At 38.0% G+C, this 144,179-nt stretch overlaps 1 protein-coding gene across 2 annotated transcripts; it reads right to left on the minus strand.

Moving 5' to 3' along the window:
• Positions 1–38,932: 38,932 nt before the first annotated feature.
• LOC104383953 (cadherin-7) lies at positions 38,933–116,268 on the minus strand. 2 transcript variants are annotated; one of them, XM_086609181.1, is made up of 11 exons: positions 116,059–116,268; positions 85,601–85,895; positions 77,818–77,937; positions 75,336–75,503; positions 73,825–74,012; positions 62,613–62,866; positions 57,791–57,927; positions 55,700–55,821; positions 54,133–54,250; positions 46,899–47,150; positions 38,933–39,426 (listed from the first exon to the last, which is right to left on the minus strand). In XM_086609181.1, exons 1-11 carry the CDS (start codon positions 116,266–116,268, stop codon positions 38,933–38,935), a joined length of 2,358 nt encoding a protein of 785 aa, XP_086465307.1. The 2 variants fall into 2 exon arrangements, with proteins under 2 accessions (XP_086465307.1, XP_086465309.1); XM_086609183.1 differs by lacking the exons at positions 38,933–39,426; positions 46,899–47,150 and adding an exon at positions 52,750–52,793.
• Positions 116,269–144,179: the final 27,911 nt, after the last annotated feature.

Raw genomic sequence — 144,179 nt, forward strand, 5'->3', positions numbered from 1 at the left:
AAATTACAAAGATACTTACATTTCTCCATTGATTTTTGTCCCTAAGATTCATGTTCTATCATACAGTAGCAAGTATTTGGGGAAAACAAACAAACAAACAGCTAGAAAATGACGCCTACAGTTTGTTGCAGAGAATCATTAGCAAGCATAAATTGTACATGAAGGTCCCGCACAAAACTCCCAGAAATTAATGAGAGGATACTTCCCACACTCTCTTTGCAAAACTCAGGCCAACATCCAAAGATAGAAAACATGTCCCCTCTTCATTATAAGTACTAGTATAGTAACAGTTAATATCACACTGGATGGAAGAGTTTGGTGCTCGTGTTATCCTGGAAATTTCACAAGTATTTGTTCAAATACAATGAGTAATGAATATAGTGCATTTCCTATATAGTGAGGGAAGATGCAATAATCTTTAAGACATTACATATCTGAGGTTCCTTATTTGAAGGACTTGACCTACTCATCCTTTCCTGTGGATGCATCCCATGTGATGCGATTTGCAGTGCATATTTAAGAGAGTTTCTCAGAAGGTAACTGTTCCATTTGATAATAGCTAAAATATTGTGATGGGTTGATGTAAAGTGGTTCTGGTGGCAGGAGAGATTTTCCAAAAGTGGAAAATTGTTTTGTTACATTTATGAAACTAAATAATATTGTACTAGTATTCACTATGATACTACATGCTCAAAAATCTCTGTATTATTTTTTTCATGTTCTGTAAACAGCAGAAAAAATAAAGAAATCTATGTGGATGAATACTGTTTCTCTGTAATTGACAAGGCAGGGTAAAAATAGATATTTCTTAAGAGCAACAATAACTGTTTTAATTATATTTTTGAAGAAAAATACAAATCAGTCTCCAACGAGCAAGATTCATACCTGTTGAATAATAGCCACTTGCAGTATTAAGTGAAACTAATTCTTTTTTATCTTAAAAGATGTGGCTTATGGATACATAAGTATATTTTAGATGTTGCTCAAATATATAATGGCTTCCACTATGAGTGCACAAAGGAAGAGAAAAGGTTGCTGGAGTGTGCTAATTCTATGGCAGTTAATTTGTCTGTTTATTAGAATGTTTTTATTTACCTTCTGAAAAACATTGTTCTCAGAGACGATATGAGAGTCATGGATTGTACCTCTGCAGAGATGACGTATAAATGCATTTTATAAATGCAAATGAATAAATAAGAATTTATTATAAAGTTATAGTTCTCTTTCCTATACGATTGTTCCTTTCCTAACTTGAGCCTAACTAATACCAGAATGAGAACATGAAGATTCAGCTAGAGTCTCTTTCTCTCTCTTCCTCCTTCCCTGTCTCTCTCCCCTTCCCCACTCCGTTTCTCATGATTTGAATGACAAGTGTTTGGCAATATAATGCTAACTAATAGGCAATAAGCCACTATGAGATGTCTCCATGATATGATATGTTGTTCAGATTTTATAGCTAAACTTCATATGAATATTCCCTGCAGCACAAACATACGATTCTCTTTAGCATGCAATAATATTTTTGTTTTTTATTTTTTTTGAAGATCTCTTTAGATTGCTGGTACCCCTCAATGGAAAATACATTTCGTTTGATTGATTGCTACTGCAAGGCTGGAATTCTGGTTTCATTCTCTCTGTCTCTACTGATCTTTCTCCTTTTATATTCAGATAAAGTTATTAGCATGATGCTGACAGAGATGCTGACATGAGGTGTTTGAAACAAAAGTTTTTGAATTATTAAAGAAACTACAAGGACAAAATCAGATGATTCAATGGAAGTTGGGATCTTAAAAAGACCAATAATGAGTACTAAATTTTAATGAAGTTCCAAAGTAACACTGAAATGCACCATTTCATTTGCTGTTAACCTTTTTGATATGCTGCTCTTTGGACTTTAACTTCTTTAATACAGGGTGCCTCTTAATGACAAAGACAGGTGACTGTTTCATTTAAGTGGACATACTGAACTGGAACATGGCAGTGGAGTTAAAATCAACAGGAGCTAAATATGAAGGGATATATCAGGTTTAGAGAATATCACCAAAGGCAGAAAAGGTGAAAGAGGAGCTGTGCAGAAATAGATAACACTGAGTGTCCTGAAAAAAAAAAAAAAAAGCTCACTCAGAAACAGAACAAATGTAACTTAAAGATAATAAAAAGATCTAAATGTCTTCTCTGAAGAGTTGCTAAGAAGGCTCAGTTCTTAAAGCTCTTCATGGGCAAATACACCTAGCCCTGACGACGAAGAGACAACACACTCTAATGTCACTAGAAGGCTTAAGACTGAGCACTAATTTCATGCTTTGTTGCAAGACCTGGGATCTGAATTCAAATTCTTACCTTTCTGTGCATATTTAAGCAATAAATACGAACTGTTTTTATGTTCAGAGAGAGCTGTATGCCTAGTAAGCAATACAGTTAAGACTTAAACTTTAAAAAAAAAAAAGGAGGGAGGGGAAGGAGGTTATGATATCGGTGTAATGCTCTCCTCCAGAACGAGTCCAACTTAGTTAAGTTTTTAAAGCAAAACTTTAGGGATTTTATGAAAGTTCATAAGTGAAATTACAAAGGATATTTCAACAATTGGCATAAAATCAAACAGTTGTCACTTCTTGAAGTTTTTCTGAGCAAAAAACACCTAAGGTTTCAGCTGCTCCCAAAGATCCATTTCATAGTCCTCTGATTTCTACTGATAAGTTTGTGGAGCCTGTGATTTGGGGAACTTCTGGGGATGATACTTTTCTTCACGGGAAAGGCATGAAAAATTGATGACAAACTAGAGAGAAATGTCTTACCTGAGACTAACCTCTATCCTTCAAAAATACGCTTATTAGAGAATAGTTGCTGCTGTTACTTCAAACTGTAGGCATATATACATAGCTGCAATCAGAAGCTCCAGAAGACGCTTTTTGCCAATTCTTTATCACTGGCTTCAAAAACTACCCTATCGTCATTGAGTTGTCTCCAGTCCTTCACAGATGAACATTTTGTATTCATTCATTTTACGTTTGGGTCACGAACTCCCAACCTTTTTATCTGGGGTCTTTGAGGAAACTTAGAATGTTGATATAATTTTTTTGATTCCCTCTAACAATGTCCTGACAAATGTTATCATTACTCCTTTGTTATTCTCTATATTTCCTCGATTCTTTTGTTTATATTCATTTTTTCCCTTTTGTTCCTTTTTTTACGAAATACTTTAATGATAAAGAAGAAAACTATATTGGAAAACTCTCTCAAGGAACTGCTAAGGAATTATGTTCAATTTTTATTTTTATTTTCTCTATTTCATTCAATAATTTCAGATTTTTCTGCCTCTGGAGAATCTCAAACTCTTGACCTATGCAGTTTATACACTTCTGTGGTGATTTGATCCCAGCCAACAACTAAGCCCCACACAGCTGCTCACTTACCCCACTCACAGTGAGACGGGAAACAGAATCAGAAGAATAAAAATGAGAAAACTCATGGGTTGAGATAAAAACAGTTTAATAGGGAAAGCAAAAGCCATGCGCACAAGCAAAGCAAAAGAAGGAATTCCTTCACTAGTTCCCATTGACAGGCAGGTGTTCAGCCATCTACAGGAAAGCAGAGTTCCATCACACATAACAGTTACTTGAAAAGAAAAATGCCATCACTCCTAATGTCTCCCTCTTCCTTCTTCTTCCTGCAGCTTATATTGCTGAGCATGAAGTCATATGGTGTGGAATACCCCTTTGGTCAGTTGGGGTCAGCTGTTTCCCCACCCAACTCCTTGTGTCCCCCAGCCTACTCACTGGTGGGGTGGTGTGAGAAGCAGAAGAGGCCTTGACTGTTTAAGCACTGGTCAGCAGTAACGAAAACAACCCTGTGTTATCAACACTGTTTTCAGCACAAATCCAAAACACAGCCCCGTACTAGATACCATGAAGACAATTAACTCTATCTCAGCCAAACCCAGCACAATTTCATAGTCTTGCTGATGGGTTGGAAAAATCTAATTGCTCAAAAAGGACAAATAAAATTAAATTTTCTACAACAGATGTGATTAAGAAGAATCTCAGTTTTTACATGGATATAATTTTTTACCCAATATGAATGAGCAGAAATAGGAATAACTAGGAAGAAATTCTCTGCTGGAGCTGTGCATGGTGATTGAAAGACAAATAACTATGAGATGTATTTGGAAATAGCAAGGAATGATCAAAGTGTCTCTTTCCTAAGATCTCCTCTCCTCTGTGATTCCTTTTCTAATAGTTATTTTGCACCTGGAGTTGAGAAGTTGCCTGCTTTGTATTAGTGTATACATGGATTAGCTTAAAATGTTCCATATAAAGTCAATTAAATATTTAACAATGCAAGGATTTAAAACATTTTTTATCTTTCTAGGAACAATGAATCAGAGTAATTTCTGACCAGAAACTGGTGTAAATGACACAGGAGGGGAATATACTAAATGAGGAGAGGTTATGAGTCCGGAGGTTGAACAGAGCAGGGATTCAATCAAGAATATGGATTTCTCTTGGCTTATAATGATTACTTGCTCTGTTCAAAACATCTCTTGAAAATTATTTTGAAAAATTAGTCTGAACAGTTGCTAAGTAGAGGAGATTTGATAGAAAATCTGTAAAAATTCTCTGCTCCAAACCTACCACTGTTAAGACATACTGTAGGTGTTTTCAATCGATAGATACTTATATAAATATCTCTTGCTGGAATTTACTACAGCACCTAAACACAGGAAACTTTATTACTGTATTAAAGCTGATGCTGCCTAATAAGAACATTTATCTATCTCACATCACTTTTACAGGACATCAATATTTAACTATTTGCAGAGTGTTCCTTTTGTGGCACAGTCATATGAGCCTTATCCAGAAACCCTTCAATTCTGGTTCTGTGACTATGAGCATGAGAACTGCAATGTGCTGTTGAGAAAATATGTAGCATTCACAGCTTCTGCACATTTGGAAGGGAACTGGTTTTTAACACTAGAAATTTAAGCAAATACAACAAGACTCTCTTTAAAACACATCTATAGTCAAATACAAGAACATTTAGTTTATAAAAATGTATTTAATACCTTGTAGACATATAAAATGAACAGTGATTTTCTAATGTTGCTAACTAACAGGAGGTCAGAAGTAACAATAAATAAGGTGGGATTACACTTGTTAAAAAGTCCAAGATGGTACTCTCTCTGCTTTCCACATGTACATATTGCATCTTGCAGCTGGAAAGTGAAAACTATGAAAAAACATTACTTGTTACACTTACATGCAACTTTCTCACATTATCATCTTCTTATTGCTTGCATCTAGAACAAACAATAGCCTTTCTTGCCAGTCTTGAGTTATTTAGAATATTTGCTTAATTTTTGCACCTAAAAAGTGTCATTGTCAACACAACTACTGCATGTCATCATGTAGGAGGATGGTTACTTGTTAAAAGAATGGACATTTGCAAAACTCATGAAGAAATAATAAGTGCACTTATAAGAGGATTTGCAGTTTTGGGCTCCTGCTTGAATTTACTGTCTCAAAGAAGTAGCCTACCTTCCAAAATCTTTGGATCCCAGTGATTTTACTGGGAAGTAAAAGAAACCAAATCATCTTCATAATCACTGAGGATTAATGTTCATTCTATACCTTTTGCTTAAAACTAAACATAACGCTGATTTCTACTAATTGTATATTTAATGAAGGTTTCTTCATACCCCAATCATTTGTAAGAACCTCTTCAATATTTATCTCTAATAAAGGAAATGGTTTTTTTTCTTATATATCTTTAGGAGTGCAAGAAACAATACAGTACTTATCTGCTTTATGTGATAGGATATGAAAACATACAAAATGAGATTACTTAATATTCTTATTTTGGGAAATAAACTAAGGAGCTCTTTATGGCTTTATTTCCTCCTAACCTAATTCTGCAGAATGTTTGCTCCAAGTTTGAAAAGGTTTAGATATTAACTCTAAACGGTGATTTATAGATGTGTCCCTAAAGGAGAGGTCAGTAATGTTCTGTCAGTACCTCTAGGGCTTTTAAAGCAATCAAGTCTTTGCCGGGTAAAGACAGTGTTAAAAAGAACTTGAAAAACTCACAGAAACATAAAAATGAAGTCATGAAAGGGGAAATTCAATGCAAAAAAATAGCTTGCCTTCCTAGTTACAGTATCTTCAAGAGTATGAGGTTTCTACGTCTGATGTGGAGAGAAAAGCACAAGAAAATCAATAGCTTGTTAAGAAAATTGTTGGGCTGCCAGTTAGTTTCCCAAAGCATAATTCTTTATGACAGACTGTGTGAATGACAGCTGTTCCTGTCACTAGTAACTGGTGAAATGGAGGTGACTGCTCACAGAACAATAATGGCAATATTAGGGTCAAAAAGATGTATAAGTAGTATAATTATGAGAAATCAGAAGAAGAAAAAGTGGTAAATATGCTCGTTATTACTGTCTCAATTCCTTCTGTTATTTTTCTATTTAATTTTCTATTTTCTTTTTAAGCAAAAGAAATCAATTTATCAGACGATATACCAGACATAAAATGCAGTAGAATTTCAGTGAATCATTTAAAACTAGAGATAAAAATAAATTAAAAAAGCAAAAGTCTTGGGATTTTGAGAATGAGAATTAAATTCACTACTGAACAGAGGCCTGTCTTCATTGAGTTCATTATAATTCATAGAAGCATAGATAAGTTTAGGTTCAAAGGAAACTCTGAAGCTCACCAGCTCACTCTTCTGCCGAAATCAGGGTTAAATTCAAACTGAGATCAAGTTGCTTGAAATCCTGTCCAGCTGAGTTCTGAAAAACTGTCAGCAATGGTAGCAGGCAGATTGAGAAATTCCAAAACTATAAACATGAATTTCAACAGCTTGAACTAAAAAAACAATCTTTTAACAAGTCTTATGTATTTATATATATTCATATTTTTTGTGAATTGAGGAAGGTTGGGTGCTTGGCCCACATTCACAAGTTTGCTATACTTGTAATTCATCTTTAAAAGGGATTAGGTTAGCTCCAGCCTGTACTATGTAATAAGAAGTCTTGTGCCATACAACTAGGTCTTGTAATGCTGAGAATTATGCTGACGAGGGTAACTTTAAATGTGTCTGTACCTGACACTATATACAAAAGAAACAGAAGCCCAGCAGCATACCAGCTGATGGGAGGAAATGGTCTGATTCAGAATGGAATTTGGAAAATAAATTAAAGGAATCAAAGGACAGGAGAAAGTAGTTTACATTTAAAAAGTGAGGAAGACCTGATGAGACAGCAGGTATCCAGTAGAGAAAATTCACTGCTCAGCCATCTCAAAAAGCAAGACGTAGAGGATAAGCTATTGCTAAGGAATACTTGACGTTCTGTTGCCAGCAGAGGCGTAACCTTAACAATAGCAGCTGCGGAAGGATATTGACTATAGAAGAAAACAGAGAAACTTTTTTTAAAAATGTATTTTGTGAAGTGTTAATCCAGAGCCAGGTTTGGTAAACTTTTTTCTTTTTTTTTTTCACTTTCTGTGAAACATTTTTCCCATCAACAAGGATATTATTTTTATGCTCTTTTTCCCTCACCCTTTCTCCAGTGCAGCTGTTAATGTTTCTCAGGTGATAATTACCCCTCCTTGTTCTGCAGACTAAACCACCTCGCTTACTTCTCCCATCCTAACATTTTTCTGTGCTCAACACAAATCAAGTCTGGAAGCATATGAAAACAGTAAACATAAGTAAGTTAAACTCAGGATGTGATCTGACGTAGTTCTTTCCACATTTGTTAGTTCCCAAGGCTTGTAATCTTTCTGGATCATTTGACTCAGCTGGTTTGTACTGGTGGCCTACTAGCATTTACTGTCACAGATGAGGCACTCACAAATTGTACAAGGGAACGCAGGAAGGAAAAGCCAGGGGCACAAGAAGCCAGGGGAAGGCGTATGAGACTCAACAGTCACTACCAGCCTGGCCTTAGTCTGAGATTTGCCACTTCTCTTTTAGATACAAAGAAGGGGTGATGGGTTCAAAAGTTTAGTTTTCACAACTACGTTATTTTTTCTAATTAAGAATATTAATTTTCCCTACAGCCTCATCTCACATTCTTCCACTAAGTGTTTTTGTTTAAAAAGTATTGTCTTTGCCTCCCTCAGTTTAATTTCAAAATAAATATTCTGATTTTCAGTTACTAAAATCTTAGCTGGAAAACAGAAGAATTGAACAGTGTTCAGCTGTTAAACACAAGGAGGACAGATTTCTCTTATGACTATGTCTTGGTTGTGCTTGGATTCTCGTAAGTAGTAAGATAAAAATATATTTGCTATCAAAAGTTCCTGAAATGTAATTTCCAGAAAGCTTCCACTTTTAGATATACAGGTTTTTACAGAGGTGGAGGTCTTTCAGCTGAGATAATGACAACAAACTCCACTGTCCTTGTTCTGCTGAGCCCCCTAAGGCACCCAGGACCTTCATGCAGAGCAGCTACCACACTCTGGCATAGGCTGGCCTTACTTTGGAAGTACAGGCCCTCCATAGGTGGAGGAGAGGACAGGAAATAAGAAGAGAGCAGGAATGGAAGGCAGCCTGCCTGGACCATGAGTAAAATACCTTTATACAGACGTACCTCTCTTTGAAATGGTCACAACAGTGACATTCAGCAGGGCCAGGAGTGCAGAACACCTCCAAGGACTGAAGCCAACTCAGAGCTGGCATGGCTGAGGGAGTCCTGTCTCTCTGGGGCCCTGGGGAGAGGCCTCGATGCCCTGTAGGGACACCCTGGCCTGACCTTAGGCTGTCCCTGTCATAGAATCACAGAATGAGAGAATCATGGAATCATTTACATTGGAAGAGACCTTGAAGATCATCAAGTCCAACTGTTAACTGCCAAGTCCACCACTAAACTGTGTCCTTAAGCACCACATCAATACATCTTTTAAATACCTCCAGGGATGATGACCTCCCTGGGCAGTCTGTTCCAATTTTTAATAACTCTCGGTGAAGAAATTTTTCCTAATATCCAATCTCTACCTCCCCGGTACAACTTTAGTCTGTTTCCTCTTGTCCTATCGCTTGTTACTTGAGAGAAGAGACCAACACCCACCTCACTACAACACTCTTTCAGGTAGCTGTAAAGAGCAATAAGGTCTCCCTTCAGTCTCCTTTTCTCCAGGCTAAATAACCTCAGTTCCCTCTTCATAAGACTTGTGCTCTAGACACTTCACCAGCTTCCTTACTCTTCTTTGGACACACCTTGGCACCTTATTGACCTTCTTGTAGTGAGGGGCCCAAAACTGAACACAGTATTCAAGGTGCAGCTTCACCAGTGCTGAGTACGGGAGGACAATCGCTTCCTTAGTCCTGCTGGCCACACTAGTTCTGATACAAAGCAGGATGCTCTTGGCCTTCTTGACCACCTGGGCACACTGCTGGTTCATATTCAGTTGGCTGTCAACGAATACCGCCAGGTATTTTTCCTCCAGGAATATTCCAGCCACTCCTCCATTGATCCAGCCTGTCCAGATCTCTCTGTAGAGCCTTCCTACCCTCAAGCAGATCAACACTCCCGTGCAGCTTGATGTCATTTGCAAACCTACTGAGGGTGCACTTGATGCACTTGTCCAGGTCATTGATAAAGTTATTAAACAGAATTGTCCTCAATACTGAGCCCTGGGGAACACCACTTGTGATAGACCACCAACTGGATTTAACTCCATTCACCACAACTTTTAAGACTCAGCCATCCAGCCAGTTTTCTACTCAGCAAACCATATGCCATGAGCAGCCAGTTTCTCCAGAACACTGTGGGAAATGGTTTCAAAGGCTCTACTAAAGTCCAGACAGACAACATCCACAGCCTTTCCTTCATCCACAAAGCAGGTCACCTTTTCATAGAAGCAGATCCGGTTACTCAAGCAGAATCTGCCTTTCATAAAGCCATGTTGACTGGGCCAAATCACCTGGTTGTCCTGTACATGCTATGAGATGGCACTCAAGATGATCTGCTCCATACTCTTCCCTGGCACCAAGGTCAGACTGACAGGCCTGTAGCTCTCCAGATCTCCTTCCAGTCCTTCTTGTAGATAGGCATCACGTTTGCTGACTTGCAATCAACTGGGACCTCCCTGGTTACTCAGGACCGCTGACAAATCATAGAAAGTGGCTTAGTGAGAACTTCTGCCAGCTCCCTCAGTACCCTTGGGTGTATTCCATCTGGTCCCATAGACTTGTGTGTGTCTAAGTGGTGGAGTAGGTCATTAACCATTTCCCCTTGGATTATGGGGGCTTTATTCTGCTCCCCTTCCCTGTCTTCCAGCTCAGGGGGCTGGGTACCCTGAGAACAACTGGCCTTTTGATGAAAGACTGAGGCAAAGAAGGTATTAAGTACCTCAGTCTGTTCCTCATCCTTTCTCACTAGGTTTCCCCCCACATCCATTAAAGGATGGAGATTCTCCTTAGCCTTCCTTTTGTTGCTAATGTATTTATAGAGACATTTTTTATTGTCTTTCATGGCAGCAGCCAAATTAAGTTCTAGTTGGGCTTTGGCCCTTCTAATTTTCTCCCTGCATAACCTCACAACATCCTTGCAGTCCTCCTGAGTTACCTGCCCCTTCTTACAGAGATCATAATTTTTTTTTTTTTTTGCCTGAGTTCCAGACAAAGTTCTCCACTTAGACAGGCCTGTCTGCTTCTTTCCTGCTGGTTTATCTTTCAGCACATGGGGACAGCCTGCTCCTGAGACTTTAAGATTTCCTTCTTGAAGAATGCCAAGCCTGTCTGGACACCTTTGACCTTCAGCACTGCCTCCCAAGGGACTATGTCAACCAGGTTCTTAAATAGGCCAAAGTCTGCCCTCTGCAAGTCCAAGGTAGCAGTTCTGCTGATTCTTCACCTTACTTCTCCAGGAATCAAAAACTCTATCATTTCATGATCATTATGCCCAAGACAGCCTCCAACCATCACACCACACACAAGTCCTTCTCTGTTCACAGACAACAAGTCCAGTAAGGCACCTTCCCTAGTTGCCTCTGTCACCAGCTGTGTCAGGAAGTCATCTTCCACACACTCCAGGAACCTCCTCTATTACCTCTCTGCTGTATTGTATTTCCAGCAGACATCTGGTAAGTTGAAATGCCCCACAAGAACAAGGCCTAGTGATTGTGAGAGTTCTCCCAGCTGCTTATACAATATTTTGTCTGCCTTTTCATTCTGGTTGAGTGGTCTATAACAGACTTGCACCATGTTATGTGCCTTGTTGGCCTTCTGTGATAGTTCGATGTGGGAGAGGGGGTTCTGGTGGTAGGAGAGGGGATTTGCTCCCTGTGCCACCAGATCGGACTCTCATTCCCCTCGGGGTTGAGCCAATCATTGGCACCTCTGTGAATTGCCCCATTTAAGGTGGGACAAAGGAACAGGAAAAGATGCCTTTGCCCAGAAGCGAGGAAAGGGGTGGAGGGCACTGCCCTCGTTCCCTGGACCCCGGGCCAGGCAGCTGCTCATGCTGGGCCGGTGCCCTCGCTCAAGATGGCGGCAATGGAGCTGCTTGGGGAACTCAGGGAGCGCCCCGCTCCCCGGGGTGCCCACTGGGCTGATTTCACCCAGAGAGGACTACGACCTGAGAGAAACGGCCACACAGACACCAGGTCAGTGAAGATGGAGCGGGAGTAGGTATGCCAGAGATGAGTTCCCCTTGCAACCAGTGGCGAGACAGCAGGCGTCCCCCCTGCAGCCAGGAATGAACTCGGTGGAGCAGAGACCCACTTGAAGCCCGTGGAGAAGCCCACGTCAGGGAAGAGATGCCTGAGCCTGAGAAAGGTAGTGGAGCATGGGATGCACGACGAGTAACTGTTAATAATGGAGCATGGGATGCACGATGAGGTAGAGAGGCATCTAGAGTCTGTGGAACAACCCATGCCGGAGCAAGTGGCCACAACTCCTTAAGAATCCAAGACTGTGGTAAAGCCCACACTGGAGCAATCCAATGGGGAAGGATTGCATCCTGCGGGCAGGACTCACACTGGAGAAGTTTGTGGATTTTTTTCCTCGTGAGTAGGGGATCCATTGGAGCAAGGGAAAATGGTGTAAAGACTCCTCCTCCTTTAAGAAAGGAGCGGCAGTAACAACATGGATGAACTGACCTGCACTCAACCATTCCCTATCCCCCTACACCACTGGGGAGGAGGTAGAGCCGGGAAGAAAAGGAAAGGGAGATGGGGAGGTGTTGTTTTTAAGATCTGGCCTTGTTTTCTCTTTATCCTCTCAAGTAACCAGTTTCGTTTCCCTTTGTCCTTTTTAAGCAATTGTTAATAAATTGTTTTGCTTTAAGAAACTGAGTCCGTTTTGCCTGGGACCATGGTTGGTGGGTGCTCCCTCTGTTCTTGTCTCGACCCTCAGTTCTTTTATTATAAAACCACAACACCTTCCTTCTGATTCTTACCCAGAAACACTCAACCCTATTGTCACCATCCTCAAGCTCCAGACAGTGAAAACACTCCCTAACATACAGGGTTACCCCACTGTCTCTCCTTCCTTGCCTATCCGTTCTGAAGAGTTTACAGCCATCCATTTCAGCACTCCAGTTTTGCAAGTCATCCCACCACATTTCCATGACAGCCACTCGATCACAGTTTTCCCGCTGCACAATGGGTTCCAGCTCCTTCTATATGCTACCCATGCTGTGTGCATTGGTTTAGGTGCACTTCATTTGGGCTATTGATCCCCTCACCATTTTGGGAGGAGAAACTCTAACTCCTACATGACCATTTTCAGGTGCTTCTTTGATTTCTAACACGTCAATAACCCTTGTGTCTTTGCTGCTGCATGGATCTCCATCCTCTACCTCCATTGAGGCAACAATCTGAAGAACCTCACTAGCACACCATCCCTTAAACACTGGTGTGTTTAAGGCTGTCTCCACAGCCCTGCCTGGGGCTCCACCAAGCCAGACCCATCTCTGGTGCCCCAGTGCCCCCCATAGCTGCCCTGCTCCTCTCTAGGTGGGTGGGAGGGCCCTGGCTGCCAGGCCCTGCCATGACATTATCCCCAGCCCCCACGGCACCCTGATACACTCTTGCAAAGAATAAAGAATGAAATTGCAGATCACTTTCAGCTTGTTTTCAGCCTGTGCATGTACTCACTATAGCAGTAATATCAAAATTAAATAAACACTTAAGAGGAACAAGACGATAGCAGTTACTTAATTACTGTCATGTAATTTTAATTGCTGACGTTTTGAGCAGCAATTTAGTTTCCTGCACTCTCCCCTTCCCCCTGCCTGGATGACATTGGGACTTCTGCCAGTTTTTTATTGCTTTGAGTTTCCTCAGTGCTCTTTGAAAAAAGAAGAGCTTTAACTATCAAAAAGTTTTAAATCTGTTTAAGTCAAGTGACTATATGGAGGCAGGATAGCGTTTGAAATCTTAGCAGTTTATTTCAGGGAGGAAAGAGGGATAAAAGGAGCCAGCTCATCAGCAGTAGACTGAAATCCACCTTGCTAGTTTTGTGTATTTATGTTATATATAGCCTCTGCAGCCACACACACACTATGCACTATACAAAAACAGCCTTTGGAACCATTTGAACTAATAAAAAGAAAGAGGTTGGTTTGGCATAAAAAAGGGGTTGATTGTTTTTCTTCTCTTCAGCTGCTGCTGCTGTTGTTAAAATAGGACAAACATTTTAAGGTAAATCTTATTAGACAAGATGGAAGAAGACCAGCAGTCAGAAATGACAATAAAAGGCATGTGGAGTTTTAGATACTATAATCCATTTATACGTATAGTAATTTTCAGATGCATATTTCCTAAGAAGCCACCTGCAAACATTTGCAAAACTCCCTGCAGTTGTCAGCTAGTTTAGTCCCACATACTCTCCTACCCTTCACTGTGTAGATGCTGACATCCTGCTTTTTTCTTAAATCCACAAGCTATTAATTACTGACAACTCGCCTTCTGCCTCTGAGGTACCTTGGTGACTATAAGATCTATTCCAAGTTCAAAGTTAACCATCTTATGTTATGTCAGGGTTTTGCTGCTGCTGTGGTTGTTTGCAGATAAATAATTGAAATGTTCCACCTATCTGAGCTGAATCAATGTCCCTGTTTTATTCTACCTGTACAGCTGCACACAGCTGATAGATTTCTTGGTACAAGTGTTTCCAACATTATAGCCAGCATAGTTGTTGACTATGCACATTAGCCATAATGACCGAAAACTTCGTTAATCTGCTTGTTTCGTGTCAAGACATACTGTCAAAAAACCCCACAAAAAAAAGAAAAACCAAAAACTGTATAACCCTCATGGTCAAAAGTCGCTAAATGATGTGATGGGTTCACTGAAAATGGCAATGAGTCACATTGATTTTCCTGAAAGGCAGAAATATTCTGTATTAAAAATAGATAAATAATTAAATTACTGAACATTCTTGTAGCTTAATCCTGCATTTTAACAGTTACAAAATGCTTCTACCAAATGTCCATATTTATAGAAAACGGTCACATATTGTACTTAGATAAAAGCACAGCTGGATATTTATGAGATGCCAGTTTTCTATAAATATAGAAATTTGGTAATTATCACTGTTGCACAGTGGTAATAAGCACAGCTGGGGAATGCTGCTGCTGTTGTTTCATTGGCTACAAAGCCAGATTTCAGACTTGCAGATCCTCTCTTGTTCTCATTTGCTTTTTTATTCTATATGGAGAAAAACAACTTCAGGACATCAGCATTAAATCTGTGCCTCGTCCATACATCTGGTTGTTAATGGCATGTTCCAAGGCAAGTGGAGTCAGTATGACCGCTTCTGTGCCTTTGAATCAAGCCATGGACATATTCAGAACTGAATCACTGAAATGTCTAAGCAAAAAACTGAAACTGAAAACAACAGTAGTTCTCTCCACTTCCCTCTCAATGTGTGAGTTTCTTAGCTGTTAAAATAAAAATCTGGAATTACCTCACACTAACTGAGGTAATTAGTAACTAATTAGTACCTCATAGTAACTGAGGTAATTTACCAACTGGTAACTGCTGGCCTGGATAGGTACACCCTCCTTTGGGTTAAAAACTGGCTGGATGGCCGGGCCCAAAGAGTGGTGGTAAATGGGGCTAAATCTGGCTGGAGGCCGGTCACCAGTGGGGTTCCCCAGGGCTCAGTGCTGGGTCCAGTTCTGTTTCACATCTTTATCAATGACCTGGATGAGGGGATTGAATGTACCCTTAGTAAGTTTGCAGACGACACCAAGCTGGGAGGCTGTGTCGATCTGCTCGAGTGTAGGGAGGCCCTTCAGAGGGATTTGAACAGACTGGATCGTTGGGCTGAGGCCAATGGCATGAGCTTTAATAAGGCCAAGTGCAGAGTCCTTCACTTGGGGTATAAAAACCCCAAACATCGCTATAGGCTCGGGGAAGAGCGGCTGGAGAGCTGCCTGGTGGAGAAGGACCTGGGGGTGTTGGTTGACTACCGGCTTGATATGAGCCAGCAGTGTGCCCAGGTGGCCAAGAAGGCCAATGGGATACTGGCGTGTATCAAGAATAGTGTGACCAGCAGGAACAGGGAAGTGATCCTGCCCCTGTACTCGGCACTGGTGAGGCCGCACCTGGAATATTGTGTCCAGTTTTGGGCCCCTCGCTTTAAGAGAGATATTGAGCGGGTCCAAAGAAGAACGACTAAACTGGTCAAGGGGCTGGAAAATAAAACTTATGAGGAGCAGCTAAGGGAGTTGGGGCTGTTCAGCCTGGAGAAGAGGAGGCTGAGGGGAGACCTGATTACAGCCTACAAATACTTGAGAAGGGATGGTGGGGAGGTGGGGGAAGGGCTCTTTACATTAGTGATGGGTGATAGGACAAGAGGAAATGGGTCTAAGCTTAGTCAGGGGAGGTTCAGGTTGGATGTTAGAAAGAATTTGTTCTCTGAAAGGGTTGTCAGCCACTGGAATAGGCTGCCCAGGGAGGTGGTTGAGTCCCCATCCCTGGATGTGTTTAAGAAAAGGGTGGATGAACTGCTTAGGGATATGGTTTAATGGGGGGGGATTAGGGACGGTTGGACTGGATGATCTCCAAGGTCTTTTCCAACCTAGAAATTCTATGAAATTCTATGAAAATTTCTATGAAATTCATAGCTTTTAAGTCTTACATGCTTGCTTCCTATGTTTCTGTCTCCTTTCTTTCCTTTCCTCCTTCCCTCTTTTTTACCAAGCAAATATCAGTGGTGTTGAAAATAAAGGGCAGTATAACATGGAAGAACACTAACCATGCAGTGATAAACAGCTAACCTGAACTAATATGCAAGAGGCCCTAATTATTTTGAAATTATCTGAACATGTAGGCAGCTGGTGGCTAACATTCCAAACTGTCACCTACTAATTAAATGTGTGACATTCATGTACAAACTTCATTTATAGCTTGTAGAGTTTGGAACTACCTGACTTGACAGAAATTGCAGTATAGTTAAAAAAAAAAAAAAAAGACATTTAATAGAGGTATTTCTTTTTATTTCTTTTCACTTTGGACTTCCAGAACTAATATGGGCTGGTGTCTTTTGTCTACTCCCTCCAGCATTCTGTGATACTTAAGAGAGTCAGATAGCTCTTTTTTGGAAAACATGCTTCATGATTTGGTACAATTATTCTTAATATCAGAATTTACTTTATCTATGCACTCACTTTTAGAAACAAGATATCCCCAAAAGCTGATAAGAAGACTGGCCTTTGCTGCTCCTTCACACTGGCCTTCCAAGCTGGCTGGCTGTGTAGAGTATAGCTGCACTTCACACTGTGAAAGCCATTGTAGATGTGTTTCATTCCACTTCCTCTTCTGCTTTTATTGACAAGAAATGCGTTTTCCTTTTTTGAATCTGTGCCTTTGATAAATTCTCAATTTTATGCAAACTACATAGATGGAGAAATCATGTAACCAGCAAATCAGACTAACCACTGAACATCTATTGGATTCCACACCATTTTCAAAAGCGTCCTGCAAGATCTATGAAGTACCAAAAGCCAGACTGAACTGAATCTTCTTGATGGAAGGCATCTTGATTAATATCTGTTAAGGAAGACATTTTTGGAACTTGTTCATGGACTGGCTGTACTGCAGTTTTCATCATTCTTTCTTGCAAACTTCTATGGCTGGAAAGTGCTATATATGAAACAAATATTTAGGGACCATATCTTGATTGGTTATTTGAGGTGTTTGGGCTTATTTTTGTTTGCTTTGCTTTGTTTTGTTTTCAGCTCATACAGAAGGAGAATGAATAATAAAATAGAAAATAAGAAGAACAAAAGAGAAATAGAGAAGGTAGGAAGTAACGTCACAACATAGTAGCAATAATGCAGCAAAACTTACTGCAGGCTTTCTAAGGGGAAAAGATACTTTTATTAAAAGCCAAACAAAATAAAAAAACCCCAATGAATTTAACTTATTAACACTCGTACTGATACTCGCATACTCACAGGCACCAAGATGTTTGTGTCTAAGTAGCACCTCCAGCTTGCGGTGATAAAGGTGCTTGTACAATATCAATTGGTCCTAGGATGGTACAGATTCCAAGGAACACAAGATCATCATCTCCTCAATTTTTCTTAGATTAGTGACTAGGTTGTAGTTTTACATGTGTCTGTTGGACTTCAGAGTTTAATCGCTCCATCTTGTCCAACCTCTACGAGTCTTCAAAATTTACTCAGTTGTGTGTCTATCAATATGGTTGTTTTGAGAATCAACACGTAGGTGTAAGTGGGTCTTGACGACGACCACATAATCTACTTGCTATCAGCATGTAATTCTTTTAGGCATCACTTTCTTCTGCTTTTCCTTCCATTGCTTCTATAGGCAAAAAATTCTGTTCACCAATCTTACTGATTTTACTGAAGTTCCCTACAAATGAAAGTTGCAGAACCAGTTTCCTTTGTTTCTGCTTGTTTCTCTTGTGTCAACTGGTAAATAGATTAAAACCATTTCTCAAAATGAAAATAGTACTTTTATTTCATAGTTTGTAAGCAAACCGTGCAAATCAGTAAGCATTACTGCCTGGTCAGATGTGACAGCTGAGGAATATGAGTGAACTCGTAATGGTCCATGGTTCTCAGACTAGCAAACTGATCATTACCAAAGAATATAAAGTCTCTGAAGTGCAATATGTTTATACAATGACAGACAGATTGTTTTGAGGAAAACAAAGTCTAACTGGGATAAAAAACAAGAAGAACATATCTGCCTAGAAATGTGAAAACACTTCCCCAGCTTTCATCTGGGTATTACAGACAAGGACATATCAGCTGCTTTGAGTCCTGGAACTGCAATTCCTATCTCAAGGCTAGGGAAGTCTTTTGAGAACATTTCAGCACATCCTCTCCTTGCTAAATTTCTTCTATATTAATTTTTCAATTTTGATTACAAGGCCTTTAGTCTGAACTATGGCCATTCTTGTGTTATTGTGGATATTAACTTCTTAACCTTGTCTGTGTCCTGAAAACACTTCTCCAAATTTTCAAGGTTCCTTTGAATGACATCATCTTCTTTTTACCTAAAATGCTGATGTAATATTAAAAATTATTCATATAAATATATTATAATTTCTCAAAAATACAGCAGCACATGGACATTTTATATTTTCTGCCATTTTCATATAGGCTGCAATTATTGCCACATAAGAGCAAGAGTGTGTGAGAGGGGAGGAGAATGTAAATAATGGATTATTACTCTCCACTATAGTGCCAAAAAGAAGCCAGTCACATCTCCCTTGAATGTAGGCCTCTACTTTCAATCTGTGAATAACAAATACAAATATGAATGGGAAACAAACAGTTAATCACATCTTATAAAAGCTTCTGTGAGACTTCCTGCAATAACAAGCCCACGAAAACTGTTAAAATTGCAAATCTGCAGTCCTTCACTGTAAACCACCCTTAGAGTATGTGACAAATCAACTAAGGTGCAGCAGGGTAGACTCAGAGACTATAAAAAATTAACAAGTAGATGTTCCATATTCATTCCATGCATTGTTAGATATTTTAGTCCACTAGCACTCTGAGTAAAGTACTAATAGGTATATTATAGAACTCAAAAGCAATACAGCAGGAATCTAGCTTTCTAAATCTATGCATGCATTTTAAATAGATTTTCTGCAGAGATGATTAAGTAACTGTTTTTATAGGTGTGCTACAAAAATGTAATTTTAAGTGGGTTTGAATGCATTGGTAATCCATTGGAAAATTTTATACAGTTTGAATATTTTAACATCTGCCTGAATTCGTAATTGCAGATTGATTAATGCTATTGCAAACACTGGAAAAAAAGTAGAAGCTCATGAAAATGCATGTGTTGTTTGTTATTATTCTGTATTTTCTCGCTTAAATATCGATCATAAGGAAAGAGTCCTCTTCCCTGTCTGTCTTGGTCTGATTCCACACTGCCTTTGTTAATCACTATCTTGTGTGCAAAGACGGCTGAGTATGATCAGAATAGTGGTATTTTATATACACTGTGAGAAGTTATAAGAGATTCCATAGGCTTCAGGCAGTAGAGAATTTAATTCCCTGCCTACAGAGCATTGTATACTACTGGCCAGGGCCCTGTTTTGCAGAGGTAAAAGATGCACGAAAGATTTATAGACAGTTGTTCTGTCAGGCAGTGAAGCCTTAATCAAATACACTTTCTTGCTCCTTCTGACTTTCTTATCAACTTATTTTTGTTCTTGTTCTTACTGACATACAGAAGCACAGATCACTCAACAAGAAGGTATTGCCAGAAGACCACACTTATTTTCCTGGCAAACTTCTGCTTAGTGATTATATAAAAGCCCACGACAAGGAAAAATTCACCTAAAATAACTAACTGCTGGTGTTAGAAATGTTACATGTATGAATGTCTTTCTGCACTGACTCATCCCTTGAAAGTTACACCTGCTTTTGGGAGTTACTGTTCAGAAAGGCACATTGTGTTACCTCGGAAACAGCTGCAACTGTGTGTGTATATTTAGATAGAAGGTATTTCACTTCCTTCACATTTCTGTCTGATATGCCGTTTGCTTTTTGTTTAAGCTGTTAATGCAATCAATCCTTCACTATCACATCTGCTCTCTTTCATTCTGAAGTTTACCCAGCTGCAAAAGATGGTGCTGTAAGAATGCACCTCTGGTGACACATCCAAAATTTCTACAGGAGGAAGAGTAAAAGAATATTATTAACATATTTAGGACCAGAAAGATAAATTCTATACACCATCTTTAGAGGATTCAATATTTCATTGAGACAGATCAGCTAATAAAATCACACAAGGTGACTTCATTTCCTTTCATTTCATTTCACCATGGAGAACAAGGGTATTTGTCTATAAGACAGGTGCTTGGCAGGAATGAAGTCTGGCTAGGAAAGAAGGAGACTTAAATTATGGAATCTTATTTTGGTTACTGGAATTGAATTGTTGCGTGGCCTTGGGTAAGTCACTTAAATTGTCTGGGCCTCGATCCTTACCTTCTTCTGTGTAAATAGATCTCTAATACTTGGCTAAATGCTATTAAGCTTGAAAAATACTTTGAATTCTTCACATACAACACAGGGGGGTTGGACTAGATGACCTTTGAAGGTCCCTTCCAGCCCTAACCATTCTATGATTCTATGATTCTAATATAAACGTAAAGTTTTATCACTATAATTATTATTCTCATTCTACACTGACCTTTTCCTAATTAGGAGAAACAATTAACAATTTACTGGTTTAAAGGCAGCATGATTCAGCTGTCAGTGAATCTAATATCACAAGGAATTTTATTTTCTGTAGATGAATGATATTTATTTCAAAAATAGGTACTTTGTAAAGCTATTATGTATGAATTACTAAACACTGTTTTAAAACAGACAACAAAAGAATTGAGAAAATATAACCTACAATTTCCTGCTACTTTCTTGTCATGATAGAGCAGAGAAAGCAGTGGAGAAGACAAAGATTAAGAAACAAAAACCATACTGTCAGACAAGCCTGTTTCCATACTCGTCTACATTTGCTTATTTTTGCATTAAAAATACTAAAACTGCTGTTTGAGGTTATGAAAACCTGATGTTTCTTCCTCAGTATTAAAATTATTTATTTCTCTTTGCTTAATGTCAATTTAGCTTTTTTTTTTTTTTCTCTCTAACAAAACCTCTTTACTTTTTCCCCCATTTCTCTTCTGGAGCACTGTACAGAAAAATACTGGAGATGTCTTCTGAATTTCTTGCCCTTTTCTCTACAGGGATATACAGAGCAGCACCAGTTATGATAACTGAGTGATGAAGACTCCTGTGTGCAAATATCACGAGGCTAGAGTCTGCCAGAGTGAGCTGTCTTTTCCCAATTAACTACTGGGAAAATGGATTTGAGTGACATACAGTAGGTGAATGATAACAGATAGTTTCAGATATGCAGCCAGAAATGACAGAAATTGGGAAAGGTGAGATAAGTATCAGCAAAGGGGAAAAAAAACCGATTAAGTTGCTTAACTAAAACCAGTGATTTTGTAGGTATATACATATGTAGTGTTTAAGGCACTCTAACAGCTAGAATTTTGTTATTTACAGTATCAGTCCTAAATTTTAAAATATTACATGATTTTAACGTACTCCCAAATCAGATTTATACCCATTCAGTAACACAGACCCAGAATCTTGCTTTGAGGATCTAAAGAACAAGAATTTCACAAAATGTGATACTACTGTTATCAGGTTGGAAAAACAGTCAATAATACAGCTTAAATTCATAAATAAATAAATACAAATAAATAAGATAATAGAGCCTGCAGTGGGGGGAAAAAAAAAAAAAAAAGCGCGCTATAGCAATAGAGCCCAGTGCTCACCAGTTACAGATTAAAGAACATCCATTTGGAGAGGTACCAAAAAATCTTAGTTGAAAGTTTCACAAGTCACAACACTATCTTCTCTCAACAATCTAAAGACTTCAGTATTTCAACATTAGATCAAAAGCTACAAAAATACACAGAAATATAGCTGAGAACATCAAGGGCATTGACACTCCTAGATTCCCGGAAGAACATGAGCATTTGTTAAACGAAAACATCTACGTAAGGACACTGCATAGCAAATTAAAACAACTTTCCAATGTTTTCTGCCAGTCAGTCTTTGAGATGACTTCCTGACCACTAATTTAATGATATATGGTGGTGACTTGAGTATCCAAGCAAGAATAACGTGTAGGCACTTGAAAAATTTTCAGTAATGCTAGAGGTACTTGTAGGCCTATACGGTAGCATGTGACCAGTCTCCAAGTGCTTTTCAGGATCAAAAGTTAAAAACAGAACACCAAAAAAGAGCCAATTTATTAATCTTGGAGGCAATCTCAGTGACATGTAAATTCTGTGTAGTAACAAATAAATAGGGCCCATATATTTGATCAATGAAACATTTATTTCAACAGCCTTTGAAAATTTAATTGAGTTGAATACACATAGTCTTTCCTCATGAGAATTAGGATTGATGTACTTTTGTCTTATGTGATCCCTTCTTCTATAACATTTTCAACTTTTGTGTTAAAGCCAAAAACTCTAGAAAGTCTCTCCTGGGACCTCACTTAGAAACATCTTTCTAACTGTGATGACAGAATTATTCATGCCTATTTTATATCCATATGGTCATGAATAACGTTGTCTTCTAAAGCAGATCATTCTTGTCTTCCTTATATTTGCAAACTTACAAAGAAAACCATCTCCTCTCAACATTTATTTTACTATCTAACATGATTTCATAGACATTTTTCCATTCTCATTGTCATCGTTACAGTCTTCTTCCGTGCATAACTCAGATTCATTTCATCATTATCAAATGAGTAATATTGTATAGAATATTTTGAGTAGAATCATAGAATCATAGAATGGTTTGGTTTGGAAGGGACCTCAAAGATCACCTAGTTCCAACACCCCTGCCATGGGCAGGGGAACCCTCCACTACACCAGGTTGCCCAAAGCCTCATCCGACCTGGCCTTGAACACTTCCAGGGATGGGGCATCCACAACTTCTCTGGGCAACCTGTTCCAGTGCCTCACCGCCCTCACAGCGAAAAATTTTTTTCTTATATCCAATCTAAATCTTCCCTCTTTCAGTTTAAATCCATTGCCCCTTGTCCTATCACTACATGCCTTTGTAAAAAGTCCCTCTCCAGCTTTCCTGTAGGCCCCCTTTAAGTACTGGAAGGTTGCAATAAGATCACCCCGGAGGCTTCTCTTCTCCAAGCTGAACAGTCCCACCTCTCTCAGCCTGTCTTCACAGGAGAGGTGCTCCAGCCCTCGAATCCTCTTCATGGCCCTCCTCTGGACTCACTCCAGCAACTCCATGTCCTTCTTGTGTTGGGGACTCCAGAGCTGAACCCAGTATTCTAGGTGGGGTCTCATGAGAGCTGAGGAGAGGAGCAGAATCACCTCCCTCAACCTGCTGGCCATGCTTCTTTTCATACAGCCCAGGATATGGTTGGCTTTCTCGGCTGCCAGCGCACATTGCCGGCTCATGTTGAGCTTCTCATCCACCAGCACTACCAAGTCCTTTTCTCAATCCATTCTCCGCCCAGCCTGTACTTGTGCTTCGGATTGCCATGACCCACGTGCAGGACCTTGCACTTGGCCTTGTTGAACTTCATGAGGTTCTCACAGGCCCACCTCTCCAGACTGTTTAGGTCCCTCTGGATGGCATCCCTTCCCTCCAGTGTGTCCACAACACCACACAACTTGGTGTCATCTGCAAACTTGCTGAGGGTGCACTCGATCCCCCTGTCCATGTCACCAGCAAAGATATTAAATAGCACTGGCCCCAGTACTGACCCCTGAGGAACATCACTCATCACTGGCCTCCACTTGGACATTGAACCGTTGACCTCAACTCTTTGAGTGCGACCATCCAGCCAATTCCTTATCCACCAAGTGGTCCATTCGTCAAAACCATGTCCTTCCAGTTTAGAGACAAGGATGTCGTGTGGGACAGTATCAAATGCTTTGCATAAGTCCAGGTAGACAATGTCAGTTGCTCTTCCCCTATCCATCAGTGCTGTAACCTTATCATAGAAGACCACCAGATTAGTCAGGCAGGATTTGCCCTCAGTGAAGCCATGTTGGCTGTCACCAATCACCTGCTTATTTTCTATGTCCCTTAGCATAGTCGCCAGGAGGATCTGCTCCATGATCTTGCCGGGCACAGTGGTGAGACTGACTGGCCTGTAGTTCCCTGGGTCTTCTTTTTTTCCCTTTTTAAAGATGGGGGCTATGTTTCCCCTTTTTCGGTCAGTGGGAACTTCACCAGACTGCCATGACTTCTGAAATATGATGGATAGTGGCTTAACAACTTCATCTGCCGGTTCCTTCAGGACCCGTGGATGCACCTCATCAGGTCCCATGGACTTGCCCACCTTCAGGTTCTTTAGATGGTCAAAGTAACATCTGTAGTAACATCTGGCCAACATGTTACAAAATTCTTTCTGCTAAGAATATCTTGCTTGATGCATCACAGCCATGTTGCACTGTCATCCTATTACAAATGCATTCACATTTTTCCTTTCTTTGCACAATGTGTGTAGTTTACATTCATAGACTCGAAATTTCATTAATCCTGAAGTATATATCTTTCTACTTTGGATTATACAATTTAATAGAATTTTCATTGCTTTAGTCCACACGTTTATCCAATTCTTCCACTTATTGATTTGGTGTTCCAGAGTACGGAAAATACTTTCCGCTTTGTATCACTTGCACAACTCAGAGCACCGATTTACGTCCTGCATGATGGTCTCTAAAGGAAATACTAAACAAACTTACCCCAAGAATAATGACTCATGAAAATCACTGTTTAATCTCTTTCAGATCTCTTTGATGTAACTTATATCACTTTCCTGTTACCTAGCTATTCATAATTTCTCATGAACGTAAGTCCATTTGAAATATTACTTTCTATAGGGAGCTGTATGAAGTGCTTTTGTAGGTCTAGATAGATTGGAATGACTTGACTATGATGATTTAATAGATTATCTAACAGAAAATATACATATATATTTGCAAACATATATATATGGAGTGATTCTAACATACTATCTCTTTAATACAATTTTGTAACTTACCCAACGGTCTGCTGAGTTCCACGAATTTGGTAATTTTTTCTACAACAAATGTTCTAAGCCATTATGAAACACTGAGGTCTATTATGTACATACATCTTATGTATATGCAGTGTTGTACTTGTCACTCTTCTTTCAGAGAGCATTGCCATTATTTATTCATACTACTGGACTTTCAAGTGATGATTCTTTTAAGGAGCAGATTCTTCAGGGATAAAGACTAAGGGGCTGTTTTGATTTTGTTGGAATATATAGTCTGAGCTTTGTTTCCATTTCAGATATCCTTGTTATTGTTACATACTTTTTTTCCCCCAATGATAGATTACCATTATTTTGTCTGTATAGCAGTCACGTGAAAAAACCTTAATAATCTGAGGCAAAAATATTCCTTTGGTAACTGGAATAGATTAACCTTGATCTTTACTCCTTTCTGAGCATGTATTAGTATCATTTTTCTTCTGTTTCCTATCCCTGCTCACCCTTTTCTATTTTTATCTTTGTCACTGTCAGTTCCAATTTTCTTTAAAAAGTTCAACTTAACTATATTTTGACTATTTTCACTTTGTTTCTGTACTTCCTTGCAATAGTGTCATACGCATCCTTCTTGCAGATTCTTTTTAAATATTTTTTGCTTGCTTTCTTAATATTCTTTTGGACATGTTTGAGGTTCAACTGTATTTTTTTTTTCATTCAGTGATTCTTGTACTTCTCCCATATCAGTTACTTTACCCTCCTGCTTTGAATAAAAGATCCCGTTCAAATTTGCCCTTTTTACAGAAAATAATCCTTTGTTTTTTTCACATTCAAATTCTTATATTCCTCATTCAAAACAATCAACATCACCAATTAGAACTAAGAAACTAAAAAGTCAGAGACGTATTTGTCTAGCATTTCAACATGTCAGTCATGTCTTTCTTTCTGTGGCTAATTCTGTGACAAAAATACTTTCTGATCTAAAAGAATCTATTTCACAGTTTCATTTCAGTATTTGGTGGCACCATGTACAAGAAAATCTTATCCTTACAGTTATTATGATATCTATTTCACAATACGGGCCTAGAAATCTGTAGTGTTTCATAATTATGTTCCTTATTACTTTCAGAATTTTACTGAGATTATTGCATACTCAACATCTGCAATTTCGTATATGTTAAAGGAAAAAAGATAAAAGAAAGTAGGAAGACGTTGGAACTTTGTCAAAAATTGAATCTAAATTCTGTCTAAATACGTAACTGGTTTAATGTGTACTTTGGAACTGATTTGAACATAACTGTTAGAAGTTTTGAAAATTGAGCATGGCAGATCATGATCAGAAAGGTTTTATGACTGACAACTTGAAATATCTTTGCTTAGTAAACTATTTTCTTTTGTTTCTAATGCTATTACAAAAAATGCTGAATTAACAGTCCATTAATATACGAAATTTTCTTGATCTTGTTCTGTGATGGCTAACACAGGTTTTCTTCACTAGTGTGATTAATAAAAAGGGAACATTTTGAAATCAAATAGAAAGAGAGACGGTATTTTGTAGTGTCTGTGTGTGTTAATTCAGTAGTTTTTGTCTTTACTGAGACTACCCACAAAAATGTTAAATTAATGGTCAGCAGTTACATGGAGACTTATTCTCTATGACCTAGTTTCAAAACACAATTCATTTGACATTGGCTCCCTGATAGCCAGCTGAGAGTAATGTAATGTCTTTCAAATATCATTGACTAGCATCTTCTTCCCACTCACAACTCACTATTAACATCCTAAGACATGAAGTCCCTTTCCTTAGTCTGTCCTTTCCTCTACACAATACCACAGTTTCTTGAAAAGTTTTTCATTTAGAATTCATAAAATACACAGGCAGAAGGAGAAGATATCAGGCAGTGTATTGGTTTTATGTCTTTTGCCTGCCTTTTATAAGAAACAGGCAAAATACTGAACACATGTAAACACTGGCAGAGAATTTTGTTCTAGGTGGATCTAGAAGGTAGCATTACCAGAAGCACTGGTAAACTCATTGCTGCAATCTAATTTTACAACCCAAACAGTGCAAGTGCCTGGTACATCTTAACCTTTTCAAGACTGATAGGTCACATAACAAAACAGATTTATTAAAGGAGGGAAGAAGTGAAGGGGAAAGAGGAGAGGAAAAATAACAGAAGAACAGAAGGAGTATGGGTGTAACAGAAGTCTATAAAATCATGTGATTATTCATTTATTTTTCAAACTGTCAACATGGCTAACCTACGAAATACTAATGGACTATCACTACTAATTGGCCTTTAAATTTTATGCTAATATTATGCTTTAAATCTATTTTAGAGCTAGAAGAATGTTAAATTTATTTGCTTGCAGTCTATAATTTATATTTTTAGTCTTCCACGTTCAGTTATATGTTCTGAAGTGCACTAAGTTTAGTAATTCGTACTTAACAGCTGTCTGATGAATATACTCTATTGTAAACAAGACATCTTGTTTCTAAGCTGGTTAAAGTTACATCCTTGTAGTCTAACATCATGTCATCTTGCACATGTTCATTCTTTTGCCTGTTGGCTGTAAGTAACACATGTATCTAGCTCTGTTGACAATGAAAACTATTAAATTTACTCTCTGTCTTGTAATGTAAAGGTCAGTAGAATCTTATTTATAGAAGAATCATTAAAAAAAAAAAGAATAGGATGTTTCAGGAGCTATTACAGTTTTGTCCTAAGCTTAGCTAGCTTGCTATTCTTCTAAACACAAGATATTCTGACTCTACACTTCAGTTCATATTGAGTGTCAAAAGCTTAGATTCTATTGAGAAAAATAGTAAAAAGAGAAGCTTTATTATTGACCTACTATATGGTTCTTCATGCAGCAGGTGTAGAAAGAAGGCATAACAACGGAAAAATAATTAGAAATGATAAAAGACTTCATTGTGAACTACCAAAGATTCCCAAGAAAAATCAAGCAGACTTTCTAAAGAATTTAGCTTACGCAGTTTTAATGGGAATTGTGCAGATAAAGTTTCATGCAATGCTTTGGTCATTTGTAGATAAAAGACTGGTGTGATCTCTTTCACTATAATAACAAAATACAAAAAGGTGAAAGTTATATATGACCTTTTTTTCTCTTACAACTAGATTTCCTAAGGTAGAGAGTTTTGTCACATTTCACTATCTAAAGAGCGTTATGCTCAGATGTCTGGTCTCCAGGGAATTTAGATGATGAGGGAACAGTTCTGATCCTGGCCCTTAGAGGTGTTTAGCTGCCACTCTGTCATTGATCATGTGCCTAAATACCTTTGAAGATCTGAACCTGGCTTCATTCAATGAAAGACATCTTGTTCTCTGGGTCAATTCACTGCTGCTCTAGTAAAAAATTATCACCACCATATTGCACAAATACAGGGCTACTGGATGACAAATAAAATAGCTGCTGTAGTTACAGAAAGTTGTCTTTGAGCTCTTTGAACTCTTATGTCTTCTGTTTTCCTGACTTTTTTCATTTAAACATGTTGAAAGCAAACAGTGGAACACAGGTTCTGTGAGGTCCCATTTAGTTTAGAAAATAATTTTGGTATCAGAGTATTGACATGCTTTTTAATTCACCCTGTAAAAATTTAAGCAGTCCAGACTTGTTGGCCTGAATCTTGGCAAATTTTTTCACACAAAATATTTTTGGACAGTATGATCAACTTTAAAATTAATAATGTATCAATTTTGTCTGTATCAATGGATTTGTGTCATTTCCATCTACCATCAAATTGGAGAGACAAAATGATAGAGCAAAACCTGTTTCATAACTGAGGTTGATGATAGCCTATCTGAGCTGCCTCTACTTCGGCTTTCTAACAGAGCAGTGATTCCTGATGCACATGGCAGATAAACTTTACAGATACTATTCAATGATGAGTCTGTTTGAGACCATTAGCTTTTCTTGCACATTTCTTTGCTAATAGAACTTGCTAGTGAGGTAGCCTTTAATTTCTCATTTCCAAAGGGAGGATAGATTTTTAAATTTACAAAACCATTGGGGTTTTTTATGACTGAACAGCAAGAAGAATGCATTAACTTCCCCTCCTCAGGTGCAGCTTCCATGTCAACAACGTTTATTATATATCAATCTCAGATTAGTTAAACCATGAGGTTCACGAAGATACACGTTCTGCTTTAGGAATGGATTTTAACAGGCTTCAGCTGTTGAAGTAAGGTAGCTGAGGAGAATATACATTCTCAAAACCTTTCCTGATTACTTGCAAATATGGCTTCTTCCTTATTAAAACATCAGTTAAGTATTTATCTTTATCTACTCATATAGTCAAAAGAAGGATATAAAGCTATTTTTTACCTCAGAACAAATTGTACTAGTCCTCCAATGTATTTACATGCCACTGTTTCATTGTGGATTTTCGAGAACACTTACTTCAAAGACAAAACAAATAAGCAAATTAATTCAAACTTTCTTTGTCTGAAACTCTGTGGAACACAAGATATAAGAAACTAAAGTAATGGCAGCCTCTATTTGTGTTTTGTTTTTTCTAAAAATTCCATCCCACTGGTATGTCTACCATATTACATCCGTATGCCTTTCTGATGCCAAATCATTTTCAGGAATGTTCACTGTCTCTAGATGCTCCTTTGCCACCCTATTTACAACACTGGAATTGCATTGTTGCTGACATTGGCTCAGGAATGGTTTTCTCCAGACTTATGCCAAGACTGAATTCTATCCATAAGTATTAAAAGAGAAAACAAGCAAACAAACAAACACTTATTACGCAGATGTTACCATACTATTTTCATTCTCCAAAATATTAAAAACACTCTGTTCCTCTTCCAGCCTTATATATCAACAAGTGACAAAGACAGATGAATCAATCAATGTTACAGAACAGATCAGTCACAAAGTTGAGCAGATAACTTGATATTCTGATTCCAAGACCAGAAATGTCTCTTTTTGGCAGCATCATTAATATTAGTAGTTAGAGTTAACAGTAGTATTACTATTCTGTTTAGAAGGCCTAATCATTGTCTGTGACTAATTATATGAAGCACTATAGAGAGAGAATTCAAAAAGATCAGACTTGCCTCTAGAAAATAGCAGCTGATGTGCACTGGATGTATACATATAGTGTAAGAAACTGTCATTCAGCATGGTCTCTGCATACCATCAGTCTTAACTATACTGCAGGTGAGAACACACTGCCCATCAGCCACAGCTTTGGTAAGTATTTGCTTTTCCTCTTCATGAATGCAAATTCACCAGAAGACAACAGAAATCTTTTCAGTTTCTGAAGGTGTGGTTTTCGTAGCATGCAAAGGCCAAACTACAGTAAGACAAGTCTTAATACAGATGACAATAATTGGCTAAATGAGTCTGGTCAGAATACATGCCATCGAAAGATGTCTCCTCTGCTTCTGTCTTGCTTTGAGTTGTAGTCAATTGGATTTACATACATATTCATTACGGGTATTAGAATCATAGAATGGTTAGGACTGGAAGGGACCTTCAAAAGTCATCTAGTCCAACCCCCCTGCAAGGAACAGGGATATCTCCAACTAGATCAGGTTGCTCAGGGCCTCGTCCAACCGGGCCTTGAACGTCTCCAGGGATGGAGCATCCACCACCTCTCTGGGCAACCTGTTCCAGTGTTCTACAACTCTCATGGTAAAAAATTTTTTCCTAATGTCCAATCTGAATCTACCTCCCTCTATTTTAAAACCATTACCCCTTGTCCTATCACAACTGGCCCTCCTGAACAGCCTCTCCCCATCTTTCTTGTAGGCCCCCTTGAGATACTGGAAGACCGCTATAAGGTCACCCCGGAGCCTCCTCTTCTCCAGGCTGAACAGGCCCAACTCTTTCAGCCTGTCCTCATAGGAAAGGTGCTCCAGCCCTCTTATCATCTTCGTGGCCCTCCTCTGGACCCTCTCCAACTGGTCCATGTCCTTCTTATGTTGGGGGCTCCAGAACCGGACGCAGTACTCCAGGTGAGGTCTCACAAGGGCAGAGTAGAGGGGGAGAATCACCTCCCTCGACCTGCTGGCCACGCTCCTCTTGATGCAGCCCAGGATGCAGCTGGCCTTCTGGGCCGCAAGAGCACATTGCCAGCTCATATTGAGCTTCTCGTCCACCAGTACTCCCAAGTCCTTCTCCTCAGGGCTGCTCTTGATCCATTCACCACCCAGTCTGTATTTGTGCCTGGGATTGCCAATTCTATTATTCTGTTGCCTTGGTATTATTGTCTAATATTCTATTATTATTATTAATTATTAGTAGTATTATTAATTATTATTAATATTATTATTGCCTAATATTCTATTGCCTGGGTATTAAATTCTAAAACTTCCCCTTCCTGTCATCTTTGTAGATATCCACCTGTTCTTAGAAAGACAAGAAGTCTGCATTGTTGGCTACCTCTTTTCATTTCCAAGGAACTGCAGCTTTTGAATGTTAAAATAATCTCGCATTTCACAATAGCTATTTGAATTAAAATCCCTTCAGAAAAATGTTTTGTGCATGAGCCAAAAGGGTCTACATTAATCTTTGTGTCCCAGTAAAGTATATTGACCTGTGTTAAGTCACAGTAAAATAACATGCCATACATAATATATTAATCTATTTCTCATGATCGGTTGTTACTAAGTATCAATTTTTCCTATGATTTTATTTTGTTATCATATAATATTTTACACAGAAAGATAAATCATAGTTCTACCTCAAATCTAGTTTGTCAAGGTCATATAAAAAGAGTAGAAAACTATTAAATCTTTTTCCCAATCCCCAAGCTTTGACTTTCACACTGGCTTGTTCTCCATTCACCTTCTATACATGACTACTACAAAAGACAACAAACGTGTACCCAAAACAGCAAAATGATATATTAGCAAAAGCTTTAGCATCATAGATTATCTTTGAGGGGACAGAAGATGGAAGGGGAGAGAAGAAGATAAAAGGAGAGACAAAATATTCATCTTTTCACTAACTCATTTTGCAGAAATTGTTTTTCACACTGCTTGAATCTTCACAGTGTCCCTGGAGGTAAACATACCGCACTTTTTCGTCGTTGTAGTTGTTTTCTATATGTCGCAATCAAACTCTACTGTAAACTGAAGGGGAAAAAAATATGAACAAATATCCAGCCAGAAATAGTAACTACACCAACAGGTTGAATGTCCCATGAGAGTTCCATTCGTGTGTTCATCACACACAAACTTGAAAAAAAATATTTTAAGGAATAGCAAATTCTTATTAAGTTTATCACTTAGATATTTAATCTTTCTCCTTAATAGTTCTTTCTTTATATTTGAAAAAGAATGTGAAACCAGGCCAAGTACTCTAGACTGCTGGAAGATATTGTTCCACAGGATGGAAATATTATTAGCTCAGATGAAATTGTATTCCAGTAGCATCTGGTCAAATGTTATTTTTCACATCATTAGGTCACGTATGAAGCAATAAATTCACCAGAAAAAACTCAGTACTCTTAATCTGTCTGTCATTTTGTTGCTCCAACCCCTTTCTACGTTAATAAAATCCCAAGAAACAGCAAGATAACAGACTCCAAAACAGGAAGATTGCAATCCATTTGGATTCTATCTACAGTCATGCAAGTCAGTAAAGCTACAGATGATCACACAGTCTGAGAAACAGTATAATAATTTGATTTTATAGCTCAGAAATTCGATATGTTCTTAATTTTAGGGAGAAAGATATATTTATTATTTATTTTTTTCTCCAGTAAGTATTTCACCATTGGTACTTCATCAAGTGTACACCTTCTGTAACACTGTCTGAATTTAGCACATGCCCAGAAATTATCTTTGTGAGCAAGGGTACTATTTGTTACAGAAAGGTTATGTGTACTATGCTAGTAGTAAGTAAGCAGTTTATGCCATTAATAACATCCTATTAAGATACTTGCATTACCATTAAAAGACTCGGGTTGTGGCTTCTAGAAACGGAAAGTTAGTAGAAGAGATTGTGTAAAAAGAAAATGTATCCATCTCAAATTGACAGTGTCCCATCTTGATGCTGTAAACGGTCATTTATCAGTCTCCCCTGACAATATATAAATCTTGACAGCTCTTGAAAGCCATAGAGACATTCGCCAAGTACTTCAACATTATCAGAATTTCACCTAGCATTTTTTAGGTGCATCAGTAAACACTTCTTTCTCCAAATAATTTTAACAGTGTGATAATAATAAAGGATGTTTTGATCATTAAGGAAACATAAGGACATTAAAATTCAGACTGACCATTCATTGTCAGACTTGAATGGTCTAATGCGACTTGAATGTCTGACGGGACATCACATTTAGCCTAATTAGTCCCAATCAGAGGAAAAGCTATCAATATATTAGGGAGTACTAAGGTAGAGCAATAACTGAAACACTGCATTAAAAGTCAGTGCACATAGGGGTATTTTGTGCTTGTGCTGCTTTACTTTTGTAACTTTTCCCTCTTTTTCAGTGCATCAAGACCATGATACAAATAATAATGATGAAACTGAAGAAAAGTCAGGATATACCTGGCTGGTATGTTTTTGACCAAATAAAAAGAAAAACAAAAGTCGACTCATCCAAAAGTAAGCTTTTCAATAAGAATATAAATTTTAGCAATAACGAAAAAAGAAAAAAAACAGCAACTTCACAGGTCTCAGTTTGCATGACCTAGGTGTCAAGACATCATCAGATAGGAATAATTGAATAGAATGACCTAGTAAATAGCCTTTTAGCCTTTGTGAGGTGGAGACCAAGATCAAGTTCCCTACTTGGTCTAACTTAGACTCAACGTGATTTTGCTTTGATGTACAATGAAAAGAGATTCTGACTTTGGCGGAAAGGGTGGGGAGTAGAAGGAGAAAATAAAATCCTTGACTTTTTCTAGTCCTAGTTCAGCATTTACCTTGCTGTTACAATGCACAACAGGTTTATGACCTTAGTTAATCAACCAAATATTAAACTCCATTAAACTTTATGCTATTTCTAGGAACAGGAAATTCAATCTGACACCATTTTATTAGAAAATAATCTATGGCTTTAAAACATCATGAAAAAAGCAATCCTTGCAACACTTCTAACAGCTTCTAAACTATTTTAGGTCAAAATATGAAAACAATTTGGTTTTATTGTGAGGGCAATCTTAGCAGTTTTGCCTGAGTCTAAATTATATTTTTCTACATCAGACATTAATAGGGATAGATAAAGTTTTTGAGGGTTGGGTTAATATTTTCAGATACTCTGTGGTTAATAAGGTATTTTAAAATAAATAGTGAGTGGGTGGAACGTTTAAATATACATATAATTTTAGGAAATGTGTATTCGCATATGAGATAAGAGAAGCAGCATGTACATGATACACCATTATGGCTCCAGATCAGATTTTCTTCTGATTTCCAAGAGATTCCTATACTGTTTTCTGCTTTCATTGTGTTTTACTAGATTCACAGACTCCATGACAATCTTGAGTCATATAATGCTTAGATAAATGAAGTTTTTTCAACCAATATATTTCTGTCTACAATTGTATGGTCTAAGGTTTCACAAATTTTATGTACCACATTGAAAGTGTGTTTTTTTTTCCTTTTCCTCTTTTGTGAGAAATTATAAACTATAGTCACGAAGTAAAGTATAGCATTCATATGTGGATATTTTTTTTTCATTCCTTTTATCTAGGAAATAGATTAGTCCTATTGTGTACTGTGATTCTCCTAGTTCAAAGAACAAAACTGCAGGCAGATACCCATAGAAAACTTTTCAGTAGACAATACAATATGTTTTTAGCTGCATTGATACTGAGCAGAGGAAGAATTCTTGGTGTGGAAAAAGCATTTCTGGGGTGTAACTGTATCTCAGGATATATCTGGGAAACTTAGTGACACCATAGTTAAGACCGCAAGGTGTCGACCTCTGCTTATCTTGTAGACTTCCCTGTTTCCGTCAAATAAATAAAATGTTATTTCCGTCTTTGGCAATCCACTTTTAGAGTCACAGACCAATAAAATACACTTGGCCCCACCTAACTATCACTAATGAAGTGAATACAATGTTGTCGCAAAGCAGTATTGCTCTACATAGATTCTAAAGTAGAGACAAATTCTACATATAGAAAAACAAAATCAGCCACATGACAGGCTGCAACCAAGAATTTAATACTAGATTTGATATAGGTAATTCTGTGCACCTTTTAAGTCTTTAATGATCTTAAAAGTCAATGTAATTGTACACTTCATAGTATATTTATTTCTTTTTCAGAATGACAAACTATTACTTTGCTTTATATCATACAAGAGTACTTGTCCATAAAAATCAGATGCTGCCATTTTATATTTCATAACATGCTTTTATCCAAAATCTCTAAAAAGAAAAAAGGACAGGAAATATTTTGTTATTGATAAGTGCCAGCATCTGAAAAGTAAATAGGATAAAATAACAGAAAAGACCTTAACTTTAGAGGGAACTTCCCCTTTCAAAGCAACAAAGAAAACAACAAGTAAAATGGAAGTAATTTTTTTTCCCCCTCAATTCTTAGGGAGAAGGAGAGGTTTTTGTTGCTATCGTCAAATTCCATGAATCCTGCAGTGATTGCATTAATCCAGCCATCAGAATTAGTAGGTTAGGAAGGTCTGTGCTATGTCTTAGTGGGTATATGACTTAATAGAATAAGTACACTAAGTTTATTCTTTTGAATAAAAAAAAGTAAGTCAGAATGTCTGTTGTTTAACTCTGTTGAATTCAGTAGATTTTACACTGGCCAAAGCAAAGTAAGGAGTCTTGCCTTAATTTGTCTTCAAGCAAGCTACCTTTACATGGATGTTTCTAATAGCACTCTTAAAAACATAAACTTTTCAAGATGCCTGAAAATCTCAATTTAAAATAAGTCTATTCAACTCTCATATGGTGGAAGGAAAGAGGTGTTGGCATTTCACTATAAGATGAGAGTAGTTGTAATGTTTGATATGCTTTTTAAGGAGGACTTGTGGCCTGTAGTTAGATACTGGAGCTCATCAGAAAGATAAATAAATAAAATAGGAAGTCTTTTTAAAAGATCTTGCTAACTAATTTACTCAAATAATGTCGTAACCTTTCTAGGACAGAGAAAATATTTTTTATATTTTACATTATTTAGTCAATAGAATATACTTTATACCATTTGGCTATGAAATATAAATAGCATTCAAAGAAAGAATTTGAATCAGATTATAAACTGTGAAAACCTGCAGTCATGTAATTTATGGAGAGCATTATACAGCAAGTGTATTATGCATACCGTATGTACATACTATAGCAACATCTGTCATCAAACGTAAGGGATTTCCATCTTTCTTTCTTACTGCAATAATATAATCAATAGGTAAGCATATATAATGTAACAACAAATTTACTCGATTATTTTAGAACTGTGAAACAGAAAATCTATATATGTAAGAGTTCTTAAGACATTAGAGTAAAGCATATTTCTTTCCATAGAAAACACATCGAAAAAAAGCCCCTAACTTAATTTCATAACAAGGGGGAGCTTTTTGGTTTTTTACAGATATAGAAGGTGGAAAAGCAAGGGAATTGTGCTGTTTACTCTGACTACATTTAAATCTCCTTTGAGTGTTATGTGCTAAAATCAGCATTTTTGACATCTTAATCCAGATGCATGAATTATCTTCCCACAAACAACAAGGAGATTAATAAAAAACTGTTCTCTCAGCACCTTGCTGATTTAATACCTGCTTAACTCTTGCAGTGTATTTCGCTCTCATTAAACTGCATACACATGGTTCATTTTCTTTTTTCTTCATTTTTTTTATTGAAAATCTTACATGTATGACTAAAAGTCGTGGGCAATAACTTTCAGTTCCATTACAAAATCTGTCATATATATATATATATACCTCTATATATATATATTTAATACAACTAGAAGCAAATCTACTGAATTAGGAAACAATGATTGTCTACCAAAATGTAACTCAAATTAAATACGTTGTAGATGATTAAAATTATTTTGTTTTCTCTGATGGAGCTGAAGGCCACTTTCACATAGTTAATTGATAATGCTGGACTACAAAAATCACAAAGCCTTAATGATAATTTCCCATCTCCCAGCCTGGTGTCATCCATACATTAGGATTTTAGTACAAGGATCCTTCTTTCAGAAAGAAGTACTTTTAGAGTGAGCATCATCCTCTATGGAGTACCTTCTATTGACAAACAGTCCTGCAAACAATTCTGTATGCCTGTCAGTAATTGCATTTCAAGTTAGGTACAAGCAAAAAAGTTTGCAGGAGCAGAGTCTAACTTAGGAACTCATCTACAGATTATCTAAAACAAAACAATCTGAAGTAATACTCAAAATCACTATTTTACTTGAATATATGCCTTATTATCTAGTAATAAATCATGAAAGATGAAGTATAAATATTGTCAGAATCATAAAAAAGTTGTCTTATTCTAAGAAATCCTACTTCAAAATCGTACAGTATTTTAACCAACAGCAGTCATCCTTCTGTTTTGGCACTCCTGAACCAGCGTAGAAATTATGCGTAGTGAGTTAACACCTTTGGGGAAAAATATTTATGTGCAGCAGGATCTAAAGATGATTTCTGGAGTTAACAGCATTACATTGCTTAACATAAGAAAGAAATAGAAAAGAGTCTTTTACTGTGATTCAGCAGCAGCAAAAGAGAAGGGGAAGGAGAAAAGCCAGGTGTTTACAGTCTTTGAAGCATATAGCATGTTTAACCTTGAAAATTAAATCTTGCATTAAAGACACTCCCAGCTACCTCTTCAGTCTTCTTTCCAAAAATTTAATGTACGTATTTTATTTAAATGTCTCGGACTTTGTAATGGCTCAGAAGAACAACTGCATGTCCTTGTAGCTGCTCTCCTTTCTGAGAGACGAATGGTGGGCAAGATTGCTTTACTGTAATTTCTCCATTTCCATGCTTCATTTCCTACGTTTATCCGAGACTGAAGAAAAATCAGCATGTTTTGACCAGTCTAATATCATGAGGCAGTAAAATGAACCTGAATTTAGTGGAGATCGGAGCTCCAAAATAAATATAACACTTTATGTCAAATAATACTAAAAAAAGATCAATTCTCCTGTACAAATCAGAAGAGATAATAAAAAATAGCAAATAGATAGCAACATCTTTTCTATACCTACATGGGCATCACAAAGCTTTTCAACCTTAAGAATACCCTTCCATATTTCTCATTTTATGTGGTGGTTTGCAAACTACTTTGGCAAGTTGATGACAAATATTGTGTAATTTCTTAGTATAAACAGTAATTTTTTGTAAAACTACTCAGAAAATTACAGAGAATTCTAATTAAATAGCTCTGAGAACAAACAAGGAGAAGAAGAAAAAAAAGATCTGCTGGGCTTTTGTTTGTTTTCACGTCTATCCTTCTGCTTGTGGCCTAGCAAGTTGCATGCGACACTGTAAAGAAAATTTGTTTAAAAAACCTTGCATCTGTAAATACTATTTATTGTAATGTTGCATGGAATGATATATTATATTTGTAAATTTGTTTCTTCTTGCACTTATCTCATACCAGAGACAATGTGTTCTAGATATAGCTTTACTGCAAAGGCATCTACAGAGTATCGTTGGCTTATTGAGGTCACAGCACAAAACACACCCTTGAAAGTGAGTTGCCTCTGCAGGTATCTGAGGATTGCTATCTATTTGAACGTGGCTGAGCATTTAATTTTATCAAAAATGCCACCAAATGCTCATATTCTGTGTGGTCAGTGCAGTCTCTAGGACAAGTCTAATGAAGATATGTTCCACCAAGGCAAAAAAACCTAAAAGGTTAAAAATGGAGAAATATTTACAACTTTCTTCAGTCTGTAAGGTTGAGTTTTCTGTTTTAGTATTCTTCAGTGCATTTTCAGATAAAGGTTCCAAGGCTATGAGTATAAGCAGTCTGGTCCAGTCCCATACATATCCGCGAGCCTTTTAAAGCGAGGGCCCCAGTCACTGAGGTAATCGTAGTTCTGGTCAGAGTTTGAGCTGATGGAATCCAAAGAACTGAGTGACTCTGCCACCGAGCCGTTCCCCTCAAATGCGTATGTCTGCAGAGAGTCATAGGGCGGCGCGCAGGGGTCCACGTCAGCTTCTTTTAGTCTTTCCCAGATAAACTCCCTAAAAATTACATTATCTGGGATGCTTTTAAAAGTCGGTCTGCTCAAGAACTGGATCTCAGGTGTCACATCCCTTCTGGCCTTAGTGTCTCGGATAACGTTGAGGTTTCTCAAGGCAGCCATGTCAAAAGCCTCAGTGTCTTCTTCTCCACCACCCTCATCATCATACCTGACAATGTTCTCTCTGATATCTCTCTCTTCATCAAAAATGAGGGGCTCTTTTTTCCGTCGCCTCATGGTGACAATCAGCAAGACAAGAACTGGAACACAGAAAGACTGGAGGTTTAGCAATGCCAAAGTTTCCTCGTATTTTTTCCTAGTGGTGGAAGTACTCACTAATTTATACGGCAAAGACCCAAGGACATAGCAGGCAATTTATGCAGTTAAATTTGAAACCTAGCAGGTTCTGAAACAGCTTTTAAACCATAAGCTTTTCAGACGTTAAAGAATCTATTTCCAAAACCATTCTGGATTAACGTCTTCATCTCTAATTCTATATCCTATGCTTTCCGCTAAACATAAATTTTAGGACTGGTTCAGTCTGACTATTACAATCTCACAGCCATGAAATAAAAAAGGACCTTTTCCTGAACTCTTAATTGCCCAAGCGATAAAAGCACATTCATAAAATAACTGAATAGAATTTAACAACCATGGTTTGGGAAGAGACTGAATTAAAGTATATGGCCAATCTCTGCTGAAAAAAAAAAAAAAATCGTAGATTGGAGAACACTGAATTGTTAAGTAATGTGTAAAATAAGACTGTCTTAGTTCATGGATCAAAAGTATCGCTGTATAAGACTTCACTTTCCTATAAAGTGCAAAGTACTGTACTTGAGGTTTATGAATTACATCTGATGAGAACTGTTAGGGTTGGAGTTCATTGGATCAGCCAGTGCTAGAAATGTAATTATTTTTTTAATTTTAATCCTTAAAGTTTCTTTCAGCTTGAAAGCTAATACCAAGCTGCAGTGACAGCCAAAAGAAGTGAGAGAAACTAACTCGAGGCTCCTCTTGTTCAAATACAGTTTTGGTAGAGAAATATCATTGCTGACACACAAAATATGGAACCAGTAATATGAATATTGCACCCATCTGTGGGACATGATGGAGTGTGAATCATCCTCCTAGAAAATGATTAATACTATATTGTAGCATCTGGATAACATTTGCTGAATTAATGATACTCCTAGAAAATAACTGTCATCACTATGACTGTAAAAATATCACTCCGTTGAAAAGTGTCATTCCACATTCAGTTAATGTCTTCTGATTTTATGTTTATTTTTAATCTTAAGAATATGTGATTATATGCATTCATATGTTTAAGGTTTGCAATCTTCACATACAGTACTTTGATATACCAACTAAATTCTGTATAATCATCTGGAAAAGCAAAAGCTGATATAAATAAAATTAAGATTGAGCTTCACTAGATAGTCTCAAAAGTGGTCTTCATAAATAGTATGATGTAGGACTGTCATTCTTGAAAGCCCTTCTTTTCATGGAAGAATTTTTTAAATCAATATCAATCTAGTGATCATGAGACATGATTTAATATTGGGATTACTTGGTTAGAATAAACCCGTCATTCAGAGACTGCACATGCAGAAAACTGTATCATACATCTACAGATGTTATGGTACTATTTGGAATTGGCTAAAGCATAAGATGACTTTAAAGGTGGACTTTCTGCAGTTCTTTTTATTTTCCTTTGGAGCCATGTATGTCTAAAAATAAAACTGGAACAAGTTCATTTTTTTCCTAAACTTTTTGACAAATGTATTAGGCAATACTTTTCCCTCTTTTTTCAGTAGCTACAAGGCACATATCTAATGATCCATCTAGTACCAGATGCCTTGTGAGTCTATATTACTGCAGCATTAACATCACGCTCTCACTTTTTTGCCCCTGGCATCTCCCTGACTCATGCTTTATATATTGAATTCAGAAGCCACTAGTTTGGGGCATTTTGCTTTGAACAATATTTACATAAGCAGTTTGACAATATAAGATTTTGACCTTTAAAGTGGCTTTTGTGAAATTTCAAAACATTCTTATATTTGTATAATACAAATTGAGCTGTAAATAACACAACAGAAAACATAAAATTGTATTCATAGAGACAATTGCGTTCTACTCTTAATGTCTTTCCTTATTATAAAAGATATTTTAAAGTGAAAGACAAATTAACTTGCTGACAGTACAAATATACATTTAAGCCAAGATTGTTATTGACATAACTTTTTAATTATTATTTTTAACATTTACTGCCACAATTTATATTGCTATGTAAGTAACCAGCTAATCATTTCCTTTACTCAACTGTAAATGCATTTTCATACTACTGTCCCTCTTACCAGACTTCATTTTGAGAGTTAAATACTATCTAATAAGTGAAAAATATGAAACTTAGTAGGCAGGTCCGCCTAAAGGTACAATAAAAATCAAGATACAATGAATGTTTTATATAGTATTCCTTGTACATCTCACACTTGCTTGAAGCCAAGAAAAATATGGAGTCTTTCTAAAGGTTAAATATTTTAGCATTTAGATGGCTTTATGAGATCATTAATTTCTAGCCTTTGCAACAGCTATGAACAATAAAGTTTAACCTCTAAATGAACAAAGCTTTAGCTGCATTGCAGGAACTGCAGAGATGAATACAAGCCCAAAACAAATTCCACTGATATCTAAATCAAGTTCAAATGGTTTAAAAGCTTATCCATTTCTCATTAAGTCATGGTGGTTTTGGGTTTTTTTTGTATTTATCACAAAAGAAGGGATCAAGTCAGCAATTAGTGACTGGCTGAACATCCAGAAAACCTGATTTTATGCTTTTTAGAGAAGAAATAATACAGTGGAAAAGCTTTAGGGACACACGTATTGCACATTGAGGCCACTAGTTTGGCTCCCTACTGGTACACCAAACTCATGCTAAAGAGATGAAATAGCGATATTGATTTCATATGATTTAACAAGTAAATAAACCAATCAATATTAGAAGTAAATAAGTATAAGGACTAAAGAACCAGATAATAATAAAGATAGATCTAAACTAACATTTTTGTTCTGATTTGCCTGAATTGTTAGAAATGTTGATTTTTTTTAACAGGTACAATAGCCAAGAGAAAATGTCATTTGTACTTATATTAACTGTGATAACACCTAGTTTTATTCTTGTGTCAGCATAGATGCGATGATACTATCAGTAGTTTCAGTTCATCTAAATCAATCTTTAAACAAATACCTTTGAATATAAGTGCAGATTTTTGCTTGACCATTTTGCAGTGTGCTTTATGGAACTATTATGAAATTTCATTTTTGGTATGATTTGGCAAAAAGACAAGTTTAAGTCACCAGAGCATATTTCTCTGTTTTAGTATTAATCTTTCCTTTTGTACTCAAGGCAACTGCAACATAATTGTAAGGAAGCCATAAAAGCCTTGAGGCAACCTGAGGGAGATGACTACATGCAGAGCTATACAGTAAGGGACAGAGCTAAATCACAAGCATTATCATGCTGTGTATACACTATACCCCTAAGCCTGGCACTTACTACAGCAATAAGCTGCATCAGCTGCAAGCAAATCTGCACATTGGTTGATGCCTTAGGTGTGTCATGATTCATAAAGCTGAAGATTGGAGATGTTCAGCCATCTAAGCAGCACACTAATAACCTATTTAGTTATACCTTACTGTTGCTCGTACAGTCAGATGAGATTTGGGGATTACAGAGGCCAAGACTCAGGAAACCTGCATTTAATTCCCTGTTAAGAAGCTTCACATATAGCTGTTGTTTAATCAGTTTGGAGTGATATTTGCAAAGTGACTGTGACCTTTAAATGCCCACACTGAGTGACCGTAATAGGCTCTATAACTTTCAGAAAACAGCTTCTGCATTGCATACTCAAACAACTTTTAAGTTACTTAATCTGGATACCTCCAAATTGAATCAGTTATAGATTTATCCCTTTAAAAACTGCAAGACCAAAATCCACATATGTTACATTGTCACATTCGGTACACATTTTATCTATTTAGAGAATAAGACCCTTATGACTAGGACTGTTTCTACTTGTTTACGAATCACACAATTATGTGCGGAGATTTAATTGGGTTCTTGTAGGTATTATGATAATAATAACAAACTCCATATCTTTCAATTGAAAAAAAAAATAATAATTGAAAGCTGTATTTTGAAGTTTAATCAATGTATTATTAGCTTGTAAAGTATAGAACCTCATTAATAGGAGACTTTCTTTAGTGTTTCTAAGAAAATAGGTGGTACTAATAGATTATATTCAGAAGTATGGAAAATAAAAATAATGAAAAAGCATTACGTCAATTTAGCTTTCCATTGTTTCAATACAGAGAAAAACTTTAACCTCTCAAATATGATTGGGTTATCTACAGGTGAACATTCTTTTTTTGTGTGATTTTATGTACACATTTTATGCTAAACACTTGTTACAAAAGCAATTATTGTGTCTGGAAGATGCTAACTCAAAAACAAATTACCTTGAATTAAATTACCATATAATTTTCAGAGGAGTTAAAAATTTCCTACTTGCTTCTCTAAAGATTATGTACAGTCTAAAGTGAATACAAACTAGCTTTTCATATGCTTTTCACAGAATAAATTGCAAGCACTTTTTTTTCCCAGTTTTTTCTTTAAAACAGCCTCACTAGAGTGAATAATTACAAAGCATTTTTGAGTAATTAACAAAGTACTGGAACTTTCCTGTGGAATAAAATTTAGAATTTAATCTCCATCGGCAATATGAGGAGGGAAAAAGATTTTGATAAAATGTTTTTCACTTTTAAAAATTCTTTTAGTTTGAAAAAGTAGACTACACCATATTAGATGCAATTATAATGAATTAGCATGATTTAGTAACATTCTTCCTTCTTAGTGTCAGTGAAAACATTGTGCTTATCTAAAATCGATCGTTTGCTTAAGTAAAAATAATAATATTAAGAAATCCTACGGATACAATCTGAGCCTTGGTCAAGACAAAGGGTTATTTATTAGATGAAGGGATGTACTGGGCAAGAACAAATATCAAACTACATCATACTAACTTTGAGAAGGTAAGAGTTTGTTGAGAATTCAAGATACTAGTACCAGAATGCGTGCATTCATGACATTTATGCAAATCTCATCCCTCCTCTGCTTTACAGCTGGCACTCACATTGAGATGGCATCAGTGAATGTGACTGGATGTGTACCACTTCTTAATCTTGGGTCAGAAACAAATTTTCATCGGGTTGCCTCTCTCCTCTTTTCACTGATAAACTCTTGCACAAAAAGGTGCATCCCTTGGTCCCAGCCCTGGAACCGCTTGCCAACAGCCGAAGCCTATTTTTTATGCTATGCTAGTGGATCTTCAGGATTTTTCTCAGGAACGGATGTGAGAAGAAAAAGGGAAAAAGAAGAAAGACGGTTCCTAGCAGTACCACCATTCAGCTGATCTCAGAAAATATCTTCTAGGATGAGAGAAAGAAAGGCTCTGGGATCAGACAAGCAACGCTTGACTGGGGTTTCACTGGGCAGCAGTGGTGCTTGGGTACCTCTTCCTTGTGAAGACTGGCACCTGGCTGACAAAAAAAAAGCAGCAGGATACGGTACCAACATGCAGGACTTAATACCAGGTTTAGCACACAAATGTAGCCTAAACTGTGCCTGTGGCTTTGAACTGTATTCAAAAGGAAGAGTTTAGATTGGAAGTGAGGAGAGCACATACAAATGTCTATTTGGATAAACAGTAGTGATGCATTCAGATAGCTGAATTTGGAAGTCAGTTCTTTGACAACTAAAACCAATGGTAATGTGGTCATCTGCCAGACTCTTCTCCAGTGCACCGCTCATTTTTCAAACACTGTATTCAGAGAGCTTATCCTCAATTCTTTACCAAACGCTTGTTCAGCACACTCTAAAATTAATGATCGGAATGAAAACTCAGGTTTCCTGATTTATTGGTGTGACTTGACTCCTGGTGTACTGAGTAGAATAAGCAAGTTATTGCCAGATAACTTGCTGTCTCTCCACTGGATGCTCTTCTTTAAGACATGTGGCTCCTATTTAAGGAAAGTTATGCCCAAGTCACACTGTCTTGTATCAACACTAGTTTCTTCTGTATACTTCAGAAACTTCCTTCTTATATATAATAGAAATGTTGACATTTCAATTTGGGATGAAGTGAATTGTTATTGTTACTGGACTTTTCTTTTTAAGTACATTGGATCAAAGTTTTAAATGGGTGGTTCTCCAGTAACGTCAATGTCAATTCACACGAGAGAATATTCTATATCTTTTTGAACTCTACCATTTAGCTTCATGTCCAGATAAAGTTCATTTGGGTGTATAGATGGCCTAGAAATGCTGCTAAAAAATGGTATTTTAAAAATGTTTATTAAAACTTTTGGCAATCATTCCCTTCCATTTCTCCTTAAATCTATGCCTAACCATGTGTTGAGTGAGTTTAAACAATCTTATGCTGTTAGATTGGATGGAAAGACGGAAAACTCTGGAAATGTCACCTCCTATACACAGCTGTTGAGTAAGTTGGTTGGGTTCGTCACAGAGGTAGTGATTTTTCTTGCTCTATAACAACAATGCAAGAGTATTTCCTTTTTTGAGTCCTTTAGAAATTTTTGTTGCAGAAGGCATATTTCCTTCTAATAGTTTACAGTGAAGTGAATCAAGTCAATAAGAAGAGAAATCTATACATTGTTGAAATACTGCCATGAACAGAAGTGTGGACAAAAGTCTTTTGATTTGACCTATTCAAATTACCTGGATAACAGTGACAGATAAATCAACACTGGGATTATACCAACCTGAGGAGATGGTCCTCCTCTTTCTCTTAGACCCATATGTGCAGCCAGGGAATAGAAAAATCTCTCAATTGACAACAGCAATCAAGGAAATCAGTGTGTGCTCAATCAATACCCTTGTTAACATGTCATCTTTTGAAAATATGCAAAACTGCACTTTTGCTCACCCGCATTCTGCATCCTGTGCATGCAGGATGATCCTTCATATTTACTCCTCTATTTAGGCCTTTACTATTGCCCTGTAGTCATTTTATTTAAGGACTAGGCATGAAATGAGAAATGCTAACCAAACTAGGATGTCGACACTGTTCCACTGTTTTGCACTATCTTTTATCTAGTTGCAGTTTCACTGCACAACACAAAAACCAACTGTGCTACCAGTTGTAGAAGTAACAAAAGATGTTTTTGTAGATGTTCAATTAAATATGATGATTCCCATTAGTAAATTACATCTGTTGTATTTTCTAAATGTCTTTTGTTCTCTGCAAATCTATAAATATTTAAAAAGAGTTATATTTCTGAAAAAGGGACACACACTCATGCTAATTATATGGTGAGTGTGCTAAACCACATACTTCCATAAACTGCATTGACTCTTTCTTAAATATAACATTTGATGCAAGTGATCTTTTTTTTTTTCTACTATTATTTCATATATATCTCTGGAAGCAACATGACATAGAAACAAAGTTTTTGAACTTGAAAATGCAAAACTAAAGGTTTTGTGTGGTTCATGATAGAAAATGCTGTTCTGCCGAGAATGCTAGTATCCCTGTTTACAGAACAGGGGGCAAGGATTTAAGATATGTACATATAGATATATAGATATAGATATCTATTTTTTGCTACTATACATTGAACAGAAAATAATGGTAACAGGAAGAAGACGTACCTAGCAGTGTCAAGACACAAGCCAAGATCGCTATCAGGGCTCCAGTGCTAAGTCCTGCAGGCAAGATATATGCTTCTGCATTGCATGTCTGAGCAATACCATCTGCATCACAATCACAGACTCTGATGGTGAGGGTATTAGTGCTACTAAGTGAAGGTGATCCACTATCCACAATGAATATTGGCAAGTAGAAAACAGACTGTTCCTGTCTTCGGAACCCGTTTCTTCTGGTTAATACTGTTGCAGTGTTATCTAGATAAAGGAATAAAAAGACAAATATAAAATACATGATCTTTGTAAAACATAAGCCTATAAATAATACAGTATTTCACTTAAAAGACTTTATAAACACATTTCTATTACTTCAACAAGTTTATCTTTCCTGGTCATATATTTGTGAAGCTGCAGAGATAGGATCAATTCAGATATTATATTCAATTAAAGAAAAAGATTTCCGTTTTCCACAAAAGACTTTTGAAATTGCATAGTTAAGAAATTGCAGGCTTTAATTAAGCTCATAGTTCCACACTCTTGATCAATAGTTGAAGATGAGAAAAAAATTCACCCTTCAGTGATCAGTTTAAGTATCTATATACCTGTTTCAGGTCTAATTTCCAAGGAACTATTTAAAATCATAGAATTATTAAGATTATTGGGTTCAACCGTATAACGTAACCATGTCCCTAAGCACCACACCTACATGTCTTTTAAGTACCTCCAGAGATGGTGACTCCACCACTTCCCAGAGAAGCCTGTTCCAATGCTTCATAACCCTTTTGTTGAAGAAATTTTTCCTAATATCCAGTCTAAACCTCCCCTCATGCAACTTGAGGCTGTTTTCTTTTGTCCTATTGCTTGTTACTTGGGAGAAAAGAGAGACATCCACCATGCTCCAACTTCCTTTCAGGTAGTTGTAAAGAGCGATAAGGTCTCCCCTCAGCTTCCTTTTCTCCAGGCTAAACTACCCCAGTTCCCTCAGCCACTCCTCATACGACTTGTGCTCTAGACCCTTCAACAACTTTGTTGCCCTCCTTTGGACACACTCCAGCACCTCAATGTCTTTCTTGTAGTGAGGGGCCCAAAACAGAGCACAGTATTTGAGGTCTGGTCTCACTAGTGTCAAGTGCAGGGGGACAATCACTTCCCTAGTCCTGCTGGCCACGTTATTTTGGATTCAAGCCAGGATGCTATTGGCCTTCTTGGCCACCTTGACACACTGCTGGCTCATATGCAGCCAGTTATTGACTGATATCCCTAGGTCCTTTTCCACCGAGCAGCTTTCCAGCCACTCTTCCCCAAGCCTGTGGCGTTGCATGGAGTTGTTGTGACTCAAGTGCAGAACCTGACACTTAGCATTGTTGAATCTCTTAAAATTAGCCTTGGCCCGTTGATCCAGTCTGTGCACATCCCTCTGTAGAGCCTTCCTACCCTCAAGCAGATCAACACTTCCATCCAACTTGGTGTTATCTGCAAACTTAATGAGGGTGCACTTGATGCACTTGTCCAGATCATTGATAAAGATATTATACAGTACTGGCCCAAATACTGAGCTCTGGGGAACATCTCTTGTGATCCACTGCAGACTGGATTTAACTCCATTCACCATCACACTTTGGGCTCAGCCATCCAGCCAGTTTTTTATTCTGCGAAAAGAGCACCCATGCAAGTTTGTCCAGGAGAATGCTGTGAGAAATGAATCATAGAGTCAGAGAATCAGAGAACTGTGGAATCGTTTACATTGGAAGAGACCTTGAAGATCATTGAGTCCAACGGTTAACTGAACACTGCCAAGTCCACCACTAAACTGTGTCCTTAAGCACCACATCAATACATCTTTTAAAAACCTCCACAGATGGTGACTTCCCTGGGCAGCCTGTTCCAATGCTTAATAACCCTTTCAGTGAAGAAATTTTTCCTAATATCCAATCTCTACCTCCCCTGGCACAATTTGAGGCCATTTCCTCTTGTCCTATCACTTGCTACTTGAGACGAGAGACCAACATCCACTTCACTACAACATTCTTTCAGGTAGTTGTAAAGAGCAATAAGGACTCCCTTCAGTCTCCTTTTCTCCAGGCTAAACAACCCCAGTTCTTCCTTCATAAGACTTGTGCTCTAGACCCTTTACCAGCTTCCTTACTCTTCTTTGGACATAGCACCTCAATGTCTTTCTTGTAGTGAGGGGTCCAAAACTGAACATAGTATTTGAGGTGCGGCCTCACCAGTGCCGAGTACAGAAGGACAATCATTTCCTTAGTCCTTCTGGCCACACTAGTTCTGATATAAGGCAGGATGCTCTTGGCCTTCTTGGCCACCTGGACACACTGCTGGCTTATATTCAGTTGGCTATTAACGAATACCCCCAGGTATTTTTCCAGCCACTCCACTTGTGACCAGCCACGAACTGGATTTAACTCCATTCACTGCAACTCTTTGGGCTCAGCCATCGAGCCAGCTTTTTATTCAGCGAAGCACATGCTTGTCCAAGCCATGAGCAGACAGTTTCTTCAGTAGAATGCTGTGGGAAATGGTGTCAAAGGCTTTAACTACTAAAGTCCAGGTAGAAAACATTCACAGCCTTTCCTTCATCCACAAAGTGAGTCACCTTTTCATTGAGGCAGATCAAGTTGGTCAAGTAGGACATGCCTTTCATAAACCCATGGTCACTGGGCCAAATCACCTGGTTGTCCTGTGCGTGCCATGTGATAGCACTCAAGATGATCTGCTCCATACCCTTCCCTGGCACCAAGGTCAGACTGACAGGCCTGTAGCTCTCCAGATCTCCTTCCAGTCCTTCTTGTAGATAGGCATCACGTTTGCTGACTTGCAATCAACTGGGACCTCCCTGGTTACTCGGGACCGCTGACAAATCATAGAAAGTGGCTTAATAAGAACTTCTGCCAGCTCCCTCAGTACCCTTGGGTGTATTCCATCTGGCCCCATAGACTTGTGTGTGTCTAAGTGGTAGAGTAGGTCATTAACCATTTCCCCTTGGTTTTATGGGGGCTTTATTCTGCTGTCCTTCCCTGTCTTCTAGCTCTGGAAGCTGGTTAATCTGAGAACAACTGGCTTTCTGATGAAAGACTGAGGCAAAGAAGGTATTAAGTACCTCAGTCTGTTCCTTATCCTTTCTCACTAGGTTTCCCCCCACATCCAAAAAGGGGTGAAGATTCTCCTTAGTCTTCCTTTTGTTGCTAATGTGTTTATAGAGACATTTTTTATTGTCTTTCATGGCAGTAGCCAAATTAAGTTCTAGTTGGGCTTTGGCCCTTCTAATTTTCTCCCTGCATAACCTCACAACATCCTTGCAGTCCTCCTGAGTCACCTGCCCCTTCTTCCAGAGATCATAAACTTTTTTTTTTTGCCTGAATTCCAGACAAAGCTCTCCACTTCAACAGGCTTGTCGTCTTCTTTCCTGATGGTTTGTCTTTTGGCACATGGGGATGGCCTGCTCCTGAGACTTTAAGATTTCCTTCTTGAAGAATGCCAAGCCTTTCTGGGCTCCTTTTCCCTTCAGCAATGCCTTCCAAGGGACTCTGTCAACCAGGCTCCTAAACAGGCCAAAGTCTGCCCTCTGCAAGTCCAAGGTAGCAGTTCTGCTGATTCTCCTCCTTACTTCTCCAGTAAGGAGAAGGACCCACAAGTCCTTCTCTGTTCACAGACAACAAGACCAGCAGGGCACCTTCCCTTAGTTGCCTCTGTCACCAGCTGTGTCAGGAAGTCATCTTCCACACACTCCAGGAACCTCCTCTATTACCTCTCTGCTGTATTGTATTTCCAGCAGACATCTGGTAAGTTGAAATGCCCCACAAGAACAAGGGCTAGTGATTGTGAGAGTTCTCCCAGCTGTTTATAGAGTATTTTGTCTGCCTCTTCATCCTGGTTGAGTGGTCTATAACAGACTCCCACCCTTCTATATCTGCCTTGTTGGCCTTCCCCCTGATTCTTACCCAGAAACACTCAACCTTTTCATTATCATCATTAAGCTCCACACAGTCAAAACACTCCCTAACATACAGGGTTACCCCACTGCCTCTCCTTCCTTGCCTATCCCTTCTGAAGAGTTTACAGCCATCCATTGCAGCAGTCCAGTTTTGCGAGTCATCCCACCACATTTCCATGATGGCCACTCGATCATAGTTTTCCCACTGCACAATAGGTTCCAGCTCTTCCTGTTCATTGCCCGTGCTGTGTGCATTGGTGTAGGTGCACTTCATTTGGGCTATTGATCCCCTCACCTTTTTGGGAGGAGAAGCCCTAGCTCCTACATGACCATTCTCAGGTACTTGCATGGTTTCTAACACATCAATAATCCTTGTGTCTTTGCTGCTGCATCGGTCTCCATCCCCTGCCTCCACTGAGATGGTAGACTGAAGGACCTCTTCAGCACACTGTCCCTCAAACATAGGCGTGCTGCCCCCAGGCCTATCTCTACCGAGCCTGATTTTATCCCTTTCTCCCTCCAAATATAGTTTAAAGCTCTTTATATGAGCCCTGCTAACTCCTGTGCAAAGATCCTTTGCCCACTTTGAGACAGGTGTTCTTCATCTGTTACCAGCACACTTGGTGTCCTGTAGACTATCCCATGATCAAAAAGCCTAGAATTCTCTTGGGGACACCAGGCTTGGGGCCAGGTATTGACCTGCTGGCTCTTCCTGTTTCTTTCCTCATCATTCCCTGTAACTGAAAGGATAGAGAACACTACTTGTGCTCCTGATCCTTTAACCAGTTGTCCCAAGGCCCTGAAGTCTCTCTAGATTGCCCTCTGACTTCTTGTTTCAAATTCATTGTTCCCTACCTGAAAAATCAATAATGGATAATAATCTGAGAGCTGTACCAGGGTAGGAAGCTTTGTCTTCACATCTTTAACCTTGGCCCCAGGGAGGCAGCAGAATTCCCTGAGAAGTGGGTCTGGTCTGTATATTGGGCATTCTATTCGCTTCAGAAGGGAGTCTCCTATGACAATGAGCCACCTTTTTTTTTCTTTACAGAAGAAGTTTTGATGCAGGGCACAGGCAACACCTCCAAGCTGCATGAACCACCGATCTCGTTATTGTTAGGTTCTGCCTGAAGCACCTTATACCTATTTTTCAAGGGCACCTGGGAAGGTGGGGTAGTCACAAAGGAGACACGCCTGCTGTGCCAGGCAGGGACTTGTTGCCATTGCCCCCTATCCCTTAAGCCACTATGTTCAGCCAGGCAGAGAGAGGATAGTGAATCCTCTGTGTCATGCGTCCTGTCTGCCCATTGGATCTGTCTCAGGGAAGGCAGGGTGCCATTCCAGTGGTTTGTCTCTCTTATCACCCCCTCCCAGAGTTCTGTCATTAAGCAGAGGAGTTCCTCTACCTGAGCGCACCTCACACAGGTGTGCTCACTGCTGTCATCCCTTACCGACAGAAGAGCAAGGCACACCCTGCAGCCTGACACCTGGGGGGCAGCATGTTCCCACTGGAGCTCCATCTGGGAAGCTGCATCAACAATATCGTGATGGTTGCAGAGCTTAGATAGGTCAAGGCTTTCTGCTGGGTGGATACCTTTACTCCCTGGTCAAGGGAGTAAAATTTCAATTATTTACAGATATAGCTATCATATTAACTGAAGAGATAAACATATTAATGGAAGAATAAGTTCTGAAGATCAATAAAATATTTTTTGAATGCAAAAAATATATCCAATTTGTGCACAAATACACATAATTGGACATGTAAAGACATGCACTTGTTTTCAGTCTCAGCTGAGAGTCAACAGATAACTAATATAATCAGTCTAAAATGTGTGCTTCAATGCTGCTCTGAGTCGGGCGATTAAAAAGTCCACGTGTTCCAGCAAATACGTGCAAAACTCACTGTGTTCAATACAGGTTCATAGCTCCTGAGAGGTAGGGTGTTACATCTCCTAGGATGTATAGAAAAGGTCGGTCGATCTGTCTGTCTGTCTATCTGTTTATTTACCTAGCTATTTATAGACAGATATATTGATAGTCCCGTAAAGTTACCTTACTATGTTGTCTATTATGACCTATCTGGCAAAGTATATAAGCACTTCTTGATACAGCATCCTATGAAATATGCATAAAATTAAATAACATCAAGAGAGGCAATTGCTGCTGTGTCTTGCAACTCCATTGATTTTAGTGGCATTACAGAAGTCTATTATTGCTTTTTCCAAATTGTAAGGTCTTTGTAAGTAGGCCTGTCTTTTCATTAAATACTTTACAGTACTTGTAGCAATGTCAGATTTCTGAATAGAGTCTTATTCTAGTGTATTTTTATTATTTTGACCATTATTACTGTTATAGTCCTTATTTTCAAACTGCAAGCTGCTCATATGAAGAAAATTAAGCATGTCAGTAACTACATGCAGAGTAAGGCAATAAACAGCGCTGTGAGAGAATTTTATTAGGTCACATGTTATACTTAGTGAATGTTGTCCAAAGTCTGTCCGTACAAACATTGTCCTGGAGTCCATCATATGTCTATTTTTCTTATTTTATTAATAAGGATGACTTTGTACCTTTGGGTTAGTACTGATCCATAAAAGAGCAATGCAAGAGTAACAGAGTGTCTATTTAGTTCTATTTGCTTCAGTCAGTAGCTAAACTGACTGATATTTTCCCCAATGCCATAATATGCAGTACAACTAACGAGAATACTAATTAGAAGCGTTTTCTCAGATATTTTAACTAATAGAAATATGATGTCAATGGGAGTCTTTGCATAAGTCTTTCGGGAAATAGTCATAAGAAGTCTGTGTAAATACTGTAGGCAGCTTCCATTATAAAAATCATTCTTGAGTAGGTGGGATACTTACTGAAAAGATGTATTTTTCTTAAAAAAAAAACAACTCTTGATTTACCGTGAACTCATTTTTAATGCCCTGAGTTATATCAATAAAACATGAATTCCTAGACATTTTTCAGTCACTGTCCCAAGGTAAAATCTAATTTAGATAAAAACCTACAAATACAAGGAAAAAATGTGAGAAGAGTGACTTCGGGGCGGGGAGAGGGGGGTTGGAAAGAGATTTGAAGCTGCCCTGTTTGGCTCAAGGCTTTAAACAATTCAAACAACAGCTTAATTCCCTTGACAAATAATCTACAGATAAAACTATTTTTCAGGATGATTGCACATAATTTATGTCCTTACCAGAAAAGAAGTTTATGTCATAATTAGCACAACACATTCAAAATGAAGGGCGTCAGTGGTAAATATTTACCTAAAGAAAAGGTCCTCACCTTTGTTGTCCTGAAGTGTAAAATTGTGGTTATTTGCTGCCTCTGCTGTTAAACTGAAGTAGAACTGATGGCCATTTGGTGGGTCATCTTTATCAATTGCACTGATTTTCTGTATGACCTGTTTTGAGATACATAGGGTTTTCATTGTTTGGAATGGTAAGAAACATAAATACATGTACATTGTATAACTCCTTTAATACCTCTCAAAGTATCAACCCTCTCTTGAGTCCTGCTCATATTGCATTTTGATTTTCTGTTCTCCTCAGTATGTGCAGACACTATTAAAACTAAAATGTGAATCGACTCTTTACTTTGTCTGTACCAACTTTATCAGCCAAAAGCAATGATCTGCAGGGCCTGTGAGAATGTCAGGTCCTTCCATTCACCAGGGCTTGGAGTATAGACTGCACAGCAGTGGAAAAAGTGTATCTTCTGGATGACCCTTAGCGGAATTATTATTAATGCCATAATCAATGTTGAAAACTTTCAAAGGAGAAGATTACGCTTTTGAGCATTTTAATTCATGTCCTGTTTTTTTTCTTTTTTATCATGAAAAAGAAAAAGCCACATCATTAGTACGTTACTATTTTATGGGGTTAATTTTTATTTTATTTTATTTTCCATTTTTATTTTCTAAAAATCTGTCAAAATCTTTCTCTAAAACAAAGTGTGATCTTTGCTTAAAATCCATAAAGAATGAGTAGTCAGAGCTAACAGTACTGACCACATCACAGCGAAAACAAACAGGTACTCCAAGAAGAGCATGCATATTCTGTGTTTCTCATGAACACATGCTAATAATCACAGTGTTTTCTGTTAGGGATTTAAATTATACTGTGATTTTGAAATGTGTAATAAACAACATCTGCCACAGGAAGGGCAATATTCTGGGAGAAGACACAAAAGTGTAAAGCCTCCCAGGGAAGATGTGGGATCTGTGTGGGTGAAACATCTACTAGTTTTCTGGGAAACAGTAGAGAGAATGAGAAAATTTATATATTTTCTGAGGTCTTATGAAGTAGAGAGAAAAAATCCAAATATGAAAGACATTAAGGATAAATAACACCAGATACTTTTAGTTGAGTCTAGGACTACTTGGAGGACTTCTGAGTAGTTAAAAAACACTGTTTAATTACATCTCCCTTGTGAAATGGTGGCCTTATGGCCCATACTTCCTAAGGGAAACAAAAGGATGCACTCGTTTTAGGAATGGTAGGCCTTTAGTCTCAGAATAACCTTCATGTATGACCTCCCACTTCCTAGCAAAATTAGGAGGAAGTATGCATGCATTCTTAATATTCTTCAAAATTGGGTGAGTTTAGCAAAATACGTCAGTTACATCAGTAAGAAAGCCAGAGATTTTAACAGCACCTTCAACAAGTAATATTTACACCTGAGTCTTTCTCTTCAGAGGTGCGGTGAAGATGTTAGGATTTGATTAATATGTGCTTGTGCTGCATAGCAAAGTGTTATTTTCATTACTATAAGCTGATTATGTTTTATCTTAGAGCTGGCAGATGGCTGCCTATCTGATAAAAATAAATGTAAAAAAACTATCAAGCCATACCTGACCAGGTTGAGCATTTTCACAGACAGTTGTCTCATACTCCATAGCAAACTCAGGGGCATTGTCATTGATGTCAAGGATAGTGATGGCTACATAGCCTCTCCCAATCTGTGCTGGATTCTCTATAGGAAAAGAAGCCAACAAAACAATCAGGAGCTCCTTGCAAGGTATTCTTTGGGTCAGCATATTTCTCATTTGCATTCTTCTTTTGCATATGCAAATCAAACCAATTACAACCCTTCCTAGAAAGACAAAGGAACCTCTTGGCCTGATCTTCTGGACCTAGTGGAAACAATGGTTATGTTTTCCAGCCACTGCAATGAAATTAAGATATTGCTCTCGGGGATAAACTGAAAATCTAACTCACTAATCACAGCATCGAATCACATCATATGGAAGGATAAGAGCAAGATGATACAAAACCATCACCAAGGTGTATAGCTAGCCAGAACAGCACTATTCGTATTGGGAATAGCATGGCTATTACGGGTTAAATAAATTTTTGTTGCAATTTATTGCAATTGCAAAATTTTGTTGCAGGCTATTAAGAAGTTAAAAACAGAATTCCGTAAGCTATGTATAACACAAAAAAGAGGAAGCTATATTCCCAGGCAGATACCAAAGTATTTAAAGAGCACACACAACTAAGTATTTCAACATTGTCATTAACATATTGAACACTTTAAATATAAATCACATTCTTAAACTGATGCACATCTCTAGCTAAAATATGAATCTGTGCAGGGTTCAATATCATCATTTAATCTTAAAGAGTGGATATTCTTTGGACTAAGCATACAACACATTAATGTGTGCTATACTTATTTTGCTAAATAACGCTTCTGATTTGGAGCAGGGAAAAGAGGGATTGTATGATTTTTTTAACAGAAGTGGTGATATTAGTGATGGAGCAGGGCAGAATGAAAAACTATACAAACTTTCGAATATGTATCTGTCTTTTTATAGGGTATTGCAACCACATTTGAGTAAATATTTTAAGTACTTAAAGCAATGCATCCAAACGTAGATCATAGAGTGTTTTGGTTAGTTTTGATTTATACCAGAGGAGTAAGCAATTTTGACATCAACTTTTTCTTCTGCTGATCTAAGCTGATTGAAAACCAAGCAGGCCATGAACATAAATTGAAGCATTGTAAGGTATTACTTGCGCTCCTAGACTCTCACTTGAGTCAGATATGCCTCTTGGCTACCTTGTGAGTTTTGTTATTACCCAGGAAAATTTTTGGTTTCCATGCTGGCCTCTTAGACCAAAGTTCTGCTCCTGAGAATACAAGATAAATTCATACAGACACTAAATGATAAGTGTTAGCTTTGAGGTTAAACATTAAATTAACTTCACTGAAAGCAAGAAGTTGAGATTTTTAAAATAGTAGGTTAGAGAACAGATAACCCCTTTATTATCACAGACCAAGAGTAGTAATAAGGATGAAAACTGAAGAAATAAATTCTTCAAATATAAAGGCAAAAATATGTAGTTTTTTACAGAATGTATTCAGAGCTGAACAAATTTAAGTTTAAACTTGCATTAACAGAATCCTTGTTGCATGTGCTTGAGGAATTCAAGTCTTCAACACTTTTCATCTTATACCAGAAAAGAAACCAAGTACGAAATATCCTCTACAGTCTTATCTTAGAGTCAGGAAAGTGAAACCACACAAGCATTCATATCCCCTTTCCTTCATACCTTTTAAGAATGCTGTGGCTGACCAACAGCAATCAGCTCTAAGTGAGAGCCTTCAGTAAGATGAACTAACTGCTCTCCTCTATACTTCATGTCACTTTTACTCTAATGGTACTTGGTCTGAGACTGCTGACTTAACATATTTCATCTTCCTTTGTACTTGTTTTTCGGAAGTCAAAAGACTAAACAAGGTGTAAGGCAAAGGAAAGAGCAAATAATCTGTTTTATTTCTGATTTTTTATTACATAGGTTTCTTTTACATTAGGTAGGAAGTTATTTTTATCTGCCATGGTTTGAAAGTGTCATAATTTCTCTCAATGCAGCTGATCACAATAAAGTCTGAAGTTTTACATATAAACAGCCAATAAAATCTTTAAATTGTTACTTACGACTCTCCATAGCCAAAACTGTGATATTATGAACAGCATTAGTTTCCCTGTCCAAAGATTTGGCAGTTGTAATGACTCCACTGTTGGCATCAATATTGAAATACCTCTCTAGGTCTGTGTTTCGATCTATTGAGTACCTAGATGAAGGATGAAAGAAAACTTTTGATTTATGTTCAATTACAGCTTGTAAAAATGTTCCATTGATTTCTTACTAGACAGAAAGAGTTTCCATTGCTTCCCCATTTTGAACTTTGTTTTGTCCAGTTTCTCTGAGGTGCTGAGAGAAACAAAGCCTTATGCAAAGGCAAGAGAGTTACACAACAACCTGTGCTGACACTGGTGGTCTCTTTCCACAGTGCTCTCTTAAGTAAGGTTATAGGTATTACTCTCTCTTTTCTTTCTTCCTCTCTATTGTAAGGAAAACTTTCATTTATTCATGGAATAGTATCCTCCTGAACCCCAGCTAAGGAGAAGGCGAGTTGGAATTTTGCTACATGGCTGTACCAGCCGGGCACTGCTCCCATGGGGGCTGGCAGTCTGAGCACAGAGCTTTCTATCACCAGTAGAAGAACCTCTGACTCACCCAGAGCTGCAGGGGCAGGGGAAAAAAAGAGAGATGATGCAGAGTAGGTCAAGGGATTGCATGTCATCACTGTCAGCTCCTGGTGCTTTACTGTCATTAGACAAACACAGGCTCATGCCCTTAACTCTTTGGCTCAACATATCTTTTACCTCTGAATTTATTTTGGGAAGGGGAAATGAGCTCCTTAGCAAACATAAAATAGCACAAGGGAAAAGGTCAAAATGCCTCTGGGTGTTTTGCTTATAACCCTTTCAGGAGAAAGGGACAGTTGATTAGGCAGATTTAGATTTACAACTGGAATGTTCTTGACATTCGATTTAATATTGGGTCAGATTCCTGCACTCTCATTTAGATCAAGTATGTACTTGAGAGCACTTCGCTACACTCAGGACGAATTAAAATGTCTGAATCAGATCAAGTGTGATCATTACAATTACTGTCACACTGATGATATATTAGATTACTGATATAACATTAACCAAACCCTTTGAACAACGTGGAAGGAAAGAATTACAGAAGATAGTTTAAAAATGGGACTTCCCAGATATAATGATCTTATGACACCATTTATTTGTTCTTGTGTTGTAATATACCAGCTTTTACTTTGTTATATTACTGTGTTTTTATATATCCTTCTTGCCTGCAAAGTCTTAGAGCAGAGACTTGTTACATAATCAGAATTGTTTTACCATATTATGTCACAGCGAGAGAGAAAATGGAGTAAAGAGTTGTAACAACAACAATAACAGCAGTTTTCATGGATTAAAGCTCTCCCTATCTCATTTTTCCCCCCTATTTTATGTTAACTGTAGCTCATTTTTTTACTTTATTTCATGCCAGCACTGTTGTTTACTTAGTCAGCAGTGCTCTTCAGGTGGTTTGTGGCTGGCAAGCTTCCCCATGAGATTTTGCCTGTCATCTCTGCTATGTCATCAATCTTGGCAGGCCCCGTAGCTGGGATTCAGTGTCTTGCCAGCCTTTAGGTTTCTCAATTATTAACACTATCACTATGCAATTTGAAGAGCCAAAGACTTTTCTTTAAAAAAGAGTAAGAAAGAAAGAATGAGAGAGAAGGAGAAGAGGTGAGAAACAAAGGGAAAAAAAGTAAGAAAACAATTTTAAATAAGCAATAAAAAGGAGGGAAGGAAGGAAGGAAGGAAGGAAGGAAGGAAGGAAGGAAGGAAGGAAGGAAGGAAGGAAGGAAGGAAGGAAGGAAGGAAGGAAGGAAGGAAGGAAGGAAGGAAGGAAGGAAGGAAGGAAGGAAGGAAGGAGAGGGGAGGGAGGGAAAGTAAACAAGTTATATAAACTGGATAACAGATTCTTATGAAACAAGAAGAAAAATAATTTTTATGCATAGGAAGCAAGCAGTATCCCTTAACTTATTTACAAGTGTTGTATCCATATTCAAATCATAAAAAACCTATTTTAAATACTTTTAATCCCTTAATTCCTTGCAGCCATTAATACTTGAAAATCTTTGAGCTGCAGGAGTTTTAAATCCTTTATTTAAGCTAGTTCAAACATGAATAGTTCTCTGGTCTGTACAAGACAACCTCTTATTTTCAAAATATTTATTACTTCCCCTCACGCCTCAGTATTGTCAAATTTTAATTGTGTTCGATCTTGTAATTTCAATATTTTCTGAATTGTAACAAATCTGATTTTTAATCAATATCAATATAATCCAATGTTTGGAATTTGGAATACTTATTTATGGATTAATAATTTAAACTTCTTAAATAGATCATGAAAGGTATTATGCATTAATCCTCTTTAACATATTCTAATTTTAGGTGAATCTGGATCTAATGTATATCATAGGAGATGCAGGACAGCTTTAAATTATATGATCTGTCACTACCCCCGACAATGTACATAGCAAGTTCCCAAGTATATAGATAAACTTTCACTATTCCTCTTTTTCCTCCCTTTCAAGTTCCAAACATCTCTGAAGCAGAAGAAATCTCCAAGATACTAGTTAAACTGGCGATATAACTACTTTTTTATGCTGGAATTGTAAAAATTAACCAGATCAAGGCCTATAAACTCATCCTTTTGTTTACACAGGAGTCAAAAGCATTCTGAATGTGGACTGCATTTATGGAACTGAATTTAATCCCACTCTACATGATTCTGCTAAACCATATATTACACACCAGATGCTAACATCAGTGCCAGAAAACCCTGCCACAGCAAAGAAAGAGCTCAGCAAAGATAAGTTTTGCAAGTAAATCCATGCCAACCATCCATCTAGGACTTGTTTATACATGGTAGAAATCAGCTATTTTGAATATGTCACTAATATATAACGAGAGAGAGAACACTTACGTCACCTCTAGGAGTGAAACATATGCTTTATTTTTACAACTTAAGGTTGCTGCTTCTGACATTACAGAGCTACACTAGAGTCCCAAGATCATCTTCAATGCATGAAAGTAAAAATTTAACATCCCAAAAAAAAGTGACATCCAAACGAGTTCTGTACCTGTGAAGAGCTGGGCAGAGAATGGATTGAGAGTAGCCCTGAGGAAAAGAACTTGGGGGTGCCAGTTGATGAGAAGCTCAACATGAGCCGGCAATGTGCGCTGGCAGCCCAGAAAGCCAACTGTATCCTGGGCTGTATCAAAAGAAGTGTGGCCAGCAGGTCAAGGGAGGTGACTCTGCTCTACTCCTGTGAGACCCCACCTGGAATACTGCATTCCGCTCTGAAGTCCCCAGCACAAGAAGGACATGGAGCTGTTGGAGCGGATCCAGAGAAGGGTCACGAAGATGACCCAAGGGCTGGAGCACCTCTCCTATGAAGACAGGCTGAGAGAATTGGGATTGTTCAGCCTGGAGAAGAGAAGTCTCCAGGGTGATCTTATTGCAGCCTTCCAGTATCTGAAGGGGGCCTACAAGAAAGGTGGAGAGGGACTTTTTGCGAGGGTGTGTAGTGATAAGACAAGGGGCAATGGCTTTAAACCGAAAGAGAGGCATTTTAGATTAGATATAAGGAAGAAATTTTTTACATTGAGGGTGGTGAGGCACTGGAACAGGTTGCCCAGAGAAATTGTAGATGCCCCATCCCTGGAAGTGTTCAAGGTCAGGTTGGATGAGGCTTTGGTGTAGTGAAAGGTGTCTCTGCCCATGACAGGGGCGTTGGAACTAGATGATGTTTGAGGTCCCTTCCAACCCAAATCATTCTATGATTCTATGTCTTTTCTACATATGTCCCAATTGAACAAAAACAACAAATGAAACTTAGTACTAACATTTAACTGTGTATGTGTTCCTCCTCCTGCAGATGTTAAAGTTCACAAAGTTTCTGAGTCAGAAGTATTACCCTCTAGATCCTTTACATGTTCCTTTGACAATAAATATTACTGCTCTGCATAGGAAAATTAACAAGTAACTCATTATTGGTTTAACTTAGGTGGTGAGTCTTTGTCCTTGAGCTTTAACCTTAGATATAGGCAAACATAAGATCAATACTTCGTGTTTTCTTATGGTTTCTTTATGATCCTGGACATTAGATTGTGAAAGACTTGCAGGATCTTCAAACACTGAAGACAGAGGAAAAGGCCCTTGACAGTTTTCATGCATCTCTAGTGTTTATACCTCTTCCCATTCAAATGGAAGATATTTGGCTGCAGAAGAATTTACAAAAGCCAAAAGATTATTGCCCTTAATCATCCTGACTAGGACAGGATGTGTTTTGTCCCATTCATTTCTCTCATGTAAAGAGTTTTTATCTAATGTTTTTTTCTCTAGGACCTCAGCTCCAGTTTACCATGCAAGAGTCTGTGTGCTATTACATTCTTGTGCATAGGGCATGCAGAATATGAATCATTATGCAGACACACATAGACACACACATAGACATATATTAAATATTTATATATATTTTGGTCCTGGTTGATTTAAGAGAACGTAACTTGTTAAAGATGATAATAGATTCTTCCTAAACTTAGAGAGAAATAAATATGAGTAATATTCTGAGGCTTTTTTCTTTCGAATCTTGAAATTACATCTTCGCTTCTTTGTTTTACAGAGATTTAAATATATTATTTTTTTAGAGGTTCTGTAGTTCAGGAGCATAAAAGTCAAAATACGCAAACTTTTAGAACATCTCAATCTCCCTCTACAAGAGATAAAAGCTAACTAATCACTTTTGGTGTAACCAAAGACCCTCCCACAACAAAATGAACAACCTCAATACAAAGGATAAATAAACAAACAATTAAGACATCTTATAATTACCTGACAGGACTATTTGAGGCATCCGGATCATGGGCCGCTACGGTTCCAATGATAGTGCCAACCTTTGCTGCTTCAGACACCACCATGGAGTACAAACGTGATGTAAACACTGGTGGCTCATCGACATCTTCTACGATTATCTTCACTGTTGTCATGTCACTGAAGGGTCCCAGACTCAGGAAGCGAGGGTCGACATGCAAATTGGCTGCTTCTATCCTCAGAGTATAGCTTGTCTTAGCTTCAAAATCCAGCTCCTACACAGGTAAAGTTATTTGGAAAATTTATTATGCAATGATGTTGGTGCAAAACTGTTTCACTTAAAACTGTCAGTAAGTACAAAATGAACTTTGCCGGTTGTACCCAACCAGCATTTCTCATTGGTAAAGCATAGTTGATTGTTCACTTTTTAGCTTTCTCAAAACACTATTTGGAGTGTCTCGCTAGTGAATATTCCCCAATGACTTTAACAGCAAAGGTAGTTCTAGCCTGTGAATGAACAAGAATTCTCTGAATTATTGGCAAAACTTTCTGTGATTTCTGTGAGGACCAAATTCTCCCTTATTAATTTATCATTGTGAATGAATACTTTTTGTCTTATTCATATTTTATCTCACCTAATCTCAAATATGATGTGCCATACTACCCAGACATAAGAACTCAATATAATATTCACTGGTGAAAACACCTGATTCAGAAAATTGGGAGGCAGGATGGTTTGCATAGCATTGGGCTTGACTAATCAATTATTTACTCTGTATAAATTTGTGTAGAAAATGTGGTCATCAGTTGAACTACATTGCTTTTATATTGAGATGCAGCCTGGAGATTGTTTTGGTTTGGTTTGCCTATTAAATAAAAGGCACATTAATTTTTTCCACCTTCATTCTGCTTTGATTTTTTTTGATGAAAGTTTAGTTTCTTTTAGAATAAATACTACTTTAGAATTAAAAATTAGCCCCCACCACTAACAGGATATCTGTGGTCTGCAGAACAGTCCCATAAAGAAAATTATTTTGGAGGCAAAAAAGCATCTTACCTCACAGGCAATTATTGAAAGAAAGCATCATGCTAATATTAGCATCATTTACCTTGTATCTGCAGTCTTATTTTGTCAGCTTGCACCAAACACCTGGCTAACTATTCCTTTGCAATTCCAAGTTTAATAACTAAGAATAGCAAAACAAGACACAAGCATTTCTAAAACTGCATTCTGGTTCCTCAGCTAACTTTTCAAACTGTAATTCCGAGTGTATAAAACAGATTAAAAAATGTTTTCTGCAGTTCTGATTCTGAATACATCATAGGGATCAGAAATGTGCTTGCAAAGTAATCTGACAGCATCTACAAAACATTCCTGTACTCACTCAGAGAAGCAGCAGAGGTGAAACACACATCTGTTGACCTACAAATGCAAGGGTCTAAGTTCTCAATGGAGATCTGAGTTACAGTGGGACAAATCCCCACTGACCATCTTAAAGTCAGTGATTATGCTGACGTTACAATACAGCTGTGAACAGTCTAGATTTAAAAATGAAAAAATGAATTGCAATACATCACACTCAAAAAGGCACTGAACTTTTATAAACTCTACGTGGCAGCAAAAGGCTTCTCTGAACAGGAATATATGCGATCTTCATGTTATGCAAGCGCTTACTTCTTGCACTGAATCAGAGTTGCAGTATTTGTAGCTCTCCAAACACAGATATGCCATAAAAGAAAAGTTGTCTGGATATTGGTTACTATACTGGATACAACTGGTCAGTATTTATTACTAAAGCCTGTTAAATTGCTTTTGACTTTAATTTTGGTTCTGTATTTAAAATACAATATGTGTGCTATGACACAAACCTCACAGCCATAATGCAAATGTAATGTGGTGTTAGGATGATGAAAAATGTCTCAGAAACTATATTGTATGGTGACAACAATTAAGCAGATTGAGCAGCAAGGCTAAGAAGATAACCAAGCACACAAATTTCTTAAGACCTTCATTTTCTAACAAAAGCAACGTATTAACTAAAGAAATGATAACTTAAAGAATGTCAAAGACAAAAGGCTAAGATTTGTTGAACTGAAAAAAAAAAAAGCAAGCCTTTAGTAAACAGTATATTTTCAGTCAGAATGTACAAAAATATGTAGCAGAGAGGGGAAGGCTAATTCATTCTCATTAATCAGGGATATCTGTTGAAATCGGAAGATTGAGATTACAGTGATACTAAATTAAACACATGGAAATATATAATGAGACTGCAGACAAGATGGCTTCTTATGATATACTAATGTCAATACCACAGTCATCCTAAGAAAAAAAGATTATTAAAATTCTATTTAAATAGAGAAAGTGCATAGAGCACAATATATGTAACTGGACAAATTATATATATTTTAATTTGAATAGAATAAGCACAACAATGAAGAAATATTATATAATTTTTAAGACATTTGCATGTTTCTATATTGATTAAAGAAGACTGACTTAGAACTTTAATAATAAAAATCACAGAAACATGTGTTTTCCATAAGAATGTTTATCACAAGGGCTAACATGCACTTTTAAATCATGATATTTCATTTTTAGAAGGTAGAAAGAGATCATTCTTTATTTGACTGGATTACAGGAGTGTTAAAAAGTAGGGAATACATAAATCCCACTTTCATTAGATAAGTATTGCCTCATAGAGAAGGATGAAAAAGCAGTGGCGGTGTAGATGCATATTCTAAACAGGTTTGCTTACTAAAAGCAGGTTTCATCTTCTCCAACTTAGTCATGTACATTGGAGAAAATCACCAAATGGTGTTTACTGTAGTAAAATTCTTCTAGGGAAGAAATCAGCTAGTCTACTTGAGAACACCTGTTTTTCACCAGTCGCCACTGAGGGAGTCTTAATAACTGGAAGAAGTAAACATCTACTTTCAGCAACATGAATCCTGCCCTAGGATTCCCTCAGATATCTTCTGGTACCCAATGCTGCTGATAATTTTCAAAAGCTATAACGGTCCTTGTTAATGAAAAATAAATAAATAACTACTCTAATGTATGTACATATGCAGTTGGGAGCAGTTGATGTTTAGAAGAGGGGAAGGATGGATGAGCAAAAGGGGTTTCACAACATCAAATGGCATTGTGTTATACAGGGACAATAATATCGTTTTATTTTAGTTCTTTGTGGCAGAGTCCATCTCCTGTAGGGTGTGGCAATGTCTACAAAAGCTACAGTCATTCTCAGTCTGTTCCTGTAAGATACAAATCCTCACATCCTATGGTGAATATACAGGTACCAAGTTTTGAGAAAGAATGTAATCTGGGAAAACAAACAAACCTTTAAGATACGATTAGCATGCAAGAGTTCTTGACAAGGTGGAAATGTTTCAACAATTCGTAGATAACATAATGAAGACATTACACACTACATACATTAATGAAAGACTGAAAGAGTGAACTGAAAAGATTTCCTTTTTTTCTTTCTCCTTATCTAATTATCACTGATATCTATTACACAGAGAGAATTATTTGACTGGCCTTTGGATCGTGCCTTCATTATTTCCTGATATAACCAAAGCACATGATTCTAATAACGGAACACCAAGTCAACAGACTACAAATCACTACATCAGTGCTGAAGGTTAAATGGACAACGTATACTTCAGTCCTTCAGTATAGTGAATAGAGCTTGACAGCTTCATTAATATCTGTGCATTAGTGTTATCTGATTAGATCCTGTGCAGGATCCATTAATCTTTCTCTCATTTGGGGTTTTGCGGGACTTCCTTCCTTTCTTTTTTTTTTTTTTAATTCTTTTAAGGGGTGAGAATTTTATCCTGTCGGAAGGAAATGACAAAGCAAGTCATCTATATTACAGAGGCTGGACATGAAGTTATCATTCACAGGAAGCCCATTTTTGTAATGTTCATTTTTTATTGTATGGTAGCTTTGTTATAATGTGCTTTTCAGAGATGAAAATTCCATTTTTAAGACCAGTTGAGGTTTTATATTGAAAACTGCAGTACATCAAACAAATGCACATTATCTCTCAAAGGAACCATGGAAGCCTCAAGTTCTTACATTGTAAACTCTGATACAGAATTGAAAGAAAATTTTCTAGCTGAAATAAAAAGTTAAATCTTAACAGTAATAGAAAGACAGCTTTTCACTCAAAAGCTTACACATAAACCCCTATTTTTATAATTGTCAGTATTACTCTTAGAATGTACTCAGGTTTTAAAATAATCTCTTAGCCGTCAATTTCTATGCGAAAGTACTTTGTAAGACTATTTTCACATTTTTCCCCTCTAACATTCAAATTGGTTGGTGATATTGGTGGTAGGGCTGTATATTAGCGGAGAAATGAAGGCAAAGTGAGCAAGAACTATACCATGGGAAATCTTAATGCTTGTCACTTGCTACAGTAAGACACAACAACCCTCTCTCTACGGAGTCTTCAGGTTTGTTTTTTTTTCACTTATATCCACTAAAATCTCTCCACAGACTTCAAAATGGCTTGAATCAAATCTCGTAACCTTCCAAAAAGTCACATATGATACAAATAATAAAAATATACCTTGCAGTCTTTTTTATTATTAAATTACCACTATTACTTTAAGCACCAAGTATTTGATAAAGGTGTAGGTTGATACAGATCATCTATCAGGTTTTTATCTTAAGATGTTTTGTAGCTAAGCTATTATTATTACTGAAGTCTAACTATATCCTGCAACTTTGTGAATAAAGTGAGATCTGTCCTTACATAACGCCTTTTTCAGCACACTATTTTTAGGAGTAGTACTTTGGAAGCTACAAACAACATTGTCTTGTGCACGCATTTTGCTTAGAAAGTGAAGCCAAGATTACATTCATATGTATTACAATCAGGATTCTGTGAACTGTCAACACGAATTCACTTTGCTATTGTACACATGTAGGTTTGCATGGACACTTCAGAATGTGTTGTATTAAATGACTGAATCATCATTCACTTCCATAAACATTTCTTCAGTTCCAAGGTTGCTACTGCATAGACAAATCCAACGCATTTTTTAAAACTTCAATATATTCAGTAAAATTACACTTTTCTTCCAAACACCCTCACCACTGTGAAATGTAGCTATGCAAATGATCTGAGTCCTTACTAATAGGGCATTGATAGCAGAATGTAAGCTACAAATAAAACCACAAGAAGGAATTGATTTTATTCTGCAGATGGAGAACTGAGTCACAGTGTGAACCAGGATAAAATTCTCAAATATTTCTAAGAAATACAAATGACCAATTCCTTTTCAAAAACAGTACAAGATATTTATAATAGCTCACCTAAGATAGATGTTTTCCTAAATCCTGCTTAAAAGTAACTTACACATCTAATTTAGCTTTACTTTGGAATTCACTACAGAGAGTGCCTATGGGGTGGAGAATAGCCAAACTCTCCCATTATTTGCAACATCAGAACTCCAGCACAAATTTTGGGTAGGGGGTATCTTTAGATTGCTCTGTACAGGATAAAAATAAAGGAAGAGCTTTCTTCTGTTTCATTCGACAAGCAAGAACTTTTCATTTATTTTTTATTATTGTTTAATAAAAAAGAAAGTGGGAAAATAATAAACTGGGAAGGTTTCCACAGTGACTTGAAACTACTAGGCAGCAAATTGTATGAACACAGCAGGTTATAGGAAAAGACCCTCACTAGTTTTCCCATCACTTTCCTACCCCTCCTGTAAGGTGAGAGTACTGCTCTGAACTGTGCTTATGGATCCCATTCGCTTGTTGTTTATATCAGCTTCTGGAAAATAAAAGTTTGTCTTCTAGAATTTTTCATATCCCATTGCAGGTTGGGAACAGAGCATGGTATCCTAAAAACAACTTACGTACTTTTATATACTGTCCTAGAGCCAATGCTGGATAAATTTTTGCATATAAATTCAGTCAATGGATTCAGTTAATGTATTGCAGAAGAGGTAGACTTTATTTTTTAGTGCCAATAACCAAGTAAATGGTTCAATAGTGCTTTTACTAGCTCCTGTCATAAGATTAAATTCTAGCTTCACTGATCTCACAAAAAAAAAAATCAATTCTACCCAGACTTAACCTCTTGTTATTATTTAAGCCATAAATTCATGAACAAAAGTTAGTCCTTGTCCAAAAGAATATTTTGAAAAAGTTGTGGTTTTTTTGTCTAGAATGAACTCAAGCAACTTGCTGAAATACATGAACTTCACATTTTAGCCATTTAATCCCAATTCCAACATCCTAATCAGGATGAAAGAAAATAAGGTAACGTATGTATGTGAAAAGCCACTTAGCAGCAAATATCGCACAGTGGTACAGCAAACATGCTCCTTAGTTGTGCTGCATAAGGCAGTACAATCTTACTCTTTATATTTGGAGAGATAAAGTCCAAGTAGATGAAAACACAGAGAAAGTATTCCTCCTTTATCTGCTTTCGTGTGGTCAATGGAGTTATTATAGTGAGAGTACCAGTCTATTGTCAAAATGCTACCTTGAACTGAGATTTAGTCTAGTTGTCAGTGTACAATGATATTAGGCATTAAGCAGCAATAGTACAAGCATGTTCGGGAACATGTAATCCTCAGTCCTGACATGGCTATAAAAACTATGAGCAGAACTACTACTACTGTTTGACAAATAGCACTGTTTTCAAAGTGTTCCGAGAAAAGTCCATCCTTAATAAACCCTCTGCAAGCCAAAGAGAGATCTGGATTTAGCAATGCAGAAGAGATATAAATGAGGGAAGAATACACTCCATATTTTGAAGAATATCACTGTTACAATAAAACCAAGATTATTTTTTTCTGCTGACTTTTGATATTTTGAAGTGTCATAGGGTGCAGAGGAGAAATGTGTACAAATGTGCATGGAAAAAAAAACAACCAACTCAAAAATTAAACACACCAAAACCTCATTCACCAATTTTACTACCTTTCAAATAAACATATGTGTTAGTCAAGTAGATTACATTATACACAAGTAATCTTGTGAAATATCTAACCATGTAATATTGTTCTCTTTCTAAGATCATGATACTTGGTATCTCTCTTTTTAAAAAGAGTTCATTTTTCTGAATTTATATATATAAATAATTTATTTGTAATTTTTGCTGATCACTCAGCATTCTCTTTCATATTCCATCCACTTGGAGCATATAAAATCCTGCTTTGTCCATTGAATTCTTAAATCTCACTTCTCTTAATTTTTTTTTTTTTTTAAGAAATACTGTTGGTTTTTTTTCACTTGATGCTCCTCGTCTTAAAAAAAGTCTGAGTTTTTAGTGAGGAAGTCAACTTTTCAAATTGTCTCAAAACGGTTGTCCTTCTAAAAAGAGAATGTAAAATCTTCAGTTTGTGTGTGGAAATCCAATAACCAGGTGTCAAATTTTCTCCACAACACCCAGTACAAAAATGAATGAGGACTTCAGCTGCTCAGAGATACTGGCAGTGATTTTCATGCCTAGCCTGCTGATTTGTATGTACAATTGCAGTAAAAGTATGCAAAGCTAAAGCATGTATTTGCATTTAAACCAGAGCGTGCCTTTTCAGAAGTCTTTGCCTTGGCATTTTACTGCTTTATGTGTACACAGACATGTCATCTGAGCATATAAATACACAGGAGTTTAAAATGATGGGCATGTGTTTGGAGGCTGAGCTGTTTCTCAATGCCTCAGCTGGTTTCAGGGGCATGAAAAGGAGAGAGCTAATTGCACTCAGAGGTGTACAGAACATCACGTACCAGATAGTAAAATGTTTAGGCAGACTGGGATACAGACTTAATTTCTTCCCTGATTCCTTACTAACAAGCACACAATATCATGCAGGGATAACCTCTGCCAGATTCCATAGTGGTCTGGCAGGTAAGGCTTGATGGCCGAAGCCCATTTAACCTGCACACACTGTCATTAATGGTCTTCTACACAATTGTTCTCCAGAGAAGAACAAGGTGCAGTTGCCTGTTAACCATCAGGCTTGAGCTCTTCACTTACTTTCTTCCCTCCTAGCCAACGTTCTCTGCAAGGTTGGCAGGGAGGATTTCTCAGCTTTAGGCAAAGCACCAGGTTCCCTGGAGTCCAACTGAAGAGCTAAGGGCATACAGAGGTTTGGGAGGTGCCCCTCAGCATGCGGACTCACTTTTGGGTATGGCAGAGTAGAGTAAGTCAACGTTAGTAGGAAAATGAGACAAAAAATCCTACGCCGCAGAGTAAGAAGTCTGAATTTTTGTGTCAAAATACAGCTGCATCTAGGTTAAAAATGATTAGCAAATTGGAGCATTTCATCAGGTCAAAATTTTGTAACCTTTTTAATGGTGTCTAATAGCTATTTCATAGAGCACTTCTCAGGATAAATGTTCAGTACTGAAAAGTCCATCTCAGCTCCCTAGATAAAATGATTATAGAAATAATAAATTACAATTATTTGGTCCACTGTACGACATTGAAATCAGGACATTCCAGGAACAAACACCGTGACTACAAGAGGATACTAAAAATTAAAATGAACTCATCAGTTCCCAAAATAGATCGTTGAAGCTCCCGACTGATTCAATGTTGCTCACTGTGGCACTGATAAATGCTCTCCAAGATAGGCATATTTTTTCCAGATCTTTACTTGAAAACCTTAAATGAGCAAACCGAAGGAGCCACACTGCATTTAGCTGTTGAACAAAGAGACAACTAACTTTTCATCACTTGTATTTCAAATGTGCTAAGCAGAAATTAGCACAGTTTTCAAGAAGCCTAAGATGGATGTTTTTGTCTTGAAAAAAAAGGTGATTCACATCACATATATTAGAGTCTGATCTTTCAAGAGTGCTGAACATCCTCCATTTGCTGGGACATCTAGGGATGCTTACCAGCTCTCAGCAGGTTCTTGGGGTATCAGAGAATTAGCCCATTGCTTTGCAACATCATGCAGTATTAACTTCTTTCAAAGGAGAAACATTACTGAAGTTTTATATTGCTTCAGAAAGGAACTGATGCACCAGAGAAGGAAAAAACACCTCAAACCCAAAAACCACTCACAACTGGTAGGTAAACTTCACAGAGGTTAAAGAGTATATAGGGAAGAAAAACTTGCTACGGAATCACATTAACTACAAACATACATCCTTGTTCAGGAACATACTTACACATATTCTAAAATGCCAAGTCAGTCTCACATTTTAGGGTGTATTAAAGTGCTTAGCAGAGTTAGAGCCATAGATTCAATATTGTCATTGCCAAACATTCACACATTAAGAGTACAAAATTATATGAGGAAAGATACTTCTGTCTAAGGCATTGAGTCTTTTTCCTGTTTTCCTCAAAATTTAAATTTTCTTGCAAAATATTTGTCATGGTTTGATGTGGAGGGGGGGGTGGTTCTGGTGGCAGGAGAGGGATTTTTCTCCCTGCGACCTCCCCGGTTTTGGAACCGGGTTAGGCTTAGTTCTGGCCACCAGATCAGACTGCCATCTCCCTCGGGGTTGAGCCAATAGGGCGCCTCTGCGAATTGCCCTATTTAAGTCAGGACAAAGGGACCGGAAAAGGTGCTTTGCCCAGGACCGAGGAGAGAAGGGAGGAGGGCACTGCCCCCGCTCCCTGGCTCCTGGCCGGGCAGCTGCCTGCGTCGGGCCGGCGCCGCCCACGGAGAATGGTGGCGGCGGAGCCAGCTGGGGAACTCGGGGGCACCCCACTCCCGGGGTGCCCACTGGGCTGAGTTCACCTGGAGAGGACTGAGATCTGAGAGAAACAGCCGTATTGACACCAGGTCAGTGAGGATGGAGCAGGAGGAGGTGTGCCGGAGCCGAGTTTCCCCTGCGGCTGATGGTGAGATGGCAGGCGGCCCCCCTGCAACCAGGACGGCCTCGGTGGAGCAGAGACCCACTCGCAGCCCGTGGGGAGAAGATGCCTGAGCCTGAGGATGGTCGTGTTGGGGTGCACGACAAGGCAGAGAGGCATCTGGAGTCTGCGTGACGACCCACGCCGGAGCGAGTGGCTACAGCTCCCTAAGTACCCGAGACTGTGGTAAAGCCCACACCGGAGCAATCTGTGGGGAAGGATTGTTTCCAGTGGGCTGGACTCACGCTGGAGAAGTTTGTGGATTTTTCCTCGTGGGTAGGGGATCCATTGGAGCAGGGGAAAAGGGTGTAAGGACTCCTTCTCCTTTAAGAAAGAAGCAGCAGTAACAGCATGGAATGAACTGACCTGCACTCCCCCAGTCCCTGCCCCCTGTGCTGCTGGGGGGAGGAGGTAGAGCCGGGAGGAAAAGCAAAGCAGGGGGGAAGGTGTCAGTTTTAAGATCTGGTTTTGTTTCTTTCTGTCCTCTCAAGTAATCATTTTTTTTTGTTTCCCTTTGTCCTTCTAAGTAATCATTAATAAACTGTTTTGCTTTGAGAAAAGCCCTGTCTGTTTTGCCCAAGACCATGGTTGGTGGGTGCTCCCTGTGTTCTTGTCTCAACCCTCAGTCCCTTTGTTTTTTTTTTCTCTCCTCTCTACTTTACTGGAGAAGGAGAGACTGTGTGAGTTTTAGTTGCTGGATCAGCCTAAAACCACGACAAAATTTCAGTACAATTTTATTTTGTAAAAGGATATTCTTTAAAATCTGTTGCAGCAAGATAAGAATGTTGAGTTTTAATATTTTAAATAAACATGATTTTTCAATTTTAAAATTAGTTTTCCAACTGTACAAATAGAAATCTAAGAAGAAAAAGTTTTGCATATTTCCATTTTTTAAATAATATTTTTAATAGTATATTATCATGTAAAACAACCGTTCTTACTGATACCTAATTTTAACTTTACTTAAATAATGTTAAATAAAACAACATCACCCAAACACAATTAGATAGTTCTTTAATAAATTACATTTGGGATCCATTTTATATTTGAAGCTTGCATTTTTACTGTAGATATATTTTCACATTTTCTCTTTAATGCAATGACAAATGAGACTAAAGCTTAAATTCTCATCCAAACTTGTATGTGCAGGAGGTTCAAGAAAAACTCATCAAAATAATACAGCTATTGCCAAAAAAACCCACAAGAATTTTCAGTGTAAGTCATTAAAAAGCTCAAAATCACACACACACACACACACACACACACACAGAGAAGTCAAAACGGAAACTTCTGCAGCATATAAAACTGTTAGAAACAAAAGCTCATACTATCATTAGCTGCTCTCATCTTGCACAGGTCCAAACAAAATCAGTGACAAAAATCAGACTTACCTTCTGAATTGTTATGATTCCCTCTTGGGTGTCTTTGTCAACAGAAATTTTGAATACTCCCAAACCATCACCGTCCACAATCTTATACTCCATTTCAGCATTAGGTCCCACATCTGCATCTGCAGCTTTTATTCTGGCCACCACAGAAGCCACTGGCAAAGACTCTGGGACATTATATTGATAAGATCCTGTGAAATTTAAAAATTTAATTAATTTCGTAGGATAAAAAAAAATTTAACCTTCTTAAAATGTACTTTCCTTTAAATCATGCACTTCAATATTTACTCAGGCTACCAGAATGTATTGAGTTTAAAACAGAATTGCCTTTTTTTGCTACCTTTTCCTTCTGATGGACTCTGCTTTAAGTACTACGGACATAATTTCTTCCTACGACGAGAGAAGTATAAGGCAAAGATGCAAAAATATAATTCAAAAATATAATTCAAAATTCAAGTGCAAATTATGAGGTGAACACCTGCTACAGAAAATATTTTACTCTGTTTTCCACATAGGAGGAAAAAAAGAGTCAAATAATATCAATATAAACTTTTATTCTTCTACAGCTATGTGTCTTGATTAGGCAGTTTGTAATCTGAATATGACTAGAAACTGATATATATTAATTTCTTTAACAGTAAGTACACCATCTGTATTCTTGAAAATTTCAGCTTTTTTGTTCAAGAAGAAAATGATATATATACTGTCAAAAGGGTATCTGATTGCAGTCTGTAGCCAATAACACTCTCACCTTCAACAATATCTTCAGTTATTCTATTATTCCAAGCCATTGGTGGCTTGAAAAAATAGGAGATCTATTATGTACAGATCTATTTTTTATATCATTGGAGGTGAGGCTGGAGTGGACACGAATATATTCTTCACATTATTTTACTTCTACTTAGCAAGGACTTTTTTTAAAAATTTTTTTAAGAAAAAAGTACACCAGACAATGTTATTAATAAACTGAGCTCTCCAGGTTTGAGTGTACAACTGTGTACTCCTTTCTTTAGTTAGGATGAGAGCCACTTAGGTCAAAATAAGCAAATGGAAGAAAGATGACTTTCCAGCTCTTATAACTCCTGAGGAAACACTGTACGCTCAAGAGAAATCCTGCTAAAGTGCCGAAGGAATATGAAGGATTAAGATTCAAGGTAAAGAACTATGCACCCTGAAGTCTGACAGACAAGAGCTAAATATCTATTAAGGTGTTATCTTTTTTTGTCTTTTTATTCATAGAGAGGAAGTAAAATACATTAATAAATGCACCTGCTGTATAACACTTCATTTCAACTGATCTGAAACATATTAGGCAACGAAAAAAGATTCTTCTAAAGTAATAATATTAATATTATTATTAATTATAATAATATATATTGCTGTCAGTGATTCTCAAAGTACTTAACATGGAAGCTGAGCGCTTTCACTCTTTGTTTAGAAATAGCATGACGTGTAAAGAAAATAACAATGTTTAGAAATAATATTACAAGTCAGATTTTGACAAAGTAACCTACGTCGTGGAAAGCGAGGTGGGTTGTCGTTAACATCAGTCAGGGTGACAGTTACAGATGTAGTCCCTGATAATCCACCATTCTGCCCAACCATGTCCTTCGCTTGAATAACTAGTAGGTATTGGTCCTTGGCTTCTCTATCCATATTTGGAAGGGCAGTCTTGATAACACCTGCAGTAAGACAAGATGTGTCAATGGTTGCTCAAGCAAATACAGTACCATGAAAGCTGAGTTTACCTTTGAAAAGTAGTAGCAGATAAATGATTGCAACAAGAGAGGAATGATTTAATTTCAACACTAATATCACAGTTTTTGACTAGGAGCTGAACTGACATCCTACAAGTTTATTTTAAGTAGTCACCAAAACCCACCAAGTTTTATTTAGTACTAGATTCTCTGGGTGGTGCTATGTATGACTGTGTTTTCCTTTGATCTTCTCCCTGAACTATAGACTTCATAGTGTCTTAAGTAAAACTCCCTTCCCTGGAAGATGTCATCTTCTGTGTTTAATTTCCCACTGGTTTAGAGCTAGGAAGAATAGAATATTCTGCATTCATTGTTAAGATTTCAAGGTCAAGATTTGTTTCACAATCTCTTGAACACATTACTCTTGTAATGTCACTCACCACATTAACTCTTACTAATATTGATATCACGCCACACTCTGCATATATATGAAATCACCTTATTTTGCCATATATTTGCTTTAACAATACTCACTTCTAAAACATTAGTATAATTAAGAGATTTTTGATTTATTAATGTAAATACTGTAATATCTGAAGTAGTTTTTGTTACATTCATTTGATGATCTGCATACAATTTTTAATTAATTGATTTGAAATGAAAACCAGAAGAAAGTTCCATGTTTCATTATTTCAGTTCTGTTGATACAGATCAGGAAATAAATATGCCTTCTCAAAACGTGATGACTTTATGAATATTTCATGCTCAGCACACAGTACAGCAGCTAACTGATTTCCAGAGAGGCAGCCGTTTACTCCACCAGCACTTAGTGTCAGCAGCAAAGGAAACATAAACAAACTAAATAAAGGAGAGGCACATTGGGACACATATCTCTTCATCTGGTATTTGTTGAATGTTTAGTTAGAGTTTTATTTCTTTCTTCCCTTAAGAATGCAGGACTTGCCATTAATCATCTCTGGGTTGAAACATTTATTTCACAAACAGTCTGTCTGGCACTATTTCATCCATTTTACAAGACATGTTAAAATACAATATACAATTTCATAATGTTATTGTTTCTACATTGCTTTTTCTGGCCTGCTTGTTTTTCTATCATAGTTAAATTGCCAGGCAATGTTAACCAATCATGTGGAAGCTAATTAGCATGTACACATGAAATTTGAGAATCACATCAAAGTGCAAATGTATGCAAACATTTCAGTCTGAAACTTTAAAGATTTTAATTTAGTAGAAACTGCTATATTATCGTTCAAGGGCAGCCTGCAGTCGTTATGACAATATACATTGTACATACATATACATGGAGAGAGAGAAAGAGAGAAAATAATTATAGATTATACTCGTTGCAGGGTGAAAGATAGTGCTATATATCCTGCTGAAGATGCACCTGTTGCAATATGAAGATAATTATAGTACTTATTTCTGTAAATTTAGATGTTGTTAAATAGAGTGTGATCTTTTGGTCACAGCATTGGGATTCAAGTCTGATTCACATCACAGATTATTTATGACAAATAGGGTAAAGTGTTCGTTTCTCTTTTGTCTCAATTTGTCCATCTCTGAAATGAAGATTGTAACTCTTCTTCATGTTGGTGTAAGTGAAGGCTCAGGCAATAAACTGAACTGAGCAAAGCGAGAATCTATTTTTTCTCTCTATGACATGATACAGTAGAATGGGTAATATTTATTAAACTCACAGAGGATTAAAGGTTGCATCTTGTTGTGGCTTAAAATGTTCACAAAATTTCATGAAAATAATACAAAATGTTCCACTAGCAATTTGTTTTGAAAGTGGCAGCAAATGTATATTAGATAAGGATAGGAAGCACAGTACTTTCTTTTTCAAACTAATACAGAAAACATACACTTCCCACAACAAAACTACAGTTTAAAAAGTAGAATGGAGAGCTGATCATGCTGTAAATCTGTAAGGAAATCTGGCTATGCGACACATAGATATTTCTAAAACAAACATCCGCAAAAAACTTGTTCACAGCATCTAGAAATTGTCATTGATCAGAAAGATGGCAAGAAGCAACAGATGAGGGAGCTGGTAGATTGACAAGAAGATAAAAATTCCCATTCCAGCAATGTCTGCTTATCACATAGCTCAGATGTGTGGTATTCATAATCTATTCTGAAGAATAGAAGGTTAAAACATCAACAAAATCCGAATGTATTCAATCAACAAAGAGACCACATTAGTAAGTTCCTAGCAAGTTTTACTGCACATTTTCTTTTTTTCTCAGATTATTGCACAGAGTTTATGGAAAGTTACCTGTTTTTGGCTCCACAGAAAAGTAAGGTTGTCCTTGCAATATGCTGTAAACCACTCGAGCACTGTTGCCGTAAGTAGGATCATCTGCATCAGTGGCTGTCACTTGAACCACAGAGGTGCCTGCAAAATGTTTAAGGGACTATTGTACATAAACTTACTATTGTACTACACTTATTCAATGTGCTGTACCAATATATGTCTGGAACAATGTGAGGTGGCTTTTTTACAACTCTTCATCATTCCCATGCACATTCAGCTTAGAGTATAAGGTCGTCTTTGTAAACCAGAAGAATCAGCTATTACAGAGTTCTGTCTTCCCAAATATTCTCACTCTTTGACTCACAGCAATAAAAATCATCTCATTCTGTAGCCTTCTCTATCTGTCTTTAGCTGGTGGAGGGTATGTGAACAATATTTCTTACATGATGGTGATGCCTGACTTATGCTGAAGTATGAAATACAGTAATAGTTTCCCTTTGAAGTCTGCATGCTAAAATTGTAATGAGTGGTTAGAGATTCAAATATGCATACATATATAAGTATTATATATTCTGATAATTCTACACATGCATGCATAAAACATTAATTTTAGCCTATAAAATTATTTATAAGAGATAGACGAAGAGTTTATGTTTCAGCTCAGACAAAAGTAATGTCTCTGTTGAAAGGAATAAGAAAGCAAAATGTCTAACTGGTTAACAAGAAAGGTACATTTTGTGAGGATCTCATGCTGCATCCAGCTCCTATTCGTTATGTTCCCCACATCAGTTCCCATTTGTTTTGTTCTGTACAACAGCTTCCATGATGTATGCTGAGCGCAGAATAAAACAAAACTTGGGAGTCAGGGCCTTGGCCATGGTCACCACCCTTTGATAGCCAGAAAGAATTATTTTTTCTCACTGGCAGATTTTCTGGAACATCAAGACCTTCCATTCAACAGCCCAGGGAACCATTTGGAGGTAAGGTTGCAAATTAATATTGTAAGAATTTGGCAGATGCCCAGCAAAGGTCTTCAACAGAGGATCAGATTCCTTCATAAACTGGATTTAGACACAGATTAGAGAAAGGCATTTGTTAAAGAGAGTGTTCATTTTCCAAATAAACACATTTTTGACATGTGAAAATAAGAGCAGCAAGTCTAGAAATCATTCTTTAAGAACAACCTGCAATAGCAAGTGTCCAGAGTGAACTTAACATAAATTGTATTCTGGTCAGTTTTATTCAGACTTCTTCAGAAATGGATGGGAGAAAGTTCTGAAATTCTTCATGTTTGATAGAGTACATCCCCCATCCATTTTACTCAGCTTTTCAATTCTCAGTTAAGGACAGGACCATAATGGGTCTTGGGACCAGGCTGAAAGTTTGGAGAAAGAGGATTAAGCACAGCTCTCCACAAAATGGTACCAATTACAGAGGATGGGACCTGCTTGAATGAATTCTGACCAGAAATTATGATTCATAAAATAACTTTATTCACTTAAGTTATGGCCTAGCTAACCCACATTCCTGTTCTCTCTTCCTGAAGTATCCATGACAAAGTATTATGATTGCAATTCTATTTTAAATGCAATTTTTCTCTCTTGAGGACTGTCTAATACTTATGGGCACGGAAAAGGTTATTCTCAACCTGAAATTTCACATGTAACTATTAAGTAGATGGAAAGTTTAAAAAGAAAATTGGTAGTTAATCCATCAAGTCATTTATCAGTTATGGGACTTAAAATACATCAATTTTCTGTTCACCAGTAACTAAGAGCTTTGATTCAGTATGTCAAACTGATTTTACAGATTACTCTGTAATGTAATTTCATACAGGGAGCTATTTTAAACTTGCCAGAGTCTCTCCAGCTTTTGAGTACATGGGTATCATAATGACTATTTGACATCCTGTGTTCTTTGTGAAAGCCAGGCTTACGACATTTACAAAGTCCCTAAACCCTGCCAATGAAGCTTACAATGTCTGTAAATATTGGCAAAAGTGCTTATAGACCTCACAGACAGTTACGTCTTTGCTCCTTGCCCTTGTTGCTTTCAAGGACTCCAGACCGATAAAAGATCAAAGAAATCACAGGCTCTGCAACCTCAACACAGACATTTTGAAAATCATGCAAGCTTAAAAGTACTTGTTTGCTGCAAAAATCTATTGATGTTGCAAACAAACTCTCTATATTCCATGAGATGAATAAAGCCAGTATCTGAATCTAATTGGCTCTCTCCTAAAATGAAGATTTGCCCATTCTGATGCATAGATCCTTTAGAAAAAAAAATTTAGGTAGAAATTCTAACATCAAAACTTTCTTCACTCATCCTACTTGAGTGTAATCTGCAACGAAAAAATAGTGACACTTTTCTAGTACCTTTGTGCTAATCAACTTCTCCCAAACATTATGGGCGAAAGATCTTTAAGAAAAACTGCTACTGCCATTATTTCTTTACCAGTTGCACACAAAAACTTTGAGCTTCCAGAAGTTCCATGCCGAGAAGGAGACTTCTGTACAACGTATTTTTAAAAAAGAATATGCAAGCTAACATAAGGTATGCTAACTATGTGAAAAGTCCTACATTTAGGAAATCAGTTCCAAGGAAACATAATGCACAGAAAGATCAGTATGTGAAGATTTCCAGAGATTTTCCCAGAGGAAGCAGATTGCTCTTGAAGAACAGGTATTCCTTCAGAGATCATTGCAACACAGAGCTGACCTACTTTTTCTTGCAATGGACTGGTGTCAAATTCATATTCTTATTTTCCTTTAAAAAAAAATGTAACAAATAAAGCTCTATAGATACTCATGGATCATCAATAAATCTATAGGTTGAGGAAAAATGGGTAGTTGCATCATAGTTCCAATTACATCATCTTACAAAAGGAGAGTTTTTGTTCCTGCACTGAATTTAAGTCTTCCTTTTATTCCTGAACACTTTCCGCTACATCATGGCACACACAGTCAGCTATCATACATGCATCCAAGACTAGACTTACAGGTAACGTGGGACAGTCGACAAATGGCATTACACCTTCACTCTATCCAGCAAAATGAGTGTCCCAGTAAATTTGTTTATGGCAGAATTGTTCAGAGCCCTAGACTGCAGGTGTAGACAGAACACTAACCCTACCCCAAACTTTCACTAGTGACTTGTAGCTTCACAACTGGAACTTTAAATATTTTTTAAAATATTTATTTTAAATATTTAAAATATTTACAGTTGTGTATCTGATATGGGTCAAAAAAAATAAATAAAGGTGATTTATTGAAAAGTGTCTTTTCCTCTCAGATATTAATTCCTCTACAATTATTTTTCCCTACAGTTATGTCTTTGTAACAAAGCTTGCACATCAGTCTATTAAAAAGAATTCTACATGTAGCAACTTAATAAACTTTTTTAGCAATTGCAGCAAATACTGAGAGAAAATCCATGCTGCTAATCAAAGGGTGCTCCACATATTTCTTTGTTGATACTAGCTAATAACACATTGAATTTTGTGTGGCTGGCACAGATTCTTGTTTTTTTCCAGAATGTTTAAGCTATCATTTTTAACTTAACCTTTAATAGATATTCGTAGATAATATAGAATCACAGTAATCTGAGAAGTTGGTCTTTTTAAGTTCTGATATTAGGGCAAAGGGAAGGGTGAAGTTTTTGCAGAGAGCACCTTGAATTTAGAACATTATTTGTACTTTAATTTACCCAAGTCAACACTCAGCAATGTTTCTGAAATGTTGCAGGGATCAACATTTTCTGTGATAGGGTCAGATAAAGGTAAACTAGTTGCTGAGGGTTTTTTTGAGTTGGAGATCCTTCAGAGGGATCTGAGTTTGTTGTTTTAGAAACACCTGCACAAAGCTTTTCAAAAAGCTTGCCAGTAACTTGTGTGGTATTTTACCAGTTTTTAAACGAGTTTGTATGAGAAACACTTGTGTGACTTCGTTTTTAACATTGGTGAAATCATTAAAGGGAAAACTGGTTTCTAAAGCTAGATGAGCTTAACAAATGCTTGTTTTTGAAACTGCATGAACCTTTATCAATTGAATTGTGGCCACATTACCAAATTCAAAATAGACCTTTAAAGGCAGTCAGTTATTAAAGGCATTGACGGGTACCAGTTAATGATATGTAATATGTGTAATACACAAAACAATTCCATGATGCCATCACATTTCTACATGATATCAGCTGCTACTAGAAGTGTTAAACACCTTTACTGTCAAGTTATCCATAACACCTGGTTAGTCCTTACATGGAACAGCCCAGCCTGGTTCTGCTCCGTACCATCTGGTAATTCTGTGCTTTTGCTGCTGGCCCCACCCCGAGCTGGTACAGCCATGCCTCCTCAGCCTTTCCTCTCCAGGAAAAGCTCCACTTCACTCCAGGGGTGTGAAGTGGGGGAGACAGCATCTGGAGGTAGCTTCGACCCTCTTCACCTCTTCACCTCCTCCCTCTCCTCCCACAGCCTCCTTAGGTTGCCTTCACTTGGCGACAAAGCCCAAGGCTGGTCCCAGCCCAGCAGCGAGGTCAGATAAGGTGAAGCAGAAGGGACTTGTGATTGGGAGAGACATTCTGCCTTCATTCAGACTCTCAAAATACACTACCCACTTCCACCAAAGATTTAAGCATGATAAAAAGGGTTTTTTTCTTTTTTTTTTTTTTCCCCTTTGGTATAAAAATCGAATGTTTCTACCCATCTCAATCAGAAATAATAAATGTGGCAAGAAAGATATTTGTTAAATTGGATAACAAGCAAAGCTCTTGATATGTTTGGAGAGAGGATAAGTTTATAAACAAAACCAAAGCTATGTTAGGTATTGGAATTTGTATCCCCAGTTCCCTTGGCAATAAGCCAAATAGATCAGTATCTCATCAACTATTTTTTTGGTCAACATCACAGGAACACTCTTTGAACACTCCTTTAATTGTAAGTTGCAATATTTTTGTTTGAAATATAACTGTTAGATTTTTTACGTAAGAGACATACTTAAAAAAAAAAAAGCCCTATGATCTTCAGATAAGCCATATCTTTGAGGTTTTTGCTATGAATAGATTTACAAGCCATCAAGATATTTACCCTATTCAGGATAATCAATATAATTGGGCCTGACCCAAATATAATTTGAACCTGACCCGAAGTCATTTCAAATAATAGAAAAGATTGACTTCAATTAGCCTTAGATAATGTCCTAAAATATTTGTCAAATAAAATACAGAATCATTATACTTGCATAACCACTTTTTAGGTTAAAGGTTATAGTTCTCCTAGCTTTATAGTTAATTTGGGTTTATAATCCTGTGATCACTTTCATTAAAAATCCTTGTCATGGATATAATTTTAACAAAATAGGAGAGAGATACTTTTTTCCTCCTTAATATTTCATGAATGCTCTAGGTGATTAATTAAAAATTGTCTTATAGAAATAAACTTTGAATCAATATGACTATGTAAGACAAGGGCCACACAGGCATTTCATGGTATTCCTTAATTCAGTAGCAATGCAGCATTTAGTAGTTGTTTGATACAAACCATGAAGATGTTCAAAATGTACAGTTTCAGGAATCTCAGGAAGATGAAATCGCCCTTAGTTGACACAAATCCCAGAGAGTGCAAGAGACTCAGTTAATAATTTTGCACAATATTCCACCTAAGTAGAATATATGTGATAAGACAAGCAACATATATAGTGATAAGACAAGGGGCAATGGATTTAAACTGAAAGAGGGGAGATTTCGATTAGATATAAGGAAGAAATCCTTCGCTCTGAGGGTGGTGAGGCACTGGAACAGGTAACCCAGAGAAGTTGTGGGGCCCCATCCCTGGAAGTGTTCAAGGCCAGGTTGGATGAGGCTTTGAGCAATCTGGTGTAGTGGAGGGTGTCCCTGCCCATGGCAGGGGGGTTGGAACTAGATGATCTTTGAAGTTCCTTCCAACTCAAATCATTCTATGATTCTATGATATATTTGGTGCTCCAGTTAGCATGGGAGAAAATTTCTTTCAGTCATTTGTGAGGTAAAGATTCAACAAAACATGCAAAAGCAGCTCATTTTGATAAATAGTCCTTATGTTCTCCACTGCATGCTGTGCACTCCCCACAGATTGGTTCCAAATATATTTTTGGAACAAATGAAGCATAGGTGAAGCGTAAAAGCATGGATTTGTGTGTATAGGTAAACTTCATATATCTGTAGTAGTTGTCCATATGTCAACATGCCAGTACAGGACAAGACAGAGGTAACTCATGCAAAAGGGAAATGTGGGGATATTGCTCTTCAGCACACAAGACAAAGGTGCAAAAATCTAATTATTGCTGCATGCTACTGCTCAATTAATTCTAAAATAAAAGAGCAATTAAAAAAAAAGATACATTTTTTACATAGCATCTTTCTGACGTACTGAATGTTTGGGCTTTACGGTCTTAGATTATCAGATTATCTCTGTTTTTCCAAAACAAATCAGTAAAAAGTACTCAGTAATGTATCATGACTTCATCTCCTTCCTGATATGCCTCAAAAGCTGTGGTGTCCACCTTTCTTTCCAAGTCTACTAGTGCCTCTTCAGCCACCCACATAGTGCTCGAGTAACAACGAACAAGTGCCAAGTATCAAATGAGAAATACTGTCTATGCTCACTGCTTAGTAAAATAAATAAATAGAAAACTCACTAGCAATGTTTTACTTATCTCCTATTGGCTCCTAAATTGAGTTTCAAATACAAAAGCAATGTTGACTAATGTGTGCCACAGGGCACTTAGGCAGGGAAGATTCTTTTTCTCTCTCTAGCTCTAATTTAGAGACATTGTTTAACGTCTGAAAACACAGGAGATGGTATTGAGGAAACTACAGCAAATTCTATATCGGCAGCCTTACTCTAAGAGTACCACATTTTAATATGGTTTAAAATCAATCAAGCAAAGAAAATCCTAATTTCAATAACCATACAACTTTCTTAACCTAAAGTAAGACTTCTCATATATGTATTTCTGCTCAAGTAGATTAAGGTCTTCTGCTTTTTTTAGATTCATACTTGCATTTATAATTTCAAGTTAGAGTAAAATTTACCAAAATGACCAGGCCAAACTTCTATCTGGTCTGAATCAGGCAGCTTTCAAAGGAATAGTGACACCTGACAACAGATGAGCATTTGATCTCTTTAAAATGAAGAGATAGTGGATTTCATGTTGAAATTGATTCTCTAATTCAAACTCAGGAAAAATTAGCATTTATTTTCCAAGAGAGGGTCTGAAGCCTGTAAAAGCCATTCTTCTGTGATTCCACTGGAATGTTGAAAATACCTCAAGTTGTACCCCAGTCCCTGCTGCTGGTATTTATTCCCCAGATACCTGGATTTCAGTATTAGAAAAGATGCACAGTAAACTGTTACTGATATATGCAACACTTACCAAAAAAAATTATGCTATGCACTAGGAGTTTGTTAAGAACGGACTTTATCTGAACAAAATGATATATTATCACCTCTGAGTACCATAGCATAGGTGTGAAACTTATTATTGTTAATGAGAATTATAAAACAAAGCCTCTGGGCACTGGAATGAGAAACACACCATAAAATGTTTATCTGAATCCCTGCATAGCTATTTGAGTTTCACAACATTTTTGAAAGGATAAATACTTAATCTAGCGTGTTATTTCCAGTTAAGTCTTGAAATATCTAACTGTTGCAGGTGCCTCATAGATAATTAAGTAGCTTAGTGTGAAACAGTGAAAAATAATGAAATTTTTAAAAAGGCAATAGGAACAAATTTCCCACAACATCAACAGTGTATTTTGCACTTACCCACAGGAGACATCTCGGGAACTCCAGCAGTATAAGGACCATCGAGAAATTTTGGCTCATTGTCATTGATGTCCTGAATCTTAATGACGAACTCAGATTCTGGTTCCACGGGTTTATTAGTCAGCCTATCTAGTGCTTGTGCTCGGAGCGTGTAGTAGGCCTGCTCTTCTCGGTCCAGTCTCTTTGTAGCATGAATATCCCCCGTGTTCTCATCAATAATGAAAATGGAACTTGCCCCTTCGCCTGACAAGATGTATTTGATGGAACCATCTCCTTTATCAACATCAGAGTGAAGCTGGTGAAAAATTGATGAGAGATGAGATTAACTTACAAGAGAGTCAGTGGCATGGAGATATGTAAAAATAATTCTTATGTCGAGCAGTAGTACATGAAATTTTATTGTTCTTGGAAAGATAAGCTGAATGTTTGTCGTGCACGGCATGTTAAGGACCATTAGAATCTATCAGCTTGCTCTTTTGAGAAAGATAATTTCATTCTTTCCTGCAAATAATCTCATTTTCAAATGCATTTGATACTGTCTTACAGCCTTCTCATACCAGAGTTTTACATAGCCACACACATGCACACATATGATTACAACCGTAACTTCGTTCCTACCTGAATTTAACTACATTGTTGGTTTTAGCTTATTATCTTACTGAAGGGTGAGACTTCAAACAAATGTCACTATAAATGTAATGTCAGCGTGTGACATGTGTGGGAGTGTGCATGTGTGGGAAACAGCATACTGTTTTCCTCAGTGTTTACTGTGTAGAGCAGTAAAACATACCTAATGAATTGAAATGGATTGGTTGATAGATTGCTCACTACTATGTGATGGGCCAGTAACTTCACTTCCATATCTTGTTTTCCATTATCTAACTTCAGAAAAATGAAGAGTCTGAGAAAGACCAAGCAGTGTCCTGGCACTGCCTGAACTACACGGCGTTGAAAGTCAGGTGTAGTTTCCCTGGGACAACTTGCAGCAAGCACAGAACAAATGTACCCCAGTAAGTCAAAACGTGTCTTCCATTAGAATTGCGAGACAGATGTACAGACAAAAACTTTCTTCCTCATCATGCACACTATTTTAAGTTATAGAGCAAGATTCCATAGGTTTTGTAGCTCTTTAATGTCTACTGAGACTCACCTTCCTGTTAAAGAACACAGACTCAAACAATTCTCATATACTTTTCAAACTTGTATCAGCAACATAATTAATCTGGATATCGCATTAAGTAACACACAGACATATTTAACATGGTACAAGTGAAAAGAACATCAGTAAAATTCAAAGTACTTGCTCACTTGTTAAAAAGTGGATTACATTACTTGCAAATAGCTGAGGACAATGTTAAAGATGTTAGGATTCTTTATGTCTCTTACCTACTTTGTACCTGCCCTAACTCCATGTCATGTTGAATTTGGAGGTAACTCTACTGTCATCATCATCATAATTTCCTCTACTAACATTTTTTTCCCTCAGCTGGGAGTATCACTGAGATAGTAATCACTTTCAGAATACATGCAGAAAATTGCTATCTCAGGCATAACAGCACAGCTGCAAAACCTTTCCTATTTCATCAGGGAAGTATTCATGATCAGTTTTAAATTTTTCAGCTGGATAAAAAGCTGCCTATTTCTTACATGTTATTTCACTTATACTGTCTGAATATCTCATACTTATGCAATTACAGTGTACTCTCATTTAAGATAGAAATGGAGTCTGAGCTTTGGACTCAATGAAAAAACAGAACTAGGGTGTCTAAATCAGATTAGCTACATTATTTCAAAATATAGCTTATCTTCCTTCTACTGCTACCCAACTCCTGAGATACCTAAACAAGCCTGAGATTGCTTTGGTGGAGTTCTCCAAACATTTAAAGTCCTGCTTCTCAGCACACTCAGGAACAGTCAATGCTGACACCATGAGCAGATCAAGGTAAAACGTATCTCACATTCAGGTTCTTTCAAGATCTGCAGCGCTGCATATTGCTTAGCCCTAATGGCTGAGAGTTTATTCAGTAAACCACACCTCTGTTCAATTCACAAATCTGGCAACTGGGGCTCGTGCTGCTTTTTCAAACTTGACTGGAAGATGTACCCGTCTTCCCGACAAAGGAGCAGTGGCCGGTGCAAGTAAGAATCTGTCTGGTTTGTGTTTGATTTTATTTTACTTTTTTTTCCCTCTTTTCTTTTTCTAAGACCTACTTCAGGGTGCATAAGTCTCCTACGTCCTACAGTCTAGACTGAAATGCTGAGCATCTTATAACCCAAGAACTGAAGTTATGGAATACAAAAATTCGATGCCTTTGTCTTCTTGAAGTGATTCAGTTTTCTTCATATCCCATATTCTAGCAGAGCACTGGTCTTTCTGTGGTGGCTGAGACTCTCCCATTCTCCCTGTAAAAGTTATTCCACCTTTTGCGGCGTGCTTAAGGATGTGTTGGATGACAGAAGAGCAGATGAAACCAGCAGCTTGTCAGGCAGAGCAGTTTTCCGAAGGTTAGACACGTGCAAGCAGATCTCTTCAGGCAGAGAAGAGAAGGGATTCCATCTCTCAGGCTGCTGAGAGCAACATCGCACTCTCTCACAGGGGCGAAGCCGAGCCCATCAGCACACCAGAGCGGAGCGCTCACAGCTGGGTCTCATGCTGCAGGGCTGCACAGCCTCTTTCACCTTGTATTTAGATCCAGCCCTACTCTGAATAACTTTCCAGCAGTGTTTTGAAAGCAAAGAGACCTTCAGGGGAGAAGTCACAAGTGTAAATCTTCAAAGATGTACTGAGTAAGGCTTTCACATCCCAGAGAAAGGAGAAATTCTGTAGCTTCAGCATTTCCCATTTGCTCACTCAGTGGCTCGCTGATTAACACATTGGTTTTTGAGGAGTCCCGCTCTGAGGTCCATAAATCTCCTCATGGATTACACTACAGTGGCTGGTGCCCTGGAGTGAAATGCTGAACAGAAATCACTTTTTGGAACAGTGCCATGGTAGGAAACTGCTACCACACGGATTAGCAAGGTGATTAGCAATGACCTTTGTTACTCAAAGGTTAAAGCTCTGGGAGAGCAAACTTCTTTGTATCTTTTATTAAAACTTTGTTTTACTAAACCTTTAAAAAACAATGCCGGCCCATGCTTAAGTTAGTAAAGCACCATTCTCTACCTACTTAACCCCAGGAAGGTGATAAAGCTTAAGATAAATTAGTTTATCTTTGGCACTATAGTACAATCAATCCTGTGTAAAGCACTCCAAAGAATTTTTTTCAAAATTTTATGTGTATTTTAGTGTCAATCTGAGATACCTTGAAAGTACAATACAAGAGAACAATGCAAAAATAAATTAGGCTGACAGAATACAGACATATGTTTGGTGCAGTTTTCAGACCACTTTTATTCCAGTTCCACCCAATATAATCCTTCCAAACAGTGATCTTCAAAGTCATTGATGTAGCAGCATAAGTGATTTGCAAGTAAGAGCAAAATATTTGAATGCAGCAGTCCTGTACCATATTTACAGCTCTGCTACTATCAAAAGTGACTTCAAAGAAGGTGTTACTTCCAGCTATTTAGTTTAACATTCTAGGAACTAAGAAGTAATATCTTCCTTACAATGTCTGTTTTAGAAAACAGTTTGCACATTCTTTTTTGTTGGTTTTTTTTTAATTATTAATTTCGTTCCGCCTCCCTCCTTTTTTGAAGAAGGAGTACGTTTAAGAATGAGACCTGGGATTTTTATTTGTTCTTGTGGTTAATTTGGCAACAATTACATAGAATTATATTAGTCCTCAGGACAGTTGTACTTTACAGGAAGGCTCCAGAGAGCATCTATGGCAGTGCCATCTACTATTGTCTATCATTCCTCCCACTTTCTACAGAGACATTCATGTAGGAGACAGAACTGGAGCTCAGTCTGTAGCTTCACATGGGGACTATGACTTTAGAAGTAGGGAGGATCAAGACAAAGGCAATTTTAAATTTTTGTTTCAAGAGACACAGGGGATTCAAGGATTCACTGGGTAAATCCCATCTGATCCCATTCTGGACAATCTCAGACAAATTTTCTTTCAGAAGTAGTTTGCAATAAACATTGTAAACAGAATTCCTCCCTCTATTTTCTGAAAGGGGAATGCTATAGGTAAAGATGCTTGTATACTTCCAATTCACTTCATCTATTGCCGCCTCCATGCAATATCCATGGTGGTCGCTCTGCAGTTTGTCTTGGCTTTCAAGTAACCTTATTTCCAGTATGAGATTCAAGATCCAGTTATTATGTGCTGATCCTATTACATTCCCCACACATTTAATCTAAGGATTTTAGGAGTTTTGCCATTGGGTGTTCCCTGCATTACACTAAGAAAGAGTATATGAGAACAGAAAAGAGAAGCAGCAAGCTTCTGCAGAGAGATGACACATTTTTAGCAGGATGATAACTTTTGATGTTCTAGGAAAGTTGGCAGAGTGAATACATCTAATAAGAAAAGCCACACAAGCCTTGTGGAGGCAGAGAGGGCCAGTGCTTAGAAGCTTATTAGAAGACAATTTACTGAGTGCCCTGTACTGTCTCTGAACTCAACTTAAGAAGAGGGCACTCAAATCTTCTTAGGCCCAGCTCCTAAAACTCCTCTCAGTTTTTGAAAACGCTTGTTTGGATATGTGTGTGAGAAGGAAGTAGTGAGCTTCGATCAGTAGCAAAGGCACTATTACCCTAACTCCTTTAATGAACACAATTTTGTCCTCACTTATATTTATTGGCTCTGCAGCAATATAGCTTAGTATAGAGCCTCGCCTAATGCATTTATGTTTATGTGGACCCAGAGGATGATGATTATTCTAGAGAAATCTAAATAATACATTTCCTTTAGTATTCCTAATATCCAATAGTTTCTGGATTTTGTATATTTGTAGGTACAGATCTGCACAACCAAAGATGATGTCATTTTGCATCCCTTGCCATTACAGTATGCTAATGCAGTATTTTCAATAGAGAAGGGCATTTATTTTTATCAGAAAGCAGAGATACTGCACTGCATTGAAAGCAATTTATCTGGCCACCGCCGACCTGTTTGAGATCTGAATGAGAGGTTTGCTATTTCTCTGATTTTCAGTTCAGGATCCCTTAAATCAGGTGTAATGTTCATACGCCTCTCCTCTCTGTTTTTTTTTTTCTTCCCCAAAAATCTCTCTTTGCAGTTGTTCCTCTCCATGGCAGCATGGCTAACGTTTCTTTGCAGAGCTCACAGATTCTAGGTGAAGAAGAAAAGTGCAGGGAGAACATGAGGAGCTGCCGGGTTTTCAGCACCAGCAGGATCACAGAAGTCGTGGTGAGAAAGAGACAGACAGAGCAAACATGAGATGCTTCAAGACAACCTAGTTCCATAGCTCCCTGAGACCACGAGTAATGTGCACTCATTTGCAGAACAAATGAAAAGTTTTCTCAAGGAGGAGTTACCTTCCTGCACCTTTTCCTTTCTTGCTGTGAAAATAACTATAAAGGGCGGAAAGGAATGAAAACTGTCTCCTCACAACTGTGCAGGCATCCACAGTGCTTGGTGATATGGAACTGATGCAACCGAAGCTTTATTCCTGCCTTCTCACTAAAAACAAAGAAGGATGAGGAAGAAAAAAAGGACGAAAGAAAGAACACCAAGCCAGGAGCAATATTTTTGTCCCTTTTATAACCACAACTTGCTATCACAAAACAACTGGGAATTGACCGTGAGAGGAAGGCACTCTTGTCTTCGTGTACAACATGCCCCTGCCCTGCTTTCTGGGAAGGCTTAAACAGGGAACTTGTCAGGTTTATACAGATTAAATGTCTGATTGCCAGAAGATGAAAGAAAGTACATAATTTGAAACAAAGACTTAATTTGGCTACTTTATTAAATCTTGCTCATCACAACAGCCAGGTTCTTAAAACTTCTGTTCTTGGATTCAGTATTTACTGTGGTTGCACCTCTAAGGTTTTGAAATCCCTTTTCCCCTCAGATTATCACTGCTACTAAGTGTTTTGAATTGAGATGATTCATAAAGTACAGATTTTATTTTTTCTTCTTTTTTTTTTAATGAAACAATGTATCGGTTAACTATTAGGATAACTAAGGGTTCAACGTCATTGATTTGAAGCAATTTCAATGCAAATATTCATATTTAAAATTCAGAACAGACAAAAGAGTTAATTTTTAAGCAAAATTCAGTGTGCATACATACGACATTTCTGCAATGTTTAAGGGCCTCACAAACACATTAGTTACTAATTGTTATTTTAACAGGGAGTTATGAAACTCTCACTTTTGTAAACTCTAACCATTTTTCAATATCAACAGCTTAAGACATCTTTTTTAATTTCCTTTTCAGTCTCATTACAGAAGTCATGTGGGACAGAAACAAATTCCTCAACCTTTTATTGATGTCAGCAAAAGCTTGTGATTCATATAATTGACTATACACTCAGGCACTAGTGCAAGTATTATTCAGCAGGTAATGATTTTCTTATAAAAGTCTTTTTTCCAAGAAACATTGAGAAAATGATAAAGAAGCTCCTGGAGGGCTTTTGTTTGCTTTTGGTTTTATTAATTTATGTAAAACTATCGTACAAGCCTGGGCTCAGAAAGAAATATACTGGTCTATGTTCTGTGCTTTCAGCATAACAGATAATACTGAGGACAAGAGACCAAGTCAATATAAATAGCTGTATCCAAAACTCTAGCATTTTTATTTAGAGTTTGAAAAGAAGAGATACGTTTGTAATGCTGCTAGAGTTTCCTTGTCTCAGCAATGTTGTCAGTATAGTAGGGAACCAGCATAGACAACTGTGCCACAGTGGCACAATTTGCCACTTTGACATACCAGCAATTTCATGCACTGTTTTGTTGCCTCCAGACTTTCTCATGCGGAAATACGAGGTCCCATGCTGTAGACCACAGTATAAGCACATTATATTTATCTAACACAAGCAGCTGGTGACAGGCTTGCTCAAAACCCAGTCAGCCTAGACAAGACTTCTGCTCTGTGTTGGTGTAAACCCCCCAAAAATGTGTCTAGAGTTCTCAGAGCTGATCAAAGATCTAAGAGCTGCTGAGACAACCAAGGTCCAAGACATTCCTGAGATCTCTTCACATCCAGCACTGTCTTTACAGGCTGCCTGAACTCAGACTGGCTCCACATCCTCTTTGGTCTTGCTACAGGTAATACTAGATGCTACGAATGACCACAAGCCTGTATATCTACACAGGATCACCACAAAGGCAATGAGAAAATGAGAGGTTACCTGTCACGAGTGCATTTCACGTTCAAGGTAAAATCAGTGCACATCCCTTTGGGAGAACCAGCTGTGTCATCCCACAGCTTGTCTAACAGCCCTTCTGCAGGCAAACTGTATGCCATTTGGTGTATTTTGACCTCTGAGATTTTCATATTCAACAATGTATATAAAGCCAGTAAGAAAAAAGCTCCATCTACAATCAAAGTACTCATGGAGGTGCATGATTAAGAAAGCATAGGATAAGAGAGAAAATAAATAAGAAGGATAAAGAAGGAAGAGAAAAAATTTTAAAAAAACAAGGTAAAAAAAAATCCACCAACCAAAAAACCAAAGCGAATAAGAACACGGACAGGCCTGAAGGACCAGGAGTGAACTGGAGTAGGAAACAGATGGATGAAAGACCCCATGAGTGTGATGAGGCAGAGTAGATGGGGCAAGAGAAGACAAAAGGATAAAAGCAAAGGAAGAATGACAAGTTGAAATGGGAGGAAACAGTAAGAAAAATAAAAAGAAAAAAATGAAAGAAAATTCTGAAGTAGTAGGCAGAGCTGATCTTCAGTAACTGATCAGTGTTAGGCAAGAACAGTATTTGAGAGTAAAGTTGTATAACTTTTCCAGCATCTTTTCATTCTCTCTTTAATGCAACAAGTATTAAAAAGGCTGATAACCTGAACCTGGTCATACGTCATTTAAATGAGGGTATGTATTGCAACTACTTCAGGTTCACTAAAAAAGCCTACTCTGAAGGGGAAAAAAAAAAGAGAGTGCAATTAAAATTGTCATTGATTTTAAAGTGCTGGAACTAGAGGAGACATGACTGATGGGCAGGCAGAGTAGCCTAAGTGTCAGCTTGTTCTGAATCAAACGAGGCATCATTCTTATTTCCCCTATTAACGTAGTTTCTACACTATTTTGCTGCTACAGAATGTATATTTCTGTGCCTATAAATCAAAATAGCGAGAATTTTTATTAATTTACTCAGACTTATTCTCTCCCATGATCAAACCTGGAATAAGCAGCTAGGCTTTACTATCCTCTCCTTCCCCCATGTTGTTTCCCAGTAAAAGGTTCAGAAAGGTTAGTGGGAAAGTGTAATGAAAAATATATGGCCCTTATACTGTTAAGTGACTGATCAGTGCTCCAGGAGGATAACACTTAATCACTTTACCCACATGAAGAGAAGTGAATATTTAATTTTGCCACCTTTTGAGAAAAGGTGGTGAAAACAGAAAAGAGAACAGTGAAACTTCTTTAGTTTCCTTGATGGCTATTGTTCAAACAAAATTCTAACCGAAATTCTAAAACTTACACTTCATAAACACTCCAGGTAGTATCTAAGCAAGCCCTCAAGGCTTCTAAGTGGAAGACAAAGTTCAGATGAAAGGTTCCTCTAGGAATAAGAGATACTGCCATCTAAAGGCTAGTGAGTTGAATAATTAATAGAAAATACTGAAAACTGGATGTGATAAGAGCAACCTGTCACATTTTTATGACATTTTTTTCTCTTAATAACACTCAATTATGTCTATAGTGTTCTCTCCCTCTGTGTATACTTTTGTAATTTAGCTCTTTATAAAGACAGTGATATAGCGATTGTATATATGTATACTATATATGTGCACATTTAAGCGTATGTATGCATACATTACATATGCACGCATGCTCCCGCACACATATACACGTGCATTTCCTTATTCTGTCCTCTTCTTTTCCAATCTCTGCAGATGCTGTACTCACAAATCCGTGCCTTCTCCCCCACCTCAGTTTTAATAAGAACACAAAGTGCCCTGTGGCAACAGGGAATTGTGCAGCCAGCCCATTAAGATTAGTGCAGCTACAGGAGGAACTCAGCAGCAGCTGCTGCTGTAGATGGAGCTGAGTGGGCATATGTAGCGGCTGATTATTCTTGAGGAGTTTAATGGGCCATCATCATGACTTGTCACTCTCCAAAACGACTAGTTGGCATTCACGTTCTTAGAAGACAGTTTGGCAGCTTTGGGAGGTAAAGCCATCTGTATACCGTGCATCATCACGTACTAATTACACAATATTTATTGGGGGGGGGGGGGGATGGCAATACTGTATTGCAGCACCACCGAGAGCCTGCAGGCAACATAACACGTTCGAACAGGAATGGAAAAAAAAGAGACCTGGTTTCCCCTCACACACACATTTCAAGCTTTTCAGAAATTCTCATTGGTAGAATTTAGAAGGAGGAAACAGGTCACAGTGTTTGCAAACAATGCGCACATTGGAATCCTTACAGACCTGTTCAATAATCAGCTCTGGTTTGTTTTGGTTTTTTTCCCAACCACTCTCAGTCCATCAGTATTTATTCCTCAGAGTACTCCTTCTGAGTATTTCAGCAACAAAACTGTATCACTGACAAACCAAGCCACAGAGCAGTGGATTTGCTATCTGACTTACCATATAAAAACTGGTTTTACCTAAACAGATTTAATTTTTGATGAAGGAAACCGATGACTCAAACCTCATTTACACAAGTGCCTAAAACAATTAAATCATGTGAAAATACCACTGGAGTAAAGTTCTATTTACAAATTCCTGAATGTTCATTCTTACCAGCTGTATTTGAGTCTCTGCATTTACTTATCCTCCAGGAAAGAGACTAAGCTCTCTACCATACATACCGATAGTATTTTCACATGATCCATATCTATTCATAATGTGCCATACTACTTGTTGTTATATACTAAACTACTGTATTTACTGGTCCAGTGATTTGATTTATTTTGTTGCTAAGAATCATGGAAGCTGTAAGACACAACTCTCTAGAAGTCACTACTCTCTATTTCAGAAGTTAGTAAAATTGTGCAAGGATGCTCTCTCCTTGCATTCCCCACATATAGCTTCTATGAAAGTGATAGGGCTTAAAAAAACATAGCACAGCAAATAAATACCAAAAACTCTAGTATGCTTCATAGAAGAGTAGCTCCGGGCTAGCAGATGTCTATGGGCTTGAAAAGTTTACGCACGTGTAGGAGCTTACAGAAACAGAGCCTTCCAGAAGCTACACTCATTCTTCTTCTCAAATTGCTTCCTCACAACACATGAAACAACCTCTGCTTGCACAATATTAATATACATACAGCAAATAACTGTTTATTGAGCTTACACTTTTCTTGAATGAAATACATATATATTTACAGTGATATCTTTTCTGTTCTTATATCACTGTACATTGTAAAAAGATGTTAATCCTTTTATTAATCATTTATTCTTACTAAGTTTTTTGGTGTGGGTTTTGTTGGGTTTTTTTAATGATCGGAGAATGCAAGAATGCACTTTGCTTTATTGCACAGGAAAGCGTTAAAGAGGGAAGATGAAACAAGAAAGCCAAAAGCAGAATTTATATACCTGCAATAATACAAAATGAATGCTTTTACTTTTTCCCCGTTCTTGAAAATCAAAATTAAAAAAAAAAAATACAAATACGCTGATTGGGAAGTTGTTTCTCCTATATTGCTTTTTTTCTACTTTGCTGTGATAATTCAGGCCTAGGATTTCAACCATGGAAAATGAGAGCACATCAGAGGATCTATTTTTTTTATATATAATTCTGTAATCTACAGAATTATCTGTAATAGCACTGAACAGGAAAAATAATCATACACGCTTCTTGTTTGACTACCATATCAATAAACACCACATTTACAAACAAAAATTCATTTCGTATTAAAGTCTTTCCTGAGATAAGATACGTACTTATACTGAATGTCTTTATTTTAGAGTGGAAATTATACCTCCCATATCGTCTCTTCTTTGTCAAACTACTGATCTATAGTTTATAGTGATTATTCTGTTTCTGCTTCGACCATACAAAATAGCTTGCAGCATTGCTTAGTTGATAATGATTTTTCTCATAGGAATCTGCTTCCAAAGAACATTAGTACCAAGGAATAGATACCCAGAGGGTGTAGAGCTTTTTTCTGTTGGTTTTGGTTTGGTTTTATGTCGTATCAATTCCTCAAATTTCATTTGCTCTGGAAAGTTTAATGCTACTAAAAATCCGCTTGTAATCTCACCTTGCGTGTTAGTGGGAGGTGCTGAAACCCTGACAGAGTAGAAGACAGTGGTAAAATACGCAACTGTAGAGCAGTTGAAGTAATTACTGTGCCCATTTGTGTCTGTAGAAGCTTATATAGTACTGGACTACAGAAGACATCACAATCTGATCATTTTAATGATGAAAAATTTACAATACAGAAAAAATGTAATTAACTGGGTCCACAGCCACACTAACCTGTAACTCCCTGATAACAGTTAAGGACTTGTTAAATTAAATTTATAAAACTGTTAAAGCAGAATTAGCATGTTGGTCTACATCTCCATTTTTAACATACATAAATGATAATATACATGCCAGGGCATCAGTTTTTGTTATTTTGTTTTGCTTCTTAAAAATTAAATTCCTATTATCTTTCTTTACAAAGTTTTATATGTTTGGAAAAATGCAAAACTTAGTGGTGACTTTCCTGAAAGATTTATAGTGAAATTGATATTGATGATTCTTCACATGATCATATAGGTTATATGTTATAAAATGTTTCACACCACTCAGTTATTTCACAAAGCATTTCAACAAATCTAATCCCATAAGTATTCCCACTAAAATCAATGGGATTACTCCTACACTTAAGGTGCAAAAGTAAGAATTTGACACAATGTCCATATCACATATAATTAGTCCCTGGGAAGGTACGTTGGGGAGAGAGTCATAACTGCTCAGAGCTGACAGCAGGTCAAGGAAATAAAGCAAGAACAGAGAATTTTGAATGTCAATTTTACTATACATTTTAATATGAGTATATTATTTAATATGAAAAGGGCAGAAATGAAAATCTATAGCAAAGCGTTACAGTTTCATCACTAGTATGACAATATAACATGAAAAACCAAACGCATAACTAAAGTGCAGTATTAGATACCTTCCTGTAGACACTTGTCTGTGTCTTAAAATGAGTTCACCTGAATCCCTTGGTTAACTTATTATCTTAAAAACACCCAGTTACCATTGTCAGTGTGTTTACATTTCATTTAGAATCTTTTTTCAGTCTGGTTTGATTAAACACCCTAACATTTCTGTAGTGCTATTAACTACATTGACTGATTATTAACACTGCAGTTCAGTAAAGGTAAATCACTGAATGACAAATAAGTTGTTCTCTTTTCAGTAGGCTATAGGACAATTTCTTTTTTTTTTTTTTCCTTTTCCCCCAAATCTTATGTGTTTCACTGAAGACGGTTTATCACATTGATTTTTACCCAAAAACGTTTCTAAAATCCATCCATATATAGTGGCTAGTTAATTAACAGCCCATTGTTCAAAATTTACTCCAAAGACTAGGGAAATTTAACCCTGTGCTACATTAAGCTAAATCTCTGTCTTAGAATTCTCTAAGTTAGGAAATCATCCTTATCCATGAACAGCATGCCCGGACTTGCTTAACGCTCATGAAAGTTGGTACTAAGCATATGCCTAAGCGCCTTTCTGAAACAGAGCCTTAATCTCCGTGCAAAAGAAGGGTGCTTTAATGAACAGCAATGTGCATCACATACACTAATTGTGAGAAGTAGAATGGAAAGCTCAAGTGATTCCATTACATAAATTCACACTGTAGCTGTTCAGGATTCAGAACAAGCTGAAGCAGGGTATGCACAGTAAATACGGACATTTGAAAGTCTGCCTGAAACTGTTCAGATCATTTAAAGTGATCCTTTGTGAATAAATACTTTAAAAGGTTTGATTTCTTCTTAACTTTTTTTTTTTTTTAACCATTCACATTTGCAGGTCTGCCAGGGCTTTCAGATATAACCAGATTGATCTGGAGATAGTAATTCATATTTTGATAGGCATTTTTACTCCGTAGGATTAAGAGCTGGGAAAGAAATGCTTTTAATGCCCGTGGTTTGTGCTGTTTTTCAGAAAACATTTGAGGGGGAAGATAATGCATTAGTATTTCAAAACCATAACAAACTATCTTAACATGAACAATACTAGGTTAATTGTAAAGCCCTCCAGCTTAGAAGGATTTTAACAGCTGTATGTAAAAGGCAGTGCCTTCCTGGTGACTTTTTCTATTTTGGTGCGTACGATGAGTGTTTAATAAACACAGTCTGATCATATTCCTACATAATCATTACACCTTGTTTCCTTAAATCATATTTTGATGTTTCAAATTATAAGAGAAGATATTTATGGATTAAAGTTGAAATTCACTCATCATTTAAAAAAAAATCCATAGATATGACTTTTGCCATGTACAATGGTGATGACAACACGGATTTTTTCACCTGTTGTTCATGCTTTCACCACAACATATCCTCGCTGTGTTTCTTACTCGCTGCCATTAAATGCTGCCAATATAATCAATTTATGTGCCATTGATAAGCAAATTATAAGAAAATACCGAAAAGGCAAGTGTTATTTTACATTGGTCATGTATACTTGCTGAATCTACATTAAAATTCAAACTGTGCAGACCTGTTTCTAATTCTGAAAGCCATCTGGATTCTACTGAAAATGTTTCAAAGTCTTCCTTCAGAAATGCATATCTAAAGGTTCCAGTACTTCACATATATTGAGAGGTCTTACATAAAGACCTCTCTGATTATGTGAAACAACATGCCCTTTTGCCACTATAAAAGACATTGCATAGGCTACATAATCCAAAATCTTAGATGGTCCCTGACGAAATTAGAACACTCTTATCTAATGACCATTTGCACATTGTTCCCCTTTTGAGTGAGCTCTGGTTCAATAAAATAGAGCTCACAATGAGCTCCTCATGAGAACACTCCCTGCTCCTGAAGCACTGTGGTCAACTTGAAGGTACAGGAGTTATTAGTACTGTGTATTCCATTAACTGCAAACGAGATCAGTCATCTGAATTTACTCTCATCTACTGCAAATGTTTCAACTCAGATGACTATTACTAATTTGTCTGTCATACTTCTCGCGTATACCATTAAACACCTCCTAAAGGGATCTTTTATTAGAGTATCGTATTGTTTTATTATAATATCTGATCAGTTTTATAACTGAATCTGAAAACAATGAATTACTCTTGGAGATTAGACTTTAAATCACTATAATACTTGCCCCCAGCGTTCAAGACTGATCTTTGCTAAGTTTCACTTGACACAGCGTGTAGACTTCTCTACCAGATTGTCTGAGCACTCTCAAAGCTTAATTGATCCAATTTGCATGTCTCATCCTGGCAGAATTGTGCATCATTTCTATCCTTTTGGACTAAGTGATCACAATCTAATCACTTTGTATACAAAGCAGATGGAAAGTTTCCAGCTCCTTTGCTATCCCCTTGCATGCATCCATATTAAAGCAATTCTAATTCGACAAGCAATCTGATCTTTCTGTATTTTTATAGGATTACTGTCTCATTGATTGGCCTTCTGTCACCAATTGTAATGTTCGGAACTTTATACTCAAGGCATTTTCACTTTTGTCTCACACCTTCTGTGTGGTCCATTAAAATGATCACTTAATTTCAAACTGTGCTAAATATCCCCCCTTAGGGAAGTTCTGTATGGCTCGGTGTAAATCAGCACAGCTCTATGCACTGGAAGGAGAGAGAAATTTCCATTCATTGAGGATCTGCTCCTATATTTGAAAGGAGCTATATTAAAAAAAAAAATTAATCATATTCCCATTCATAAAGTTCTGAGCCATGTACATTAATAGATACTACCCTTTTTTTCTTTTAAAAAGAAAACGTGATTTTAAATTCAGTAAATATATTCCAAGTAGTAACTGTTTCTGCACATGAAACAAAATTCTCTTATTTATGTTCTTTTTTCTATACTTTTTCCCTTAAAAAATGTGCAGATTGTCATTTAAATACAATGGAAGTTTAGCAAAAAGTTTTATTTCTTACGAATAAATGAAATCTAGCTTCTGCAAAGAAAATTCACAAGCAGATCAGTCAAGCTAATGAAGATCAAGGATGTATGTATTTCAAATATCATTAAAATCAAACTTTCTGAAATAAACATAAATTTCTACTTAATAATCTCACTTGTGGTTCACAGTTGGAATTTATATTGCCCACCTGTCTCTAGTTTATATACCTCTCCAAAGGTCATTGTGTTTTATTAACCATACTCTATCCCTCACATTCCTAATTGTTGAATCATTTGACCTCCTAATGGTCCCACAGATCCTCTACTCTTCTGGGAGTTTGTGGTTAGCTAGTATTGGCTTACTTTTTTCCTACATACATCATTTTTATCACTTCTTCCTCTTTTGTTTTCACCATTAATCTCTATTCATATTTGCTCAATAAAATTTATGAGAAGGCAAAAAGATTTTTTTTTAATTTGTTTTCAGTGAAGGATAAATGAGAAACTCTAAAGCATATTGTTCACAGAAATGATCAAACAGTGGTAGTCAGTGCTCCTGAGTGCACAAAGTAAGGAATACCCTTCAGTCTGCTCTGCAACTACTTTTAAAACAGGTAGAAGACTGGAAGGAAAAAACATTGGCTATATAAGAGAATAAAGGAACCAGAATGCACTGTAAAATTCTCCAATTTTTATCAAAGATAAAGCATGCCAGTTCAGTAATAGACCCATGTTGTTGTGTCCATATATACACAGAAATAGCGGTACAAGTGGAACCACAGTAGTTGTCCAATAGCAAATCTAGTTAATGTTAACCGGCAAAGAACAAACTGGCTTAACCAAGTAAACCAATTTGATCATAAAAAAAGGTATTAAGACAGTAAACAGGCTTTCTATTAATGTGCTGCATGCTGAAAAGTGGTAGTATACAACCAGCAATGCCTTTCTGTGACTTGCATTTCAAATAGACTCAGTGGACAAATCATAAGTAAGCTGTTCACCTTGCAACCTTGGCTGAGTTTTGTAAAGACAAGCTCCTGCTTTCCAGGGGACGAATTATGCCTCTGGTTACGTAAGCAAGTAAAACCCCTGCTATCTTCAGATTGTGTTCTCATTGTTAAAATGTATGGTCCCATAGCTTAGAATTGGGTTGTGCAGGTGTAAGTCAGTGGAACATTGACAAACACGTCTGTGGATGACACTCAAGAAATAATAGAACACAGTTTGCTGTCTCTCAGCTGTGCTAGCTCAGCAGGACTAATAGCAACAATAAGTAGAAAAAAAATTATCATCAGAACAGACAGGTGTGACTCACACAGAACTCATCTACTGAGTAGCGAAGTATAATTTTATACAGTCATTTTTAAGAGCAAATGTTCTGCTACTCTGTAAACAATCAGACACATATTAGACCACTGCATTGTATTTAGGGAAGATACTGAGGGTTTCTAAGCCAATGTGAAGACTGGTGGCCCTGAGCTGCCTTTTCCATGTGGCAGTCTGCTGCCAGGATCTAATGTTTTCCTTGAGTCCAATCTTACAGCAAAACATCAGGAAGGGTCTATTGATTAATGAGACACACAACTTCAGGAGTACATTCATAAAACAATGTTATCCTCTACCAAATATTACTAAGTAGTATCCTAATGTTTTAGAGTTTAAGGAAATCTCTCACTTTATTTAATTATTTCTGTTGCCACCAACAAAACTAAAAATATTCTTCAAGAATAAATTGGAACAGTGTTAAATGTAATGTTCATCATCAGTTGCATTTCTATTCCAAGAGATCCAAGAAATCATGGGGAAAAAAAATGTGATTTCACCCTGTTAACGCCCTACAACGGCACCTGTATCGGTTCTGTCAGAGTTCTGCTATCAGTAAAGGTTATTTACAGGTGCAAGAGTGTTTGACTCCGGGAAAATTTGCAATATTGCTGATCAGTTTGTTCACTGTAATAAACCTAGCTCTTCTGACCTTGATGGTTAAGCTGCAGCATGTTTCCCTTGTATCTTGCTAATTACCTTACAAAGTAATTTTCCAGAGAATGGAATCTGATCCACAACCTGTTAGCTCATCTTGCTACAGTCCAAAACTCTGTTCCAAATTGGTCTTTGCAGCTTAAAGATAGTACAAAGTGTGCATGAAATGGTCAGAACTGGAAGGTGGGCCACTGCATCTAATACACAGGAGATGAAATTTTTTCAGAAGCAAAGGTAAATATCTTGTATTTTTAGTGTAATCTGCTGATACAGACACTTATATCTCTAAAGGTATCAGAAGGATCTGTCATCAAGGTGGACATCTTAATTTTTCTGCCTTCCTTATAGCCTCATTGCCTGCTTGGCAGATATTTTGGAAGCAAGACGAAGCACCTGGGCCCTCAGTCTGCATCATCCCACATGAAAAGCAGTCATTGATTTCATTTTGAGCTTCTAGAAATAAAACTGGGAAAAAAAAAAACATTCTGGAAAGAAGATTTTGCTATCAGACTAGCAGAATGGACCACCATCTTCCACCCAGCTCCACTTCATAAAATAATAGATGAAAGGAAATTGTTGAATGTGATACTGTGGCTTACATAGTACGGAACAAAATTTGATCTTGATAGGACATTGAAATTAGTCTGCAGGAAAAAATTCTCATGTAGCCTGCAAATAGACTGAAAGAAACACAGTTACATAAAATGATGAATGTCAAAATACCTGTCTAGAAGGAAGGAGTTTCAGAAAGACCTAGAAAACCCATGAGTGTCATTATTTCATTCCCTTAACTCCAAACACAAACTTACTCTGTAAGGTGTGGGCTGCTTTCTTTAGTGGCAGATCAGAGCATTAATCCTTTTGATTTTCAGCTCTTAATTTGGAAACAGTCAACGTGGCCCAGTTGCTGCCCTGACAGCTGCACATATTCACATCCTTCTATCCATCTGCTGAGAGCTCAGGCTTGCTTGGACCCCCCCAGATCTGCATGTTGCTTTTTTGCTTATCCACACTCTATCTTGATCCAGTAATTCTTGAAACCTCTAAGAACAGAAAGATTTACTTTCTTGTCCTATGTTGTTTTGCACCATGTTGCTTATGTTCTAGGCTTTTTTTGATCAAATTCCAAATTCTCTAGCCGTCTCTACTAATGAATCATAAGAAGTATTTACATCTTTCCTTTTCTATCCTTTGCTTCCCTGCTCCCAGAAAAGAAACATAAAATCACTTTTCTACTAGATTTTGTCTTGATGATATTTGGTTTTGCTGCCCACTTGCACCGCAGATTACCTTGTCAGACATGGCATCTTCCTCTTTCAGTTACAAATAAGCTTTACTTACTTTTTTGTCGCTTTCAACTGCATCTGCTAGTTAACAGACCTAGTTTCCTGCACATTTCTCAAACCTGGGTGTTACTGGATCTCTAGCTAGCTGCCCTTATTTCCCATCTGTGCTAACATAACTAAGTGAGCTAGCATTGGTACCTACAAGGCCTTCTTTCTAGAACCTCTGTGTGGTGGACGGATGTGACTTAAACCAGTGTATGTCCCATATACACGCATACCGTTAGCATTAGCAAAGAGCAAAGGCAATCAAGACCTATGCATATGATTGTTATAACTTAATCTTAATTAATATTTTCATTGTTTTGGTATGTTCTTTTCAACTTGGTATTAGGCTCTGGAATGAGAAAAACATAGCATATTGCTTCATCATGGTCCTTTCATTCTCACAGTTAATCTTTGGGATGTTTTTTCTTGTCTGAAACTTTTTCAATGCCTTTTTTCCTGTACTAAAATCATAAAGACTAGAATCTTTACATTTTCTTTTAATCTTAAAATAAATCTGAATTGAATAAATGTGTCAGTACAAGTGAGAATTATTCCTCAATGTAAGGCATCTCCATTGTTTTCTATACACATATACATACGCACACATTTATGTATGCACTCCATCACTGCTCTCACTCCCATTCCTGCTGGTTTCCTCCATAGAACCTCCTTTGAGACATGACTTCATTCAGTTTATCAATCAAACAGATAAATTGAAACAACTTTTTCTTTTGCTCTCCAAATTCTTCAAGAGGGATTGATATGCACTCAGGAGTGCACTCGATTCATCAGAAAGAGTAAAACAGAAAAGCAATAAGGCTTTAAGATCCTCAGAGTAGTGGTGGACATGAGCTTGAAAAGAAAGCAACAAACACAAATTGTGCAATTTGAATCATACAATGAGACAGGAAATAACAGTTTCACTTGGCTTATTTCCCGTTTAGCTGAAGGTACAATAGAGTGCTCTTGTTCAGGACTTTTTACTGTCAAGAAGATACTGAAAAAATAAAGGGAGTGAATAAAAGAGCAGGAAAGATGAACACTGGACTGCAGTGCTGTGCTGTAGTGCTGACTAATAAGGAAAACTTTTTAAAAGTGTGAAATATGTATTGCTTGGCTAAGCAACAGTGAAGTGGCAAAGGGTAAGATGGGTCGGGAGGACAGCAGGCTATGTATGCATGAATATTATGAACATCCAGGAGCAAGAGGAATTATTTAACAGTTTTTAATATAAACACTATGCAGCATTATAGTTCTACAAGTTAAAAAAGAAACATAAAAATATGCCAAGTACTTTCCCAAATGCCTACTCTACCCATATAATGTGTATAAATTGTATAAGAAAGACAAGCTAAGTATTTTGCTAATTTATAGCACTGCATTTATACCATGATTATGGAAACTTAAGAACTGACCATCTGCTTTTCCCAACTGTGCCTGAAAACTTTTCATTGTTATGGAATAACAAGCTAAACTTTGCCTAATACCGCACCTGCCTACCTTGTAAGGAAAATGAATTGCTTGATTGCTTATTCAGCTGGGTTACAATTTGGTACCTCAGTATGAAATATTTAAGCAGCTTATCATCCTTAAACATGTATCCAAGTACCAGATTTTCCATATTTTGGAAGCATTTAAAATGGAAAATAACTTTGTGGGCTTCATTCTCCTCACGCTCACTCCACAGCATCAAAATTGCTTGTCCCTATAGTCCTCAAGGTAATTTATCATGATTTGTAGAAACACGAAAATTAAATGGGATGGTATAACTATGGTAACGTTTTGCGGAAATCATGCAGCAAAATCACCTTACATCACTTGGAAAATGACATTAACTGTATTTCTTTCTACTCAGAGAGGGCCAAAGAATCCCCTTTGATGTAGGCAGAACATTATGTTGGACAGCCCTTAGCTGTTCTCAGCATACATCCTATTCATTCATATGAAACCAACATGATTTCACTAAGGGCAAACCATGCTTCACAAATTTGATGACCTTCTACAACAGGGTTACAGTGTTGATGGATAAGGGAAGAGCAACCTACATCATATACCTGGACTTGTGCAAAACATTTGACAGTCTCATATGACACCCATGTCTCTAAATTAGAGAGGCATGGAATTGATGGATGGACCCCTCGGTGGATAAGGAATTGGCTGGATGGTCACACTCAAAGAGTTGTGGATGATGGCTCAATGTCCAAGTGGAGACCAGTGAAAAGTGGCATTCCTCGGGGATCAGTATTGGGACTGGTGCTGTTTAACACCTTTGTCAGTGACATGGACAGCAGAATTGAGTGCACTCTCAGCAAACTTGCTGATGAAACCAAACTGTGTGGTGTGGTCGACATGCTGGAGGGAAGGGATGCCATCCAGAGGGACCTTGACAGGCTTGAGAGGTGAGCCTGTGCGAACCTCATGAAGTTCAACAAGACCAAGTGCAGGGTCCTGCATATGGGTTGGGGCAATTCCAAGCACAAATATAGGCTCAGCATTCAGCTCTGGGGCCCCCAAGACAAGAAGAACATAGACCTATTGGAACGAGTCCAGAGGAGGGCTACGAAGACGACCCAAGGGCTGGCACATGTCTCCTATGCAGACAGGCTGAGAGAGTTGGGGTTGTTGGAGAAGAGAAGGCTCTGGGAAGACCTTATAGCAGCTTTCCAGTACTTAAAGGGGCCTGCAAGAAAGCTGGAGAGGGACTTTTTGCAAAGGTATGTAATGACAGGACAAGGGGCAATGGCTTTAAACTGAAAGAGGGTAGATTTCTTCACTCTGAGGGTGGTGAGGCACTGGAACGGGTTGCTATGGATGCCACATGCCTGGAAATGTTCAACACCAGGTTGGATGAGGCTTTCAGCAACATGATCTAGGGCAAGGTGTCCCTGCCCATGGCAAGGGGGTTGGAACTAGATGTTCCCTTCCAACCCAAACCATTCTATGAGTCTATGAAACACCATAAAGCAGGCCTTCAGTGCTTCAAGAATACTATATGAAAGGAAGGCACTATTTTTTCATTGTCAAAATGTGGAATATGTTGTTACATGTTGTCAGTCAGTCCTTAATATCCCTCCTGTACTAACCTACAGAATAATACATCAGTTAAAAATTAAATTTTAAAATGGCCAAATAGTTGTATTCCAAAATTAATATTCTCAGATGGTCTACTAAGATCGATAAAACTGATCTCAAGATTCTGGGTTAAATCTTCAGTTACTCTATCAACAGCATAACTTAATAAACAACACATATTGAATCATTTTTCCCTTCTTCTCAAATGTTTAACACTACCTTCTTCTCCCATGGGAGCATTCTGAAAAAGAGAGCCCCAGACTGAGCCAATAAGGCATATTTTGTATTTTTCGGTTGCACATGAACTACTATATGCAAAAGTTATGTTTTTCTTGGTGTTCATATTTATCTGAAAGATAAAATAATGTTTATCCTTCACTATATTTGTTTATGATTTATAGAGTACTGCCACTGTACTAAGTGTTTTGCACCCACGTAAATAATAATAGTCCTCTTGCAACAGCACAGGGCTATAGCACCAGCAAATACTTGAATATGGAAGGAAATATTAACGATAGTAATTTTTTAGCTAAGTCAAAAACATCTGCAAGAATTAATTCTAAACATATTGTACAATTTTATGAGCATATTTATTGATTTTGGTGATCAGCATCTTTACATGATTATTCTTCTGTTGTCAATCAAGCTTCTTCATTGGTTAAGTTTACACTTAGCCTGGGAAGGTTAAGGTGGTTTATAGATTGAGGTCAAGTGATCTGTAGTTAGATGTTAACAACATATGTTTAATATTATGTAAACAAAAACCTCCTATTTTTAACCAGCTTACAGCCGTGAAGCTATGAGAGATTAAGCATTATGACATCTTCAAACTTCTGCTCGTGGTGTAGACTGGTATTCATAATATGACCAGGGTTTGAGCATTTGGGACAGAATTAGAGTTCTCCTAACAGCATAAACTCCAGTGCTTTTTCTAAGAGCTACTTGTCTGTAATTTATGTGACAGTAAGTGTCTCTTCCAGTGCAAAAGTGACAGAGAAGACACTGGTAGTATAAGGTAGCTAACAGTTATTCTGAAGAAAGTGAGCAACTTAGTGTATTAAATTCTTTCTTCTCTCAGCAGTTCCACCATTAGCACTTAGCTTAGTCACTTCTTCCAGGGAAATGCATAATGCTACGAGAAAAAGATTATACTGCAGAGATTTTCCAGCACTTATAACCAGTATATAACTTATAACCAGCACTTATAACCAGCCAGCTTATTGGACATGAAGGAACCATTCCCTGATTTTTTCAAGATCTCTAAATATGTTGTCCCAGGTACTCTCCTTAACTAGTAAAAGTTAGCACCAAAAAACTGACCTATGTACACAGATACTATTTTATTAAGTGACTGCTCAAAAAAGAAAAAGAAAAAAAAAGACAAAGAACTTGAGAAGTGCGGTATGATATTTAAAACAAAACAAAACACACAAAAAAAACCAAACAGCAATAGTGTAGAGCAAAGAAAAACTTCAGCAGAAAAATTGTGGCAAGGCAGCAATAGTCCTGGCAGCACTGTGACATATAGAAAATACTAAATAAATGGAATGAATGCCCAATGGGTCTGTAGACAGACACTTATGTCTAAAAGTAAAGGTATAAGAGAAAAGGCAACATGGAAAAAATAGTGTAGTATCAGACTACAAGATGTAAAACTTCGAAGCGTATGCAGTTTGATCTTTTGAAAGCAATGGAAAAATATCCTTCATCTTCACTGGTCTAAAAAAAGAAGTAGCCTTGTACTAACATAGATATCAAACAGATCTGCACTTCGGAATTTCAACTAATTTGTCATCCATAAAGAATGGAAGATTAAGGCAGGAAAGAACACCCTGTTACCTGTTCATAATGTTTAAAAATGTTGCATGTTTCTTGTTTTTAGAACAAATAATATTCATAGCAAAGAACAATAATGAGTTAAGGTTCTCAAGCTATTTTCGGGATGTTGACTAATATCCCCATATTTCTCTGGATTCTGTTGTTGCTTCTTCATCGACTATTGCCTCTTGTCTTACAAGTTAGCTGCCTCAGGGCAGGATGTATGTTTGCTTGCACTGTGCCTAGTACAGTGGAAATTTAGCTCATGACTGGACTTCCTTAGCCTTATAATATTGCAAATGCTCACAGTTCTTGGTAGCCCCAGTTTTACAGCACTGGATTTCCAAAATCATGAATATACAATTGCGAGACTACAGGATGGAGGTAAAACTGGATATGGAACGACAGCCAATAGCACGAACTAAAGGACTAAGCCCAACAAGTTCAGTAGATGAAAATGAGAAGGAGTGCTAGAATATGGCTAAAAATGTCAGCTGAAGTAGCATGAGCTTGGCTGACATCAAGATCGTAAATTTCATGCTCTCATGAAAAGAGAGCATTTTCCAATAACCAGCCAAGTATACAGGAGGCTTGCATCTACATATCGTTGCAAAATTAGCTTTTACTCTTGCTTTTCTGTTTTGTCAGAGACACATAAAATATAGTTTTAAATAATACCCAAAAGAAATTCAGAGCAGAGCATTGCAGGTAGAGCCTATTAGTCTACTGAAATACAGAACTGGTATTACAGGATTATATAAATGGCATAGCTGTGCCATTGAATAAAAAGCTGTGACGAGGGCTACTTAATTTACGGATGTTGTCATCACCTTCACTAACCTTCCTCTTCTGTAATGCCACATGTTAAGGATCAATGTTCTATACTATACTAAAAGATCAAAAAGCTGGATGTTCTGGTTCAGTATCCAATCATAAGTCTCTCAACTCTATTATCACTTCTAATAATGAAATTACATACAAATTGTCTTTTAGTGCTTGAGCATGTGAAATTGTCATCACTTTAAATCCCCAGCATAAAAGCCATTTCTGTACCCATTCAGCTATGTGAGAAGAGGACTTCCTATAAAGAGAGAAAGAGGAAATTACACTATAGCTGCACAGGCTAATGAAATCAACCAGGAAAAAGCAGTAGATTTTAGGTTATCCCTTTGGATAATTCCTGTTTGCCTTAATCTCACTGTTCTCCCCAGAGACACTTTAGCTTCATATGTTAAGTAGGAAACATTCAGATTGTCAGTCAGTTCTCAGTTATTCGGGGTAATCCAAATAAAGTAAAGCACGGATAACGCAAAGCCCACTGTGACTATCCAATGAAGAAAAGTGTGTGCTATGAGTGAGTACAAGCTGAGATGGTAAATTCATACCACTGCTGTACAGTTGAAGCATCCCTTCACCAAGACCTGTTCAATCTGCACAGCAGGTAAGCAAGACTTGACTATTTTGTTTGTTCATTTGTTTCATTTGCAGCACTTGTGGTAGAAAAACATTGACAGGAAGAGCATGTCCCATTTCACTTAAAAGGTCAACTGTTATCAATTTTCATAGCACAGCACAACAAAGAGTTCCTGAGATGGATGAATATCAGAAACACATCAGATTTGCTTTTTCACTTTCATAAATGGCCTTTTGGGAGTATATAAAACAACAGTGCTTCAGAGATTATGCTAAAAGTAAAGCTAACACAAATAGAAAAGGAGAAAAAAATAGAACAAAGGATAAGTTTCTTTCTGAGTTATCATGCTATCTTTGTTTTCCACAGTGTCCACAAAGACAGATGAAGAACAGTTGGGTTGAGTTGCTTTTTTGTTTTTTTCTTCCCAAAAGTAAAAACAAATAAAATATATATTTGCACAGCTGTAGCTACTCTCAGCCAGACAACTCCTTGCAGTTTGAGAGCAGAGGTGAATATTACTTTGTGTAGGATGTTTGGAGGGGTGAAACCCCAGGCTGAGGCTGGGGCAAGGGTGCAGATCCCCGTAGGTTGCCTCCAGAGGAAACAGAAGGGACAGAGACCTCCAGGGGATCACACCTGACCTGTCTCTGGCTCCGTTATCTGCAAATGAGGCAGCCCAGCCTCTTTTACCTAGATTTAGCCTTCATAATTTCACCCTGTCTCCTCTCCATTTCCCAAAGTATCAGTAAAATTGCTGCAGTGTAGTTTCTAGAGAGATGAAAAGCTATTTGAGCTAATTTCTGTTCAGAGCTCCTCAGCTCTTTCATTCACAGATGAAGTTCCCTCCATTTCTCAGTGGCTGATACTCCCATGTATCTATCGGAGTCTGAGCAGCCACCGCTTCTGCAGCATCCACCGCCTCAAAGTATTTTAGCAAAGACTCTCGTTATCCAAGTCAGTCGAAAAGTCATCGGCTGCATCAGAAAGTGGCAGGCTATGATCTAGAAACAGAGCCCTACTTCTCACTACGTCTGTATAGCTTGATATAAGGTCACACACAACAGATGAATATCATATGTGAATAATTCTATCACCTTACTGACACATTCACCAACACCTTTGAAAAACAAAAAAAAAAGGTATCCTTCCCTGCCTAGCCTTCTTCCCTCCAAAACCATGAGGCTAGAAAAAACAATCCACTCTCTGTTGCGACAATAACATACACTTCTTGTTATTTTGCTGCTTGAAAAGCCATTTCTCCACTCTCCCTTGGTGCAAACCTGTAAATTCTCTTAAATGCACTGATTTTCTGGGAAATGTTTAAATTCACTGCATTTTTTCGTATGCTTCACTCATTCTGTACTACTACAGAAAATAATAATGCAAATATTAGCTTTTATGCACTTTGGTCCAGGTTTGAAAATTGAATCCAACAAGCCTTTCTATCTTGAAATACTTCGAAGAAAAACAGAGGCCAGTAAAATGGAATTGGAAGGCAACGATTGTGAGCTCTAACAAACTACATCCTCGTAGTCCACTCATTTAACCTTTTTTCCTTGATTTTACCATCTAGAAAATGCAGGTTGGGATTTATGCTTGCCTTCCTCACACATTATAAATAACAAATACACACAGGGAACCTTATAAGTTCCAAGCATTATTTTTTGAGAAGTACCAGTGAGCCTTTCAAAGTTAAATATCAACTTCTTGGGTTTGTGCTCAATCAAGCCTATGTCTTTTTCTCTTTTATTTTCAGTCCTTCATATCTTAGGGAGGTTTCAGCAAAAAAACAGAGTTGAACTCAGCAAAGAACTTCAAACTGTGCCTGTCTAACTATGCCTCAATTTAGAGCCATTGGAAAAGGAGCCTTGGTTTGGATTCAAAAGGAGACAGTGAAGCCAATCATCAATCAGAATCTCACGTGGAGTTCACAGCCTTATTTCACTTCCTCAGGTTTATTTGGGGCTGCTTTTGTTTGTTGTTTTTTTTTATTTTTTTTTAATAAGAAAAATGAAAGGATTACTGACTGAGACTTTGTGTCATTATAACGCTTTTGCGGCGGCTGACACTTGCAGCAGAACACTGGTGAAATGAAACCAAAAACAAACAAACAAACACAAACCACCGCCCACCAAAAAGCAACAACTACAAAAAAAAAAAACAACTGGATTTCTGATAGTTGTGTAACAAAAAAAAAAACAAAATCAACAAAATTTCAAAGTTCTACTTTAACTGCACCTCTCTTTGCCAATGTGTACCATATAGACTTTAATTACATGATCGTATACAGCTTTTCAAATATTCAATATAATAGCATGTATTTTTTTCCTAATTTTAGTGTTTATGTACTGAATCATTTAAAACTGCTCTGTACTATATTTTTGTGTTCAAATAGATTCCATTAAAGTCATTTATATGGAAAATACAGAGTAAGGCATTTTGCAAAACGTATTATCAAGCAATAGTAAACATTTTCTAGAAAACAGCAGCCACCTATGCTTCTAGCTAAATTAGCATCATAGTTAACTGCCTCATCTCCTGCATGGCATGTTTGGAAGATAACAGTGCCTATCTGAACAGGTAAATGAGCTAAATAGGTAAAATCCGCAACCCTTTAAGTGAAGATAACATATGGTGTGCAGACTGACAGAAATTGTATATGGTTGAGTCCACAATCTGATTACATGCTAAGCACCTCCCAAGAGGCACTCAGAATTACTCAGGATTGAATACAAGACAATTAAAATTCATACCATGGAGAGGAAAGACCTACATTAAAAAAAAAAAAAGGCAAAAAACGTCAGTCACCTCTGACTCCTATTAGTGTAAAACTAATGGAACTCCTCCAGAGGTTTCTCCAGAGTCATGTGAGAAACAGGCTCCTGCTTCCTTAAGATAATAAACACATCTAAAAAAAACAAAACAAAACCGACATTCTGCCAATAAATTAATATCTTGCAAGGAAGGCTGCAATATAACTCAGGTACGGATCTGAAGTCTTGTTAAACAAACATGAAAACACTGAAAAATTATTTTAAGTGAAAGACTCATCTTACTGAGGCGAATAGGAATCATGTTACAATATTTAAAAGGAATAAGATTTTACCCTGCATGATCAGGTAATTAAGATGTCAGAACGCACACACCCAGGAGGACAGAGTTAATGCTGAACATGGAATTAACATTGGTGTTTCATGACTCTTGAATGATTTGCAGCATAACCTTAACATTCTCCGAATGCTGCCTTCCAAACAGAATTGCCTAGGGCTCTGTAAAATTGAATAGCGGGGAAAAAACATTCTCTATTGCAGCTCCATTTGCCCGAGTATTTCTGAAGCATTTTTATCTCAGAGCCCTTAAAATGTGGGGGAAGGTTCCTTATTCCTGGATGTGCAGTTAGATTGGCACCCTGCAAAGCACCCTGAACGTAAGGCAGCGCAGGACTGACCTCCCCAGAAGCAGAGCACTCTGCAGAATATGAGGCAGAGTCTGGCTGCTGCTTCCACTTCACTTGATGAGAGAATCGAGTTATGCCAGCTCTTCGCTTGCCATAGCTTCTTTACCAAGGGGAAAGAAGGAAAAAACAACCCACCTTCCCAGCCAAATCTCAGTCTTCTCAGTCCCTACCTGCCTGCAAAGAACAGCAGCGATGTTTTAAGGGGAGAAGAGGGGGAGGAAGGCAACTGCTGCTCACTTCAGAGTGGCGCTGCACATAATATGTTAACATACAGAAAGAAAATCACTTCTTCACCTTTTTGCTCCCCTGCGTGGGAATGCAGCTTCAGTCATGATTGCACCTCAGGAACCACACAGTAAAAAGCCTTTCCAGTGAGAAGGTTAGGAACTGGGCATGTCTTATCTTAGAAGATGCTCAGCAAGGACTCTGTTTCCAGGAAGATGGGCTTCCTTTTGCAAGTGCAAATTTTTATCTGCTTTTCCTACAAAATGAATTTGCTGGTAGAAATGTGAGTTCCTGAGCCAACAATTCGTACTGCTGATGCAGAAAGCAGGCTGGGCACAGATTGTTTCAGAAAAAAAAGGTTTGCGTTTCAGAAGATATCTGCTTATAAATGCTAGGACTCCTGTAAAGGACAGTAAAGAGCAGACTGTGAAGCTAAAAATAACCACATATGTGCAAATATCATGTACTCTAGCGCTACCACAGCATCTTTGGCCATAACACAGCAACTGAATGAATATGAAAATTCCTACAGATCAAAACCAGTGTTCAGTCGAGTATTTAAAGACACTTCTTTTCCAGGAGAGAAATTCTAACTTGCAAGCCACGCTTCCTTTTTTATCAGCGGACAAGAATGCCAAATAAGCCATTTTCCAGGGGCACAAGAGAAGCTCCAACCTGAGAACAAACTTGCCTAAAAGACCAAAATCAAAGCCAAGCAGCAGCTGCATGGCATCAGAATGGAAACTGCTACATAACCTAAAACTTAAAAATTTTCAGGACCACTGTAATGAGAGATGATATTTCTGATTCTAACACGTCTTTCTTAAGGGCTCAATTGTGCGACATACCAGCTCCAGTTCAGAAAAGCACCTAAACACAACCACAGCCGTAATCATGAGAGCAGTTCCCCATTTAACTTGATTATTCAGTTGGCATGATTAAATTCTAAGTGCTTAACTGTGTTAGCACAAACATCAAGGTTTTTGTCTCAGTAGGACGAATTAAGCTGAAATTCATTGCACTCGTATACTTGAAGCAGTGGATTTCGGATTACTTCATCTCCTTTTCTGTAAGCATGCCATTTCGCCAAAAGCTGTCACTCCCTTCTTCTCTATGTGTTTGCTATTCTTTAATGAGAAACTCCATTTATTGATTCTGATACTACACAGGAAAACGGGGTGTTCTTTCACTAAGATGATTACACATAAACGTTACATAGAAACACAAGAGGGTTTTTTGTTTGGGTTCTGTTTTTTTCCATCCTAATCGCCGAAGAAAGTGTATCCATTGTAATCGCTAGCGCACCGCAGCGAACGCTCTAAGACCTGGATTCACAGCTGTGCTCCACAGACAGCGGTGGGCGCCCCAAACAAGCATTTGGGATGCCCTGGTGTACAGGCATCCTCTGCGCTGTCCTGGCGCCCGACAGAGGGAAGGTAAAGCGGCAAGGCTGTGCGACACACAGAGGGCAGCGAGGCCCCTGAGGTGACAATCTGCCAGCCAGGCAACGACACAGCAAAGCAGTAACGCACCCATGCCCTCCTTTTTACTCGTCACACCCCCAGACACCTGATTCTTTCCCTTTTGCCTTCAGCAGGGACGATCTTTAGGGAGCAAACAACGTAACACAGAACTTCTGTTTTCTGGGACTCGTCGTTAGCTCTTATAGAAGAACGTTCATCATTACATTTCTCTATTCTCATTTAAAAAAATGCATCTAACATCAGTAATAAAATGCTTTCTTTGTATCAATGGTGGTAAAACACTTTCATTATTGTACTCCTTTAATGAAGCATAGCTAACATGTAGAGCTCTTAAAGAAAATCACAAGAGGAATCAGCAATGTAACATGTTGCGGTGTCGAAGTGCTAAACACTTTTCTTTTTCAAACTACGAAACACCATCCCATCCTGGCTTAAGTCAACCATGCTGACAGAATTACAATTTTCAGGTTGCACCATACAAACATGTCAAAAAGCAAGCATCTGCACCCTCCAAAGTGTTTAAATCCCCTACCTTTCCTACATAGAGTGGGTCTGTACCCATGTATTCTTCCAGCACAAAGAACTGATTCCACACCCAGCTGCGCTTGGTTCTCGTTCTCCCTGATTGAAAGTAGGGCTTTGATCTGGACCTTGAGAGCTCTGCTTGATTCATCCCAGAAAGACACAGGAAAAGAGCTAGTATCTGCAGAAAATGGCAGAACTCCACTTTGCCCAACTTCATCTTTTTTTTTTTTTCCCCCGTGAAAGAAAAAACCTTGACGAGAGCAGGCACAATTCCAGTTGTCTCAGTAGCTCTGGCCTCCGGCAGGGTGTCAGCTGGGAGTCCAGAGATAATAATTTGTGGAGTGGTCGATTGGAAGAAGTCACCACTGCTGAATAGGCTTCACCAGAGAAATGGGGTAATAGGTACCTATCCGGGAAAAAGACAAGATCTGTTGTCAGAACTTTTTTGTTTTTAAAGAATGCAAATTCTTTGCAGCTTTCACATAATGCATCAAAAATGTTTATTTATGATTTTTCTCATCATCAACACAGTTGAGTTCACATATTAAGTCTCTGAGAGTTTAGAGTGCATTCCTTGGATGGTATGATTACTGCTGATATATCTGTTTATAGCTATAAAGTTTTCTCATGACTGTTCTCTTAATATACCAGTTTCCCCAGTACAAATGCTGAAAGTTTTTCTCTTTAAAATAATCTAAGCAAGTGTAGTTATTTACAATTATTTGGTTTGTTTTTTTTCTCCTCTGCCTGCTACAGTCTGCTCTACTTGCCATTACCATGATATAATTACAAACCAACTACAGGCATGAAGTTATATTAATGGCGAGGACGTATGCTAGCGTTAACTCTCTTCCATATAACTGAAAAGTAAAATAAGGGAGTATAAGATGAATCAGAACAATTTGATTGATTCTTCGTCACAGTAGATGTTCTGATTTGTTCTGATCTGAATCTGACCCGCTAAAAAGCCCTCAGAGTCTCCCTACTCATTTTTACTACATTCCTAAAGTAAATGTCAGGCACAGTGAGAAGCATGTTAGACTAGTTTATGTACGTATACACAAATATGTTCAGAAAGATCAGAGGATAATGTGATTTTACATTTTCAATGAAGCCTTGATTTAATGACAAGTGATATTTCAGCACTACCACATACAATTTTTATCTTTTTGTGCATCTTGTCCATTTTTATTTCAAAACCTTGATCATTTTATAACTGGTAGAACTCACTAAAAAAAAAAATCATTTACAAAAAAAACCAGACTCTTCAATACTTAAACAAGGTTTTTTCTGCCTTTTACAATTGTGAGCCTTCTCTTGCCAAGGAAAAATGTATACTTAGGATAACATTTTTAAAAGTGTAGGTTCTGTCAGTCAGAACCAAATGTAGCTTTGCCTTTCAAGGGAGTCACCTGCATTAACCCCAGGTAAGTAACGCTCTCTCTGAAACATGCATCCCTCTTGTCTGAGTGAGCAATGGGGCAGATGAGAAGTATTTAAGAAGTGCCAAACATAAGGTGAAAACGAGGACAAAATTAAAACAGATAACAAGGCATTCATTTGGAGTGAACCGCTGCTACTTAGGAAGCCAGGGAAGAAAGATTTCATCCTTTCCACATTTAATTAATCTAAAAAGGCTAGACGTTAAATCACATACACATTAAATGCTCTGGATAGATTATCATAATATCCCTACCCACTACTATTAAAACTGAGTGAAATGTGATCTCTACTATCTGTTTTCAGCATGTCAGGCCCTTTTAGCTGCAGAACGCCTATGCAGCGTGCTGCCAAAGGTACCTAGAGGGCAGAAACATGAAACAAATAAAAAGCTCTTCTGATTACAGACTGTATTTAAAGCCTTTTTATAGTAATCCCTTCTGTGGTACTGCCCTGCACCAGAAAGGCTTTGCTTTGAGACTGGTGGGATAAACCACAAACCCACTGAGCGTGTTTGCTAAGCAGCAGTGATTTGAAAGCTTCCATATGTGAAAATCCACTGTCTTCCTACAGGCAAAACAAAAAGAATAGGCAACGTCTTACCTAAAGACCCTAATTTCCAAGACATGATGCTATGGTCATGAAAGACGTCTCTCTGACGTGGACTGAGATTCCTTTCGCGGCAAGATTAACACGCAGGTGTCATCCTCGCTGGCAGAGCATAGTGTAAAATGATTAATCCCAACTAGTCATAGCTCAGGTTTGATCTGGCCCTTTGGGTAAATCCTGACTGTATCACAGGGTAGTTACTGCCATGAGTGTTAAGGAGAGTAGCTGTGCTTCCTCAGTGATACGTTCACTTTCTACCACTCAGTTCAAATAAGATAAACACTGTTTGTAGTAGAGGCTGTTTATGCACCCTTTACTTTCCCTTCCTGTGTCTAAGTTACATCAGGTTGGAGACATCTGATATTGATAAACTGTCAGTTTATTTCAAAAAGGCAGCAGATTGTTATTTAACAGAGATAAAAATACAAAATGGATTTTCTTAAGAAATGTCAGTAAAACATTTACAATATGTTAGAGTCTTTCTGCTAAGCGGTGTGAAATGTCTTGTTCTTGCTCTGAACAGACATTTCAAACCTAGAATTGCTCTAACCTTTACCTCGAACAGTGTTCTCTCATATCCTTTCTTTTACACCTGCAGGAAAGTATGAAAGCCACCATATGGAGTGCCACGGTCCCCAGGCACACACCACAGCACAGAACTGAAAAACGCACCCAAAATACCAACGGAAAAACAGTCCATATGCTAGACAGCACAATCTGATGAAAAGCAGAATACTCACACCCCCTGGAAAAAAAATCGTTGTCGTTTACTCATTCTCAAATACTTTCGCCACACGGTCTCCAGAATTCCAATTATTTTTATTCAGCTGTGTGGCAGTACTTTCTGCTCTGAAACACTCTTCCCTCCCTTCCTCCCCTCCTTCAGAATAAGTCTTCCTACTCCTCTTAGAGCCCTCTTTTTTAGGTTGTTATATATAGTTTTCAGCACATTGCCTTTCAAGTGTGATACTTCCCAAAGCAGAAGTATCTGGTAGTTAATTTTTTTTCTGTTTTCGTAATAGTTATTTATTAAATTGCATTTCATTACCTTTATTACTGAAATAGATATACATATTTATATGGATTTTTTAAAATAAAGAAAATTAAAATACTATATTTCTTCCAAGCATTACTAGCACTGCAACATCAGCTGTTCTATGAAGTACATATGTATGAAGTCCGTAAGTCCACATACACAACATCACAACATTCACAAAACTGAAAGGTGCTGTTGGTTTTGGTGGTTTTTTCCTCATCGAGGCATAACTTCAACATTCAGTGTTGCACTTGCAGCAGTAGATATGACTAACACTGACAGCAATAGAGGGAATGCAGTGTTCTGATTCCAGTGCCTTCTCTGTCATTTGCATTTACAGGTTTGAGCGGGAAGTGAAGGCAAAACTGACCTTCAATCATTCTGTATTTTGGGTTTAAAGATGCTCTTTTATAAAATGCTATCACTTTCTGCACAAACAGGACTCAGAGCACACAGAACTGAGAAATATTTGCACTTGAAACTGATGTCATCAGTTACTCTAGGACATAAGTGCACCTTTACATCTTGTTTCTGGATCTCCAAAATGCTACTCGCCTCCTCAAATGAGGGCAAAACGCAAGCATGTCTTCTTACTCACACTTTGCCTATATAAAAAGCAATCTAGGCTTTAAAAATAAAAATAATTTGCTGATATATTTAAAGCACTAGCTTGTATTCCCTATTTACTTTGCATATAGCCCTGACAATCACGAATATGGAAAATGCAAAAAAATAATAAAAACTGGTGTGTAATTCGAAGAGTATGTTATGTGATCTGGACTGTGCACGTAGTATGTCTTACCAGAGCAGTAACACGCTAGGTGAACGGCTATAAGAATCAAAAAAAAAAAAAAAACAAACCACAACATTAAAAATATCCACTAAATGTGTAATCTTTCATGCTTGTGTTCTTAAATAGCTAGCTGATATATAAAAAATCAGACTGAAGACTATAAATTTGAAAAAATAATAACCCTTATTCAATATATACCATAAAACTTACATTTTCTCCCATCTGCTGTGCAGAAATTGAACTATATTTAAGCCACTGTCTAGTAGCAGAAGTGTTCTGGTGAGCACTGCTAATCTGAAAAATGTTACTACTCTACTTTGCCAAAACAATCTGCTAGTGTCAAAAAGACACTATTATGCACTGTCTCCGAGGGGCAATCTTGATTTGTTGAAAACATTCGGATCATGAATAAGATCCTCAGCTTTAAGGAATAGTTCCCCTCACTGCAAGCAATTAAGGGTAATTTACACCCACTGAAAATCTCTCTGAATATTTTGCTTCACTCCGTAATTCCTAAAACAGCTCATCAAGGCTCATCCTCGCTGCTCACGTGTGGCAGTGAGCACCACTAGACATGGACAAAACATGTCTTCAGTCTCCCAGATATCCTCATGGAAGCCCTCTTTCCCCACCCCTGAGATTTCCCCAGTCTTGTAGCGCTGTTCACTGAGGGCTCTTGAGATCATCTTCGTACCACCCAACCTTTGCAGCCAAAGTGCAAATTCCTGCAGGCTTCCACTCACACATTGCAACCAGTGCCAACTTAATCTATGAACCCCATCTTTCCTTGTCAATCTCTTCAACCCAATGGGGAATTTTGTCCCTCACCATCTATTGTCCTAAATTCTTTCCAACGTGCAAAACTCTTCAGGAATAAGTGGAAATCCAAAATCATTTCCATTACTAAACTCTATAAGTCTGGATTATATTTCTCTGTTTCAAAATCTTGCTGTCAGCTTAGGGCATCCATTGAAGGTGTAACTGAAGAGTTTTCCACTCCTATTGCCTTGCCTCTCCTCCTCCCTCTCCCTCTTCCCCCTACCCCCCCAATTATTCTCCTCTCATCAGATTGATTCAATTTCTGATTCCATTACAAAAGTTACTGCGTAGACCTGGACCTCACTGTCTCTGAAACTGCAGCCCAGACAACACCTGCTAATAAATCTTGCTTTAGCTCGGTCAATACTGCACAGATATCCCATGTTTGGGGGGGGGGGTTTCCTCTACTTTAGTCATTCAATGGAATAGGACCCTGAATGTTGAGATAATTCTGAAGGTGACTGTTGCCACTGAGTTTTGAACCATGATCCCTTAAACATAGTGGAATCAGCAGGTGAGCCCCCTGACAGCTGAACTACCCTCACTGAAATATTGATGTTTTGACATTCAATTTTACAATGCCCATTGGAAAGGGTGTCACTTTCCGTGGCAGAGAAAATTCCCCTTTATTATGAGCCTGTAGCTCCTCTATGTCACACATCCTAAATATCACGGGAAACTCCTTCACGGGCACAGAAACTGTGATCCTTAAGACAACGGGTTTAGAGAAGATAACATGTCTAATTATGGTGTAGACTGCAGTGTCTGGTTATCACTTTTTCCAGGGAAAGAAAGAAAAAGAAAAAAGAAAGAAAAAAAGAAGGTGCCTTGGAGTAAGTGAGGTGGGGACCCTTCCATGAAATGAAGCTCTGCGAGTCAAGGCAGTACAATGAAACCTATTAACTCCCTGTGCCAGATGACATTACAACTACAGACCACAACCTCCTGCCACTAACTGGCCTGAATATTCACATGGGAGATCTGTAAATGCAGTGCACATCCTGCACTCTGCATCTGGTTATCAAGCAAAAAACTATCACTGCTCCGAACATACGGCGCTGTTACACTAAACCGGCTCCAATACCCTCTGACTCAGGTGAAAGGACCTGATGAGACAACAGAAAAACACTAGGCACACTTCAATAAATGAGATGTCTTCAAAAAATGAGTAAAGAAAACCAGGCAATAGCTTGTGGTCTTTCACGCAGCTCTGAAGTTGATCATAAGACTGTATGTGACTAGAGTGCTAAATTGTTGGGGTTGTTGGTAGGTTTCTTTTTTTCCCCACGAAAAATTAACAAAAGAAAGATTTTTTTTCTTTCTAATATCATTTTCTCCATATGAAAGTGTTTTGTCGGCTTTTCACCTTGTTGTGGTACATTTTATAGATGTAAGTTGCTGGAAAGGATTATGCTAATTTGATTAGTTATTGAAAAGAAACGCTAGCAGTATTTCTGTATCTGTGACCAATCAAGTCAAGTATTTAAATTTTCACAAGCTCAGTTTCTGCAGCCTCATTTAAGCTGAGGAACTTCACGTAATACCTAGGGATGACTTTCTTGCAGAACTGCTGAATTCCCAGAGGAGGCACTCCTGCATTACTGCTTAGAGTTAAGCCTGGTTTGACAGGAAGAAACGGAGTAACCATCATCTGTTTTATGCGCCCTTCCTCAGCTAGAATTTAATGATTTTTATTGCCATGAGAAAAACAATACCCAGTAGTAGCATGAAAGCTTACATGAAAAAAAAAAATGCGCACAATAAACTAAAGGAAACTGAATGGCTTAAGAAAGGCCTTCCTTGAAGAACTGCTGAACACATCAGATACTGAAGCCAATAGCCAAAAACATACACAGAAACTTACTAGCTAACCTGTAACTAAAACTGACTCCCAAGCAGTATATTCACCTGCACACCATTTGAATTTTAAAATATTTTCATTGCACATTGAAGTCAATTTGTGAGTTGAATACCTTTGAGAAAAGACTTAGCCAGGTTTATAGCAAAGTAGGACTTAAGAGTAGAGCGACCTAAGGTTTTCCATTAATAACGATTTTCTTCAGTCGAGTCTCTGACTGTTGAAGAAACATAGGAAAACATGGACGCAACATGCACACACACACAGTTACACATGAAAAGGACAAGCAAAAAATCTGCATGGATTCTGTATCCATTCTTCTCATCAGATAATTCACTGATAATCTGCAGTTATACAAATGCTTTACAATGACCCTTTTATACGGAAAAAAAGAATGCTTTGCTATTAAATCAATAGCAAATGATCAAGACTGCTTCACTATTAAATCAATAAAAGTAGACTTAAGAGACTTGTGAGGCTGTCATCTGACTCTTAACACAATTCTAATGGCCTACATCAGCCTTTAATTACAGTAAAGTCTCTCATTATAAGGGTGAGATGCCCTCTGATTAAAACTGCAATCTTTAATGGCTTTTTGCAATAAAATAGTATACATTACTGATGTTTGTATTTTTATTCACAATAACTGACAGGCATTTTAACACACAGTGGTAGCTCTGATTATTACCCTTGATATTTCCCTAATATTCCAGGTAGTTTTTAATTTATATTAAGTACTCAAACCCAAGATACTTCACATTAAAACATTAAAAGTTGCCAGAGTCAGCCTTTAGCTCCTTTGCTCTTCTCCTCTTCCTGTGGATTTTATTGCAATTGTTTTTTAAATCTTACTTAGCCTTTCTTCATGACCCTAAAAAAGAAGTGTGTCTAGATTAGATCCCCTGGTAGTTGCAGGCTGGAAAGCTAGAAAAGTACGTACAATGACTTTAAATAGGATGTCACATTTGGTCCCTAGATAGTTCTCTTGGATTTGTTTAGTGGGTTTTTGTTCTCTTTTCCCGTTGCACCGAACTAGCTCTAATGAGGCACAGCCATATTATCTCTAAACATCCTCACTTTACTTCTGCATCTTTAAAACTGTTATGATATTGCAAAGAGCAAATCAGCATCATTTCCCAACTGATCTTTATCTGTTGACCTGTTGTACCTTCAGAAGCTATATTCTAAGAAAACTTAATTTACTTAAGCAACTTTCTTGCCATTGCCCATCTGAATAGCTCTTCACCAGAGACTATGTAGATCCATCTTTTTCAGAAAAATCTAGCTTTCACCAGTAACAATTTCCTGCGAACTTCAAATAACCTAACAGAGGAACAATTAGTAAATGTAATAAGGGTAGAAAAGTAACGTTACGCATCACTGCCACTGTTTCAGAAACTGGCATTCTTAAGAGTTTGGCTCCTGCATGTATTTACTTATTTGTGCTGGAAAAGCGATTTACTTTCTGCAAAGCTGTACAATCACCTATGTCTTAGATGAAAAATGGCAAGGCAGTATGTCTTGTTAGAGAGACTATAAAGTATATCCTGCCCTTTCAAGTCTCTGCTTGACTTGAGAAGTTATCTATCAGAACACAAGATTTTATCCTTGCAATGGGAAAAGATTAAAGTATCAACATTTCAGTTCCCAGAATCAGAGTGCCTCAGTAGTCTTCGTCTCCCATCCCTCCCTAAATCCCCCGATTTGCCAGGGAAAACATCGCTTGCAGAATCCTGGTTCACCTGAACTACCTCACCTTTTGAAAGCACAAGTATAAAGCCTAAATCTTATCTCAAAAAAGGATATACTTTTCTCCATTTATCATCTGGAAGTCTGAGCACCCAGACCACAAACCACTTGCTACCGGTGCATACAACCTATTAGGGGAAAGCAGGACATGCCCGCGTGTGGGTATGTGGATAGATGGGGGGACGGGGCGGAGGGGGAAGGGTCAGTATCAAACAGCCAAGCACTGCAGAGCTAGCCTTACCAGCTGAATACCAATCAAAGAAATAAGCTCCCATCATATCAACATTTGCAAACTCTAGAGCATCCTTGACATAAAAGGAGGAAAGCTCTGGGAAATAACTCATGGATTTTCCCGGCCTCCGTAATGTTTTGCTCTGTAGCATCAGTGCCGGACTCTGAGACCAAGCGAGACAGCCGCTTTGGTTTCGCAGAAAGGACTGCGATAGTCAGGACTTAGCGCTGCCTGTATTTTGCAGAAGTCTGTGGTCCTCCCTTCCCCCACCCCACCTCCCCGCTTGTCTGCGAGACTTCTCCAAAGAGTCAGAGAGGTGCTATTGTTCTTTTATTTTTCAGAAGGTGCACACACGCGTACGGCGTTGCTGCTCTTACTTCCCACGGTTTCCCTGCCGCAGCTGGTGCCGCTGCCCCCGCGGCCGTTCCCAGCCGCGCTGCCCCGGGCTGCCCGGGCCGCCCCGCCGGCCCCTTCCCCGCCACCCCCGAGCACGGGGGGAAGGAAACTCTCCGCTGCGCCCGCAGCCGCGCCGCCCTGCCGACTCCGCAGAGCCACAGCCCCGCTGCCCAGCAGGAGCGGTGTAGGGGCAAGCAGGATCGGGGGAGAGACGAACCGCACACAGCCCTTTCCTGCAACTACTCCGATCTCCCTCTACCTACGTGGGAGGGGAAGGGGATGAGGGAAGCGAGGAAAGGCACAGGTGCAGCCGGCACTTACCTGCTCCCCCTCTCCCTCGGCTGCCCAGCGCAGTGAGTATTTTAATCCCAAGGGCCGACGGTGCCTCCGCGGCGAAGTGCTGGCGGGATGCTCCCAGGCGGGGGCCGGGCTGCGGGCGGCGGGGCGCCCGCCTGGCATGGGGGCTGCGCGCCTGCCCGCGCACTCACCCGCACCCGAGGAGGTAGGAGCGCCGCCGCCGCTCCGCTCCTGCTCCTCCTCCTCCTCCTCCTCTTCCTCCTCCTCGGCGCGGCGCGGCAGCGCACGGCTAGCCGCTGGGCACACGGTGGGAGAAGTGGGTGCCGGTGCCAAGCCCAGCTCCGACTGGGTGCGGATCGTGGCTGCGGGAGGAGGAGGAAGAGGAGGGAGGAAAAGAGAGGGGAGGGAGGGAAGAAGGCAGAGGAGGTGGAGATGCTGCTCTGGGCAGGGGATGTCACCGCTCGGTCGCCGGAGCTGGCTGCCAGCTCCGTCCGAGGGCGCGCAGAGAAGACACCAGGACTCTTTGTAGCTCCCAAAGACCCAGCGGTGGCTGTTGAAAAGGGATTCAGGGAGCAAGCAGCCTGCCCGGCCCCACTCCCCCCCGCCTCTCCTCCTCCTCCTCCTCCTTGACAGGATATACAGATGGAGTCCTTTGGATAAAAATCAGGAGCCGGGCTAGGGGGTGGGGCGGGAGCCAATCTATCGCCCGATTTGCATTTGAAACGCGGAGCTGAAGGAGAGAGTTTAAGAATTTTTTTTTATTCCCCGCCCCCTCACCCCCCACCCCTTCCTCCCCGCTTGTCCTAGAAGCCGCGATCAATTGAGCACTCGAGACGTGAAGGCAAAGTCGCGAAACTAATCCGAACTTGCGGGGTCCCCGCTTTACAGTTTTGCCCTTTCAGACGAACCCCCTGCGTCCACTTGCAAAACCCAAAACTCACACCTGCCCCCCGGCCCGTTGGCCCGGCCGGCGGTGAGGAAGGTGGGGGTCGCGGGGAAGCCAGCCGGCTGGGCCGGGGTCCCCTCTCTGGGTCCTGGGGCAGGGGTGAGGCTCTCTTGGGGCGAGACTTGCTCAAGGAACCTAAAACGCCGCACCCCTGCTGCCCTCCGCCTCCCCAGTGCTGCCGTCCCTCCTACCCAGCCCCTGTATAAACGGCGAGGGGGGGGGGGGGAAGGGGGGAGGAGAGGATAAAACAAACAAAAAAAAGGAATAAATAAATGAGGTGCTTTCATAGAATACAGAGTGGAGAGAGGCGCCTGTGCCCGTGCCGGGGCTCTGCGCGCCGGGAGGAGGAGAAGTCGCCGTGTCACGCTGGGGCTGGTGCCTGGCAGCATCCGCGCACAGCCCCGCCATCCCGAAGCTGCCCGGGGAAGCCGCTCTGGGAAATGAATACCTGCTTTGTTTGGACTCGGTCCGGCTGCGAAAGCGGCTGCACAAACTTTCTGCCCGCTGAATCTCAGCACTGCTGAAGCCTTTTGGGTCCCCAGAATGAAACAGGTCTACAACTGAAAGGTGATCACCCAGGAGTCAGGACGCCTTCTGAGAAATTAAAAAAAAAAAAAAAAAAAAGCAGAGGTTCCAAGCGCTGGCAGAGCTGCTGAACTGACATTTTCCACGGACAAAAATATTTTTAACACCTACTGTTTTTAGAACAATGGATCGTACCAAGGGCAACTGTAAGAAATGAGCCTTGGACAATGCCTTTTGATTTATAGCTTTACCAGAAAAGCATTCTCAACATACCATGAGCAAATTAATAATATGCATTTATAATTAATTTTCATTCCTGTTGTACTTTGTACTATGAAGTGTGGTGTCAACAATAAGAAAGTAATGTGAGGATAAACTCACTTCTTAAAAAAAAAAAACCAACAAAATAATTAGTATAGATCACAAAGGGTCGTTTGTGGGTTCTTTTGATAATTCGATTTCTGGGTGTGTTTGTCGTCTTTGAATACAGAAGTGCAAACACGCATGAGTTTTAATAAATGTAATATGTAACTGCTATGTGTTCCTTGTATTTTAACTTCATTTTCACACATCTGATTGCCAATGTCACCCTTCTAATCAGAGAGACGCAATTCAGCATCATGGCATTTGTGAACTGAAGTAGTTTAAAGAGGGCAACCAGAAGCAATCTTCATTTTCCAAGTTATGGAGCATCTGAGTGCATGGTTACAACTTAATAAGATGTATTCAGGCAAGAAAATCCTGAAACATGATTGCACACAGTTGCTTAAGATTGTAATTAAGAATTCTTCTTTCCTTTGTCCTCGTTCCCCCAATCCCTAATTCATCTTTCACAAGTTAATCAAAATAAGACTCTTTGCACTGATCCTTAGAGGACAAGGTTCAAGGACAGATTATCTTTTTTCATCACTAAATATCACCAACACCTCTGCTTTATCTTCTTTCAAATTCATTCTGAGTTGTAACCAGTGCTTGGAAACCTTATCTTTTCCTACTTAATTCAGTAGCTATGACTTCAATGGCGAAAATAGAACAGTTTAGAAACAGAAAAGAAAAAAAAAATTGGGGGGGAATGAGATGATACAAAAAAAAAAGAATCTGCACACGGTCACAAGCTTCATAAACTTTACCTAATATCTTCAAACTTTTTCTTTGTTCTTCAGGTTCAAAATAGGGACTAAGTAGTTTTACAATCACTTAAAATCTTTATAAAGGAGGGATTCTTTCTCGTTAATTTCTATCCTGATCCAGATATTACTAATGGAGAATAGGAGTAGCCAGCTATCACCCAATTAAAAGCTTTCATGTGTAGACCTTCACGGAGTATTTAATGATGTTCATACTAACTTAACAGACCTCTCTCAAGGATGTGCTTTATGTTCCAAAAATCTATATTCTCTCAAGCAAAACCTTTCATTAAACTGTATGTCTGTGAAAATATTTGAACTTATTTTTACTGTGTTCAAAATAGGATAGATATTTTCATCTGATTGTTTTTCTAAATGCTTATGCTGTCATATCAAAATAAAATATATTAAACCCTTTGACTTTCATGGGAGCAAAGCATCCCAGTGACTCTGAGCAAAAAGTGTGACTAAGCAGACCAATTTAATTTCATTGCACAGGCAGAATAAAATATAAAGAGGCAATTATTCTTAGTCACTTTCGGCGACCTACCATTTTTAGTAACATAAGCAAATGTATATTTTTTTAATGCAATTTGCTCTTCACTGTCTTGGTCGTGGCTTTTTGCCAATGAGTCAGTCCATTCCAATATCCTGACTGGATCATTTTGGCTGTAATCCATACTTACAGTGCTGTAGCATTTCTTTCTAATACGTTTTGTAGTGCCTTTAGTCATCTTGAGAGATACGGATGTACCGTTTCTGGTGGAAAGTCTATGGTTTGTAAAAATAAACATTGGACCATACTAGACTGTCTTTAAGGTAGGCCCTGTAAAGACTGACTGCAGGCATCAAAGAGTGCATTGATGCTGACACCTTTCCCATCTTTTGACCTCTGAAAGTGTCAAGGATGCCTCTTCACATTACGAGTTGTGATGCTGTTCTGTATAGTGGATCCATAGGAAGACTGAGGAGCACAAAACATGCTCTGAAACATGCTCTCAAATGCTTCTCAGACAATGAGAGCTTTGGCGGACACTGCTTAGGGAGGATTTTGATCTGAGGCAAAAAATGGAAAAGTTTTCCAGTTGCCCTCAGCCCCCTGAGCCACTGACAGTCTCTCGACAATAACATTTTTACCTGTACACTCAAAGAATACCTTCTGAAAAAAAAGAATGTCTGGTAACTGCTACCTGGATGTTGGTAACTCACTGACTGTGTGGGCAGAAATAACTTCCATTATGCACTCAGTAACAGCTTGCAGAGTTCCTTCGATACGAGAATATATTACGCTCAGAGGCAAAATGCTAACTTTTCCTTACTTTTCCTGAAAATTTATATGGATATTAGGCTTTCATGAGGCAAGTAGGAGAGCTTGCAGTTTAAGATCTTTTTTAAAGGAAAACACTTCTTACTACCGTTAGCACACGGTTGCCCTGTACAAGTACTAATGGCTCTATAAATGACTCTTAGGCAGGGACTTCTGTTGTCCAGAGATATTATTTACAGGTGGCCATAATTCTGATGTGCATTCTCACCTTCTGTATCACACGGGAAATCATTATCAATTACAGTATCTCTGATTCAAATCTAGAACTAAACATTGCTTGTCTTCAGTCGTCTTTTATTCTAACTTCTACAATTAACAGAAGGAAAAACAAAAGACCTATTGAAATTGAAGACACTGACTTTAACTAAAGATACTCAACACAGGAATGTCTCTGCCTTTCTGTGTCCTATCAGTTATGACATAATTCCCTATTTAAACTGAGTTTTTGAGGCAATTATATAGTTGTCTATTTTGCAGTTTTCCCCCGCTCCCTGCGGAGCCACAGTAATTACGGGGACATACCTAACAGTCCCTGAAAATTCAGCAATATATTCTTTAAAAAGTGCTTTGCAGAATGTCCTCTAAAGATTTGGCATTCCAAAAGATATAGTAGTATGAACTAAATGTCCCACACGACATCCTTGTCTCTAAACTGGAAAGACATAGTTTTCATGGATGGACCACTGGTGGATAAGGAATTGGCTGAATGGTCACACTCAAAGAGTTGTGGTCAACGGTTCAATGTCCACGTGGAGGCCTGTGATGAGTGGTGTTCCTCAGGGGTCAGTACTGGGACCAGTGCTATGTAACATCTTTGTTGGAGACATGGACAGTGGGATCGAGTGCACCCTCAGCAACTTTGCAGATGACACCAAGTTGTGTGGTGTCGTGGACACGCTGGAGGGAAGGGATGCCATCCAGAGGGACCTTGACAGGCTGGAGAGGTGGGCCTGTGAGAACCTCATGAAGTTCAACAAGGCCAAGTGCAAGGTCTTGCACGTGGGTTGGGGCAATCCCAAGCACAAGAACAGGCTGGGCGGAGAATGGATTGAGAGCAGCCCTGAGGAAAAGGATTTGGGAGTGCTGGTGGATGAGAAGCTCAACATGAGCCATCAATGTGCACTGGCAGCCCAGAAAGCAAATCATATCCTGGGCTGTATCAAAAGAAGTGTGACCAGCAGGTCCAGGGAAGTGATTCTGCCCCTCTACTCAGCTCTCGTGAGACACCACCTAGAATACTGTGTTCAGCTCTGGAGTCTCCAACACAAGAAGGACATGGAGCTACTGGAACGAGTCCAGAAGAGGGCCACAAAGATGATCAGAGGGCTGGAGCACCTCTGCTATGAAGACAGGCTGAGAGAGTTGGGGCTGTTCAGCCTGGAGAAGAGAAGGCTCCAGGGTGATCTTATAGCAGCTTTCCAATACCTAAAGGGGGCCTACAGCAAAGCTGGAGAGGGACTTTTTACAAGGGCGTGTAGTGATAGGACAAGAGGCAATGGATTTAAACTGAAAGAGGGCAGATTTAGGTTAGATATAAGAAAGAAATTTTTCACTCTGAGAGTGGTGAGGCAGTGGAACAGGTTGCCCAGAGAAGTTGTGGATGCCCCATCCCTGGAAGTGTTCAAGGCCAGGTTGGATGAGGCTTTGGGCAACCTGGTGTAGTAGAGGGTTTCCCTGCCCATGGCAGGGGGGTTGGAACTAGATGATCTTTAACGTCCCTTCCAACCCTAACCATTCTATGATTCTATAAATTATAGGAAATAATAATAGTGATGATTTGGTTGATCAATTTATTAGGTCTCTTTATGTATCCACAATCACCCAGTCCACTTAGGAAGTGTTACCTTATCAATTCAACGTTACCATCATGGCTTCACCTGTTCCTCTCTGGTTCCTCTGTATCTTCTCTTAAGTTTCCACAGTCTTTTGACGACATATTTGGCCCACATATACTGGCAAATCTGAGTAACTGATATATTTGCAAGAATGGTATTCTTCTTCAGAAGTAAATCTAGCTAATCTAAGCCAATGCAACTCTAAAAGTTGAAGTTGAATGAATGAAGTTACTATTGCCTAAAGTATAAATGTGAATGCAGATAAAAATTGAGTTTATGATGTCAGGAAGAACAGAGAAAAGCAACAGAGGGAATCATAGGAAAGGAACTTGTAAAGTTAAGAAGCTGTAGATAGAAAACAGGCTCATTTAATCATAAGGATACTGCAAAATTAAAAGAAAAAGATTCTGCCGTTGAGGGTAATTTATTAGTCACACAGCAGTAAGAACAGCATAAGGAGAAATCAATTGAAAAACAACTGCATGGAAAGAATTTTTAAAATCTCTCAAGAAGACAGTGGCAAATGGCAGGTAGGCTGTCAGGAGACTGAAAAGAGAAATGGGGAATTTCATTATGGCCACACAGGAATGGGTTATTTCTACAAGCAAGGATAGATGGCTTAAAAAAGCCCTAAAACAAGCATGTAGGCTGTGTGGCCAAGATCCAGATGCTATTCATCATATTATAAGTGGATGTACCAAGCTGGCCAGCACTGAGATAGAATACGGCAGGACAAAGCTGGCAGTGTTGCGCACTAAGCACTTTGCAAGAAGTATGGATTACCAACAGGGGAAGAAAAAAAAAAGAAGAAAAAAAAATCATCAGCAGCCAAAGAAAGTTATTGAGAAAAGAAGTATTAAAATTATTTTTTAAATATTAGAATTAGAAACCAAACCACTAAGAATAATTGTTTTTATTGGAATTGAGATATTATAAGGCAATTAAAAGGGAGGGAGAATGCTTAAAAAGGTATTTTTTCTGTTTCATTCAAGGAGACTGTTCAAACAAAAATCCTAGGAAAGCTACAATCAGGGCAGGAGCAGAAGAAAATCCAGTTTCTGAGAAGTGCAAACAAAGTGCCAACTACTTGTGTATCCTTGGACCTGCATTAACATTGCAATGGCACTGAGACCTCACATACCTACATTTATGAGCATCTCTTGATGAACACAATAGTTCAGACTGTAAATAAATATATCCACAAACACTTGGGCCTCAGATTAATGCTTCATGCCAGCAAGATCCTGCTGGTGGAAAAACATCACCATTTTTATAATCAGCACTCCTCTCTTTCCTGATGTATGCAGAAAAAAATTAGGTTAGATAAGTTTCTACTGGATATTAAGCTCAATTCTTCAGGGCATTCATGATGTGGCACAACTAAGGTCAATTTTTCAGAGGAATTGCAATCTAGGCTGAAAACATTTGTCTGATCCTATGAAAAGTTATACATAGGAAGTCCAATTGACTTCAGGGAGTTTTGCATGCTTCAGGGGGCTGCTACTGTGCAGCAGTCATCTGAAAATCTGCAGCTAAGTTACTTGTGAAAAACGCCAATATATACACAAAGAAACCAGTAAATGCCCATATACAGCAAGATACATCACTGCAGGTCAGAGTCCATACACTGCATCAACTATACAAAATTGATGTGGATAACTCCTCCATCGACCTCTAAACCCAAACCAGATTTCAAAGTTCCAGTGTAGCTTGTCAATACAAGTTTGAATACTTGCATGAACAAAACCAGAGATTACAACTGTCATTTCAGAAGACTTTTCTGAATAATTGGCACAAATTTTGTATACTTTCGTATCATGATTGGTATACAAGATGCTCATAATCTACTCTGTGTGAACATGTTAGGTAAGTAAGCAAATTTTATTTATTTGTATGTTTTTCCCCGACCACAGCAATAATTGGACAAGTTCAGTCTCTTTCCAAAAAAAAAACCTCAACAAAACAATGCAAAAACAAGCCCCAAACCCTCCAATTCCAAAACACTAAACATTTACAAAATGTGCAATTCGATCATTATGAACACAAGAAACATTACAAGCAAGGAGCATGCTGATGACCCTTCTTTTTCACCTTCAGGCAATCAAACTTTTCATGTCTGAATGTTAACCTAAATGCTAAACTCCTATACCTGAATATTTATGGAGAAACAATTCTAAAATGGCATGTAAGCAGTTGTATAGGAAGCAGATGGAAATATCTTCTCAGAGAGCTAGAGGAAAAATGTGACTATCTTCATCATCTTAAACTGCCCACTCTCACAATTACTTGGTGTGAGTGCTGGAAGCAACATAATTTGGTATGTCAATTTTCCACCCAGCTAATGTATCCATCAATTTTTTTATTCCTTAGGATTGACAACTCAGACATTACTTTTATATTTAAAATGTTAAAAACATTATCAATCCCTTAATCCTATTGAGCTTCTAATGTTCTTAGGATAGATTCTGCATTCATGAAAATCAGTAGGAAACCATCTTTTGATTCAATTAGAGAAGAATAAGTTTTATGAAAGACCTAAGTCATTGTCAGTTACAAAATTAGCTCAGAGTATGGAGCACAGCACTTTGTCCCACTCCCACAGAAGGTGGTAGAAATCTTTGCCCATTGCTATGGAGATACAGGTCCCAAGGCATTACACCAATGGATGTGCTGCAAGAATAAAACCAGAGGTTTATCAGTTTCTACTTCCTCCTACTTCTACCCATGACTGAATGTGTAAAGGGAAAAAAAAAAAAAGGACTGCAGGCAGGTGAAAGAAAATAGAAGTTCACTGGAACCTGCTTCCTCCCACACTTAGCAGGTTAATGGTATAGTGCCCTAGCATCAGAAGTAAGAGCCCTTCAACCCCCTTCACTCTTTTAGTGGATTTCTTCCAGTCTGGTCTTTGGAGACATCAGGTGCCGGTCACTGGGATGCTGTGTCTAATCATTCGGCAACACTGACCTTAGTGTGTTACCGGTCCTACATGCCTTGGTTTTTCAACAGAAGTAGTACTGCTTTTGTTTTCCTTTGAGCCACTGAAGTTTCTCATATGTATTTCTGTTGTGAGCTTTCTGAGACAAAGGTTTCTTAGGTCAATCACGGGACATAGAGCACAAGCATCCTGATTTCAGTGTGAAGTATAGATAAATGTTAATAATTTATTACACACATGCATACGATACACACGTCAGCTACTTTAAGTCATCTCATATTATGAAGCTTGTGTTCATCCATACATATTCATGTTGCTTTGAACTTAATGACCGTGGCCTGGTCAAATAAAATTCAGTAAAACTAGAAGCACCACAAGTTTTCTTCTTGAGGATTCTAGTGCCTAGTGTCTACTTTTAGGCATCTTCTTTGTCTAAAAGTTTGTACTTAAATAAAGCTTTATTGCTAATCTATGTAATTGAATAACTCTTCTAGACTTCGAGTAGCTTTTATTTAATTTACTGTGATTACCTTAAAAATAGTGGAAGGCTGATAAGAATGGCTTCACATATAGGATGCAATATACATCCTTAGTCTCAAGGCCAACAAAAGAATAGGTGCCTTTTGAGCAGCAGATGCCTGCAGGAGGATAATATACCCACCAGTTACTCAGCTGCTTCATCTGTCATTTTTATGAAGGCATGTCATGGTTGGACAGAGCAAAATTGCCTGTGAAAAGCTATGTGAGGAAAAAAAGGAGAGAGAAACAGGTAACTGCCTCTTCCTAAGTGCTGGATGAAATTAAGGTTTATGGCAGGGGGGAGAGCACACAGGAAAACAAACATAACAAATAACTTTACAAAATATATCTTCATACAGTATCAGTCGTCGCAATAGTGCTAAAATGCTGCAGCTGCTTGACTGCTATTGCTAGTGGTTTTAAAAGATAAATTAATGTGGAAATTAGAAAGTAACAGATGTGAGACAATCTTAAGCATAAATTCCTTCACACTTCTTATTAAGTGTGGTTAAGATTTTGGTTGTCAAACACCCTTTGGTACAGAGAATAAAAGCAAACAAGGGAAAATTTAACTGTTTTTCAGTGTTGTAAGCCCACCGAGCTCTGTAATTTGCTGAAGATTTGTTTTCTGACACTTTCACCAGAAAAGAGAGAGAGAGGGGAGGAAAAAAGTGTTTCTCCAAAAGCATTCTGACCCATAAAAAGACCCAACTGTGTGTGTTGGGAAACATGTCCAAACGCTTCTCTATTTAAGGCTTTTTTCTCTTTCAATAAAATGTCAGTACCTCTTTGAATAGACATTGTCCTTGGCCAAGACCCTAGTGAAAGGCAACAGATGTTGCTAAGATTGTACCCAGGCTATCCTCTATCCTGTTTCATTCCTGAAAGGGAAAAAGAGAGAAAGAGAGAAGAAAACTTGCTTTAAATCACTGGGCCATTTTGTACTCCAGCAAATCTGTTTGCACATGCTCGACTGGCCTTGCAGAAAAGACTGAGCCTTTTGCATTCAGCCTGAGGTCAGTCCTAATGCTCTGTTCAGTGGTCCACACTCCTTTCACATGGAGCAGCTGCCTCTGATTGCTAGAACAAATTGAGGTGATTCAGGCCACCAGCCGGGCCACGGTACAAGTGCTTTTCACCAGAAAGGGAGGGAAAGCCTTAGAACAGGACCAACTGGGGCTGTCCACAATAAACCGTAGGATTAGATTTGATACACTCAATATTAAGACATGCTCTTGCTGAAAAGTAGGCCATAGTGACACAAACTACAAGACAGTTGGACTGAAAGAAGGGGGGAGAAAATGGTGTTCAAACATTTATTAAGTTACACCTAATTATTTAATTGGGGAACGTTTGAAATAGTAACACTGACTGTTCAGGCTTGGGCACATCTTGCTGTTTAACCCTTGGCAGAATATTCTTGATGTAAGCATGATTCAAGATCAGTTGTGTGTCTCCCCTCGATATTGTTTGAAATGTTGTCTGCCAGTTCTCTAAACTATTTCTGAGATTCTGGGGAGGAATGACCACCAACACCATTTTCTACCATATTGTCAACCTGTTTCAGTTAATGGAAGCTGCTACATAGCTGTTATCCAAGGAAAAAAAAAAAAAAAAGGAAATTAAAAAAAAAAAAAAAAAAGTAAATAAATAAAAAAAAAAGATGAAGATTTGGTATTTACCTCTTTTTAAATTCTTTTTAATCTACCAAATGAGATAAGAGCATACAGCAAGCATTAGCAGTGGAAGATGAAGGCATAAGCCTCCCCCTTTCCCTGGTGCAGCCAAGCTCCTGCAATTACTTGGTTCAGTCCCAGATATCAGATCACAGTATTTTCTGCTATGTGAAGGATCAGACCAACAGCTCTCTGAGGCTGAGGCCAAGCAAAACAATACAGTACTGCATTAAGCCCCAATACCAAGCACTTACCACTTCAAAAGGAAGCGCTCTTTGATGCCTCTGAAAGGAAAGCAAAATCTTTACAGATATATAGGCAATTTTGCCAGACTGGTTAAAAAATTCATGTTTATGTTAATTCATAAGATTGTGGATTTAAGATCAGGAGAAATTAGGAATTACTGCATTTAGTCTGATTCTGCGCTTAGACAGAGTGACTGGGTATAACGTGGCTTTTAAACTACAGTTATCTGTGAGGTAGCTTAGTAAGCTGGAGAAGAAAAGAAAAAGATCCTACTATTTACTCTTTTAGCAGGTATAGAAACAGAAGCTAAGGGAAAAGATATGTAAAAATCTGCCTGTTGACTCAGAAACATTGAGATGTAGAAAACAAAGTGTTCAAATGGTATGCTAGAGTCTCTAATACATGACTTCACCAAAAAAAAAAAAAATAATAATTTTGCTCGTTGAATTACAGACACAAAACTGAGGTACATCTCATTTTTTCTTCATTAGTACTTAATTCTATTACTTGCTACTGTGTTCACACAGAAAATAGAAAAAAATGCATGTTTGAAGAAAAGTTTGAAAACAAAAGATCAGGAAAAGTTTATATCTTCAACAGAAAATTCACCTCTTTTTCTCCATAAAAAAAAAGTAAGTAAATAACTGTATACCATGAAATCTCTTTCATAGTGCTTCTTAAAGCTTTCTTTTCTTTAAGGCACTGGATATACTAAGTATGAGTTTTGGAGAGCTGCATGTGAAAACTCACTCAAGTTTGTAAGATGCGTGGTTTTTAGCTAGGCAAGGGCGGAACTGTGTGTTTCAGTGTCACTAGCAACAAAGCCAGCTGAGACATTCCTCTTCTCCTTCCTTCCTACCCCCGAGCTGCCGCTTACCATCCTGTCAGCTGTGCTGACATCATGTACTTGAGGCTACGTTGTAAAATAGAACAGTTCAGTGATTCAAGTTAAATCAAGCAATAAAAAAGAGGAGTTTCCAATTTGTTTTATTTAACACAGATCGTTTCTCTGATCAACTTTACAGCACAAGTCTGTATGTAACTATGCAGCACAAAAAATAGGGACGAGATGGCGGAAGCAAGCAAATTAAACTTACACTTTAAGTTTCCTTCAGAAACTTAATACGTACTTCATTGGGAAGCTCAATATAAAGGTATTTGGGAACACCTGCTGATATATTATTTATTTTTTATCTCATTCTGTTAGTGGGCTGTATGTTCTTGCTGGTCTTTTCCTAAGCCTCTGCCAAGCCATGGTTTCCCAAAGTATAGATATTGAATGAGAAAGAGGAAGAAATTGAACCTTACCAAGTTCTTCAATGGCATGTTCTAGAGATGGAAATGGAGCCTTCTGGGATTAAACTGACAAGAAAGATCAGAGTCACTTCAGTGTGTTTCTGCCTACACTTGCCAGATTTGTACAGCATGTAAGCAGGAATGTATGACTGACAGTGTCAAACACTGCTGAGGAGACCAGCAGAAAGGGTATGGGCATTTGCCAGTTGTCAGTTTGAGGTGATATGCACTTTAATAAGCTAGGCACCAGGGAACAGAAATGGACTGAATTTGTGCTTTAAAGGACGCAGGTTCTCAGTTGGGCTTCTCACAGTTTCTTCTTGGGCATAAAAAAATAAAATAGTATTGAACGTTCAAAAGCTTGTGCCTGCCCTTTCCAGGTAGTGAGTCCTCTTTCAAAAAACTTGCATCAGTTGTCATATACTCATCTTGAGGGTACAAATCTTAATATTCAGGTGTGCACAAATTATTTAGTGATAGTTAAAAAAAAGTCTCACATATATATATATATAATATATAGGCCTCAAAAGAATGTAGCCTAAACTCCAAATACTCAAGCCCTTAAAATTTAAGCAGATAGGTTACTGAAGAAAAGAAATTTTATAAACCTCATCATTAGAGAGAATTCATGGATGGTTATCGTTATGCCATGTTTTAATAGAGGTACTATCCACATTACATTAATTGTACTCCAGACACTTTAAGTGCTGATAGGAACAGGCAAGTCTGATCTCCTGTATGTGTATGGCTCATAATTGGTATCGCTGACCAAGGGTCCGTAAGAATCTCTGATGAGTACAACATGAAAAGGAAAAAACTACAAAGCTTATTGTTACAGAGATTTTTACATTGTTAAAGGGTTAGTACTACTTGGGATAGTTAACAAAATAGATAATAGAAACAGGAAATATAACATTAGAATTTCAAGAGCCTGAAAAATTTCTTCTTTTGAGGGTATTAAGCAATAAGAGGGGATGATGCACAGTCATGTTATGGATTAAAAACTAATTAGGAGACAGAAAACAGAGTAGAAAAGTATTCCAGCTCACAACCCAGAAGTGAGTGTCTTTCCACAACAGTGCCAGAGCAAGCCTTATTTGCACTAAACCACGTTCATTGCTCCACAGTATCCTTACAAATTAAAGGAAAACCAAACAAAAACACTATTTCAAATCTTTCTTTTTTTCTTTTTCACTGGGACTGGGTGCACAGTGATGTTCTGCTCCTAAGGATACAGTGTGTTACAGTTTTGTCCTTGACTATTTATGCGGAAGAAAGAAGCTATAAAGAAATTACAACATTCTCATTTTCTTTATTTTTCTACCTGAAGAAAGCTGATGGAAACCAAAGGGAAGTGTTCAGGTCTGAAGTTGCTTCTTTCTCCGTGGAGGCCACAGTTTTCACTAACTGTAGTTGGTATGTAGGATGATCACCTGCCTAATTTAGCGTTTATGTGAGATGCCTATATTTAGTAAGCTGGCAATCTTAGGCAAATCAAGGGCCTTCAAGAAGACTGGACAGCAATTCAGAGATTTAGCCCCCTGTGGATCCATGGGAACCATTCAGGGCAAACTGTGCCCATTCCGTCCATTTCTAGTCTTTCATGGGGCTCCCTTCAGTAATTATTTGCTAACCAGAACCTCCAGCACCCACTTGCATACGGCCATGCTGAAGGGATGGGTTATCCTCGTAACGCCGTCACCCCCATGAGAACTCATTATCTCAGTTTAGTTCACAAGTCTCACTCATTTGGGCCCTTGAGGCCACCAACTGCAGTTAGTCTCCTAATGAAGTCAGGAGTCTAAGGTAACTAACTTCTCTACAAAGTAAAAAGACTTCTGATGCACAGGAATCTACTGTCCTCCGTCTTGTTTAAATTGAATACAGCCTGATAAGAAATAGAGTAAATATAGATGGCAATGTCAACAAATTAGGAACATAATCAAGGATTTAGTACCAACTCCAGTCATATTTTCACTCATTTCCACTTGTGCAGTATCGTTTTGCTCTTTGGACAGTATCTATAAGATCCATCAAAACATTATCCAAATAAAACACAAACAAAAAGATTATGAATATTTTTGATCTTGGTTTAGTTTTAAGCCCAGAATAAAGAAACGATTTATGAGTGAGACGATTAGCATATACAGAAAGTTATACTGCACCATAATCCAGACAGTGCAATAAAACATCAGAGAAATAAAATCAGAACATGGATGCAAATTAGTTGACTGAAAATGAGATGATGGATAATCGAAGTGATGATGGTTTTAGGGAATGAAAAGCAGCTAAGAATTAGAGTTTGCTTGCACACACCGTTATTCCTTGAGTATCTCTCCCATGATTATGAGAGTAACGGCAGCCCACTGGTTCACTCAATTGCCTCTGTGTAAAACTGCCCAAAACTTTTCTTCATGCACTTCTAGCTGGAGAAATTTGGTTTTTGGTGCACAAGACATCAAGTATTAGATTTTTGTATATTGAGACATATTAAAGTACTTCATGCTTGGGGGTTGAATCTCTCCTTGCAAGCAAAAAGGTGTCAAAAGTGGGGACAGGATATATGATATGGAGTGTCAATGGAGAGGGCTCCAGGACTTTAAAGCATCTGACACCAGCCACTTTCTCAGAGAGAGACTGTGCTCAAGATAGGCTTTGGATCTAAATCAGTATTTCAATTCCCGTGTAGTAATAGAATAAGGCAGTCACAGAACTAGTTGTAACTTTGCAGGAACATTTCTGAGTGTATATAGTGTTAACATAGTGTAGCTTCTTTACCTTTCCAGAACAATCCAACCATGAGCTCTTTCATGCAAGTTTTGCCCAAGAAGGAAAGCTGTATAAATTACTGAAGAGTTTAAAATGATATACTGTGAAAGTAGGAAGTAGCTAGAGGAGTTGCATGATATTATGGTAAAAATATGTCGCCTTCTATGTAACAATGTGCTTCCATAAAGCACTTTATAAGCATGAACTAATTAGTACTTACTCAACAGAGTATACATTAACACTATTTTTCATTTATGAATTGCCCTTAACTCTTTAAAAATCAAGACAAAACAATGCTTAAAATTCCTTATTTAATGTCTTCAGCTTCCTTTTTGATGGAACAATATCACCAACATCTTGAAATAAAAGGATTTCACTGTTGTTGAATTTAAATGTACTTCTTACTTGGAAGCCGAAACCACTAGTTCTAAAATCTAACACTGATATTATTTTTATTTTTTTCTTTATCCTTCTTCTTCTTCTTCTTTTTCATTTATCATAATTTGACATTTGCCTATTCCATATTTATATGTGTATGCTTATGTATATGGGTGCATGTATGTATATATATTTTTTCCTAAGTGAGTAGTTCCTTCTCTACTTATTCAGACAAAACTCTCACTGAAGACAAGAAGAATCGTACTAACCATAAAGTGAAGATAAAGGATGCAGATGTCTTTCCCAGATAAAGTATTCCAGGAAGTCATACTCCCCAACTTCTCCAGGCAATTAAGCTTCAAGATATGCCACCGCTTTGAATATCACATCCAAAAGTATTTGGTCCTTAGCAGTCATAGAATCATAGAATGGTTAGGGTTGGAAGGGACCTTAAATACCATCTAGTTCCAACCCCCCTGCCATGGACAGGGAAACCCTCCACTACACCAGGTTGCCCAAAGCCTCATCCAACCTGGCCTTGAACACTTCCAGGGATGGGGCATCCACAACTTCTCTGGGCAACCTGTTCCACTGCCTCACCACTCTCAGAGTGAAAAATTTCTTTCTTATATCTAACCTAAATCTGCCCTCTTTCAGTTTAAATCCATTGCCTCTTGTCCTATCGCTACACGCCCTTGTAAAAAGTCCCTCTCCAGCTTTCCTGTAGGCCCCCTTTAGGTATTGGAAAGCTGCTATAAGATCACCCTGGAGCCTTCTCTTCTCCAGGCTGAACAGCCCCAACTCTCTCAGCCTGTCTTCATAGTCCAGTTATTTGGTCCAACAGCAGTCCTTATCTTTTGAAAAAAAGAGTACAGAAGAAATTAAGTGAAGAGTAACATAACAAAAAGGAACAGGAGTAAGACCTAGTCTAAGCATACTACAATCACTTCAAAGTCTTAAAACGTACAACACAAACCATGAAACCTTGTATATTCAATTAAATACATTTAAAATAATTTTCAGGTTTCTTCTCCTGAAATTGAATTTGGAATTTGTTTTTGGTCACCGAAGAAACATTTATGAGCATTCTGAAATCTTTTATATAGAGGCAGATTAAGAAGATTTCCTTGTATGAAGTAGAGGAAAAAGTAAAATGTTTCTAGAGCTTTTTAACTTCAATAGTTATTTTCCATTGATAAAAAATTCAGCCTTAAAGAACCTAAATAGCATTTTTTCTAATTGTTTTATGTTCAGTAAATACAGAAAACTTAACACAGAAATGGTCCCAGATAGTACACAAACTAAATTTATTCTTCAGAAATATCATGAATACACAGGGTCTCTTTGTCCCGAGCATCTCTAATTAGAGGGATTATGGCAAAGGGCATTCCGTTACCGCTTGCTACAAGCGCCTTCAGAAGAAAATACATTTTAAAAGAGTATTTCTTCTCAAATGAAAAGAAGAAACAGTCCACAAAACTGATGTCTGGTGAGGTTACTACTTTCCTAGAGACGTGAAGGAATTGAACTGGTTATCAAATGCCCTCTGTACTTTTAAAAATCGTAGTCATCTATCAGATACTGAAATCTATAAAAAGCAATTCAATGCACTCATTTATTTTGCTGTAATGTGAAATGAGGAAACTATGAGTAAAAATGCATAGTAATACATTTAAGAGATAAAAGAATATTTTAAAGTAATATACAAATAGCTAACAGAATTCTGTGTTTACAAAAAAAAAAACCCAAACAAACACTGATACAAAAAAAACCCCAACAAATAAAAGAGAATCTTAGGGGATGTTTCTCTATTTAAATAAACCCCCTTAATATCTACAGTGAATTTTTAATTCCCTAAGTGTAAAGTAATAATCAGTGTAAACTGGGAAGACACTACACCTCTTAGCCTCATGACTGGCTGGTAAGAGCATTACACTATGTACCCGAAATTGTGTGCAATGATCATCATTACTAAAACTAATTTTAACTATGTGGAACACTGGGCTGATTTGTTAAACCTGAACATATACTCTATCCCTGGCAAAGCCACCCATAATCAGATGAGCCTGTTGACAGTAAGAATGCGAATACTGTAAGATTTGCAGGTTTGTGAAGATGCAGACTTAATTTATTAAAATAAAATACCTTGATCATTCTACCTTTAGTTCTTAAAGTAGATTCTATGTATCTGGGAGATATATTATGAACGTTGCTATCAACACCTAGCATGTAAATTTGCACTGAAAGTAAGGAGTGCAAGAATATGACAAATTCAGTTAGTTGCTTGGTTCATCTAATATTGACCAGTAGTCCTGAGATGTAATCAGAAACCAAAATGTAAATTCACTTTTCAACTCAATTCACTTGATTTGGAGGAAAAAATGCATCAAATTGATCTGCTGAGATGTTACAAGTTAAATCAATAAAACCATACTATTTAGAATTGCTGTAGATGCTGAATCAACACAAGCCCTATGAAGATGAGTGTTAAAGGGTTAAATTAGTATACATTATATATAACAGAATGCATTCACTAGTCCGCATATCTAGCTTCTCAAATTAATGAGTGATATGCAATTTATATATTGAAGCAACTCTGCAAATAAAGCAAGTCCTCTGAAATAATGCTATGTTTAATTGTAGAGCATCTAAACTTAGGCATTGAATGTTTTAATTTTTTTTATATTTTGGCACATTAGCTGCTCTTTCTTGCCTGGAGAGATTCTCTGCTTCACTCTGAATAGTTGTCCCTATAACTGATGAAAAATCTCTCAAAACATAAAATGTTCTGCTGGGCAGAGATCCCAGGTAAGGTAACACAACAATTGAAAGATCCAATGACTGATAGAACTGTGTTTCAAGTCATCCATGGGGTCAGCTGTCTGTGGCACAACAGCTAAGATTGATAACGAAGAAAATGTATTCTCCACCAGCTCTCATTTGCTTGAGCCTGAGAGTCAGGATTGCAGCTCCATAAATTTATTGAATCTCCTCTTTAAAAAGGATTGCATAAGCTGCATTTAACCTGGCCTTGTTTTTCTTTAGAGATTACTCAATAACTGATTTGCCCTCTGCTTTTGTTTTGACCTCTATCTTTGTGTTGATTTGAGGGCATTCTGCTGACAAATTCGCACCGACACTTTTTGCAGCAGCCTGTGCTGTACGTGAACTCAGCGGAGAGATGCACAGTGTACAGGTCCGGGGCTGATATCTTTGCTCTATTTCAGTGCATGTAATCTGCTTTAAAATAGATTTAAAGTCCTTGACACAGTTTCTTGGATGCTTTAATGAGTCCTATCCTTGCTTATGGGAAATATCAA

This window comes from Tauraco erythrolophus, chromosome 3 (assembly GCF_009769465.1).
Source record: "Tauraco erythrolophus isolate bTauEry1 chromosome 3, bTauEry1.pri, whole genome shotgun sequence".
Taxonomy (NCBI): Eukaryota; Metazoa; Chordata; class Aves; order Musophagiformes; family Musophagidae; genus Tauraco; species Tauraco erythrolophus.

Coding starts and splice junctions, on each gene's coding strand:
- LOC104383953 (XM_086609181.1), bottom strand. CDS start 116,268: ATGAAGTTGGGCAAAGTGGAGTTCTGCCATTTTCTGCAGATACTAGCT. Junction 75,504..77,817: donor TTCTGTGGAGCCAAAAACAG/GTAACTTTCCAT, acceptor GTCTTACTGCAG/GTGTTATCAAGACTGCCCTT. Junction 74,013..75,335: donor CCCACCTCGCTTTCCACGAC/GTAGGTTACTTT, acceptor TAAATTTCACAG/GATCTTATCAATATAATGTC.